Source organism: Capra hircus, chromosome 17 (genome assembly GCF_001704415.2).
Source record: "Capra hircus breed San Clemente chromosome 17, ASM170441v1, whole genome shotgun sequence".
In the NCBI taxonomy this organism is placed as follows: domain Eukaryota; kingdom Metazoa; phylum Chordata; class Mammalia; order Artiodactyla; family Bovidae; genus Capra; species Capra hircus.
Window position 1 is genome coordinate 60337871 of NC_030824.1, and position 131918 is coordinate 60469788.

The 131918-nt window shown below is 40.8% G+C and overlaps 2 protein-coding genes across 3 annotated transcripts; one reads left to right on the forward strand and one right to left on the reverse strand.

Annotated features, from left to right (window-relative positions):
* TMEM184C (transmembrane protein 184C) lies at positions 27689-60643 on the forward strand. Its single transcript, XM_005691199.3, has 10 exons — positions 27689-28392; positions 36189-36319; positions 36438-36474; positions 37174-37379; positions 53293-53367; positions 54859-54952; positions 57540-57652; positions 58872-58971; positions 59495-59666; positions 59887-60643. Exons 1-10 carry the CDS (start codon positions 28174-28176, stop codon positions 60150-60152), a joined length of 1413 nt encoding a protein of 470 aa, XP_005691256.3. The 5' UTR covers positions 27689-28173; the 3' UTR covers positions 60153-60643.
* PRMT9 (protein arginine methyltransferase 9) lies at positions 61240-97077 on the reverse strand. Of its 2 annotated transcripts, XM_005691198.3 has the most exons (12): positions 96688-97077; positions 94229-94377; positions 91821-92057; positions 91144-91311; positions 88342-88444; positions 87227-87333; positions 81623-81815; positions 78993-79176; positions 75305-76022; positions 69431-69584; positions 62630-62752; positions 61240-62340 (listed from the first exon to the last, which is right to left on the reverse strand). In XM_005691198.3, exons 1-12 carry the CDS (start codon positions 96874-96876, stop codon positions 62125-62127), a joined length of 2541 nt encoding a protein of 846 aa, XP_005691255.1. In that variant the 5' UTR covers positions 96877-97077; the 3' UTR covers positions 61240-62124. The 2 variants fall into 2 exon arrangements, 1 of the variants encoding a protein (XP_005691255.1); XR_001296683.1 differs by lacking the exon at positions 69431-69584 and having other exon boundaries at positions 62079-62340.

A 131918-nucleotide genomic window follows, 5' to 3' on the forward strand; every position in this document is an offset into this window, starting at 1 on the left:
CCTGAACAAAACAAACTTTCCATTCCTACCAGCACTTAATAGTACTGGCTTTTGACCGGTGAGCAGACAAACCTAAGTTCAGTAACATGAATACTATGCACAACAGATAAATATATGCTATATGTACATATAAATATTAACAAAATGTTAAAATACTAAATCTACCTACTAGAATTTATACTTTTAGTCTCAAAGTCCTGTTTCCAAAGCTAATTTTAAACATGTCTATGGATTGCAGAACAGCACATCCTGGAATGTCAGGTACTGTGCAGATTAGTTTAAACAAGTTTTGTATTTGACCCCCTTAGAGATGTTCAATATGCAGATGAGCGTGTTCTGCTCTTTGTGTTCCTGTTGATGATGAAAGGCAAAGGGAAGTCATCCCACCCTGGGCTCCCACTGTGCACGAAAAACTGAACACGGTACTGATTTAATTCTCTCAACATCTCTGAGCTAAACAGCTCATCCCCATTTATGGATGAAGAAACAGATATGGGAAATTTAAACAGCTGGCACACCACTGGCAGGTGGGGGCAATGCACTCAGAATTACCTAACCACTGAGAAAAAAGTCAAAGACTTTTGGAGAATGAAATGCAATTATCTTCCCACAGAGAGCCATTTTTTTCCCCAAAAAAACCTGATGTTAGCATATCCCCTAATGATTTTTTTCAGTAATCTTAATATTCTTTTGGCCATAATTTTCCCCAAAATGAAAGTGCAATTATCTCCCAATCTGGGAAAATAAAACGTACTATGACTTTTTATCTTGTTATTTATACAGGAGTCTTTGGATACCAGTTAAGTGCTTGAACCAGTTAAGTGTTTGGGTGGGACATAGAAAAATAAAGCAAGCTAAATAAAGAATTGTTTAAATAAATAGATAAAGGGGAAAAAAAAAAAACCCTGAACCCTAGTTAAAAGATATTAAGAGACTTAACCACCTATGAAAGTAACGGGTTAAAGATTTAAATTAGAAAATAAATAAATAAAGAGATGACCCTTCAAATAAAACAAAGAGGAAGTTGGGAATCAATGTCAGGGCATTTCAACTGACCTTAGAGACATATTTTACTGGTGACTTTTTTGTTTTTAAAATGTTTCTGATTTTTTTTTTCATTTGTTAATGACCCCAATTTTCCAGCTTATTCCCCAGTTTATTGTGCCTAGTAAAGCTTGTTCATTTTCAGCTTTATTTTCTTGTTCAGCCCCTAATGACTGACAATTTGAAAGGAAGCAAACTAAAAGAAGGCATTGGACTAAATAACGAAGTATTTTCATCATCTTGATGGATGGCAACTCAACTTTAAAATAAATATAAGCTCCAGTTTCCTAATGTTTTCTGAGGTTACTTCTGTGAAGATTTCATTGTCATTGCCTTCTGTCTAAAACTAACGCCACCCAAATCCTAAAAGGAGTTAAACCTAAAGTGACTGATGTTTTGACAGTGACATGGCAAAAAAAGTCTTATCCAGAAAAAAAAAAAAACTTTTAACTGAATAAATTTGACAAGCAATATTCAGAAATTTAGACTTGTAAATATGTTATCTGAGGAGTTTGCAAAAATCTCAAAATTGCTTGCATAATCCTGGGTTTTTTGTTTTCAGTAAGTCTGCATCTGTTTTATACCACAAGGCTATAACAGAAACCTGTATGCATTGCTCAGCTTGAGCTGACATCTTACGAAGCACAGCTGAGTACAGAATTTTCCGTCACTTCAAAGGACATACCACAGGGCGCAAAGAAAGAAAAGATTGGGTCCTTCCAGCCAAACGTTGCCCTCTGGCACTCATACTCAACTCCTCGGGGAAATAAGAGGGCAAACTCTGGCCCCTTGCAGCTCTAGGTAGCGTTCCCATAACCCCTGACTCATAAATATTGACATTTGGGAAAAACAAGAGCAGAAAAGAAAAAAGGAGGAGGAGGAGGTGCTTTTTTTTTTTTTCTAAGTTGTTTCAAGTTGGAATGTTCATATATTTTCCAAAGCCTGATTTATATCAAAGATATCACTATGATTTTAAATTAGATATACCTTATCTTGGTATCTTAAAAAATAGTCTTATCCATCACCAACTAGAGAAAATAGAAAACAAAACTTTCGACAGAGTTTTGTTTTGTTTTGCTTTGCTTCGTTTGCCATCAGGAAAATAGTTTAACTAATAAAACTGAGTTGAATGCAATCTTTTCTAAAAAGGGTTATAACAATGTCTCCAGAAATTTTGTTGTTGTTGTTGAATACCACAGTTTTCAATCAGAGTGAATTTGGAATTCTTTATTTTCAGCAAAATCTTTTCTTTTTCATTTGAAGTATTTATCTCTACCCTTCTTTGCTTCAAAAAAACCAGAAATAATACGGTTTAAAGAAGAACTCGAGAAATCCTCAGATCACAGACTGCTTCCATTGTGGAACTACAGCGCAACCTGGTGGTGATTATCGTTATTACCATGGTTTACGCCTGTGAACGGCCAAAATTATGAACAGAAATTTAAAAATACTTTGTATCTAGGCTTTTAGAAAATAAACTACCAAGAAAAAGAACAGTGGAATGGCTCTCTTAAATCATAATTATGAGTAGAGCTTTTTATTTTTTTAATATAATATACCTTTTAAGTAGTTTATAAGGTTGCAGATGAGTGACCCAAAATTTACCACGCTTTTATGTTTACAATAATCCTCATCATTTTTGAAATTATATGATCAACACTTCAGAAGCATTTAAGAGGCTAAATATCTTCAATGAGTGATAAAGGAAAGTAAATTAAATAGTTTATCAGCCTTTTGAGGATTCTTTTCCCCTTTGTGCCTTGGATACAATAAGCGCGTTTAGAAGAAAAAAAAAGATGCATTTGTCATAAGACTTATTCCCCAGCCTTGAAATTTCAGCTAACAAAAATTTAGTTAATTAAGTTCATCTCCATTCTTAAAAAGAACATGTATTTTTGATATTTTTTCCCTAAAAGAGAAGACAGTGTTCCTCACTCCTCTTTCACATCTAGCGACACCACTGAGGCAGGGCCTGATATGCAAAATGGTGACTCAGCATCTGTCCTCGTTTTTGTGTTTATGGTACTTTATACTCATTCTCTTACCTAATCATGTCAACAACCCTATAAATTAAGGATTGGTGTGCCCATTTTACGGATTAGAAAACTGAGGTGTAGGGATATGAAACAACTTATTCAAAGTCACTCAGCTGGTGAGTGACAGAGGGGCTGGACCCTTCTCCAAAACCCATGCTGAGTCTGGTGGGTGGTCAGCCCTCAGTAAATCACTGTTGACAGTGGAAAATGCGCTTGTTGCAGAGATGGTACAGGTAAGTTTGGACTGGATCCGAAGTCCTTCGACTCTACACCCAGTAATTTTTCCATCAAGGTTTAGACGTGCTTTGACTCTCTTGCTTCTGCATGCAATTATACTCTTCTGAGCCTGCTAAGTGGCCCTTAGTTTCCGTAAAAGAACAAAGAAGTAAAATCAGGCAGGAGTCACCTGAGCCTCAACCCGAGGCTATGCCACTCATGAGGCACTCTCGGGGCATCTTTACAACTTTTATGCCATAGATCCCTTTGGACGTCTGGTGAAGTTTCTAGAACCCATTACAAAAAAAATCTTTTTAAATATATTACAAGGGAGTCAACTTTTTAAAAATAAAGTTTTCAAAATATTTTTTAAAATCTAATTTGCAACGTATGTGCTCATTTATTAATGCATTAAATGAGATGTAACAGTAGATTTAATAACTATTCTTAAAGCAACAATGAGTATGAATGATATTTTGAGATACCTGTAACCCTTATAATGTGACTCCAACATATCTTTGATTTCTATTGTTAACAGCAATACAGTTAACGTTAATATCTGACTTATATCCATAAACAATGAAAATATCAAATTTCGGTCACTATGAAATTAATGAAAATAAAAATTTCTTCTCATCAAAGTTCATGGCCCCCTCACCCTCTTAAATTAAAAAATCAATTGAAGTGAATTACTACTAGATAAATCTTTTCAAAACCTAAATTATAAAACACAATTTAATTCAAAAATGCCCACAGCAAATATATATATCATATACATAAAATCCATTGATTCACACATGAAATATTCACTTCAATGTGAATGATCCAATGCGAGGCAAGGCTCTGGTTAGATAGCATCACCGACTCAGCAGACATGAAGCTGAGCAAATTCTGGAGATAGTGGAGAACCGGGAAGCCTGCCATGCTGCAGTCCATGAGGTCACAGAGAGTCAGACATGACTTAGCAACTGAACAACAGCAAAACTCAAAAAATAAGCACGTGTAACACCTGGTTCCAAATTGGGAAAGGAGTATGTCAAAGCTGTATATCGTCACCCCACTTATTTAACTTATATGCAGAGTACATCATGTGAAATGCCAGGCTGGATGAAGCACAAGCTGGAATCAAGATTACCAGGAAGAATATCAATAACCTCAGATATGCAGGTGACACTGCCCTTATGGCAGAAAGTGAAGAAGAGCTAAAGAGTCTCTTGATGAAAGTGAAAGAGGAGAGTGAAAAAGCTGGCCCAAAACTCAACATTCAGAAAACTAAGATCATGGCATCCAGTCTCATCACTTCATGGCAAATAAGTGGGGAAACAATGGAAACACTGACAGACTTTATTTTCTTGGGCTCCAAAATCACTGCAGATGGTGACTGCAGCCATGAAATTAAAAGACGCTTACTCCTTGGAAACAAAGCTATGACCAACCTAGACAGCATATTAAAAAGCAGAGACATTACTTTGCCAACAAAGGTCTGTATAGTCAAAGCTATGGTTTTTTCAGTAGTCATGAATGCATGTGAGAGTTGGACTATAAAGAAAGTTGAGCACCAAAGAATTGATGTTTTTGAACTGTGGTGCTGGAAAAGACTCTTGAGAGTCCCTTGGACTGCAAGGAGATCCAACCAGTCCATCCGAAAGGAAGTCAGTCCTGAATAGCCATTGGAAGGACTGATGCTCAAACTGAAACTCCAATACTTTGGGCACCTGATGCAAAGAACAGACTCATTGGAAAAGACCCTGATGATGGGAAAGATTGAAGGCAGGAGGAGAAGGGGACGACAGAGGATGAGATGGTTGGATGGACATGAGTTTGAGCGAGCTCTGGGAATTGGTGAAGGACAGGGAAGCCTGGCGTGCTGCAGTCCGTGGGGACGCAAAGAGTCAGACACGACTGAGTGACTGAACTGAACTGAATTTTATTAGCTTTTTATTTTTATTTTTTATTTTTAAATAATCTCTATATTTTATTTTATTTTATTTTATTTTATTTTTATTTTTTAAATTTTAAAATCTTTAATTCTTACATGCGTTCCCAAACATGAACTCCCCTCCCACCTCCCTCCCCACAACATCTCTCTGGGTCATCCCCATGCACCAGCCCCAAGCATGCTGCACCCTGCGTCAGACATAGACTGGTGTATTAGCTTTTTAAATGCGTCCTGTCTGCACCAACAGCCCACACAATGTTAAAAATCATTTTACTTTCCTTGTGTTCGGTAGTTAGAATAAGAAAAAAAGGAGTCCAAAACGGCTGTAGTTAAAAGACAAAGAAAGGGAAAAGCCTGCAAAAATGGAACAAAAGAAAATCCACAGACAAGTGTGAGAACCTCAGGTGAAACAAACATGCCCCCTTCTTGGCTAGCCCAATTTGTACAGGGCAGGATCAGTGGGGAGGAGACAAAACGTATAAAAAGAGGAAGCCAAGACTCTCCTTTGGGATCAGTCCACTCTCACTCCTGGAGGGTTTACTATCCTTTGTTTGCCAAATAAAACTGAGCTGTAACTGAACTATAACACTGGTCTGCCATTTCAAATCTTTGCTGCCACGAGACAGAACCAAGGAAATTACACTCTCCTGGCACTTGGCCACCCAGTCCTCCCCTCTCTCTGCCTCCCACATCCAGTTTATTTGATTTACTTTAAAAAAAAATCTAAAATTGGCCCTAGAAGCACACCCTCCCTTATGTGGCCACTAACAAAGGAGGGCCTCCAAAAAGAGGAGAGCAGCAAATAACCAGGTCCAGATGACAAGTGAACTCTGAGCCAGACCTTGATTTCAGCCCAGTGAATGCTCAGCGGAGAAACTGAGCTACGGAAACCATGAAACCCAGCAGGACCCTGTGGGGCTCCTGTGCACTGAAGTTTTCTATGTCTCCACCATCCCTCTCCCACCCCTGGCCATTTCCTGTGTGTAGGGAATAAATAGGCTTTAGCCTCCAAGACCTTCCCTGAGTGCCAAAGGGCAAGTTCAAACAGCTGCTGATCAGGGAAGAGAGGCGATGCAGAGACAAGGGAGGAGCAGCCAAGAAACATTAGAGCAGCCTCGGGGCAAGGCCCTGGTTCCCCGGCAAGGGATGCACAGAACAGTATCTCTGAGCTCTTCTGGAGAACTAAGTGAAAGTGAGAGTGAAGTCGCTCAGTCGCGTTCGACTTTCTGTGACCCCATGGACTGTAGCCCACCAGGCTCCTCCATCCACGGGATTCTCCAGGCAAGAATACTGGAGTGGCTTGCCATTTCCTTCTCCAGGGAATTGTCCCAACCCAGAGATCAAACCCAGGTCTCCCGCATTGCAGGCAGACGCTTTAACCTCTGAGACACCAGGGAAGCCCTCTGAAGAACTAAAACCCTCAACAAATGGGAAACGTTAACATGATGACGCATTCTTCATTCCAGACACAAGGTCACAGTTTGATAACCTTGAGAATCACAGAAGCTCATCGGGAGACCATCTGAGCCCACATTAAAGGAGGGCTGCCCCTGCGCACACCCTGATCCTTCTCAGCAACCTCCCCTCCCTTTGAACCATATCTATAAAACTGCTCACCAAGCCCCCCAACCACCTCCATGGTGGGACACATGTATTTATTTGAGGGCGTTAGCCCACTGTGCTCCCCTTTGTCTGGCAAAGCAGTACACCCTTTCTTTTCTACTTCACCCAAACCTCTGGCTCCCAGATCCAATTCAGTGTTGGTGCACAGTGGCTGAGTTTTGACATCAATCATGAGATAATCAGTCTGGATTGTTGTAAACCACTACGTTTCCGGTAATTTGTTACCCAGCAACAGAAAACAGATGCAACAACTTGCCCTTCACCTTAAGAGGGATGTCTTGGCATGTCCTAAATGACTAGACCTTAGGAAATACACAAAATGATGACCCAGTCCACACAGGAGGCAGAGTTCTCCTCCCTGTTCAGTACTGGCCCTTGATCATCCACGGTAGTAAATATGGCCAAAGCTCCTTCTGATTTCTTACATGTAGCAAGAGAATAGTCTGTGTTCACTCTCAAGTACATTTAGTTTAAAAATAAATATTAGTCGCTCAGTCGTGTCTGACTTTTTGCGACCCCATGGACTGTAGCCCGCCAGGTTCCTCTGTCCATGGGATTCTCTAGGCAAAAATACTGGAGTGGGTTGCCATTTCCTCCTCCAGGGGGCCTTCCCAACTGCACATAAAGGAGACTTCATTAGTGTGCATTAGAGGATACCCCAGGTTAACTGTCATAGAAAACTGTCTCTTGAGCCTTTATACCAATTCTACACCTCTGGTTGGCTGACTGTTTGTTTCTTTACTTAGGTTTAAGGTGAATGACCTGGGGCTATTGGTTTCCATCAACCTAATTGTGATTCTAAAGGCGCAGTTGAAATGTCTATTTTTCTTGCCATCCTCAGAAGACTGCTGCAGATCTACTCTGATTCTCATTCTTTTCAGCTTACAATATGAATAGCTTTTTATTTTTTGCAACCTATGTCTTATAATAAAGCAAGTGATAAAGAATTTGCCTGCAATGCAGGAGATGTGGGTTCAATCCCCGGATTAAGATCCACCGGAGAAGGAAATGGCAACCCACTCCAGTATTTTCGCCTGGGAAATCCCATGGGCAGAGAAGCCTGACAGGCAACCATCCACTGGGTCACCAAAAGAGTTGAACATGATTTAGCAACTAAACAACAACAACAAATCGAACCGAACACCCACACTTGATAAAATCATGCAAAGTGCTATTGACGCTCTTTCAGACTTAAGAACCTTCAACTAGAGAGAAAGGTCAAAGCAAAGTGGAACAATGGCTTGGAAGTTTATTGTTTCTTTTCCTTCCAGAATTTCAACAACAACTAATATCTATTGAGCATGCTATTATAAGGCACTGTACCAAGCATAATAGAAAAAGTCGGTGTATAATACACAGTCCTAGCCTTTTAAAATTTGACTGAGTGTTTAGAATACAAACACAAAATATAACCAACTCTTATGACGGCATATTCTAACTACTAAATGGAAGATACAGAATAAAGAATAATCATGAGGCCCAAACAGTCAGGAAAGATACTATAGGGACTTCCCTGGTGGTCCGGGGGTTAGGACTCCACACTTCCAATGCAGTGGGTACAGGTTCAGTCCCTGGCCAGGGAACTAGATGCTATGTGCCAAAAAACATAAAGGTGCTCTATATATCTGAATCCCTTTGCTGTATACTTCAAACTAACAGAACACTCTAAATCAACTACACTTCAATAAGGGTAAAGAGCAGCAGTGTACAGACTGGATATGAGGTATCAGAGAATCATAAAAGATATTATTCCACTTGTCGACAAAAGTTAGTCAGTTGATCAAAGAAAGAGATGGAAAATTTTATTTGAACCAATTTGAGGATTATAACCCAGGAACAGCCTCTGTCCATCAGAGGTCAAAGCAATTATACAAGTTTTTGAGACAGAGGGCTGTACATTAAAAGATATACTCATCTTTTAAAAAGTTTTAAAAGTTTCCTCAGGAAACTCAAACAAGGGCTCTCTATCAACCTAGAAAGGGTGGGATGGGGAGGGAGATGGGAGGGAGGTTCAAAAAGGAGGGAATATACATATACCTATGGCTAATTCATGTGATGTTTGACAAAAAACAACAAAATTCTATAAAGCAATTATCCTTCAATTAATAAATAAATAAATATTCTAAAAAATGTATTATTCACAGTTTATACCATCTAGTGAGCAGTAGGTTATGGGTCATCACGGTCTCTTACAAGATTTAGAAGGAGGTTATAAGCTAAGGATATATGAATATTCATGAGGGGTGTGGGTGATATATGCATATTCATCAAGGGGCTTAAGCAGAGGAGAATTCGGTATAGAACTAGGGTAACAGGTTGACAGAGTCCAGACGTGGGTTCACTGGAGTCACGAGGGTCAGAAAGGTCAGCAGCATCATTCCTTAGGTGCCAGTTAATCTGGTGGTTGAGTGGTTTGAATTCTGCAAAACAGCTGAAGAAAGTGCTTCTTGCCAATCTCTGCTTTTGGAACAGAATTGGGAGTCTTTACTACTGATATATTGTCTCCTGGGACAGTTGTCTCCCTAGCCTGCTATTAACTGTTTTTATTTTCTTTGGTTCCCTTAAAATCTTTTAATTCCTAAGGTCTATTCTTCTACAATGGCAAGAATTGTCTTAGATCACAAAATGACTTCGGCCTAAAATAGCTTCTCTTATGTTAGGAAAACTATGTCTGGTCCTCCTCCCCCTGACCCCATCCCAGGGACTCTTTGCTCTATCTGCTTACAAGTTCCCCCTGAGCAAAAGTTTAAAAAAAAAAAAAAAGGAATGAGAAAAGCAGCTGAGAGGTAATAAGTTGTAACACTGATAACTCTTCTTGAAAGTGTTGCCAGTTAAGACTAGAGAAATCCTTTTCTTTCAGTCGGCACTGAACTGGATGATGTGGCCTCCTCAATAAATATTATTCTACATTACTTACATGTAATACATAATATGAGAATTTCCCAGGTGGCTCAGTGGTAAAGAACTGCCTGCCAATGCAAGAGATGCAGGTTTGGTTGCTGGGTCAGGAAGACCCCCCGGAGAAGGAAATGGCAACCCACTCCAGGGTTCTTGTCCGAAGAGCTCCATGGACAAAAGCGGGCTATAGTCCATGGGGTCTCAAAAGAGCTGGACATGACTTCGAAACTAAACAACAATATATAACATATTTGCAATAAATAAATAATATAAATGTTAGAAATATGAGTTCATATCAGTAGGCTTCCATAAGACAGTGTCTAGCTTTACAAACCATCTATGGGGAGAAAACAAAAATAAAATCTTGCTCTATCTAACAATTTGTAACTGTATACACACTCACACACACACACACATCTCCTAAAATCAAAATAATCTGATTAAGAAACTATAACTCCCCCCTTAGAGCTGAAATTTTTTATAAGGCCGTTAGTGATGATGACAAAGATATAGCTATTGTAATATACCGTGATAGTTCTTTATTAGAGATTTTAAGGGTTAAATATAATTGAAAAAAAAACTAAACCATCACTCCTCATTTCGGTAGCATATATTTTTGCATAAAATTTTAACTAGTCTTCAGTTGCAAATTTTGCTCTCACTCTGCTTGATTTCAACCTCTTTTCAGAAAATATATGTCATGTAGTTCTGGGCTCCCTGAGGATAACCAGTATGGCCAGTTCAGTGTTGCTGTAAACTTCAGATCTAGGTATTGCCACCCATTTGCTCTTTCCAAAGACAGGGCACTTATTTCAGGACACCTGTCCTACTGTATTAGCTATTTAAAAAATGCTGGTGACAGTGTAGCTGAAAACTCAAATGGAAAAGAATTGGAGAGGGTCAGCATCTTTCCTTCTGCTGATTTTTAAAAACTGATTCTTGAGAAGACTGTTTCCATGCAGCACGACCAGGCTATAGCACTGCTGATCCTATCATTTGCATGCAGGTCCCTTCGTTATCAATATACATGGCCACACAGTTCATTCAACCTGTAGTGATGAGAATCAAACATGAAGATGGCTGAAATAATTGGGTCAAATCTGCAGCAGGCCAATTCAGTGGTCACATAAAATTGAGGGCATATTAAAAAATTATAACAAATCACTCTCTGCTGGTAAAAGAGGAGTGATGCTAGTGAAGTATCAGCCCGTTTCGGAAGGACTCTAACAGGTAAAATGATGTAAATGGTGCACTTACATAGGAGCAGAATGAAAATAAACAACACTGTTTATTATCAAAGAAATGTAGGCAGACTCATGTCCCAAACATCTGATTTCCAGTTCATTCCCTCTCATAATAAAAAGTTAGCCAAGCAATGGAAACGTTGAGGAGTCAGGATATTTGAAGCTATTATTTCACACGTCTTCCCTGCTGCGGTCCCCAACATTTTTGGCACCAGTGACTGATTCCGTGGAAGACAGCTTTTCAGCAGACCAGGGAGGAGGGGCAATGGTTTCAGGATGATTCAAGGGTGTTACCCTCATTGTGCACTCTACTTCTATCATTATTACTTCAGCTCCACCTCAGATCATCAGGCATTAGATCCTGGAAGTTGGAGACTGCAAGTTATGTTACGCTGGGTTGGCTGTGTCACTCCAAATCCATCCTCTAACTTTCTTTGCTGCATTCTGTGCTCTGGGAGGCTCATGTGCTTGGATTACATCAACAGGCTCCTTTGTCCTCTGGTTCTCAGTTGGGTTGGGTCAATAAGGGACACGAATGCAAGATCAGGGAAGGCAGGAGAGTGGGGTCCAGCACTGATGGTTTCTGCTCTCCTTTAAGGGACCATCCCTCCACAGACAATCGTAACTTTTTTTTTTTTAATTCTTAGCAAGATTCTGACATTTTTACTTGAATAAGCATTCCTAGGATTGTTGCAAGCCTTTAGTTAATATCCAGAATTCTGAAAAGGTAATTTTGGCAAGTGTTGGCCAGTGTTTTTATCGCTTTTATGGAGGAGCAGGTTTGGGACAGCCATAACTCCTGTCGTTCAGATGTTAACCTCCTTCTGATGTTGCAGGAAAAAGAGTGAGATGCAAGAGGATGGTCAGATCCCAGGTAATGTCCAAGTCTCTGGGACAGCCCCCAAGTATGGATTTTTGGCTTTGCACAGGGAAGAATTCAACAGCAACCCATAGTAAAGAGAAAGAAGGTTAATTCAGGAAGGAAACACACTCCATAGACAGAGAGTGGGCCATCTTGGAAGGAAAGAGGCCCCAGGGTATGCGGTAGTCAGATTTTATGGACGTGGGTAATTAATTAGGCTAATGAGCGGAAGGAGTATTCTAGCTATTTGGGGGATGGGGTGGGGATTTCCAGGAATTGGGCCACCTACCATGGGATCACTTTATGACCCTTTGTGGTCACTGTCCATATAGTCAAAGCTATGGTTTTCCCAGTAGTCATATGCAGATGTGAGAGTTGGTTCATAAAGAAAGCTGAGCACCGAAGAATTGATGCTTTCAAATTGTGGTGCTATAGAAGACTCTTGAGCGTCCCTTAGACTGTAAGAAGATCAAACCAGTCAATCCTAAAGGAAATCAACCCTGAATACTCATCGGAAGGGCTGATGCTGGAGCTCCGATACTCTGGCCACCTGATGTGAAGAGCTGACTCATCAGAAAAGACTCTGATGCTGGGAAAGATTGAAGGCAAAAAGAGAAGAGGGTGACAGAGGATGAGATGGTTAGAGAGCCTTGCTGACTCAAAGGACATGAATTTGAGCAAACTCCAGGAGATAGTAGAGGACAGAGGAGCCTGGAGTGAAACAGTGCACCGGGTTGCATATGACTTAGCAACTGAACAACAACAACTAGAATCATGGCACCTGGGGTGTGTTACAGTGAGCACATACTGAGGCTCAAGGTCAAGTGGAAGTTAAGCTCACCATCATGAACCTAATTGGTTCTAATCAGTTTACGTCATGTTCTGGGGCTATGTCATTCTCTTAAAGGTTGTGCCCTGCTCCCTTCCAGTCTCGCTAGGACAGCATTTTCGAGATTCATTTAAGGTGGATTCGGAATTTGCTCTTTTTTTTATTCTAAGTAGTATTCCTAGCATATCACAATCATTTATCTATGTATCTGCCAACATGTGTTTCTTTGTGAATATGTCTTCTTTGTTCTTGAATAAAATCCTAATACTTGCTGGGTTATAGTTTTATAAGGAAGTAAGACATTGTAAGTAATTTTAGAAGGAACAACTAGCTTTTCAAAATAATTGAATTATTTTATACTCCAAGTGATATTATGAAAGCCACAGTGATTCACTTCATTATTATCATGTCTTTTTTGGGCAATCTTTTTTTAAGTGATTTATAGTTGATTTACAATCTTGTGTTAGTTTCAGATGTACAGCAAAGTCATAGAGTTAGATACATATATGTATCATATACATATGGCACATACATATCAAACATATCTCAGAGCTCTTTTTAGATCACCCATTCCTTCCACACAGCCTCCCCGCCTTTGTGTTCCAGTAACTGCATCCTCCTCTTTGCTATTACTGCACCATCTCAAGGGGTTTCTATGCTCCTGAACAAATCTTTGTAAATAGTCCCTGGAGTGGAAATGGATAAAAAAAAGATGTGGAACATGTATACAATGGAATAATCCTCAGCTGTAAAAAAGAAGGGCTTCCCTAGTAGCTCATATGGTAAAGAATCTGCCTGCAATGCAGGAGATCCTGGTTTGATTCCTGGGTCAGGAAGATCTGCTGGAGAAGGGATAGGCTACCCACTCTAGTATTCTTGAGCTTCCCTGGTGTCTCAGCTGGTAAAGAATCCACCTCCAATATGGGAGACCTGGGTTCGATTCCTGGATTGGAAAGATCCCCTGGAGAAGGGAATGGCAACTGACTCAAGGATTCTGGCCTGGCTTCCCCAGGGGCTCAAGCGGCAAAGAATCTGTCTGCAACACAGGAGACACAGGAGATGCGAGTTTGATCCCCAGGTCAGGAAGATCCCCTGGAGGAGGACATGGCAACCCACTCCAGTATTCTTGCCTGGAAAATCCTGTAGACAGAGGGGACTGAACGGGTACAATCCATGGGGTTGCAAAGAGTCAGACATGACTGAGCACGCACTGCTGCTGCTGCTGCTGCTAAGTCACTTCAGTCGTGTCCGACTCTGTGAGACCCCATAGACAGCAGCCCACCAGGCTCCCCCGCCCCTGAGATTCTCCAGGCAAGAACACTGGAGCGGGTTGCCATTTCCTTCTCCAATGCATCAAAGTGAAAAGTGAAAGGGAAGTTGCTCAGTCGTGTCTGACCCTCATGACCCCATGGACTGCAGCCTTCCAGGCTCCTCCATCCATGAAATCTTCCAGGCAAGAGTACTGGAGTAGGGTGCCATCATGCACTAGGGCTTTAAAAAAGAATGAAATAATGCCATTTGCAGCAACATGGACCTAGTGATTGTCACACTGAGTGAAGTAAGTGAGACACAGAAAGACCTTATCATATGATATCGCTTAGATGTGGAATCTACAAAACAGGCTCAAATGACCTTACCTACAAAACAGGAATGGAGTAACAAATGTAGAAAACAAACTTATGATTACTAAAGGATAAGAGAAGGGGAGGGATACAACAGGAGATTGGGACTGTCATATACACAGTGCTATATATGTAACAGATAATATGGACCCCCTGTGTAGCACAAGGAACTCAATACTCTGTAACAGCTTACATGGGAAAAGAATCTAAAAAAGGGTGAATATATAATAGGCATAACTGATTCGCTTTGCTATACACCTGAAACTAACACAACACTGTAAATCAACTATAAAGTGAAAGTGAAGTCGCTCAGTTGGCCAAACTCTGCGATCCCAGACTGTAACCTACCACGCTCCTCAGTCCATGGGATTTTCCAGGCAAGAGTACTCAAGTGGGTTGCCATTTCCTTCTCCAGAGGATCTTCCCAACCTGGGGATCGAACCCAGCTCTCCCACATTATAGTCAGACACTTTACCATCTGAGCCACCAGGGACATCCATAAAAATCAACTATACACCAATAAAAAAATTTTTTTAAGTCCTTCCATTGAACACTCTTCAGATTATCTAGTTTGACCAACCATGACTGAATTGCACAATGGTAATCATTATTTAGAATTATTTTGTTATGCCCAAGTCATGAAATCTCCCAATGACCACCCGGGAGCCAATATCTGATGCAAAAGCAAGAGAGTTTTTATTACCAAGCTCAAGCTGGGGCTCCCACCGTCACCAACACAGCAGCTATAGGGAGGAGCTCCAGGTTTTGGATTACATGGCTTATATAGGGAGTGTTCATGAAAAAAAAGAATTTCTAGGTAGGGGGACGTCTGATTGGTCACTTTCTTTTGAAGGGTTGTGTGTTGGTTTTTGATTGGTCCCTATTACCTAGGTAGACCACAAGTTCCTGAATGCTAAGTCAGGAGATTCTGGTCTGGGGTCAGATAAGCTCCTGGGTGGCGGGGTGAGGTCAGGGGATTTCCGAAGTCTCTTTTCCCGGAACCTTACAAAATGGAGTTTTTCTGTTAACGAAATGGAGTAGCTTAGATTCTTCATTTGCCAACTAGTGTTAATTCAAAACAATTGTTTGATGATAATAAAAGGTGTGGCTGTTTCCCTTTACCTTGTGTATACTTCCTTTGATAAATCTGAGACAAGATTCACGGAATGTATCCTCAATATCATCTCAGACCTTCCTCAGGGGTGTGTGGCCTCACTTTTATTAAATTGGTTCTAGGTCTAAAAACTGCCTTGGGGAGGGAAAGCAAGTAATTCCATCAGGTCTACTCAAGTCAGGCTTCCATTCACCAAATGTGTAATTTTGGTGATACAAATCACCTGGTCATCCAGTTTAATCTTTGCTGCTGCTGCTAAGTCCCTACAGTCGTGTCCGACTCTGTGCGACCCCATAGATGGCAGCCCATCAGGCTCCCCCGTCCCTGAGATTCTCCAGGCAAGAATACTGGAGTGGGTTGCCATTTCCTTCTCCAATGCATGAAAGTGAAAAGTGAAAGTGAAGTCGCTCAGTCATGTCCAATTCTTTGAGACCCCATGGACTGCAGCCTACCAGGCTCCTCCGCCCATGGGATTTTCCAGGCAAGAGTACCGGAGTGGGGTGCCATTGCTTTCTTCAAGTTTCATCTTTCAGTTCACTTCAGTTCAGTCAATCAGTCGTGTCCGACTCTTTGCGACCCCATGAATCGCAGCACGCCAGGCCTCCCTGTCCATCACCAACTCCCAGAGTTCACTCAGACTCAAGTCCATCGAGTCCATGCTGCCATCCAGCCATCTCATCCTCTGTTGTCCCCTTCTCCTCCTGCCCCCAATCCCTCCCAGCATCAGAGTCTTTTCCAATGAGTCCACTCTTCGCATGAGGTGGGCAAAGTACTGGAGTTTCAGCTTTAGCATCATTCCTTCCAAAGAAATCCCAGGGCTGATCTCCTTTAAAATGGACTGGTTGGATCTCTTTGCAGTCCAAGGGACTCTCAAGAGTCTTCTCCAACACCACAGTTCAAAAGCATCAATTCTTCAGTGCTCAGCCTTCTTCACAGTCCAGCTCTCACATCCATACATGACTACTGGGAAAACCATAGCCTTGACTAGACGGACCTTAGTTGGCAAAGTAATGTTTCTGCTTTTCAATATGCTATCCAGGTTGGTCATAACTTTTCTTCCAAGGAGTAAGCGTCTTTTAATTTAATGGCTGCAGTCACCATCTGCAGTGATTTTGGAGCCCCAAAAAATTAAGTCTGACACTGTTTCCACTGTTTCCCCATCTATTTCCCATGAAGTGATGGGACCAGATGCCATGATCTTCGTTTTCTGAATGTTGAGCTTTAAGCCAACTTTTTCACTCTCCTCTTTCACTTTCTTCAAGAGGCTTTTTAGCTCCTCTTCACTTTCTGCCATAAGGGTGGTGTCATCTGCCTATCTGAGGTTATTGATATTTCTCCCGGCAATCTTGATTCCAGCTTGTGTTTCTTCCAGTCCAGCGTTTCTCATGATGTACTCTGCTATAAGTTAAATAAGCAAGGTGACAATATACAGCCTGATGTATTCCTTTTCCTATTTGGAACCAGTCTGTTGTTCCATGTCCAGTTCTTGCCGGGAGCCAGTGTGAGGAATCCCGCCCGTGACAAGGTCATGAGGAAGGAAGCTGACATATGCAAGGCGTGCTCAGACTTCAGGGGCCCCTCTGGAAATTCCTAAGCATGTACCCCAACAAAAATCTGCCGGTTTTTGTGCTCTGCTTTTCCACTCTTCTGACATTTTCTGGAAAAAGTCAATTCAGGGCTTTAGTCTTCTGCATTTGAAAGAGTGTTTCAATCCAAAAACCCCTCCGATGGCTTTCTAGCCTGCCTGCAGGACTCGTACAGCTGCGCTTGTGTTTGAGGCCTCCTGACCACAGGAGGCACAGGAAGCTTAAAACATCCTAGGAATGTAGGAGCTTCCCGAGGAGTCAAAATCTTTAGAATAGGACTGATTAAACGTTTCATTTGTTGAGTCAATGCGTGCTGCCAAATTTTCATATCCTTTATTTTTAGATATAGTTGGTATATAGAAAAACAAGTAGTAGACCTGGTATTAGCAACATTAGATCTTTGAGTTAAGTACCTTCTTTGTTATATCCCACTGCACCTTTGTTCTATAGAGATGTAACTTTAATGCTTTAAGGAGATGCAGATTAAAGAGAAACACTTCAGGGGAAACAAAATTAACATTCATTAAGGAAGAGAGCCAAAATGTGTTAACAAGCCTCCTGGCCAAAAGATAATGTAAATCACCTGAGACCTTTCGTATACAAAATGATATACGGAAAGAATCTGGGTTGCGAACGCTACATAATTTTGTGTTATCCATTGATCTCCATGTTTTATCAAAAGTATAAAAGGCCTTCTGAACAATAAAGGAGGGGCCAGGGGCCAGGGGCCGGGGGCCGGGGGCCAGGGGCCAGTTTCTCGGACCAGCTTCTCGAACTGGTCTCTCGGCCTGGTTTCTTGGGACTCTGGCTCCCCCCCCCCCCGTGTCTTTCTCTCTTTCTTTTCTCCCTTTCCCTCTCTCTGCTCTTTACTTTAACTTCAGGCTAAATCTCCACCTGGGGCGCGGAGGCTCTCCAGGTCTACTTACTTGCCCTGGCTGTTAAGACCCGCACAAAAGGGAGCTTAAGGCGAGGCACCCTTAGATATTCAAGCGGGCGCCGGTGGCCCAACGTAGATGGTGCAAATTCCTTGTCTGGAATTTTATTGGCCTTCCGCGTAAACCAAGCTATTCAGCCCTCTTCCTCCACTTAATCTTCTTACTACACTATAGTTTCTTAATCTAATCATACATTAATAAACAAACAAGTCTTTCCACGCCAACGCCGTCCACCCTTCGAATTCCCTGGATCCACCGGGGCTGGACCCCGGCAAGTTCTAACTGTTGCTTCCTGACCTGCATACAGATTTCTCAAGAGGCAGGTCAGGTGGTCTGGTGTTCCCATCTCTCTCAGAATTTTCCACAGTTTATTGTGATCCACATAGTCAAAGGCCTTGGCATAGTCAATAAAGCAGAAATAGATGTTTTTCTGGAATTCTCTTGCTTTTTCCATGATCCAGCGGATGTTGGCAATTTGATCTCTGGTTCTTCTGTCTTTTCTAAAACCAGCTTGAACATCTGGAAGTTCACGGTTCACGTATTGCTGAAGCCTGGCTTGGAGAATTTTGAGCATTACTTTACTAGCATATGAGATGAATGCAATTGTGCAGTAGTTTGAACATTCTTTGGCATTGCCTTTCTTTGGAATTGGAATGAAAACTGACCTTTTCCAGTCCTGTGGCACTGCTGAGTTTTCCAAATTTGCTGGCATATTGAGTGCAGCACTTTCACAGCATCATCTTTCAGGGTTTGAAACAGCTCTACTGGAATTCCATCACCTCCACTAGCTTTGTTCGTAGCGATGCTTTCCAAGGCCCACTTGACTTCACATTCCAAGATGTCTGGCTCTAGATGAGTGATCACACCATCGTGATTATCCGGGTCATGAAGATCTTTTTTGTACAGTTCTTCTGTGTATTCTTGCCACCTCTTCTTAATATCTTCTGCTTCTGTTAGGTCCAGACCATTTCTGTTTTTTATTGAGCCCATCTTTGCATGAAATGTTCCCTTGGTATCTCTAACTTTCTTGAAGAGATCTCTAGTCTTTTCCATTCTGTGCTTTTCCTCTATTTCTTTGCATTGATCGCTGAAGAAGGCTTTCTTATCTCTTCATGCTATTCTTTGGAATTCTGCATTCAGATGCTTATATCTTTCCTTTTCTCCTTTGCTTTTTGCTTCTCTTCTTTTCACAGCTATTTGTTAGGCTTCCCCAGACAGCCATTTTGCTTTTTTGCATTTCTTTTCCATGGGGATGGTCTTGATCCCTGTCTCCTGTACAATGTCACGAACTTCATCCATAGTTCATCAGGCACTCTATCTATCAGATCTAGGCCCTTAAATCTATTTCTCACTTCCACTGTATAGTCATAAGGGATTTGATTTAGGTCATACCTGAATGGTCTAGCAGTTTTCCCTACTTTCTTCAGTTTCAGTCTGAATTTGGTAATAAGGAGTTCATGATCTGAGCCACAGTCAGCTCTTGGTCTTGCTTTTGTTGACTGTATAGAGCTTCTCCATCTTTGGCTGCAAAGAATTTAATCAATCTGATTTCGGTGTTGACCATCTGGTGATGTCCATGTGTAGAGTCTTCTCTTGTGTTGTTGGAAGAGGGTGTTTGCTATGACCAGTGCATTTTCTTGGCAAAATTCTATTAGTCTTTGCCCTGCTTCATTCTGCATTCCAAGGCCAAATTTGCCTGTTACTCCAGGTGTTTCTTAACTTCCTACTTTTGCATTCCAGTCCCCTATAATGAAAAGGACATCTTTTTTGAGTGTTAGTTCTAAAAGGTCTTGTAGGTCTTCATAGAACCATTCAGCTTCAGCTTCTTCAGTGTTACTGGTTGGGGCATAGACTTGGATTACTGTGATATTGAATGGTTTGCCTTGGAGATGAACAGAGATCATTCTGTCGTTTTTGAGATTGTATCCAAGTACTGCATTTCAGGCTCTTTTGTTGACCATGATGGCTACTCCATTTCTTTTGAGGGATTCCTGCCCGCAGTAGTAGATATAATGGTCATCTGAGTTAAATTCTCCCATTCCAGTCCATTTTAGTTCACTGGTTCCTAGAATGTCGACATTCACCCTTGCCATCTCTTGTTTGACCACTTCCAATTTGCCTTGATTCATGGACGTGACATTCCAGGTTCCTATGCAATATTGCTCTTTACAGCATCAGACCTTGCTTCTATCACCAGTCACATCCACAGCTGGGTATTGTTTTTGTTTCATCTTTACTGGGGGACAATTCTCCATGACATTTCTGTATGCTTTTGTTCTGGAATATCTTTTCAACCGATATTCATATAGCAAAGAGGCTTGCACATTAGGAATACTATGGACCTCCACCAGAGTTTCCTCTTGCTTCTCCTTGCCCAAGGATAGTTCACCATATTTCGGGTCCCAATGAAATCTAGCAATATATATATATATTTATATATATATAAATTATATATATATAAATTTATAAATTTATATATATATATAAATTTATAAATTTACTTTGTATATATATAAATTTAATATATATAAATTTTTTTTTTCTTCCCTGGTGGCTCAAACAGTAAAGAATCTACCTGCAATGCCAGAGACCCAGGTTTGGTCCCTGGGATGGGAAGATCCCCCGGAAAAGGGAATGACAACCCACTCCAGTATTCTTGCCTGGAGAATATCATGGACAGTGGAGACTGGTGGGCTACAGTCTCCTATAAGTCCATGGGGTTGCAAAGAGTCAGACATGACTGAGCGATTAACACTTCTACTTTGAAACAGCCTTGTGAAAGTGAAAGTGAAAGTGAAGTCGTGTCCGACTCTTTGCCACCCCATGGACTGTAGCCTACCAGGCTCCTCCATCCATGGGATTTTCCAGGCAAGAATACTGGAGTGGGTTGTCATTTCCTTCTCCAGGGGGTCTTTCCCACCCAGGGATTGAAACCGGGTCTCCCACATTGTAGGAAGACGCTTTACTGTCTGAGCCACCAGGGTAGAGATACCTTTCCCTGTTAGGGCAAAGAACACGTGTTTCCTGACTAGGAGGATAAAGACAATGTCTCTCTCCAGGGCAAAGGTTGACGGGTTTACTTTCAGGTCATTATAAAAGATGAGGGTTTACTAAGCTCCGAGTTCCTCAGCTGCAAACTCCTTCCAGAACAGCATACGTCTGGGTGACTTGGGAGGCAACAGGAACCAATGAAACCCGAAGCTCTGACTGCCTGCTGCGATGTTCATGGAAAAGTCCTTTGTCTCTGTTCCAGATGTCTCAGGTTTTGTCTGTATCTGGGTGTCCCATGGTGCAGACCTGTTCACTTGCAAATGGGTAGAAATCTCAGACCCTTCACAGTTATTAACAGCCCAAGGGCTCCTAACCCAATGACCCAGCATCCTGAAGCCTCATATTTCTACATCAGTCACTAATTTTGTGGTCATTTGTTATGGCAGCAACAGAAAATACGTCAGGGAAGGTATTTTTGTACTAAGTCTTCCTTTCTGGGGGCACTGACCACACACCCAGTGTTCCTGAGAATAAGGAAAATTGAAAAGTTTAGTTTGGGGACACTTGCTTGATTCTTATACCCTGACTTAGCAAGGATCCTAGGAAGAGTGTCAAGGAAGAAGGGAGAAAACAGACACTGCGCCCCTGTTTTCCTCTCCTCTTCAAGTGAGAAAATTGAAAAGTACAAATCATAAGGTTTACACTCTAGGAATAAAACCAAAAAAAGTCTAGTACTACATCCACAAAGTAAAGAGGATACAAAAATATCAATAGAAGCACCAATTACACAGGCCCTAGCCTGGTGAACTCCACACAGAGCTGTGCGTGGAAGAATAAGGGCTTCCCTGGTGGCTCAGACGGTAAAGAATTGACCTGCACCATGGGACACCCAGGTGCAATTCCTGGGTTGGGAAGATCCTCTGGAGAACGGAATGACTACCCACTCCAGTAAGTCTGGCGGGCTACAGTCCATGGGGTCTCCAAGAGTCAGACACGACTGGGTGACTAATATGCAGAGTATCACTCTACAGGGCAGGAGAGGAATCAATTCTCACCCCACCCCTATGTTCGACCCACATAAAATCACGCAAAACATGTGCTCACGAGTTTACACAGGGAACCAATATAGCCTGAAATACACGAAAAAAGCAAGAGGTAAAACTAAAGCTCCACAGAGAGCTCTGCTCACATGTGAAAAAGGAAACTTCGCCCACCCTAGGGCAAAATCCTCCCATGAATACTCCTTACCTCACGAAGAAAGCCTTCTTTCTGTGGGGATCAGCACAGTCGAGCATCTAAAGTACACTAAATGACACAGGGATTTTTGCTTAAATCCTAAAAGAATCTGTCTCCATAAAAAATGTGTTTCTCTAATACACAGAGTCTTCTTCCTAACCAAACACACCTTTTCTCCTCCCAAATCTCCTAAATTATCTAGCTGTGAATCTCAAATTATTAAAACTTTTCACACTGCTTTTAGCCTGTGACTTGATATTCAAGTGTCACTTAAACCAGTCTGAAAATAAAAAATCAATTAAAAAAGAAAACTTCCCCATCAGATAGAGCTACTGGAAAGTTCGTCTCGAGTAATAATTTATAGGCAAGGTAATGTATTATTTACCAAGCAAGTCATTTGTACCATTTACAGCGTCTTCTTTGCTTGAGCAAAAAACAACAGCATATACCATACTAAGGATTATCAGGTGGCTTAAATGGCAATGCACTCCAGTATATTCTTGCCTGGAGAATCCCATGCACAGAGAAGCCCGGTGGGCTACAGACCACGGGGTGGCAAAGAGTCGGACACAGCTGAGCAACTTCACTTTCACTTTCACTTTAAGACACTTTATCACCTTTCTTGTGAGGTAATTGGAGATCCTGAGTCATTAATCCCGTAATTCCAGTAACATGCTTTTGAAGAAGACAGCAAATGTGCTATTTAAATATTTCAGTAGTTTAAATAAAGAGCCTTTATAAAGAAAAGCCAACATAAAAGTTAATGTACTGATGGAATAAACCTGGATCAAGAATATGACAATTAGGGACTTCCCTGACAGTGTAGTAGTTAAGACTCCACACCTGCTATGCAGGGGGCACAGGTTCAATCCCTGATCAGGGAAGTTAGATGCCAAATGCTGGGTGACCATAAAGCAAAACAAAAACAACAACAAATACAAAAATAAAGAGTCGGGAGAGTGATGGGAGAGTTTAAATTTTTGAGAGACATCTGGTCAAACACTATATGAATGTCTACAATTAGGTTGTTTGGACTTAAATTCCTTAATAAATGGAGCTATTAGAATTTTCACTGGCGGTAAGAACACCATGGAAAAAATTACTACATTGTAAGAGTGCAATGAAACAATAAGATTTAGGGACAAACTGAGGTTTAAAGGACATTTAAACCTGCTCAGAGTAGAATCAGAAAAGTATCCACCATCTAGTCTCAGGCTTCGGGTCAGGGTTAGTTTCTACATAATTACACAAGGTGGGGCCTTTTCATTCATCTGACCTGACTCTAAAGAAAAGGACTGTTGGGACTTCCTGGCAGTCCAGGCTTAGAACTTCTACTTTCACTGCAGGGGCCCAGATTCTACCCCTGATTGGGGAACTCACAGCCACAACTACTTGTGAGGTCTTGTGGCTTAAGATCTCACAAGCCACATAGTGTGGGGGGGAAAAAAAAAAAAAAAAAAAACCAAAACCTTGTGTCCTGGATTTACTTAAACACAAAAACAAATCCTAATAACAACAACAACAAAAACATGATTTTTCAATGTTGATTTGGAGACAGAACTACACAGTTCCCTAAATATTAAGTGTGAGAAAGTCTGCTGAAATTTAAATACACTCCTCGTGAAGATATGGCAGAACTTTATGTTGAGATTTATTCAGCAACTTCATAACAGCCCACTATAAACTTTTTGAAATTTATTCTAAATTAGGAGTTGGAAGACTATTACTATAAAAGGCCAGATAGTAAATATTTCTAAATATTTTCTTTACAACTTTAAAAATGTAAAAGCCAAAAAGAAGTGAGTATATTCACATTATCCAGCCAATCTCCAGATCACTTTACATCTTGCAAAACTGAAATTCTGTCCCCACTGAACTGACAATCCCCCATTTCCCCTGTACACCAATGTATTGGACACTGTTAGTGGATAGGAAGGAGGATTCTCTGATCAAGGTCAAAAGCAGCAGAGAAGGGTCATATCCATACCTCCTCCTCCAGGTATATACACCAATGTTCACAGCAGCATTACTCAAAATGGGCAAAAAATGGAAAGAACCCCATTGTCCTTCGACAAATGAATGGATATACAAAATGTGGTTTATACAGACAGTGCAACACTGCAATAGCGCTCAGCTGCTCAGCCGTGTTCAACTCTTTGAGAACAAAACCAATATTCCATTGTATGTATAAACCACACTTTATCCATTCATCTGCTAACGGACAATTGGATTCTTTCCACTTTTTGCCGATTTTGAATAATGCGGCTGTGAACATTGGTTTCCACTTTTTGCTTGTTGTGAATAATGCTTCTGTGAACACTGGGGAATCTCATTCAGCCTTAAAAAAGATGGAAATTCTGATAGGTGCTACAACACAGATGAACCCTGAAAACATTATGCTAAGTGAAGTGAGACATAAAAGCACAAATATTCTCTGCCTCCACTTCTATACAGTATTAATACCTAGAGGAGCCAAATTCAAAGAGGGAGGAAGTAGAATAGTGGTCACTTTTAGTAGCATAGGGTCTGGGGCAATGGGGAATGGAGACTTAGTGTTTAATGAGCACAGAACTTCAGCTGCATGATGAAAAAATCCCAGAGGTGGGCAGCACTGACGGTTGCGCAACAATGTGAATGTAATGATCACCACTGAATTGCAGCCTCTTAAAAAGAGTCAAAATGGTAAATTTTATGTTGAAATTTAGCTTGAAAGACGCAAAATGCTGATGGGTGACTCCAGTTCTGGGAGCCAGAATCAGCTTCTCCACTCGTGGGGCAGGCACCTGGGCTGGCTACCTGGAGGGCTGGGCTCAGCTGTGACTGTCACTCAGCATACCTTCAGGGGACCTTCTGATGTGTATTTGGCTCTTCAGAGCACATCAGCCTCTGGCAGTCAGACTTCTGCATGATGGCTGAGAGTTTGGAAAGCAAGTGTTCCAACAGACAAGGTGAGTGACCTAGCCCCTGAAGTCAAATGGTAACTATGATCACCTTTCACTATACTCTAGTGGTTCAATCAGCCATGCCCCACCTATATATAAGGGAGGGGATAGAGAGTCTATATCTTTATGGGACAAGTAAAGAAATTGCAGCTACATTTTAAAACCATCACAGACATATTTACATAGAGAAATGGGAGGATACAGGCCAAGGGCTTAACAATGTGCACCTCTCAGAACTCCTCAAAGCGAATTTTGTTAACCTATTATTTTAAGTCAGACTAATCCAAACATACCCTCCCTGGATGGCAAAATTTCACCTGCTTATTCTCATATGACACAGTAACATATCAGCAGAAATTCATTTTCTCTATGTACACTGCATCAAGAATGACTAACAGCTTGCTTTTGACCCTAGAACCACCTGCTAGTCATAACCATTTACTTTTCAAACACAATCAAGTTCAGATCCACCCTCAAATTTAGGCTAAATCATATCCAGAAAGAATACAGACAATACCTATACCAAGTTAGGAGAAGAAACTGCCAGCCCACTCCAGTATCCTTGCCTGGAGAATCCCATGGACAGAGGAGCCTGGCGGGCTACAGTGCATGGGGTTGCCAAGAATCGGACATGACTGAGCAACTAAACATAGCAAGTAAAGGAAGGAGATGAGGATCAGGCCAACACTATGGTTGCTGAAATCAGAGGCCATTCCCTGTCTCACTGATTTCATGGGCCAAGAATAATTTCAGAATTAAACTAAATGGGAGCAAATAAAGTTACTAACTTCTTATTTTCCAAAGCAAAAATATTTAGAAAGCAACTATTCTATTACTATCCTCACATGAAAGAAAAATAGAACGAACAATTTCAAAATAAAGCATAATCACTTAGAAAGAATAGATTAAAAACTACATTTTTTTTTTCCTCATTTCTCTGCTGACCTGCAGAAACTTCACTGTGGATGAACCTCAGTTCACATACTGGGGTGGGAAACCACCTGTGCATCTGACATTCCAGTTCCTTCCCTCACTTCCTTGCTTTATTCTAATAGTTCTAGAACTTCTGCTTGCTCCTAGAAATTCAATCTAAAAGACAAATAAGGAAATGATTTATAACACACAACAAGTGCTATAAGCATATGGGGAGCAAGGGGGAAATCAAGGAAAGTTCCACAAATTACGTGAAAAAGATTTGTCCAAGAGAAAGAATGGGGAAGATTACTATGGATGCCAGTGACTGTAGCTGAAAGGCACAGGGATAATTTATGTATCCAAGGCAACCAAACTGTGTACCAAAAAAGTAAGTAGTGATTATACTTGGTTGTAGAGTAAAGGTTACTTTTCTTTTATTTTTCTATTTTCCAAAATTTAACAATGGAGCACGCATTAATTTAATGATCAGAAAATTTAAAAATATGATTTCAATTTTATGTGTCAGCTTAGGAAGAACAAATAAAAGGCCCATTTCCCCTTAAAAAAAGCAGTCTGTATTAAAAGAGGCCAGGTTGTACAAAGGACTGATGACACTAGGGAAGAGGACATTCTGTCAGTGCCTCCGTCAGAATCCTAGGCTGGGTATATTCAATACTGTAGGCCTTCTTGTTCATAGATGGTCATTATCAGAAATTCTCAGGTGGTAGGTATGGACAGATCCAATGCTTGAGTCAGATACTAAGGTTAGAATCCTGGCTCTACCACTAACAAGTTCAACGAGTTCCTCAAACTTTATCCTTAAATACTTGAATCTGTTTTCTCGTCTGTGACATGGAAAACTGCCTACCTTTTAGGAATTTTGCACAGATCAACTGATATAATGTAAGAAAAGCGCTTAGTACAGTGCCTGACCCTCACAAAATAACAGCTACAAGACATATTTGTGTATCAATTGAGAAGTAGATAATTTGTTTGCTCTATTGGTTTAGAAAGGCTTTAAGATCCCACCATTGTTTGCCTCAAAGCTTTGAGCACGTAAAACTTGTCAGTAGTAACGTAAACCTTTTGAAACTTAAATATATGCCAGTTTTTACCAAGTTCCAAATGCGGAAAAGACATTCAGTACTGCTTCTAAAGTTAAGCTATCCCTAGAATGTTCTTTCGGAGGATCCCGAAACAACTAAGTGGCTCCACCCCCAGATTTTAGCAATTGACACAAAACTAGGAGGACGTTTTCCATTTCCTCTTATTCCCCCGGACTCCCCTATCCACTCCCTGGGAGAATCGCAGATCTTTGGGTCAGAGAAAGGTTCAGCTCTAAGGTAATGGCTTCTTACACAGCCTTTCTTAAAGCTGGAATACAGTCAGCAGAACAGTGTAGTAGGAGTTCCTCAAATGTTTTCAAAAGACTTGTACAGCTTGCAGAATCTTCCTGGGCCACTGAGCCAGCCGGGACCAGCTGCACAACTTCCGAAAATTTCGACTTCTTCCACCCTGGTACCTAGGTACGTGCCTAGAAGCCCCGCCCCCGAAAAGTGACCAATCACAGAACTAGAAGTGAGCCGGATGGGGCGGGCCTATCTTGCTCAGTCCTCGAATCACCAACCTCAGACAGCGAGGGCGGAAACGGAAGCCCTGGTTTGGCCTTGGGTTCCGCCTTGGGGGAATGTCCCGAAAGAACAAGTGAAGAAATCCTGAGGCTGGTGGGTTGGCGTTCTCGTCTGTTATCTATCCGCGGAATCATCACTGACGCCTGCAGCCGCCGCAGGGAAGGGACACCACCACCCAAGAAAAGAGCGAGCAGGCCGGCAGCCGCGGGGCAGAAAAGAACTGAGTGCAGGGTCTTTACAGGCTGGTCCCTTTCGGCGCCGCTCCCCTTGAGGCCATGGTGCCGGCGGAGCTCTGGGCAATCCCCAGGTGAGGGCAGCGGCTCTGCCGGGGATTCCGCCGCGGAAGAACTGGGTCGATGCTTTGTGGGGAAGAAAGAATGTTGCCCGCACTGCTCCCCGGTAGCCCCGTGAGCGGCCGCGTTTGTGGCAGCAGCAACACTAAGCACAGCGTGGGCCGAGGAGGCGGTTCAAGCTGCTGGTAGAGTCGCTTGTCGGCTCTTTTTCCGTAATATGCGAGACGAAAAAACAGCCCAAGAACAGGGCTCCGCGTTACCATCTACTTCGAGCTTCTTTTCCTTCCTACTCGGAGCTGATTTATGCAGAAACATGCCTTGCACTTGTACCTGGAGGAACTGGAGACGGTGGATTCGACCTTTAGCGGTGGTTCTCTACCTGTTGTCCATAGTGGTTGCGGTTCCCCTCTGCGTGTGGGAACTACAGAAACTGGAGGTAAGAGGGTCCCGCACCATCAGCCACCTACCCTTTTTTCTACCATCCTGTCCATCTAAGGTAGCCTGTTTTTACCCGGATGCTCCAGGCTTGATAGCCTGAAAAATGTCATGTAACGAACCTATAGCAGAACCGATGTCTGGCTTGTAGTTGTTCATGGTGTTTCAGAGCGTGCTACTGGTGGAGGTAGGACTGAGAAAATAAAATATATTACTATAGCAGCTTCGGAGAGCGCTGTTTTGCAGGCAGTCATCCATTTCCGGAAAGTAGTAACTTTATTACTGAAATCTGATCTGTTCAAATACTGAACTTAATTAGATCTACCTTAAGGACCAGGTGTAGAATTTTATTAGCATTTAACTAGCTTCTTGAGTTGGAGAAGGCAATGGCAACCCACTCCTGTACTCTTGCCTGGAAAATCCCATGGACGGAGGAGCCTGGTAGGCTGCAGTCCATGGGGTCGCTAAGAGTCGGACACGACTGAGCGACTTCACTTTCACTTTTCACTTTGATGCATTGGAGAAGGAAATGGCATCCCACTCCAGTATTCATGCCTCGAGAATCCCAGGGACGGGGGAGCCTGTTGGGCTGCCATCTATGGGGTCGCACAGAGTCGGACACGACTGAAGCGACTTAGCAGCAGCTTCCTGAATTAAAGGATTGAGTTGGTTCGACTTTGTTCTTACTTTGAAGTTGAGCTCTTAGCCAACAAAGTTTTCAGGGAAAATGCCTTGTATGTTTTTTGATGTCATATTCTTATTATGACATCAGGAAAGTACTATAAGCTGAGAGACCCCAAAGTAAATGCTTAGCTAAGCACTTTGTAAAAAAGTTGAGCTTTCAAGTTTGACGTTAATAAAACCCAAGGGACTATTTTTACTTAGAAACAACTGTTTCACAAGAGTTATGACAAAACTACGGCAATTTGAGGCCTTTTGTGTGGAAATATTTTTATATAATTAAACAAATTGTATTCAATATATGTTTGTTTTCTGTATGTTCACTCAGTTTTTTTGTTCACTTGCCCATACTAGCATAGTCCATATAGTTATTTTTAATGTTACTAGAATATTACACTACTTTGAGTATTTCTCATCCGTTAGAAATTTAGGTTATTTCCATAATTTGTCTACCAAACTTCACGTATAGACATCTTAATACTAATAGAGATTCCTTACTTTTAAGTATTTCTCTAGAGTATTTCTTACTCTGAAATATAGGAACTATTTTAAAGATTAATTCTGTGTATCATAACCTAATTTAAGACTTCTCTTAGTTGTTGGTGTCAGTGACAAATAGTAGTCAATCTAAGAAAGAGATGGAAAATTTTATTCAAGACAAACTGAGAATTAGAGCCTGGGAGACAGCCTCTCAGAGAGCTCTGAAGCTCTGTCCTGAAGAGATACAGGGGAAGCTGGTGTATGTGTGATTCTGGCTAAGGAGGCATATGCAGTCAAGTACTCGGTAGAAGATCACTAGTCACAAGGAACAGGTGTGAATTTAGTGGGTTTCTAAGTATGAAAAGGTGCAAGAATCCAGGATAAAAAATTTCTCCTGAAAACAGCCGACTGTCTGAAGGCCAGTTTTGCCAGTTTTCACAGAGTCTGCCCCACCCCCCTCACCCCGAATTCCTTCCAGGGTATATTGTAGGTCAGCGCCCACAGTGGCTAGTGACTTAATTCTCAAACAACTGGACGGGCAGTATTTATTATTTTACAGTCCTTTCCCTTTCGCTCTTAATTTAGACCAAAGTTTGGGAGGCATTTTGCGACCAGTTTGTCCCACGGGACTGGGAATGCTTGTTCTCAGGTCAAATGAGGATTTTCAAGTTAAGCCATTCAATGTACTGTTACTGAACTAAGTCCTGTCAATAGTAACCAAAAGCCTCTGGGCCTCTGTCTTGTGTCCAGGAAATGGTTCCCTCTTGTTGTTTCTTCCCACAAGAAAAAGTTACACTGTTACAGTCATGGATCTTATATAACTGTATATTGGGTCAATCATTTCAAGTGGCTTAATCATTAGTTTTATCGGAGATTCGGACACATTTGGTAGTGCCAGAACCAATAACCATAAACAGGCATGAATGCAAGTAATATAGTTAGTAACATTACTGAGGTTATAAGTTAAGTATTTAAGTTTGAACTTCGTTACAGCCCAACATCTCCCCATGTCTGACCACTCTTCAGCTCCAGTCACCATCTTTAAGGGGAGTGATAACGTTGGCATTGTACATAAAGCTCAGCAATGGACATGAACTTGGGCAAACTTCAGAAGATGGTGAGAGACAGGGAAGCCTGGTGTGCTGCAGTCCACGGGGTCGCGAAGAGTCAGACACGACTTGGCCACTGAACAAGTACAATAAAGCTCACCAGAGATGTCTGCACTTACAAGTCAGGTGCTGGGTCATCATGACCCCTTTCAGAATCGAGAAAGGAATGCTGTCTTCTAAGTAGAGGCCGGAAGGAGGGAAAGTGATCTTTATGTTTGAGCAAGTACTGCTGCCGCTGGAGAGGTCTGGCTAACACGGTGCAGACCCACATTGCACCCCAGGCGGCGGGGGGAGGGGGGGACGCCAGAAGGCAGAGAAAAAGTTCTGTGTGAAAGTGTTCCTTGTTTTGCCTTAAAGTGCAAATTTTTATTTCATCATTGATGTCAACTCTACTTTTTCTGTACCAGCTTTGAAGGAATATTTTAATCTACAATCTCCACTGCTAACACCCTGAGCCAGATTCTCCTCCTGAACTGCCTGGACTATCCTGAGCACACCAGCCAAACTATCTAGTGAAAACATAAGTCACGCTGTGTGTGTCCTCGTGAAGTTTTCCAGTCACTGCTAGTCCCGGATTAAAACCCATTATGTCCTTGACTATGGCGCCAAGCCCCAGCGTGATCTGAACCCACCCCCACCCCATCTCATCTAACTTTCTCTCCTTAGTTCCTGAGCCTCCTCCGTACTTGCTTTGCTCAAACATGTAGGGCATGCTCCCTCCTTAGGGCCTTGGCATGTCATAATATGCCTTTCCCTAGATGGTATTTTTGTTCCTTTGTGTCCTTCAGGTTTTTACTTAAGTGTCACCCAGCTCCCCTGTTTAAAAATAACAAGCTTCTTTTCCTCAACTCTTCATATCCTCTTCCCTTCTTTATATTTCTTAGGACTCACCAGCATCTAACACGATTTATGGTTTACTTGTTTTCTCCTTTTGCCCAAATGTCTGATACTTAATAACTGATTGTTTGAGCCCCAGTGCTGCTGTATTCTGTATAGTTAGAGAGAGAAACATGGCTCCTGCTTTCCTGGAACTTAGTGATAGAGGCAAACACAACCAACACAAACAGATCAATAAATGATGTGAAGTGCTATGAGGAAATTTTAAAAGATCTAAAAAGTGAACAAGTGGGGCAGCATTGTTGCACACCTTCCAAAAACAACTCTACCGGCCTGTGGAAAATTAAGTGGAAGTGGAAAAAAGTTAGAAAGCTCTTGAAGATGTTTTAGAGGTAGTGGGTGCCCAGGCTATGATGACTTACGGCCCAAGTCAGGATAGCAGAAATAGAGATGGAAAAGTGAATTTTAAGCATCATGGAAATTGAAGAAACAGAGCTTGACAGGGGATGTGATTGGGGAAGAGAGGCAGTGAGAGAAAGGGGGACGTCAAGAACCACTCTGAGGTTTCAGTCTTGAACAACAAGGTAAATGGTGATGCCAGTTCCCAAGATGGAAACTCAGACTTGAGAGCACTTGAGTTCTGCTTGGGACACGTAGTTCAAGCTATTTGAGAGACATTCACATGGGCTCGTCAGATCTGCATGTGCGAAGCTGTTTCAGTCGTGTCTGACTCTGTGCGACCCCGTGGGCTGCAGCCTGCCAGGCTCCTCTGTCTGTGGGGGTTCTCCAGGCAAGAATTCTGGAGTGGGTTGCCGTGCCCTCCTCCAGAAGGACAAAACAGTGAGAAGTCTGGTGCTGCTGCGCTGTCCATTGGTCTTCACAAGTAAGGGGATCCTTTGTGAGCCTCATCCTGGTTTCGACGGAAGTGTCGGTGGTGGTGGTGGTTTAGCTGCTAAGTTGTGTCCAACTCTTGCGATCCCCATGGACTGTAGCCTGCCAGCCTCCTCTGTCCATGGGTTTCTCCAGGCAAGAATACTGGAGTGCGTTGACACCTCCTTCTCAGGGGATCTTCCCGACCCAGAGATAGAACCTGGTCTCTTGCATTGCAGGCAGATTCTTTACCGACTGAGCTATGAGGGAAACCCTGGAGGCATCCGGGCAAAAGCTAAAAATAAGTGTGGAGTGAAGAAGTGGTATCAGTATATGAAGACAGGTTTTTGTTCATTTTGTTTGTTTTGAGTATTTTTTTACTCAGGGGAATGAATGGCACAGTAGATGGAAAGGAGTGTGGATTAAGGGACAGGCTACTACTGTCCATGGGGCCGCAAAGAGGCGGACACGACTGAGCGACTTCACTTTCACTTTCCCCTGCCATTGTGTTTTGTTGTTAAAATGTTAGAAACACTAACTACAGCATGTCCCTAAGATAAGGTGTAATTTTCTTTAATCTTCTTTAAAGCCCTGAAACAGGAATTAGCCCCATTTTACAGATGGGAAAACTGAGACTCATAAGTGGATAAAGTGACACCGTGCTAAGTACTTATTGATCACTCATTCTCATTATTTACTGGATGAGTTTATGTCTTTAAAATGCTTCACACTGTCCCCAGCACATAGTAGGAACTCAGTAAGCCCCGAATTACCACTGTTGTTTTAAAAATAGCACTGTTGTTATTGCTGTTTATTTGATATTTATTTGCTGTTGTTATTGTTATAGTGGGGCAGCAGTGTGATAGCGTTTTTGGATAGCATTTTCATTGGGATTAGGTTCACAACTGAGCACATAAAGCAAAGTTATTTGCATCTGATTAAGCACTGGAAAAAGTAGTTGACATGTTTCGAGCCAGTATTGTATGAAAAAAAAATACTTACCTTTTAAACATTATAGTCAAAATGCTCACGCTGTGAGAAGTCAGTGGGGATTGAGGTGGTAGAAAACTGGGGGTTCGGCTAGCCTGTCCCATGCCCATGAGGAATACACTCAGGACTGGAGCGGCCAGGCCACTCTCTGCCGCCATCTGTGGCACTCTTGCTGGGCTGAGCGTGTATTAACATATATAAAGGTCATGCAAGGAACATGCCCCCGGGACACCGCACTGCCCTGCTAGTCTTGTGTCGCGAGTAGCCACTCTCTGGCAGTGCTCCCTGCTTCTCCCTGAGAAGTGAGCCCAGAAAACACCCTCCTGTGTCCCTCTTCTCTCTGCTCCGAAGGCCGCTGGCTGAGGGACAGCTGACTCACTGCTGGATGCTGGTCTTATAATGGTTTTTTCTTTCCTCTCTGCTTTCTTCAAATTACCTTAGGAAAAAAATCTACACTACTTGTCTCCTTTTTTCTGAGCCCAAAAGTGGCTGATAGTTTAATATTATTAATTACATCCTTCTACCAGTGTCTCAAGTGTGAATAATTTATTTAGAGAGAAATGTAAATTAAATGTAATAATCATTAATAATTTGTGCAGATACCTAGAGTAAGATCTTATTTTATAATATTACTTTAGTAGAACATATATCATTTTGTTACATTTTATTATAACATTACATAAACATGTATACACATACGATAGGTTCAGTTTCTTAGGCATACAGCTTTTTAAATAGCTCAAGAACCAAAACAGTTCTAAGACCAGTGATTCAAATTCGTAGCATTAATGTGGATGCATGATGCTTTTCTAAACCGAAATTACCACTTGCAGTGTAAAACTAGTACTAACTCTCCCATGCAAGATTTCTAAAGTTTGGAATCACCATACTGAAATGAGTCAGTTCTCCAGTTACTTGTTTTATGATCATTTGAAGAAGAACTTTCTTCTTTACAGCACACTGAGGATGCTTGGCTTTCTTTAGTCATGAGCACATCAGTTTTCTCTCAAGTCTGCCACCAAGTCCTACCTTTTAGCACTAAAGCAGTCATGAAAACAAATGTAGGCGTTAAAAGTACTTGGCAATACTGTTCTTAATGATCACCTTATAATAAAGAAAATCTAGGGTATATTACTATTATTGCCATCATTAAAATGAGTGGTTGTTTAATTGCTAAGTCATAGCCAACTCTTTTGTGACCCCATGGACTGTGTAGCTCTCCAGTCCCCTCTGTCCTTGGGATTTCCCAGGCAAGAATACTGGAGTGAGTTGCCATTTCCTTCTCCAGGGTGTCTCCTTGACTCAGGGATCGAACACGAGTCTCCTGCATTGGCAGGCAGCTTCTTTACCACTGAGCCACAGGGAAGCCCAGTACTGAATTTTAAATGAAATTGAGCCAAGCAAAAATCTCTGGAACATTATTGCTCAGACATTCTTTTTAGAATCTGCACCTCTGCATATTCACTTTTGACTTACTGCTTTATTAATTTCCAGCATTCAGCAAGACTTTTTAATCTGCTTTTCAAGTTTTCCATACAGTTGAATGTAGAAATTCATTGTTATAAAAATACATTTGTTCTCTATACTTTTCTACCTCTGTAATCTTTGACTCTTGATGAAAAAAAAATCTTGTTCTAAACAGCAAAAGATAGAAGTTGTGGACTTCAGTTCTATTTTCATTAACTGCTCAAACTCCTCAAATACTAAAAATAAATTCCCAGCTTTTTTGCTTTAAAAAGCTAGCATTTGCTTTTTTTTTTTTAGTTAAAAGGATTCACATTCAGGAGTACAAGGAATAAAATTTATTCTGGAGGGCTCCTCAGATAGAACAGGGGTTCAAATAAAATTTTTTTTTTTTTACCAGAAAATGAGGGGATTACTTTAGCTCTGCCTTAGGATGAAGCAGTTCAGATTATATTTTTAGACACTGAGCTTTTAAAGGAAAAAGATATTGATCAGATATTGACCTTAAAAAGAAATTAGATCTTTTGAAAATGTCTTGTCCTGAGCTGATAATATTGTGTATAAGAGACATGCACGTGTGCTTGGTCGTGTCCAGCTCTGCGACCCCATGAACTGTAGCCTGCCAGGCTCCTCTGTCCATGGAATTTTCCAAGCAAGAATACTGGAGTGGGTTGCCATTTCCTCCTCCAGGGGATTCTCCCTATTCAGGCATCAAGCCTGCATATCATGCACCTCCTGTATTGGCAGGCAGATTCTTTACCACTGCACCACGTGGGAAGCCCTGTGTGCTCTTACAGGGGCAATCTGTGTTAGCATGGGTCCTCTGGACGGGTCACTTGGACACTGGCAGTGCCTTAGCCAATGGGAGGATTAAAAGACATGATGCATGTAAAGAACTTAGCAAGGTTATCAGGCAAACAGCACTCAATAAGTGTTCTGTTCATATTTTGAGTAACAGTAAAATTTGCAGAAAACTTTGGTAAATTTTATCCCAACATAAAAGCAGAGGAATAAACCAGAAGAGTTTTAGATTTGACTTCTAGAAAATTCTAAAATTTCTGTACATCCTTAATCAGAAAAATATAAAAGACCAATAACAGTCTGAGGGAAATGACGTGGGATTAGTATGCTTAATCTATGCAGTGCTGTATAACTAAAGACCATATGAGGAAAAATCCACCCCCTCTTTCCATAAAAGCACAAATAGGCTGTTATTGAAGAAGAAATAAAAATACCCACTAGTTATTTGGAAAATACTGAGCCTCAGTAATAAATAAATTAAAATTTTAAAAAATACAGAAATCATGTTTACCTGTTTAGCTTTAATATCAGAGAATTATACTAATATGTTCTTTGCTTCCTAAAGGTTGGAATACACACCAAGGCTTGGTTTATTGCTGGGATCTTTTTGCTGTTGACTATACCTATCTCGCTTTGGGTGATACTGCAACACTTAGTGCATTATACACAACCTGAACTCCAGAAACCCATAATCAGGTGAGTCCTTACATGTTGGTTCTACTAGTGTTGTATTGGCTAATCTCATAAAATGTAAGTTAAAATTTTTTTAATCATGTAAAATGTTTTAAATTTATGTTTTTTGCTTTCTAAATAGGATTCTTTGGATGGTACCCATATACAGTTTGGATAGTGTAAGTATGCTTCATTTTAACTCATTAACTAAAAACTTGTTTTGTGATACTAACTATAATTAACATAATAAAAGTAATGTTATTTGGCAGTAAGGAGTTAGGTTAATAAGTGTTTTTAATGTTAAGGAAGAAGATATAAAGTATAACCATAGAAAAGGCAGATGTTTTAAAATTTCAAATGAGTTGTTCTTATTCCTCTAAAGATTGTAATACTTAAAATTACCTTATCATCCTTTTTATTTATTACAATATTTATTTGGACCAAAACAGAAATCTTCCCCAGTGGATCCTAGTATATGTAATTGTTACAAATAACTGCTTTAATATGATTAAATATAAAGAAAATGTCTTTAACATCATTTTTCTATGGTCATGTCAAGAAGTTTTGGATTATATTTATATTGAAGAACTCAAGTACATAATATAACTTTTCTCTTCATATTCATTGTTTACCCCCCAACACAAATGTTTTTGTTTACCAGTATGCAAGATGTTTATTGCTTTTAAAATTTCATTTCACTGATTACCTGGTAGCCCTCATAACGATAAAATTTAGTAAGTTTGATACAGGTATGTGACAAGACAACTGAAGTTTTAAAATAGGCCTATTGCGAGTGCCGTGAATTGCAGTAGTAATTCCTTTTATTGTTTTTAACATCTGTTAAAACAACTGTTTTTAACATCTGTGCTTCTTCATAGTGGATAGCTTTGAAATATCCCAGCATTGCAATATATGTGGATACCTGCAGAGAATGTTATGAAGCTTATGTCATTTACAACTTCATGGGATTCCTTACCAATTATCTAACTAACCGCTATCCGAATCTGGTATTAATCATTGAAGCCAAAGATCAGCAGAAACATTTCCCTCCTTTGTGTTGCTGTCCACCATGGACTATGGGAGAGTAAGTATGTTTGGTTTTAATTCTTTAAGTTTGGTTTTACTTAAACAGATGTAAGTGTCATTTCTCTGCAGTGTGTTAAGTGCTATATGTAGGACAAAAAGTATAACACAGAGTCCCTACCCTCATGTAGTTCATAGTCAAGTTTGAATACTTAAAAAACACGTTTTTATAATCCACACATAAGAGTTAGTTTCTTTTACATTATTTACCCTAAATAGAAAACTGGTAAAGTTGTAGGGGGAGGGGGAACCTTAGAAATCTTTTAATCAACATTCTTTTATGATTGGAAACCAGAATCTGCAGAGATTAACTTCCTCAAATCACATAGCAAGTTAAAGGCAAAATCGGATCTAAGACTTGAGAAGATAGTCTAGGTGGGGAAACAGCATTGGGCATGAAATAAGAGCAACAAATAGCAGTGTTTATTCTAGTTATATGTAAGTTAGTTGGCCTTGTTATTCATTCATGTAGGACAGAAAGGAAATAAAGCCTGCAAAGTTATGTTGAACCTAAGATTTCATTTACTCTATGAATGAACCACTGGATGTTTTTCAGCAGGAAACATTTGAAGACTGGCATTTTAGAAAGATTAATTTTAAAATACTATGCAGGATTCATTAGGAGAAGAGTCCAGAAGGGGAAATAAATTATGTTATTAGAATAGTTTGTTTGTGAGATAAGCTGAAAAAGAGGGGTGTGGAATTGAAATAGAAAGGAAAGATAATAAGAGAATCCAGTGGAGAATCAACAAGACTTGATTGCTGATAGATGGGGATGTAGATGGGTGGAATGACTTGGAGGATCAGTGTAGACATACACCCTAGGGTTAGCTACATTGCCTTTCATGCAATACAGAACCACTTAGATGACATCGGCACCAAACGAGTCTCTTCTTAACACCCTTGCAGTAACAGGGAGCTGCCTGGCTATTTGAAATAATAAATTCATGAGATGTTTATTTGACAAATACGTATTGAACACCTAGTATGTGCTAGTAGATAGGTATATCATAATACATGTAACAGATGTAGAACTCATGGAACTTACAGCTTGGTTAGGAATTAAATGAAGACACAAATATATAGTTAGTTACTTCAGGAAACACTATGAAGGAAAAACAACTGGAGCCTATGAAAGAGGATAGTGAGAATAACGGTTGGGGGGTGGAAGGATGTTGTACTCAACTCCAAGTACAATAAGAACAAACAGGGATTTATGACCAAAGAGATTGGGGTGGTTACTGGGTGGAAAATTACTGAGAGGAGACATCAGGGTAGGGGAATTCTCTCTAAACTGCCCTAAAAAGAATGTTACTTAAGGCAGACCAAGAAGACATCAAGAGTGACGGAAGAGGAGCTGGATTTGATACCAAGGGTAATCAGATATTGGGGGGTAGGATGAGATGATGGAGGGGCAGTGGTAATAAGTGTCTTAGCAGGATTTTTTGCTTAGACTGGTTTCCCAGGCCAAGGACAGGGCCTAGCTGATGCCTAGTTGAAAAGAAGGCTAAGAGGAACCCCGTCTAAAGTTTGGTCCAGGAGAGAGATTGTCAAGTGAGAAGCCAATATAGGATGTTAAGCAAAGGGCTGATACCCAAGATTCTTTTTCAGAGATTACTGTACTCTTTGTGTACTGAGCTGGAAGTGGGCAGAGATGCAAGACATTGCAGTGGTCTGGTAAATATGATGGTGGTGGAAGTGGCAGTGGCAGCTTGGCTTTGATCAGGACTCCTCTGTTAATACAGAACCTGAGATGCGGTCCTAGCTGCCACTTCAGGCTGGCTCATCCCAGTTAGTAGGTGGTCAGCTAAAACCCAGAACCTTTTTGAAGATTTCAAGGCTGTAGACCAAAATTTCCCTTTTCTGTGCTTGTGCAATTTATTTGTTCCTAACTACACAAGTAGTTACATTTATTCTTGTTTACATTTTTCTAAGCATCACTTTTATTCAGGGATAATTTTACATCAGATTTTTAATTTTGATATTTAATCACATTTTCTCTTTTTAAAAAACTGTGTTAAAAGTTCCTGAGACTCTTGAGATCTAACAGCTACTACCTGAATGGTATCAGCAGTGCATCCGTAACTATAAACGAGGTTTTCTTTCCTTTGAAGACTTTGAACCTTGCCAAAGCCATGCAGTTTGGGGATATGGCTTTAGTGACATAAACCCCTCATTCTCTGTACATACATGCAGCTTAGGTTACCAGTCTCCTCCTGTTGGATTGCTGGTGTTACATGTCTGATCATTAATCAGCCTGTTGCTGTTGAGGATAACTCAGTGTGATGCTTTGGTTTTAAGCATTAGACTGAATTTAAGATGCAAGTTTCCAGTCTTTAGATGTAAAACTGCATCTGCTTTTAGACTGATTTATGTGACATATGCAGTGAGCACAGTGAGTTTTCTTTTAATGAATGTTAGATTTTATATATGTGAGTTTATGAGAGGAGGGGAACATTTCACCTAGTGAGTTAATGCTGTTAGGAAACAAATGTTTTCATGAAACAGTACTAACTCTTGCTGTGTATTCCCTTCCACCCTCTTGTTTTTAAAACTGAGTCATAGCCCACCATGTTGAATTTACCACGCTTTGAGAAAATTCGCTGTAGGGTGTATACCTTGGAGTGGATATGCTGCATCTTTGGCTTTTGTGTGATTTTGTGATAAATTATTTGCTGAAGTGACAGTACCAAGTTACTCTCCCATTACCAGTAGAAAAGATTTTATAATTACCAGCACTTCTTTATGTTTGCCTGTCAAGAGGTCATCAAGGTTTTTACTGATTAGTAGTGAGATTAAAGAAGTTTTCATATGTTTATCAGCCATTTCTGTTTTGCTTCTGAGAAGTGATTATTTCTGTTCCTCATGTTTTAATGGGTTGTTTATCCATAAGGGATCTTTATAGATTAAGATACTGATTATTTAATGCATGTTAAAAATACCATTTTCTAGTTTTTGGCATGTTTTGGCACTTTTTTGAGGATGTTTATATTGTTGAATATATCAGTCTTATTTCAGGCACTTTTCGTCTGGTTCAAAAAATTCTTCCTGACCCCAACATTATTAAAACAACTCTCCTGTGCTTTTCTTCTAAACATTTTACTTTTCCATTAAGACTTATAAACATATATTGATTTCTTTTTCATATGTTATATGAAGTAGGAATGCAGTTTCACTTTATTCGACTGACTTGCTATCCTAGCACCATTCTCTCTCCTGCCTCACTGGTCTATGTTGCCATCTCTGTCATATAAAAGTTCCATATATGTGGGTCTATTTGTGATCTTCCCTTTTTCTGTTTTATTGATTAATTTTTCTATCCCTGGACCATTTCCATACATTGACTATTATATGTTATTAATAAGTCTTAAATGGGCTGTTCTTAACTTGGTGCTTTTATGTATAAATTTCTGATTCAGCTTGTCGGGTTACTTGAAAAACCTTATTGGGACTTCTTGATTGGAATTGAATTCAGTCTTCAATTTATTGACATCTTTATGGTTATTTGAATCTTCTTATCTATGAATATGGTCTACTTTCTGCTTACCTAGCTCTTCATTTATCTTTCAGTAAAGTATAATTTTCTCATAAAAGTCTTGTACATCTTTTTGACTTTTTAAATGTCTTATATTTTATTTCTATTGTAAATGACATTTTTTAAAAATTAGTTTAATTACTACCAGTGTATAGAAAGGCTATTGGTTTTTGCATATGGAGCCTATATCCAAAAATCTTGTTAATTTTTCTTATTCTGTAGATCTTAAATTCTCTGTGTAACCAGTCACCTTCAAAAGGATTTGTTTCTAGTTTTTATACATGTTTCTCTTCTCACTGTGCTGAGTACCTATAGACTTTCTTGTATCATTCCTGGTTTTAAAGGGAATTCTTATAAAATCTCACATTTGAATATAATGTTTCTAAAGATGTTTTGTAGGCATCCTTTATTAGCTTAAATAAACTCTTTTTTTATCCCTAGTTAAGAGTTTTTAATCATACCTAGGTACTGAATATCATCAAATACTTTTTCTATCCCTGTTGAGCTGATCATAATTTTTTGCTTTTGACCTGTTAATATAGTGAATTAGACTCATGACTTTTCTAACATTATAATCCACTTGCATTTGAAAGAACAAATTTTAAGTGGTTATGGTGTATCATCAACTTTTCTACATTATAAAAGTTTTGGATTGCTAATATTTTGCTTAGAATATTTACATCTTTGTTCATGAACAAAATGAAGTTATGATTTCCCTTTCTTATACTGTCACTGTCCTCATGTCCAAGTTTTACTGCCTACACAAGAGTTACTGCCTTTATTTACATATTACAGGAAGAGATGGGGTATTATATACCTTGAAAGATTTGCCCTGGACTTTTCTTTCTGGGAGGACAAGTATAGAACTATTTAGGCTTCCTGTTGTTTCTAGAACAAAAATTTTCTCAACTACACCATTTAGGAATTAGGCAGACTAAATAAAGTTTTTAAATGTATGGACATATGTTTGAACATAGACTTCATTTTAAAGCAAATGAACATGATCTTGGTTCATGTCCAAGGCAAACCATTCAATATAATAATAATTCAAGTCTATGCCCCTACCACCAATTCCGAAGAAGCTGATCAATTGATCAGTTGAGAAGTTGATCAGTTCTATGAAGACCTAGAAGACCTCCTAGAACGCACACCAAAAACAGATGTTCTACTCATCGTTGGGGATTGAAATGCAAAAGTAGGAAGTCAAGAGATACCTGGAGTAATAGGCAAGTTTGGCCTTGGAGAACAAAATGAAGCAGGGCAAAGGCCAACTGAATTCTGCCAAGAGAATGTACTGGCCATAGCAAACACTTTTTCAACAACACAAGAGACGATTTACAAAGACATCACCAGATGGTCAATACTGCAATCAAATTGATTACATTCCTTGTGGCCGAAGATGGAGAGGCTGTATACAGTAAGCAAACTGGAGCTGACTGTAGTTCAGATCATCCGCTTCTCATAGCAAACTTCAGGCTTAAACTAAAGAAAGTGGGGAAAACCACTAGGCCAACCAGGTATGACTTAAATCCCCTATGAATATGTAGTAGAGGTTATGAATAGATTCAAGAGATTAGAAATGTACAAAAAATGTACAAAAAAATCTTAATATACTGGATTAATAGGATGGTGTGGTCAGTCACCCAGAGCCAGACATTCTGGAGAGTGAAATCAAGTGTGCAAAAGGAAGCACTGCTTTTATTTTATTTTAATATAAATTTATTTATTTTAATTGGAGGCTAATTACTTTACAATATTGTATTGCTTTTGCCATGCATTGACATGAATCCACCACAGGTGTACATCTGTTCCCCATCCTGAACCTCCCTCCCACTTCCCTCCCCGTATCATCCCTCTGGGTCATCCCAGTGCACCAGCCCCGAGCATCCTGTATCATGCATGGAACCTGGACTGGTGATTCGTTTCACATATGACAATATACATGTTTCAATGCCATTCTCCCAAATCATCCCACCCTCTTCCTCTCCCACAGAGTCCAAAAGACTGTTCTATACATCTGTGTCTCTTTTGCTGTCTTGCATACAGGGCTATCATTATCATCTTTCTAAATTCCATATATATGCATTAATATACCGTATTGGTGTTTTTCTTTCTGGCTTATTTCACTCTGTATAATAGGCTCCAGTTTCATCCACCTCATTAGAACTGATTCAAATGTATTCTTTTTAATGGCTGAGTAATATTTCATTGTGCATATGTACCACAGCTTTCTTATCCATTCATCTGCTGATGGACATCTAGGTTGCTTCCATATCCTAGCTATTATAAACAGTGCTGCAATGAACATTGGGGTACACTTGTCTCTTTCAGTTCTGGTTTCCTTGGTGTGTATGCCCAGCAGTGGGATTGCTGGGTCATATGGCAGTTCTATTTCCAGTTTTTTCAGGAATCTCCACACTGTTCTCCATAGTGGCTGTACTAGTTTGCATTCCCACCAACAGTGTAAGAGGATTCCCTTTTCTCCACACCCTCTCCAGCATTTATTGCTTGTAGACTGTTGGATCGCAGCCATTCTGACTGGCGTGAAATGGTACCTCATTGTGGTTTTGATTTGCATTTCTCTGATAATGAGTGATGTTGAGCATCTTTTCATGTGTTAGTCATCTGTATGTCTTCTTTGGAGAACTGTCTGTTTAGTTCTTTGGCCCACTTTATTTTTCTGGAATTGAGCTGCAGGAGTTGCTTGTATATTTTTGAGATTAGTTGTTTGTCAGTTGCTTCATTTGCTATTATTTTCTCCCATTCTGAAGGCTGTCTTTTCACCTTGCTTATAGTTTCCTTTGTTGTGCAGAAGCTTTTAATTTTAATCAGGTCCCATTTGTTTATTTTTGCTTTTATTTCCAATATTCTGGGAGGTGGGTCATAGAGGATCCTGCTGTGATTTATGTCAGAGAGTGTTCTGCCTACGTTCTCCTCTAGGAGTTTTATAGTTTCTGGTCTTATGTTTAGATCTTTAATCCATTTTGAGTTTATTTTTGTGTATGGTGTTAGAAAGTGTTCTAGTTTCATTCTTTAACAAGTGGTTGACCAGTTTTCCCAGTACCACTTGTTAAAGAGATTGTCTTTTCTTTTTGTATATTCTTGCCTCCTTTGTCAAAGATAAAGTGTCCATAGGTGTGTGGATTTATCTCTGGGCTTTCTATTTTGTTCCATTGATCTATATTTCTGTCTTTGTGCCAATACCATACTGTCTTGATGACTGTGGCTTTGTAGTAGAGCCTGAAGTCAGGCAGGTTGATTCCTCCAGTTCCATTCTTCTTTCTCAAGATTGCTTTGGCTATTCGAGGTTTTTTGTATTTCCATACAACTTGTGAAATTATTTGTTCTAGCTCTGTGAAAAATACCGTTGGTAGCTTGATGCTGCTACTAAGTCGCTTCAGTCGTGTCCGACTCTCTGCAACCCCATAGATGGCAGCCCACCAGGCTTCCCCGTCCCTGGAATTCTCCAGGCAAGAACACTGGAGTGGATTGCCATTTCCTTCTCCAATGCATCAAAGTGAAAAGTGAAAGTGAAGTTGCTCTGTCGTGTCTGACTCTTAGCGACCCCATGGACCGCAGCCTTCCAGGCTCCTCCATCCATGGGATTTTCCAGGCAAGAGTACTAGAGTGGGGTGCCATTGCCTTCTCTGGTAACTTGATAGGGATTGCATTGAATCTATAGATTGCTTTGGGTAGTATACCCATTTTCACTATATTGATTCTTCTGATCCAAGGATTGCAAGCACTGCTTTTAATAAAGCAAATGGATGCTGTGGAATTTTGATAGAACTATTCAAACCCCTAAAAGATGATGCCATCAAGGTGTTGCATTCGATGTGTCAGCAAATCTGGACAACCCAGCAGTGGTCACAGGACTAGAAAAGGTCAATCCTCATCCCAACTCCTAGGAAGAGTAGAACTAAAGAATGTTCTAAACATCAGGCAGCTTCACTCATTTCCCATGCTAGTCGGGGCTTCCCTGGTGGCTCAGCAGTAAAGAACTTGTCTCCAGTGCAGGAGACTTGGGTTTGATCCCTGGATAGGGAAGATCCCCTGGAGGAGGGCATGGCAACCTACTCTAGTACTCCTGCTTAGAGAATCCCGTGGACAGAGGAGCCTGGCAGGCTGTAGTCTATAGAGGTGCACAGAGTCAGACGTGACTGAAGCGACTAAGCAGCAGCAGCCCATGTTAGTAAGGTCCTGCTTAAAATCTTGCATGCTAGGCATTATGCAAACCAAGAACTCCCAGATGTCCAAGCTGGGTTAGAAAAGGAAAAGAAACCAGAGGTCAAATTGCCATCATTCGCTGGATCATAGAGAAAGCTAGGGAATTTCAGAAGAACATCTACCTCTGTTTCATTGACTGTGCTAAAGCCTTTGACTGTGTGGATTATAATAAACTGTGGAAAGCCCTTAAGAGAGATGGGAATAGCAGAACATCTTATCTGTCTCCTGAGAAACCTGTATGCAGGTCAAGAAGCAACAGTTAGAACCCTGTATGGAACAACACATGGGTTCAAGATTGAAAAGAGAGTACGAGAGGGCTGTCTGCTGTCACCCTGTTTGTTTAACCTGTACGCTGAGCACATCATGAGAAATGCTGGGCTGGATGAGTTACAAGCTGCAATCCAGATAGGCGGGAGCAACATCAACAGCCTCAGATATGTGGATACCACCACTCTAAAGGCTGAAAGAAAAAGGAACTAAAGAGCCTCTTGATGAGGATGAGGGAGGAGAGTGACAGAGCCAGTTTAAAACTAAATATTAAAAAAACTAAGATCATGGCATCCGGTCCCATCACTTCATGGCAAATAGAAGGGGAAAAGGTTGAAGTAGTGACAGGTTTCCTCTTCTTGGGCTCTGAAATCACTGCAGATGGTGACTGCAGCCGTCAAATCAGAAGACAATTGCTTGTTGGCAGGAAAACTGTGACAAACCTACACAGTGTGTTGAAAAGCAGAGATATTACTCTGCTAACCAAGGTCCGTATAGTCTTGGCTATGGCCTTCCCAGTGGTCATGTACAATTGTGAAAGCTGGACCGTAAAGAAGGCAGAATGCCAAAGAATTCATGCCTTGGAACTGTGGTTCTGGAGAAGACTCCTGAAAGTCCCTTGGACAGCAAGGCGATCAATCAATCTTAAAAGAAATCAGCCCTGAATACTTGTTGGAAGGACTGATCCAGAAGCTGAAACTCCAGTGTTTTGGTCATCTGATGCAAACAGCTGACTCATTGGAAAAGATCCTGATGCTGGGAATGAGTGAGGGCAGAAGGAGAAGAGGGAGTCAGAGGATGAGATGGCTGGATGGCATCACCAGTGTAATGGACATGAACTTTGGCAAACTTCGGGAGATGGTGAGGGACAGGGAGGCCTGGTGTGCTGCAGTCCATGACGTCACAAAGAGTTGTACATGACTGGGCGACTGAACAACAACATATACCATAAATGAAATGACAACCACAAGAAGTCTATTTAAAATCTTATTGCCCCATGAATCGGTTTTCATATTTAACATTTATTTCATCCAGTTTAAGGTTTTTAAACTTCCATTTGGATTTCTGAAGTATATTTTAAAAATTTCCAAATATAAAGATTAAATTTTTTTTTCATTTTATATATTTGCATTGTAGTCAGAGAATGTACTATGAGACAGTCTTCAAACGTGGTTAAGGTTTATTTCATGCCCACTAGTACATGATCAGTTTTTGCAGTGGGTCTCTGTATGCTTGAAGAGAATGTATATGCTGTGCTAATGAGTGGCTCTGTTATATTTATGTGCATGCGGTCAATCTTATTGTATTATTCAGTTTGTCTACATTTGTGTTGATTTTAGCTACTTGTTCTGTCAGTTAGCGAAAGAGATGTTGAAATTCTGTCACGGATAATTTGTCAGTTTTTTTGTGTACTTTTGTCAGTTTTTGCTTTATATTTAGACGCTGTTTCTGTTCAGGAGGGCTCACACAATGGCTCAGTGGTAAAGAATACACCTGCAATTAGGAGACACAGGAGATGTGGGTTCAGTCCCTGTGCTGGGAAGATCCCCTGGGGGAGGAAATGGCTTATCACTCCAGTATTCTTGCCTGGAGGGAGAATCCCATGGACAGAGGAGCCTGGCAGGCTACAGTCCATGGGGTTGCAAAGAGTAGGACATGACTGAGCATGCACGCAAGTTATCTGTTCTGGACCTGTTTTTTAGGTTTTTTTTTTGGTCTTAAAGTTATTTTGATATTAACAGATATCCTATCTTTCCTTTGTTTAGTTATTTGCCTGGCTTAACTTTCTCTGCCTTTTATTTTCAGGAGAAGATAGAGAAAATTAGGTGTACAACTTTGAGCGTTTTAGGTGTATTACTTTTTTTGGGGTGAGCCTACAGGGCATGACTCATAGTTTCATTGAGTTAGAGGTTAAAGCGTCTGCCTCCAATGCGGGAGACCCGGGTTCGATCCCTGGGTTGGGAAGATCCCCTGGAGAAGGAAATGGCATCCCACTCCAGTATTCTAGCTTGGAGAATCCCATGGACTGAGGAGCCTGGTGGGTTGTAGTCCACGGGGTCTCAAAGAGTCGGACAGTCGGACACGACTGAGTGACTTTACTTACTTACACGGCATGACTCATAGTTTCATTGAGTTAGAGGAGGCTGTGTGGTCCATGTGATCAGTTTGATTAGTTTTCTGTGATTGTGGTTTTCATTCTATCTGCCCTCTGAAGGAAGTGACAAGAGGCTTATGGAAGCTTCCTGATGGTAGAGACTGACTGTGGGGGAAACTGGGTCTTATTCTGATGGGTGGGGCTATGCTCAGTAAATCTTTGATCCAATTTTCTATTGATGGGCAAGGCTGTGTTCCCTCCCTGTCCTTTGACCTGAGACCAAACTATGGTGGAGGTGATGAAGATAATGGTGACCTCCTTCCAAAGGTCCCCTGCACGCACTGCCGCACTGAGTGCCCCCGACCCTGCAGCCGGCCACCACCCACCCATGCCCACCGGAGACTCCTGGACACTCACTGGCAAGTCTGGGTTAGTATCTTGTGGGGCCGCTGCTGCTTTCTCTTGGGTTCTGCTGCACGCAAGGTTTTGTTTGTGGCTCAGATCATGAACTCCTTATTGCAAAATTCAGACTTAAATTGAAGAAAGTAGGGAAAACCACTAGACCATTCAGGTATGACCTAAATCAGATCCCTTACAATTATACAGTGGAAGTGACAAATAGATTCAAGGGATTAGATCTGATAGAGTGCCTGAAGAACTGTGGATAGAGGTTCCTGACTTTGTCCAGGAGGCAGTGATCAAGACCATCCCCAAGAAAAAGAAATGAAAAAAGGCAAAATGGTTGTCTGATGAGGCCTTACAAATAGCTGAGAAAAGAAGAGACGCAGAAGGCAAAGGAGAAAAGGAAAGATACAAACATCTGAATGCAGAGTTCCAAAGAATAGCAAGGAGAGATAAGAAAGCCTTCCTCAGTGATCAGTGCAAAGAAATAGAGGAAAACAATAGAATGGGAAAGACTAGAGATCTCTTCAAGAAAATTAGAGATACCAAGGGAACGTTTCATGCAAAGATGGGTACAGTAAAGGACAGAAATGGTATGGACCTAACGGAAGCAGAAGATATTAAGAAGAGGTGGCAAGAATACATAGAAGAGCTATACAAAAAAGATCTTCATGACCCAGATAACCAGGATGATGTGATCACTCACCTAGAGCCAGACATCCTGGAATGTGAAGTCAAGTGGGCCTTAGGAAGCATCACTACAGACAAAGCTAGTGGTTGAGCTGTTTAAGGCAGAGGAAGTGAAGTCGCTCAGTTGTGTCCGACTCTTTGCTATCCCATGGACTGTAGCCTACCACGCTCCTCCATCTACCGGATTTTCCAGGCAAGAGTACTGGAGTGGGTTGCCATTTCCTTCTTTAGAGGATCTTCCCAACCCAGGGATCAAACCTGGTCTCCTGCATTGTAGGCAGATGCTTTACCATCTGAGCCACCAGGAAAGTCAGGAAACAGAGATCAAATTGCCAGCATCTGTTGGATCATCAAACAAGCAAGAGTTCCAGAAAAACATCTGCTTTATTGGCTGCACCAAAGCCTTTGACTGTGTGGATGACAACAAACTGGAGAATTCTTCAAGAGATGGGAATGCCAAACCACCTTATCTGCCTCCTGAGCAATCTGTATGCAGGTCAAGAAGCAACAGAACCGGACGTGGAACAACAGACTGGTTCCAAATTGGGAAAGGAGTACATCAAGGCTGTATATTGTCACCCTGCTTATTTAACTTACATGCAGAGTACATTATGCGAAATGCCAGGCTGGATAAAACACAAGCTGAAATCAAGATTGCCAGGAGAAATATCAATAACCTCAGATATGCAGATGACACCACCGTTATGGCAGAAAGTGAAGAGGAGCTAAAAAGCCTCTTGATGAAAGTGAAAGAGGAGAGTGAAAAAGTTGGCTTAAAACTCAACATTCATAAAACTAAGATCATGGCATCCAGTCCCATCACTTCATGGCAAATAGATGGGGAAACAATGGAAACAGTGATAGACTTTATTTTTCTTGGGCTCCAAAATCACTGCAGATGGTGACTGCAGCCATGACATTAAAAGACGCTTGCTCTTTGGAAGAAAAGCTGACCAACCTAGACAACATATTATAAAGCAGACATTACTTTGGCAACAAAGGTCCGTGTAGTCAAGGCTATGGTTTTTCCAGTAGTCATGTATGGATGTGAGTTGGACCATAAAGAAAGCTGAGTGCCAAAGAATTGATGCCTTTGAACTGTGGTGTTGGAGAAGAGTCTCTTGGACTGCAAGGCAATCAAACCAGTACATCCTAAAGGAAATAAGTCCTGAATATTCATTAGAGGACTGATGCTGAAGCTGAAACTCCAGTACTTTGGCCACCTGATGCGATTGGGAAAGACTCTGATGGTGGAAAAGATTGAAGCCAGGAGGAGGAGGGGCCGACAGAGGATGAGATGGTTGGATGGCATCACTGACTCCATGGACATGAGTTTGAGCAAGCTCTGGGAGTTGGTGATAGACAGGAAGGCCTGGCGTGCTGTGGTCCGTGGTGTTGCAAGGAGTCAGACACAACTGAGCGACTGAACTGAACTCCTTTTTTAAATTTAGTGTTATTTTTAATTCTAATCTGACAATCCATCACTTGTACAAGATATACTATTTATATTTTTGTGATTATCAATGTATTCATTTATAATTTTGCCACTTTTTATTTATATCTGTCTCCCTTTTTCTAATTTCCTTGTTTTCAATGATTACGTCTTCAAAATAAACTTTTAATTTGGAATAATTTTAAATTTACAGTAAAGTTGCAAAGACGAGACAGAGATTTTCTATTACCCTTCATCCAGCTTCCCCTAACATCTTATGTAATCCTGGTACGTTCATCAAAAGGAAGAAGTAATAATGGTATAATACTATTAATTGCAGACTATTCAGATCTCCTCACATTTTCCACTAATGTCCTTTTTCTGTTCCAAAATGCACCCCAGGAATGTGGATTGCATTTAGCCTTTTTTTTAAAAGTACAGATTTTCATTAAATTCTTTAAAAATGTACTTAAGAAGTTTGAGAAGATCCTTCTAATTATTTAATAAAGATTTTGACAAACAATTTTGAAGTTTTTCAAACGTGTGGGATACCTGTGTAGTAAAATGTAATAGATAAGTCTATTTTATACCACTCACATTTAATAAAAATATATTACAGGTCTGTGACTCCTTATTTCCAGTTGTTTATATGTATATATGCATGTGTGTGTGTGTGCTAGGTCACTTCAGTTGTGTCCAGCTCTTTGTGACCCTGTGGACTATAGCCTGCCAGGCTCCTCTGTCCATGGGATTCTCCAGGCAAGAATACTGGAGTGGGTTGCCATTTCCTCCTCCAAGGGACCTTCCCCACCCAGGGATTGAACCTGAGTCTCATGTCTCCTGCATTGACAGGTGGATTCCTTCCCACTACCACCACCTGGGATATTTTATATACATATATATATATATATCCTTAGAAACCAAAGCTTTCTCGTAGCTTTGCTGCTGCTGCTGCTAAGTCGCTTCAGTCGTGTCCGACTCTGTGTGACCCCATAGACGGCAGCCCAGCAGGCTCCTCTGTCCATGGAATTCTCCAGGCAAGAACACTAGAGTGGGTTGCCATTTCCTTCTCCAATGCATGAAAGTGAAAAGTGAAAGAGAATTGGCTCAGTCGTGTCCGACCCTCAGCGACCCCATGGACTGCAGCCCACCAGGCTCCTCCGCCCATGGGATTCTCCAGGCAGGAGTGCTGGAGTGGGGTGCCATTGCCTTCGTTCTCATAGCTTATCTGATGCTAAAACTTTATAGTCTTTGAGTATTTGTAGTTTGAATGTGGCTGTCTTAGCAGTGCTGCTCCAAATGCCCCTGCTAGTTGTTTACCTGTTTCTGTTGATGTTTTTCTTATGGCTTTTTTTTTTCCCTCATGACTAGTTTGGAAGTTATACTTTCTGTTTCTAGTCTTTAATGTTAAAAAAATAGATATCAGTTTGTATAGAATGTTTTTGTAATGCTTTTATAGATTTCACTGCAGTGTAACGGTTTGTTCATTACTCCCCCTTGCATCTCAGATCTTCTATCTGGGATCATTCGCTTCTCTCTAATGTGTGGTTCTTAAAATTTCTTGCAGCGTCAGCATAGCAGTGGCAAATTTTCTCAGATGCACTTAATCCAAAAGTGTCTTTATTTTGCCTTCATTCTTGAAAGATTGTTTTGCTGGATGTAATTCTTTGTTGACAAGAGTTTTCTACAAACTTGGGGAGATTTTATTTCGACCTACACTGGCATCAGTTGTTACTGTTAAGCCTCTACTTTCAATCTAGTTGTCGTTCTGTTATATTAGCAGGAGACCTGTCTTCAGCTGCATTTTTAAGACCCTGTCTTTGATATTTCGCGGTTTCGCTACGAGGTTTCACCACGAAGTCTCTAGGGTTTTTTTGGTTTTAGTCCTGTTTAATTTACAGCGTGCCCCAGTCTGTAGCTTTGCGCTTTTGACTGGTTCGGAAAAGTTCTCAGCCACGATCTCTTCTGCGTTTGCTCTTCCCCTGCTCGTCCCTCACTGCATGTGTGTTAGTCCTTCTGAGTCTGTGCTCTCTGTGCCAGCATCATTGCACTCTGGAAAATGTCTTCAGGTCCCATCTTCCAGTTCATTAATCCTCCACAGCCTTCAGAGGCATCTAACTGACTGACGCATTTGCTTAGTCATCCTAGTGGTCTCAAGTTTGATTTGACAGTCAGTTTACAGAGCACTACAGGTTTAACTCAGCTCCTGCTTGGTTTAGCTTTGTAGGGGGCACAGCATGTGTGGCCCAGACGTTGTCATCAAGAGTTCTTGCTGCACCCCCAGGTGCAGCTCCCGGACCACCTCCACTCAGTTGTCAGTGGGAGTGAACTCCCTCGGCACAGAGAAGGCTCTCAGCATGTGGAACCCCCTGTTTTTAATTCAATCCTGGTAACCCCGGGCCTCAAGAAGTGTGTGTCAGACTCATTCTTCTCAGTCTAGATGTAATTCTTAAACTAGGGGACTTATAATACATAGACTTGATAAAGGAGTGTTAAATAAACATTTGCCCTTGGAGCATCTTGGTCTTTTTAAGAAAGTTCCACAAGGCTCTCAGGTAGCTGGCCTTTTTGTTTTGGTAGTAGCTGTTTGGGGACTTTTTTGTTTTGTTTTTCTTTGTGAATTTTCCCCTACATTAAGTGAGCTCAGTGATTAAAAACTGTTTTATGTAGGATCTTTGTTTTGTTCTTTCAGAGTATCTAGTCAGTGATGCTGTCTGGAATGATACATATATATAAAGGCCAAGCTTGAAAGGAGACTGAATCCTAAATGTGAATATTATTTTCTCAATACACTTCCATATATGCAAGCCTACATGTAATTTATTTGTTACTTGGTTTTTCTTCCAGAAACATACAGGGACCCACTTCCATTCTTTTTGTTCCTGTTCTGTGCTGCGCTACTTGGGAATTTGAAATTAGACATAGAAAGGGAAATCTTTCAGATGTCATTGTTAAATGATTTAAAAAACAGTATTTAAATAATGTGTTTGCTTCCATCCACATTCTTCCCCAGTAGCCATTTAGAATAACTAAAAGAATTATTCTAAAAAGGAGTAGATGTATGTATATGTGTAATTGAATCAGTTTGCTGTACAATTGAAACTAACACAACGTTGTAAATCAACTATACGACAATAAAAATAATTTTTAAAAATTAAATATAAATATGGCATCATTTGTCAAAATGATTTTAATCTGGGGGCTTTGGAGAAAACCTGATAGTACGAAATGAGTAATTCAAATGCTAAATTATTTTTCTTTGACAGAGTATTGCTGTTTAGATGCAAACTGGGTGTGTTACAATATACAGTTGTCAGACCATTCACCACCATCATTGCTTTGTAAGTACACAGAACTTACATTATTTTGTTTTTTTTTAATTCTCATGCTTTTACCTAAGTGAGACAACTGAGTAGAAGGCACATAAAACTTGTTACTTGTTTATAACACATCTAGTCTTAAGTATGTATAAACCCTACTGTGTTAGAATAAATAAGGTGACCATAGGAATGGTCCAAGGAATCACCACGTAATTTTTCTAAATAATATTCCCTGTAGAGATTTCTCGAAAGCGTTTTCAAAATAGTCTTTTTCAAGTATTAATATTCACACAGCGTTACAGAAACATCTAGTATATGAAGTTGAAGTATGCCACTTCAGATTCATCACATGGCTTTATTTTCTTATGAATACTGTATTTTAAAGAAGAAAACACATCTTTCCTTTTTAAAACTTCTGTCAGGTCTTAGCATTTGAGGTAAAATGGGGCGTCATCAAGCTGCCTGGTAACAGCTATTCCCTAAGAAGCTAAGAGCATCAGATAGATTGTGCGTCTCACCTGCTTGTCATGCTAGCATCCTGTCTGCTCACAAGAATGGGGAGAAAGCTGAGAGGAGCATCCAGCTCTTTATTCTGCTTTTGTGCCAGCAGTTCTTTAGCAGCATTTGCCTTGGAATTAAGATTAATTTACCTTTTTTTTAAGGCTACTTTATTTCTCTGCTGTTTAGAAACTGGATAACCATACAAGTAAATACTTAGATCTGGGTTATCATAAAAGTTGCCTGCAAAACAATTCGGCAGGAAAAAATATAGTTTAGTTATAAACCTGCATTACGTGTTTTTAAAATTAGGCAGCATCATTTTTTTTCATCTAATAATTACCCTTTCTAATTCAATGTTTTTGTCTTTTGGATTTATTTCAGATTGGAGGGATAATCATATGGTAACATCTCTAGAAAAATGTTTTTAATTTTTGAACCACCTCTATGGCCAAAATCAAGTGATTATCTACAGAAACTTTGAAATAATCTTACTTCTAAATTTAAGTATTGGGGCTTCTCTAAGCGGGCCAGTGGTTAAGACTGTGCACTCCTACTGCAAGAGACATGGGCTCAGTCCCTGGTCACGAAACTAAGATCCCGCATGCCATGTGATAGGAGAAGGCAATGGCACCCCACTCCAGGACTCTCGCCTGGAAAATCCCATGGGCGGAGCCTGGTTGGCTGCAGTCCATGCAGTCGCTGAGGGTCGGACATGGCTGAGCGACTTCACTTTCACTTTTCCCATTCATTCACTGGAGAAGGAAATGGCAACCCACTCCAGTGTTCTTGCCTGGAGAGTCCCAGGGACAGGGGAGCCTGGTGGGCTGCCGTCTGTGGGGTCGCACAGGGTTGGACACGACTGAAGCAACTTAGCAGCAGCAGCAGCAGCCATGTCGTACAGCCTAATTAATTAATTAATTAAAGTATTGCTGTCAATGTTGTATTTTAAAATATATTTTTGACTTATTCATAAAGTTATTCATAAAGTCTCATTTTTACCATCTTTTTTAGAGTCTGTGAGTTACTTGGTATATATGATGAAGGGAACTTTAGCTTTTCAAATGCTTGGACTTACTTGGTTATCATAAACAATATGTCTCAGTTGGTAAGTAAATATTCATCTTAATTGTACTTCATTTACATCTATGACTAAAATTTTCCAGGGAAAGTTTCTTCTGGAATAAAGTTTAATTGTAACTTTAATATTGAATTTGATTTGTAGGAAGAACTTGAAGAAATTTTCATATAAATCTTTATACATATGTAAAGATATAATATCTGTTAATTATCTTGTGACTTATACATTGAATTGTTTATGTAATGTGGCCCAAGGGCACAGTGTTTTTTTTTTAAACACCGAAAACGTTTTGTATTGGGGTATAGTCAGTTAACAATCTTGTGATAGTTTCAGGTGAATAGTGAAGGGACTCAGCCATACATATCCATGTATACATTCTCCCCCAAACTGCACTGAATTGTTGATTGTATTTTTTCATTGATTCTGGTATTCATTGCATAGTTCTGTGGATATGTCATTAATAAAAGCATAATGCCTCTCCTTAAAAATCCTAGGTATATTCAATAAAAAAATGTCTTACTGGTATATGACAGCATAGGGTTTTAATAAAAGTGGGAGAGTAAAATTCTCTCATATATTTGGAATTGAAAATTGAGAATGCCAAGTGTTTTAAAATGTTATAGAAACTGAAATGAAATGAATCCTTTCAACTTAAGAATGTGTACTTTATTGAAAATCTATTAATATAAATATTGAGATTTTTTAAATTGGAGGATAATTGCTTTACAATGCTGTGTTGGTTTCTGCCATACAACACCACGAATCAGCCGTAAGTTTTAGACGCATATGCACACATCTTCCCTCTCTCTAGAGCCTCCCTCCCGCTCCGATCCCACCCCTCTAGGCCAGCACAGGACACCGTACTGTGCTCCCTGTTACACAGCAGCTTCCCGCTGGCTGATTATTTTACACGATCATGCACACGTCAGTGCTGCTTTCTCAGTTCGTCCTACCCTCTCCTTCCCCTGCTGTGTCCACAAGTCAGTTCTCGACATCTGAGTCTCCATTCCTTCCCTACAAATAGGTTCATCAGTTCTTTTTCTAGATTCCATATATATGCATTAATGTACGATATTCATTTTTCTCTGACTGACTTCACTCTGTATAACCGACTCTGGGTTCATTCAGCTCACTACAACTGACTTAAATTCTTTTTTATCGCTGAGTTATGTTCCATTGTATATATGTATCACATCTTTATCCATTTATCTGTTGATGGACGCCTAAGTCGCTTCCATGTCCTGGCTATTGTAAATAGTGCTGCAGTGACCATTGGGATACATGTGTCTTTTTGAATTGTGGTTTTTCTCAGGGTATGCCCAGGAGTGGGATTTGCTGGGTCATGTGGTAGTTTTATTCCTAGTTTGTTAAGCATTCTCTATACTGTTCTCCATAGTGGCTGTATCAATTTACATTCCCATCAACAGTGCAGTAGGATTCCCATTTCTCCACATCCTCTCCAGCATATATTGCCTGTAGTTTTTTTGATGATGGCCATTCTGATTGGTGTGAGGTGTGCTGAAAATCTTTAGTGCTTTCTCCAAAATAATAGTTTAGGTACAGTGGCACGCATGTGAGTTATTAGAGATTTATAATAAAAATTAAATGTGTGTGTATTCAAAGCTTTTCCACATTTGTATTTTCTGGAACCAATAATTCCATTTTGGGGAATGCCTCAAGAAATGGCCAGAAGTACTTTTGCTTTCAGTATGTTTGTATAGGCCTATTGTTTGCAAAAGCCTGGAAACAGTCCAAAGTCTAGTGATGAGAACTGGTTAAATATTCTGTGTCCTTCCATTGGTCAAAACAGTAGGCAGTTATTTAATCAAATATATGGAAGGGGGTACTTTAAGTGGAAAACCATAAGGCAACAAAATTTTATATTTATGATACCTGTTAAAAACCACATTATGTGTAGAAAGGAATGGTTGGATGATGGGACTGTGAACAACTTTATACTTTGCTGCTTTCATATTCTAAAATGTTTTAAATGAGCATTTTATGGTGGGGAAAGTAAACTTTTAGAAAAATGTTTATGCTGTGCAATGCTAATTACAACTGATTTTTTAAAATAATTACTATCTTGAGCACTTATCTTTAAAAAGTAAATTCAGCAGGATTAACATACTGCCCTCAAGAAAAATGGTCTCCCTGATTCCTTACTTTCTGATTTCATGGGCATAGTTTTACTGAAATAGTACTTATTTAATGTATTCACTTACAAATAATATATGTACAGTTAGTAGTAAGCTCAACCCTTATAAAATGAATGGTAACTTGTATATAAAAGCTGTTACTAAGCAGACAGATGTTTTTATTTTGCTTAAATGAGAGCCTTTTCTTCCATTCACAGCAGTCACTTCTTACTGTGTTTTTTGTGGGCCCTGTAAATGAACAATTAAAATCATTTTCAGAGATGATGTTACACGTTTCTTCTGAGAAGTTTCATATTGGATATTTTCATCCATAGTAAACTATTTAAAGCCTCTTGTTTATCTAAAAGGAGCATAATAAAGCCTAGAAAATTTTGCCTGAAAAATCACTCTTTGCCTTTGGCATCCCTGATACCGTATTTATCCTTACTGAATATGCTTGCTCGGTTGATTGTTTCCAGTTCGCCATGTACTGTCTCCTGCTCTTTTATAAAGTGCTGAAGGAAGAGCTGAGTCCAATCCAACCTGTTGGCAAATTTCTCTGTGTAAAGCTGGTGGTGTTTGTTTCTTTTTGGTAAGTGTTGCTTTCTCTTGCATGTTGCCATTTCCTAAAGGGCAGTTTAATGAAAATTTGTAAGTCTTAATATGGAAGAGGAATTAAAATGTCTGCTTCCCTTTTAAAAAGTTCATTCTTTTAGCCATCCTTGGTTTTTCATAAAGAAATAATCAAATGGCCACATAACATTTATAAGAAGAAAATAATTTGAGACACTAAATGTCAACACTAAGGGAATCATTAAAATAAATCATGGTTTCTTCATATAGTAGTTTGGAAGATAACATGATATAGAATGCTTAATAATGTGAGAAAATGTTCACTAGTAAAAATTTTTAAACAGATGACAAAACTGTACATGGTCCCAGTTTAGTAAAGGGGGGGTGGGTGATAGGGGCCTAGAAACAAATATACCAAATATAACAATATACAAATAATACAAAGCAGAGGGAAATCCTTGCAATCCCACCACCCAAAATGAACGACATTGTGGTCCACATCATTTATAAAACCACAGAAAGAGCATCATACTATAAAAACTTGTAGAACTCAATGTTTAGTATACTGTAGTTATAGTTCTTTGTAAATACAGGGAGAATGTAATTTTGTTGTTATTGGGTTTTCTGCTTTTGCCACACACAGTATTCTAATGTATGGATACAATTTTTTAATCAGTTTCTTATTGACATGTAGGTTGTTCCTAATTTATTTTTTTACGATTACAAGTAATATGGAAGTGAATATTCTTGCAATAGATATATGAAAACTTATCTCATTTTAGCTGTTTAACAAGACTGGTTCCAAAAAAAAAGATTGGTTCCAAAATGTTCTTTAAAATAATCTAAATAACCAATTAATATGTGTATAAATTGACATTTAAGTACTTTTATTTCATTTTAAATTCCTATTGTGTAAGGCGTTAGGCATGGTCTGTGTATGGGACCAACTTAAAATAAAACGACTTGTGCACACTTTCAAAACAAAAAAAAGACTATAAACCAAGTACCTAAGAATACATAATCAAAATTCGTATGATGAAACTGTACTGGACGAGTCAGTGTGTAAAGCAAACGTATCTAATACAGTTATACAGTCTCTTCGGGAATATGCTGTAAAGGCAGGGTGGTTGTGGTCCACAGGTTGTGCTGGGGTTTCACTTTTTAAATGGCATATTTTTAAACAACTGTTGGTTTTATGCTTGATATAGATTTGGCGTTTACCTTTTCCTAACATATAGGCAAGCAGTAGTTATTGCTTTGTTGGTAAAAGTTGGCGTTATTTCTGAAAAGCATACATGGGAATGGCAAACGGTAGAAGCTGTGGCCACAGGACTCCAGGTAAGCAGTGCTCTCTGACTCCCAACAGAACTTTGCTGTTTGTTCAGCGTTTTTACGTATTCTCTCCTGAGCCTGACAGCATGTGCATATGCAGGCTGAGGGGCTACTGTTCCCTCACTTTACACGTGAGGAAATGGGGAACCCCACAAAAATTGGCCATACTTCCTGGTTCTTCTACAAACTAGTAACAGAACCTAGATTTTGTTATTCCTACTCAATTTCTCTTTTCTGCATTTCTCCTCTAAGTCCTTGGATAGTGGAAGAGAATACATTGTACTTGGCCAAGAAATACTTGTGGTGACTGAAGTAGTACAAAATTGAGTTAAACTTCTGGCATTTTGTGTTTTTATGAAGAGGTCAAAAATCATTATTTTGGAAAATGAAAATATGAGGACAGTCTTGTGAGGGAACAAACAGCTGTTGATACTCAAGTATTTTTGAAGAGAGACATAGTGCTTTTTGCCTGCAAAACTAGATGTAAAATCCAATATGGCTGATGATGATGTTGATGTTGTTGTTGTAGGACTTTATTATCTGTATTGAGATGTTCCTTGCTGCTATCGCTCATCACTACACTTTCTCATATAAACCGTATGTCCAAGAAGCAGAAGAGGGCTCATGCTTTGATTCCTTTCTTGCTATGTGGGACGTTTCAGACATTAGGGATGATATTTCTGAACAAGTGAGGCATGTTGGTAAGTACCAGCCATTTTATTTATTCGAATAGCCTATTGTAGTTCTCCTGTCCAGTCTGTAGAAGTTTTTGAAAAGATTTTGTGTAAAACAGTACCACAGTAAGGCTCTCCAAATTGGGAGGGGGGGGGAAGAGCTTAACGTTTAGCATAGCAACATCATAGTAAATTTAAAAATAACCTAACTTTTGGCTAACTCGGACACTTTTATTCTACTTTAAAGGAAGGACAGTCATGGGACATCCTAGGAAAAAGTTTTTTCCTGAGGATCAAGATCAAAATGAACACACAAGCTTGTTATCCTCATCATCACAAGATGCACTCTCGGTTGCCTCTTCAGTGCCGCCCTCACCTGTGGGCCACTATCAAGGGTTTGGACACACTGTGACCCCCCAGACTACACCGACCACAGCTAACGCACCTGACGACACAGGGAACGATGCTGCAGGAGCGAGAGAAGAGCCGTCAGAGAAGTCCGTGGCCTCCTGAGCAGTGTGCAGAAGCAGACTCTGCTGCTGCCGTGTTACTTCATTACCTGGTGTCCCGTTGCTCAGGATTTTGTGCTTAGGACAAGCCATTAATGATGGAAAATCTGAACACAACGGCGCAAACCAGGTACAACCACCGGATTTATACAACTAGGTTTTGTATATCACAAATAATCAGTCTAAATATCCTAGACTTAGACTTGACTTCTTAACACTACAGAGTATCACATCCTCAAATGGTAGACAATGACTACTAACCATTCCTGACATTAGAGTACTTTATCAAGAGGAGGACATTTTAAAAAATCAGTGCTTCCTACCACTGCTGCATGAATATAATGCTCTGGAACTAGCAGAAAGTATAATTCAGAAATGCGAATTAGTGGACCTCAATCATAATCATGTGCCATATATGCTTACCTAACAATTATTTCTCTATTTCTCAAATGAATGTCTTTCAATAAATGAGAATTTATCATTTATTTTCTGCAACCTTTTATGTCTCTTGTGATTAGAGGCACAGCAGAAAAACTTAAGCCCCCAAAATTAAAGGGTTGAAAATCATATACCTACAGTGAGAGATGCCTGTGTCTTAACATTCCTACTAGGAGAAATGTCTAGGACCTAATCTATTAATCTTAAAACAACTACTGTCTAAAAAATCATTATTTGCACCAAGGCGAACAGATTAATAGGTTATCTAGGACTTGGAGATGAAAAGAATAAACTGGACAAAAGAGTGGAAGAATAAGAAACTTGTGATAGAAACAGAGTCTGCTTTTCTTTAAGGCTACTAAAGGTGTCAGCAAATGTAAATCTGGGCTGAGTAGTCCTAACTGTTTATCAAACCACAGTCACAAGACTTGCAGATACTCTCTGGGAGAAATTTACTACTTAGGTTAGAGTTCCTCTAATTGTTAATCACAACCCCTTGCACCTAACATTTTACACTGAAAATAAATATAGAAAGTGCCAGAGCAGTATGTGGCAAATAGCAAGGGTAAGTATTTATTTCTCAAAATCTATGCTTTATATATTTAAGCGCGCACACACACACACATACACACACACACACAGGTACACAGTAATTAGGTACAAAGTTTTTATTGTCTATTATAAATGAAATGTTTCTACTGAAAGTAAAGTTGGGCAGTATAATCCTAAAGGCAAGGCGAACAGGCAGTGTGGAGAGAAGGTACATCTTATTTTCTGCGTGGCTTACCTACAGAGCACACAGTATATATAAGGCATGATAATCTTTATTAATCTCCCTATTTCAGGTCTGGATTTTTTTTTTTCACTATATATTCACATCAAAACTTTGAAAAATACTGGTTTAGGTTTAACTTTCTGAATTTATCAGCTTTAAAATTTTTCTTTGCCAAAGGCAGACCAGGAAAATGTTTGTCCTCCTTTTATTCTTTAATTGCATTTAGTCTGTAGCTTAAACGTCTTATTCAGATTTGCATTCCCAGAACACAAAACTGAGAAGGTGGTTCAGAAGTATTTCAACATTTACAAGAAGCAAGCTTAGAATTTACAGGTAAACATAAACCCTCAATCTTCAGTGGAAACCAACTTTTTGAGGTATCCTCACCAAAAGTTCAGATTTAGGGAAAATAGCCAAGATGTCTAAAAACTGAATAGGAGACTCAAAATTCCTTATCTTTACAGTTTTAGGGTACAGACTAACAAGTTTGGCAAATTTTAATAAGTAAAAACAAGCAATAAAAAGTTTCTAATTTGAAAAATTAATGATAGCCTTTGCCAGAAAGGAAGTCTATGGCAAGATTTTTATAATAATGCTACTCTTTAGTTAGGGTCTTTAAATACACTTTATTAATGTCAATGTTTTAAAACTATTTGACCATTTCAAGGACCTCCATCTTATGGTTGCAATCCCACTACTAATTCAGCCTAGAACTGGAAACCCACTGCTCTACTTCCACATTTTTTCATTAGAAATCTGCTCTTCATTGCTTTATGGTGATGCTGACGTTGCTTTTGTGGTGTTGGATGTTGAGTACAAGTTCGTCGCCCATTTCCACTTGGATGGGATTATCTAAAACAACTGCAGCCTGTTTCCAGTGAGAGGCTTCATTCGAAGTATCTAACCTAATCTCATCGTCGAGGTACATATGATACCAAAATGGAATGGCGGTCACTTGTCCAGATTTACAAATGTGTACCTATGAAAATTAAGAAATCACAAGAATTTCATCAAATGGAGTAGACTTGGATAAGTCTTTGTCTTTTTAGTAAGTTTTAGATCCAAATTTTATAAAGAAATACATTTAATCACCCAATTCAGATTAATACCAACCTATTCTAGAAACTGATATTTACGCAAACTCAGGTCTGGATACTGTTTAGAAAGTAACATTTAAATTCAAAGAAAAGTGGCTAAAGCTATTTTAAGTATGTAAAGTATTACATAATTTCAGATAGTTCTGAATATGACAAGAATAATCATTTTACCTTTACTTCTCTGTTAGAGGTGTTCAGATAGGGCGTCATTAAGTCTAGTCTTAAGAGTTCCACTGGTTTGCTTAAAGGTATACAAGGCAATGAGGACAGGTCCAAAAATACACGTATAGGTACCTAAAGAAAGTATAAAATTTTTGCTTTTAATTTAGTCCTTTTTGTGACCCAAGTTTCTTGCTTTGTACTTAGCTCAATGATATGGTGCTTTTTATATCAATTACCTTACTTAATTGCCACATCAACCTTAAAGCAAAAAAAGACTTCCAGGATTCCAGTTTTACAGGAAGAATGAACAAACCAAGTTTTACATTTGTTAAATAATTTTCTATGATTTCAATTATCTGTAGATTCTTTGCTTGGATAAAAGCAGATTAAACAGCTCCCAAAACTGTTAAACAAGGATGTGCTTATGTATGAAGATGAACTAATAAGCAAACAGCACAACATTAATTATTGTACTATTTAAGAAAATATGCCAAATTCTACTGAACAATTAATAGATTTCATTTTGAAAATTGTTTATTATCTAGAAGACAGTGGTTCTCAACTTTTCAAATTATGATAAAAAAAAAAAATCAATCACTTCCTTAGTGGCTCGGACAGTAAAGAATCTGCCCACAACGCAGTAGACCCGGGTTCTATCCCTGAGTCAAGATCCCCTAGAGGAGGGAATGGCAACCCACTCCAGTCTTCTTGCCTAGAAAATTCTACGAACAGAGAAGTCTGGCAGGCTACAGTCCATGGAGTCACAAATAGCTGGACATGACTGAGCAACTAACACTACGATAAAATCTTGCATCAGTTTTAGTAACAACTGAGAAAGTGAAAGTTGCTCAGTCGTGTCCAACTCTTTGTGACCCTATGGACTATACAATCCATGGAATTCTCTAGGCCAGAACTGAGTGGGTTCAGTTCAGTCGCTCAGTCGTGTCCAACTCTTTGCGACCCCATGAATCACAGCATGCCAGGCCTCTTTGTCCATCACCATCTCCTGGAGTTCACTCAGACTCACGTCCATCGAGTCTGTGATGCCATCCAGCCATCTCATCCTGGGTCACCCCTTCTCCTCCTGCCCCCAATCCCTCCCAGCATCAGAGTCTTTTCCAATGAGTCAACTCTTCGCATGAGGTGTCCGAAGTACTGGAGCTTCAGCTTTAGCATCATTCCTTCCAAAGAAATCCCAGGGCTGATCTCCTTCAGAATGGACTGGTTGGATCTCCTTGCAGTCCAAGGGACTCTAAAGAGTCTTCTCCAACACCACAGTTCAAAAGCACCAATTCTTCGGCATTCTGCCTTCTTCACAGTCCAACTCGCACATCCATACATGACCACAGGAAAAACCATAGCCTTGACTAGATGGACCGTAGTCAGCAAAGTAATGTCTCTGCTTTTGAATATGCTATCTAGGTTGGTCATAACTTTTCTTCCAAGGAGTAAGCGTCTTTTAATTTCATGGCTGCAGTCACCATCTGCAGTGATTTTGGAGCCCCCAAAAATAAAATCTGACACTGTTTCTACTGTTTCTCCATCCATTTCCCATGAAGTGATGGGACCAGATGCCATGATCTTCGTTTTCTGAATGTTGAGCTTTAAGCCAACTTTTTCACTCTCCTCTTTCACTTTCATCAAGAGGCTTTTTAGTTCCTCTTCACTTTCTGCCATAAGGGTGGTGTCATCTGCATATCTGAGGTTATTGATATTTCTCCTGGCAATCCTGATTGCAGCTTCTGTTTCTTCCAGTCCAGCGTTTCTCATGATGCATATAAGTTAAATAAGCAGGGTGACAATATACAGCCTTGACATACTCCTTTCCATATTTGGAACCAGTCTGTTGTTCCATGTCCAGTTCTAACTGTTGCTTCCTGACCTGCATACAGATTTCTCAAGAGGCAGGTTAGGTGGTCTGGTATTCCCATCTCTTTCAGAATTCTCCACAGTTTATTGTGATCCACACAGTCAAAGGCTTTGGCATAGTCAATAAAGTAGAAATAGATGTTTATCTCGAACTCTCTTGCTTTTTCCATGATCCAGCGGATGTTGGCAATTTGATATCTGGTTCCTCTGCCTTTTCTAAAACCAACTTGAACATCAGGGAGTTCACAGTTCACGTATTGCTGAAACCTGGCTTGGAGAATTTTGAGCATTACTTTACTAGCATGTGAGATGAGTGCAATTGTGCGGTAGTTTGAGCATTCTTTGGCATTGCCTTTCTTTGGAACTGGAATGAAAACTGACATTTTCCAGTCCTGTGGCCACTGCTGAGTTTTCCAAATTTGCTGGCATATTGAGTGCAGCACTTTCACAGCATCATCTTTTAGGATTTGAAATAGTTCAACTGAAATTCCATCACCTCCACTAGCTTTGTTCGTAGTGATGCTAAGGCCCACTTGACTTCACATTCCAAGATGTCTGGCTCTAGATGAGTGATCACACCATCGTGATTATCTTGGTCATGAAGATCTTTTTTGTACAGTTCTTCTGTGTATTCTTGCCACCTCTTCTTAATATCTTCTGCTTCTGTTAGGTCCATACCATTTCTGCCCTTTATCAAGCCCATCTTTGCATGAAATGTTCCCTTGGTATCTCTAATTTTCTTGTAGAGATCTCTAGTCTTTCCCATTCTGTTGTTTTCCTCTATTTCTTTGCATTGATCGCTGAAGAAGGCTTTCTTATCTCTTCTTGCTATTCTTTGGAACTCTGCATTCAGATGCCGGCGGCCGGGAGCAGCAGCCCGAGGAGTGGTGGCTGCGCAGCACAGGAGGGCCTAGAGGAGCTATCCCACTGAGTGGGTAGCCTTTCCCTCCTCCAGGGGATCTTCCCAACCCAGGAATCGAACCCAGGTCTCCTGCACTGTAGTCGGATTCTTTACCAGCTGAGCCACAAGGGAAGCCCAAGAATACTGGAGTGGGTAGTCTACCCCTTCTCCAGTGGATCTTCCTGACCCAGGAATCGAACCAGGGTCTCCTGCATTGCAGGCAGATTCTTTACCAACTGAGCTATCAGGGAAGCCCTTAGTAACAATGAAACCTTCCTATTAACTTTTAGCCTTCTCATTTGAAATGGAGAAAGCGATGGCACCCCACTTCAGTACTCTTGCCTGGAAAATCCCATGGACAGAGGAGCCTGGTAGGCTGCAGTCCATGGGGTCACGAAGAGTCGGGCCCGACTGAGCAACTTCACTTTCATTTTTCACTTTCATGCACTGGAGAAGGAAATGGCAACCCACTCCAGTGTTCTTGCCTGGAGAATCCCAGGGCGGGGGAGCCTGGTGGGCTGCCATCTATGGGGTCACACAGAGTCGGGCACGACTGCAGCAACTTAGCAGCAGCAGCAGCACTTGAAATAGAAAGGAAACTTGTTTTAAATGTGCCCTCTTAGGGGTTCCCTGGTGGCTCGGGGTAAGGAATCCACCTGCCAATATAGGGAACACGGTTCAATCCCTGAGCCAGGAAGACCACACATGCTGTGGAGCAACTAAGCCTGTGTGCCCCGACTACTGGGCCTCTGCTCTAGAGCCTGTGTGCCACAGCAGCAGCTGTTGAAATCCAGGCACCCTGGAGCCCACACTCTGCAACCAGAGAAGCCACTGCAGTGAGAACCCCACACCCTGCAACTACAGAGTAGCCCCCACTCTCTCGCACAGCAGTGAAGACCCAGTGCAGCCAAATAAATAAGAGGGCCCTGTGTGCCTCGAGTGATGTATTAGAGAACAGCTGTTGGCAGGGAAACAGGACACAGCTCCACCGACCGTCCCTACCCGTGAACACGCACAGCAATCCCAGGCCCTGCCAGGACTGCTGCCCTGTGTCACTCCCATAAGCTGCACGCTAACCCTCCCAAGTGGCATCCAACCCTCCTCTGTCCTCACTGCTGCTTCTCCAGCAGCCTACTGGCTTCTGTCCTCATTCCTCATTCCTTCCTAGGTTTCCAGTCCAGGGCTCATCACTTTGGGAGTTCTCTAGAACTTCGTTCTCGACTCTATATTCTCTTTCTACACATCCCCAAAGTGATTTCATCCCAGTCTTACGGCTTTAAACATCATCTCTAGGCTAGCTATTTCTCTGAATTCTTATCCCAACTGTCTAATGACCCCATAAAAACACAAGCACAGCCTGACCCTCCTGCTGTTTTCCCCTTATCAGTATACGGTAACTGTCCTTCCAGGCGCTTTCTCATACCCCAGGTCCAATCTGTGACAAAGCCTCCCTTCAGAGTACGCCAGCGGTCTCAACTGTGCACCACGTCCATTGCTACCACTCGCCTCTCTCACGTCTCCCCTGGATTACGGCAGTAACCTCGTGCCTTTGCCTGGTGGCTACAGTAGTCTCCAACACAGCAACCACAGCAAGCCTTTCAAAACAAGTCAGACCTTATCCCTCCTCTGGCCAATACCCTCCAGTTTTTCCCCACCCCTTTCACAGTAGAAGCCAAAACCCCACGATCCCTATAGGAGGCTCCACAGGATCTGACTCCTGATACTTAGCGCATCCTTCACCTGACTCTTCCTCATGGTTTCTGCCATTTCTGAGAACTCCAATCATGCTCTGGCCTCAGATCTTTGCACTTGCTGATCTTTGGACTTTTATAATGTTTGTTTCCTGATTTCTCTCTGATCTCTGCTTGCTGCTAGGTCACTTCAGTCGTGTCCGACTCTGTGCGACCCCATAGATGGCAGCCCACCAGGCTCCCCCGTCCCTGGGATTCTCCAGGCAAGAACGCTGGAGTGGGTTGCCATTTCCTTCTCCAATGCATCAAAGTGAAAGTAAAGTCGCTCAGTCGTGTCCGACCCTCAGCGACCCCATGGACTGCAGCCTACCAGGCTCCTTCATCCATGGGACTTTCCAGGCAAGAGTACTGGAGTGGGGTGCCACTGCTTGAATATCACTAATTATCCATGAGTCCTTTCCTTAGGCATTACATAAACAGAACATCCCATGCCTCCAACTCCATTATCCCCTAACCTCACGTCTCATTACCTATCATACTAATCTTTTCACTCCTTTGTTTACTGTCTGTCTCTCGTTTATTTACAATCAATTTGAATACTAGCTCCATGAGGGCAGAAACTCCCCTCTTTAATTTCATGACTATATTCCCCAAACCTAAAAGAGCACATGGAGAAGACACCTGTTGAATGAATAGATTTCTGCTGTTTTCTGTATAACTTTTTTACAACCTCTCATTGTGTATCATTGGTTCACTCGGTTGTCAGTGTAGTAGTCAGCTAATCATCACATCAGATTGGAGAAGGGCATGGCAACCCACTCCAGTTCTTGCCTGGAGAATTCCATGGACAGAGGAGCTTGGCGGACTACTGTCCATGGGGTCACAGAGTCAGACACGACTGAGTGACTAACACATTCATAGAGTAAGTGGGGCTTTCCAGGTGGCTCAGTGGAAGAGAGTCCACCCGCCAATGCAAGAGATGTGGATTTGATCCTTGGGTCAGGAAGATCCCCTGGTGGCAGAAGTGGCAACCCACTCCAGAACTCTTGACGGGAAAATCCCATGGACAGAGGAGTCTGATGGGCTCTAGTCCACGGGGTTGCAAAGAATGGGAAAAGCCTGAGTGACTGAGCACACCACAGAGAAGACGAGACAACAGCTCAGAAAATAAGCAAGCGGACTAGGAAAGGCAAAACTGCCCAGCGAGTTCATGGAGCCTCTTGAGATGCCTGGTCACACGCTGAAGTGAGGCCACAGTCAACATGCTCAGCTGCAGGGGTACCGGTGTAGAGAAGGCAGAAAGCTGGGTTTAACCAAGGTGGGACTGCCCCCAGGCCAGCAGAAAAAGGGCAGGCAAAGACATGAAAAACGTATCGACCGTGGAATATAAGCTGTTCAGGAAAGGAGGATATGAGGTGGGGGGCAGGGGGAAAAGACGGCAGGATTAAAATATTGTAGATTGTGATGGAATCAAAGAACTGTTGACGTCAGGATCAAAGAAAAGCTAGACCGACAGTAGAATGTGGTATTTCTGGACTACAAACATGTCTTCTGGTAAGTACATTTTCTTTACTAAACTCTCCAAAAAACTGAGATCATTAAATAAACTCCAAAACTTTAGCCTGCTCGGAAAAAAATCATTCCTCAAAAAAATTGTATTTGTTGAGCAAATACTGTTCATGGAAGATCTAATAATGCATATTCAAGAGCTTACTACCACCTACAGGCTCTAGATATCACTCCTTTAATTCAGTACTCAACACCCCACTTCCCAAAGTGCTGTTCTGGCTTACTCAGCAGATTCCACCTCTTTCCAACCCCAAGCCTCTTCCCTAGACATTCCATCTGTTCCACAGTTACAACTGACAAATTCTACTTGCTGCTGGCACTTTTGCCAGCACTATATCTTTGTTTTTCAAACAGTGAGTAACTCCTTTTCCTTGCGCTCCTACACTCACTCCTGCTCCCTGTGGTCTGAATGCCCGGAGATGAGCTGCTCCCGCCTTCCCCTGCCAGCCTCCAGCCTCAGTGTGATTAAGGGCTCCTGTTAAGAACAGAGGTCTCCTAGTGGCTGCTTTTTTAGACAAGGATCATAATTTTTCATAAGACTAAACCCGGTACCCTATTTTTCATTTACAACAGTGGTTCAGAACAAGAGTCATAGACTTCTGTCAGGAACAACAGAAATCTTGGCTATACTAACCCCAAGGTTTGATTTTTACCACTAGTAAGTTCTTTGGCTCTAGAAAACTGAGTACCAGAGCAATCCAGTTAAACACAGTGACTATAAACCTAGAGAGAGACTGTGGGTGACAGCCACCAGGCTGAACTTCTGTTCTAAACGCTCACCTGAAACTGGTTAATGAAAGGCGCTATGTTGAAGCCAAGAGTTCGTTCTGTGCCCTGCACGGCACTCTCCTCCAACAGAGTCTGCGATTCCACGAGCAACCCAAACATCAGCACATACTGGGGAAAAATCTTGCCTCCAGACTGTAGCAAACACCTGGAGGAAGGACAAATGCTTTAAAAAGTATCTTGATGCCCTACAGTTTATAAATACCAGTAACTAAATCACTGGGGATCTAAGACAGTATACAATGTAATGGTCTTTAGACTGGTAGTTGGCTGGTAGTTCACAATGGCAGACTGGTAGACCCCCTGAAAAGTAACCAGTGAGCTGGATGAGTACAAGTTTTCAGGTTCGGGAAGAGTCATCAGTGGCTATTAAAACTAGAGGCTGAAAGTTTAATTAGGACAAGGATATTTAAGAGTCTCAAAGTTTCACCCCCATAAAGGACTTATTACAAAGGAAAAATAGCAACTTAAAGAGTGGAGAAAACCTGATGGATACAATTTAAACCAACTGATCTAAATTCACATCCACAGATCTAGGGTAAAGCAACATACATGCCTCCTAACGTGACCAAACTTCTGTGGTCTCTCAGATGAATAGTCCGACTCTAGTAAGAAACATGAGGAACATTCTATAAAATAAAAGGCCTCCACTTTTCGAAACTGTAAATGTCATAAAAGGGTGAGGAACTGTTGCAGAATAAAGGAGACCAAATGCAATGTGTGACCCTGGACTGAATTCTGGACCTACGAAGGGCATTCCTGCCACAAATGGTGGAATATCTGAGAAAGACTGTTTCCCTTAGATATCAGTACTATGTCCATAGAGGTTTCCTTGTTTTGGTAAGTGTGTGATGATTACAAAATACACACGGAAGTATTGAGGGGTACAGGAATACCTGAAGCTTAAAGTGTTCAGAGAGAATAATCACAATCTGTGACCCTGGATGTAAGGTTCATGTGTGGTTTTTTGTACTGTTCTCTAACTTCTCTGTAAGCTTGAAATTATTTCAGAATAAAAAGTTAAACACTCTGAAAGGAAAAAAAGAAGTGATTAAAAATCCAAATACTGTAGAGTAACGTGTATGAATAAAGGGCTAACATAACACCTTCTCTTCCTATACTTACCTTGGATTCACTTTCTGTTTCCCTGGAAATTCTATAAAGGTGGAATGTCAGCTGTTATCAACAACACTGCTTATGGTTTTAAAAAAGAAGTTTTTACATGTTTCTTAATGGGTAGATGATTGTGGACTAAGAACTGTGAACTACAGATGCCTGATGGGAAGGACACCACCTCTGGGCTTCCCTGAGAGGCGGGTAACTTGTAACCTCCTGTTCCTATGGCTAGAGCTTGGAAGCTATGCCTATGGGAGAAGTTCCCATGTGAAATATGAGGCGCTTAGGCCAAGGCAGCTCCCACGCCCACATATACAGTCTTGTTTCTACAGCCCTGAGCTCTGTGGGAGGTGTGAGAGCAGTGTGGGGTGGGGTCCGGGGCAGGTGGTCAGGGGCGGTGGGGGGGGGGGTGGTCACCTCCTGCCCTCAAATGAAACAGACGTGGAGGATAGTTTAAGGCACTTTAATCATTTGCCACATTTGAAATCAAACGTTAAATCCCTCATTCTTACTGAACAATCCAAATTGGTTTCCATTTGAACTTCTAGACAGGCTGCTACTATAGACAGCTGGACTTCATACTATCATATATACCTTTAGTAGTAAGCTTTTACTCTTAAATATTTCTAGTCAGTAAGGATCTATTTATAAAAATACAAGACAAAGTTTTTGACCAATATATTTGTGCATACCTAAAAAATTAGTTCCTGTAAGTTTCTAAAATTGTTTGCTATGCAGTTTTCCTGAATAGATCATTAAAATCTTGACAAACTATAAAACATCACATTCCTCAAAACCACTTTGGCACTTCGGCTCTTAGTTTAAAATTATTTTAATATTAATTCTGTTTTTACTAAACTGATTATCTCAACCATTTAAAATGATCTAAAACCAGAATATCAACTGAATAACAGTCAAAAGACATGGCAACTAAATGTAATACAGACCCCTTGATTAGAACTCGACTGGGGAGGAAAAAAAAAGCAATGGCGTATTACTGGCATAAGCAGGGGAAATTTTAATACAGACTATCTGTTAAATAATAGTATTTGATCCGTGTTAAGCTTCCTGAGTGTGATCATCTTACTATGATATGTAGGGGAAAGCCCGTGTTCTAAGGAGACATGTGCTGAGCTGTTAAAGTTAAGGGGGAAGGTTAGGAGGCCAACAACCATCATGTGGTTCAACAGAGAAAACAGTCTTGTGTTTGCTGTTCCTTTTCTTGCAATTTCTCTTACGTTTGAAAATTTTCAAAGTAAAAAGTTGACAGAGAAGTTTACAAAAGTTAAACAGGCTGCTCACATAATAACTTTCCCTAAAGACTAGCTGATAGGGAGTCAAATCATAACTAGGTCATTTCATGAGCAAAGAATCAGCAAAGAGAGGAATCCTGAGTGTAATGGCATCAGATTGACTGAGACAAGTCTTCATCAGAAATCAGGAAGATCTGTCTTCACTAAATATAAATAAGTACATGATCATTTAAGTTGTGATAAGCTCTTACCTAAATTAGCCTAAAAGTGGCCCCCACTGACCCCAATGCTTTACTCATTTTCATTATTCCTGTCCTACCAACTTTTTTTAGCATTTTGGGTAAAGTCTAGTAGAAACTGAATCTCACACAATTAGTAAAATTACATACATACCTCAACAAAATCATACAGCTCTTAACAAAATTCCAATCTATGCCTTTACCAAATCATAGACAATTTTAACATCTCCCTGAAGAACTGAAAAAACTTACCCATTTCCCTCAAATGGATCAAGTTTAATCCTGACAACTCACGGTACTAAATTTTCTGAACTGAAGTTATCTGCTAATTGTGATCCATTTAAAGGAAACCAGATCTAATTTTTCTTAAGATCACCAAGTCTTAAATGAGATACTAAGCCACAGCGCTGCCCGATGTTTGACTAATTCCCTCCACCCCTATACAGCCACAAGAGGGTAGCGTTCGATGACATCGGTAAACAAAAAGCACACAGGTTAATAACAGCCAACCTTCTAGCCATAAAACCTATAGGAGAGAGAACAGGGGGGAGGGTAATACAGTTAAATCACTTAGGGAGTAACCAGAAAATCAGGCTAAACAAAGTAAAAAATATATCAGTTTTGATACCTAAAAAGAAAGGTTTGCTCATGTACTAAAGCCATGCCAGAGATCAAGACTCCACAAAAGCAAGTATGCAAATTATTTTAAAAGGCCATGTTCACACTATTTTAATCTAAAATCTTGCACAAATCCTTCTTAACTCAGTGTTGCCATTACTAACTGGAATGTGTCTTGGTTATGTGTAGATAAACAGTAACTCCCTGAAGCTCTGCTTGGCTTTACTGACAGTTTTGTCGTCACACCAAGGCAGCTGCCAGACTCCTCAATGGAATCCTCTGCAAAGCCAATAATATTTCTGAACCATCTGTGCCTTCAAGGAAAAAAATAAAAATTGTTCCAACTCAAAAGTCTAACCATAAATGGCAAAAATTCTGAGGAAACTCTTCACTGTTTCCTTGTGATCCAACACAAAAGTGTTTTAAAACGGGTTTAAATTTAAAAAAAGTTCACCAAGCTTTTAAACTGTCTCCTGTATTTTAATCTAGTGGGACTGAAAAAAATAAATAAATGAACATTTTAAAACAGTAACAACAAAGGAACTTAATAGTTTGTGAAATGGCTTGTTTTTTCCTTGACCTTTCTTCGGGAGGGTTGGTATCCAGTGATGGGACAAACGCCTTTTATCCTTATCCTAAAAACAATCTCTCCTCCCAACCCTGAACTTCATGCTCTTTGACCGGTCCTGAGGCCTCTCTGCTGTCAGTAACTAAAGACGATAATGAAAGGCCTGGGGCAGAGTGTGCACACCACTGGCCCCAGGACCAAGGGAAGCCGTGTCCACCTCCAGGGGAGCTGGTAAGGAACCTGTGCACAGCTTAGGCTGAAGGGGCGGAGCGCTGGTTCTCTCTCCTGCTACTCAGGAGGTGTCCCAAGGGAAGAGCGGGAACACTGGCTAACACGCTGATCAAAGGGCTGCAAGCCTTTTTTTTTAACTGATCTATTTATTCTCGGCTGTGCTGGGTCTGCGGCACAGGCCTCTCTAGTTGCAGACAGCGGGGGCTGCTCTCCAGCTGCAGTGAACGGGCTTCTCTTTTAGCCGAGGATGGGCTCTCGGGCTCGCGGGCTCTCGGGCTCGCAGGCTCTCGGGCACGGGCTCAGCAGATGTGGTGCACAGGCCCAGATGCTCTGCTGCATGTGGGGTCTTTCCTGACCAGGGACTGAACCCGTGTCTCCTGCACTGGTCGGCGGAGTCCTGGCCACTGAGCCACCAGGGAAGCTCGCTCCTAGCACTCAGTGCCCAGAGGTGCCACCCTTCCCGCAACACACTGTCCCCATCCCACCTCTCCCAAAAAGCCGTCCCACCCAAACCACTAGTAGGACCCCTCCCTCTACTGAGAGACACACCGAAGAGGGACTGTAAGCAGCATGTAAGTTGTTTCCCACTAAATAACTCATCAGTCCATCTATGCGTGGATAAGCAAAATGCGGCAACATAATACATACAAATGAACATTATTCCACCTTAACAAGGACGGAAATTCTTATATCTACTACAATATGGACGAACCTGGAGGATATTATGCTAAGTGAAATAAGACAGTCTCACACACACCCAAAACTGCATGATTCTATTCATATGATGTAGAGTAGTCGAACTCACAGAAGCAGAGAGCAGAATGGTGGTTGTAAGCAGCTGGGGGGAGGGTGGAATGAAGAATTATTGTTTAATGGGTATAAAGTTTCAGTTTCACAAGATGGAAAGAGTTATGAGAATGACTGGAGCTAATGACTGCACAATATTACTAAAATATTTATAATAATACCATTGAACTTAGAGATGGCTAAGATGAAAAATGTCATGTTATGTTCATTTTACCACAATTAAAAAAAATCAGAAAAAGAATTAAATCAAAACTAAAAATAAACCGTTAGGTAAACAGTACAGTGATTCCACAGTGTTTCTGCCAAATAAGTCAAACCTCATTTGTGTGACAAATTCAGAGAGCTAAAATGCCTTCAAAGGCATCTAGTCCAGCACCCCTCATTTTATAACTGAAGACAAGAGGTATTAAATGGCTTACGGAAAATTTTACTACTTTAGGAATTCAGGGACAAATTCGAGACTACTAACCCGCTCATCTCCTTGTTCTACCATCTATCTAAAGTACACCTGTTTAAAATTTTCAGAGAGAGTATGAGTGTATATTTCTATGTATGCATGTACATCAGACCTCTATATCCCCATAATCTAGGGTATGTACAAGTTTGTTTTAAAGAACAGAAAATGGTAGTGATTTTTACTGGTTACCTCACATGAAAAGGTAAGTGTGGTTAACGAAAGAAAATGTATGTGAAACCTAAAATATAGTTCACTATATAAGCAAATGCTTTTTTCCTAACAATCTGCCTTCTGCTGCCACAATTTGGTCTGTATTCTCACCAGCGCTCCTATACTGTTTGTATAACACAAAAGTTAAAACCTATAAATTCAGGGGGCATTCCTTTAGGGGAAAAAAACACAACTCAATAGTTACATGCACAGAAAAAGACAGACATGAAGTCACAGGTCGTGAAAAGCAAAGCTTCAGGAACACACAGTGATCGTGACTCATTCACGCAGCTACGCCATTAAGGAACTGAAAGAGTTCACATGAAGTCTGAGCTCACATAATCCATAGGTTGTAGTTTGGTGTTTTACCTGGATATTGCAGCCTTTTCCATTATTTCCTGCTGAATGAGTCCAGATGGCTCAATGACATCCAATATAATTATACTCCACAACTTGTCTGATTTTGGCCTTTGCAACACAGCAGATTCGTCTTCCACATGTCTCAACCAAAACTCAAGTGTGTCTTTAGGAAAGTGACTGGCTTCACATATGAGGTCCAGGGTCGCACGATGCTGGTCCTTCTCCACAGAACTGTAAGGTTTGACCCGCCCAAGGGTGCCAGCAATTACAGGGAGAAGAGAGAAGCCCTCAGACACATCTAACACATACAAAGGCTCAGGGGTGCTCTGGTGAGAATTACTCGGTCCACTTCCACAGCTCATCTCGTTATTCTGACACCGAGTGTCCATGGCCTGACCCAGCTTCTCCGGAATCAGTGAAGACAACACTTTCTCCATTGCCATTTTAAAGCCTTCGTGGTATGGGATGTTATTAAGCAAAGCAATTTCTGTGGATTCCAATACACATATCTGCTCCACAACATCTGGCTTACTGGTCTGAAGGTTGGCCAGAGCACTACAGAGTTCAGCCTCGTTTCCGAAAGACAGCAAGTCTTTATTCCTGGTAAAACTTTTCCCGACCTCCATCTCATGTTCTGAATGGTAGACACTGATACTCTGGATTCTTAAGTAACAATCTTGACAAGACACTTCCATCATCACCTGGTCCCCAGGCTTTATCCAGTAGTCTTTGTAAAACAGGAAGAAAGAAAAAGGAAAAAATGTAATCAATGACTATGAGTGTTTATAAGCCCGAGGATCACACAAACACCTTGGTCCTCCCCCCATTTTTTAACAACAGGAAAGACTACATTTATGGACTTAATTACAATTAAGTGAATTAATCTATGTTTTTAAAAAAAAAACCCAGGCAAACACCTTCAGCTTTACATAAGGAAAAAGTGAGGTTTGAAGAGCCAATTAACTTACAGCAAAACAGATTCCACAGCTCATTATTTGACCCTAACTAACGAAGAATTGATGCTTTTGAACTGTGGTGTTGGAGAAGACTCTTGAGAGTCCTTGGACTGCAAGGAGATCCAACCAGTCCATTCTAAAGGAGATCAGCCCCGGGATTTCTTTGGAGGGAATGATGCTAAAGCTGAAACTCCAGTACTCTGGCCACCTCATGCGAAGAGTTGACTCATTTGAAAACACCCTGATGCTGGGAGGGGTTGGGGGCAGGAGGAGAAGGGGACGACAGAGGATGAGACGGCTGGATGGCATCACCGACTCGATGGATGTGAGTTTGGGTGAACTCCAGGAGTTGGTGAGGGACAGGGAGGCCTGGCGTGCTGCGGTTCATGGGGTCGCAAAGAGTCGGACACGACTGAGCAACTGAACTGAACTGAACTGCATTACTGTGCTTTTACTGTAATCACCACAGATCATCAATGACCCCAAAATAGAGGGTGGGGGAAGGACTACAAGAGACTCCCAATCTTCTTTGTTAATGAAGCCAGAAATAACAAAGATAAATGAAATTCAGAAATCAATACCAAACCTCACTTTAGCTTAAAGGGACATTCTTTTCTCTAGAGAAATTTCTGAAAGAACAAGGCAGCCTTCAAAAGCACCTTATCAGTAATGTTTCTTAACTGTAGATACCCTTGAATGTTTAGAAATTTGAAAATGTAAGGAAGGACTAAGTCCTACAATAAAAACTACATCGTGGACTTCCCTGGTGGTACAGTGGTTAGGAATCTGCCCGCCCATGCGGGGGACACAGGTTCGATCCCTGATCCGGGAAGATTGCACATGCTGCCGGCTCTCAAGTCCACCACTACTGAGCCCGTGCTCTAGAGCCTGTGAACTGCAGCCACTAAGCCCACAGGATGCAACACCTGAAGCCCGTGCGTCTGGGGCCTGTGCTCTGTAACAAAAGCAGCCACTTAAACGAGAAGCCTGGGCGCTGCCAAAAGAGTAGCCCCCTCTCACCACAACTAGCAGCGAGGACCCAGTGCCACCAAAAATAAATAAATAGAAGTAATAATAATAGAAAGACTGTATTGTCCATCAGCTTTCACACGTGGCAAAGCTTCAAAGTGTAAACATATAATTGCTCTTCCTTCTCAGCCATAGAGCCAGCTGAAAATACAAGTTACCTTTCTTGCGTTTACACTTAAAATATCCTTTCCCTAAGGATTTTTCTTAATGCCATCTAAGTTACTGAGAGTTAGAATAAACAAACAAAATGTTTAAATGTTACTTACTCAGTGCTGGTCACCATGGTAGGTATTTTACACGCAGTATGTCCACGAAGTTTCCTAGCACTATAGACTAGGCATCTTACACGCGGTATGTCTAATAACTCCTACAACAATCCTGCAAAGTAGACAGCACTGGCATCCCCCTCACTTTTCTTTTTCTTTTTTAGCACAACTGCAACACAGCTTACAGGATCCTAGTTCCCTGACCAGGGACTGAAACTGGCGCCCCCACAATGAAAGCTGGGAGTCCTAACCCCTGGACCACCAGGGAATTCCCAGCACCCTTCCGTTTTTATAAATCACATAACAAAAGCTCTAAGAAATAACCGGCAAGACCAGTGAAGGAGTCAGTATTAGCAAAGATTCGATTTCAAATTTACCCGATTGACTCCAGAACCATACTCTGTCACGATACTATACTGATTCCATGACTTAATGGCCTTGCCAAATTAGATCCTTGGTTGAGAGACTATATAGAAGTAAATATTACCTTCCAGTTATAAAAACAGTAGAATTTTTCTATGTAATACAACTCTGTGAACTATACTGAACCACATCAAATTACTAGTAAAAACTTTCTTTATAGAAAAGTTATCTTTGGGACGTCCCCTGGTGGTCCCGTGGCTAAGACTCCATGCTCCCAATGCAGAGGGCCCAGGTTTGATCCCTGTTCAGAGCACTAGATCCCATATGCCACAACTAGGAGATCCCACAGGATAAAAAATAAATATTTTTTTAAAAAATAAGTAAATAAAAAGTTATCTTTAACGTAAGACTTCCCTAGGTAAGTCCATGGATTCATGAACTCTAAACTGCAAGATTTTGTATTTATATGAGTGTGCATATTTTTAGGGCCTGGGGCTCCACAGATGCCGTCAGATTCTGGGAGCAATAAGAACTTCTGCTCTGTAAGCAATATTACTCCACTGTGCTCCAAAAAAGTGGACTAGCATTTCTCTCATCTACTCATAACAAGAGTAATCAGAGCTGAAGAAATGATTTAATGATAGATATTTTTGAGTGGTATGCAGCAGATTTGTGTTTTCACCTTTTTTTTTTAATATTGGAAAACAGTTGATTAACAATGTGTTAGTTTCAAGTGTACAGCAGTTATACATACACACCTATCTGTTCTTTTTCACGTTCTTTCCCCATTTAGATTATTCCAGAGCATGCAGCAGAGTCCCCTGTGCACTACAGTGGATCCCTGTCGGTTATCTAGTTTAGAGCAGTCTGTACATGTCGATTTTAGTCTCTCTTCTTAATCATACATATTACTTAAAACTACTTTTAAAAAACAAAGAGAAAATTCTGAAAGATTTAACCAATCTCCCTTGACTGGAAACTTCATATTCAAAGTGAATTTTTGACACTGACTCAAATCCTTAGAGGATTAAGACAACATTTTTTTTTTTAAAGAAAAACAACAAAAAATTAGACAAGATATACCTGCAAGATCATGAACAGGGTATACAGCCTGTTCCCAGCACGTTTCCTCACTAGGACTTGTGGATAAACTGTGTTCGTCATCAAGCTGGAGTACAAACCAAACCACGATGGCATCAAGCATGCCTTCTTTAATAACGGGGACACCAACCTTATCAGGTTTTTTAGTTGCAAGGCTTTTTAATTCCTGACCAAAACGTAGAAGGAATAAGAGGATTTTAGACATTTAATTCATGCATGCCCCAGTGTCATATCACTTCCCATCAGCCCTGCCCAGAACCCTCAGGGGATCAATATCACAGCACAACTACAACCAAATAAACACACTGAATGGGAAAACGTGATATACAGTATGTGGTAGTGAATACCCTGAGTTACTACAATGAGGCAGATACATATTACTGATGTAGAAAAAGTCCATGACATACTGTTGAATGAAGGCAAGTGGTGAAGCAATCGGGATTATTCTATTCTAAAAAATGTGTGTGTGCATTCGTCTGTGTGTGTGTGTGTGTGTGTGTGTGTGTGTGCACGTGCAGATTAGAAAAGCAAGTCTGAAAAAATATATTTCAAGCTGGTGACCTGGGGAAAGAAGGAGATAGATTTTAAAAAGCAAGATATATACTTTTTTCTTCTTCCTTTTTTAATGTATTACTTGAAAATATTAAACAGGCAGATATTACTTTCAAATTTCGGGTCTTAATAAGGTGTTTTTTTGGGGGTGGGGGGCTGTTGCGGAGAAGAAACATTAAAATATTGGAACACTTGGTGAACACTTGGAGATTCAAGGAGCACGATGCTCTTGGGGACAGCACGGGAGCCCTGCTCACCTTCGCTCACCCCTATGCCTATACATCTCCTCCATGTGACAGTTCCCAAGATACATCCTTGTCTAATAAGCCTAATAAGTAAAATGTGTAATAAGTAACGCTTAAGAGCCTAATAAGTAAAATGCTTCCCTGATTCTGTGAGCCACTCTAGTAAATCAACAGAACTCAGATCATTGGAACTTAACAATTTATGGACTATCACTTTGTAAAGAATCCACCTGCAATGCAGGAGACCCCGGTTGGGGAGAGGTCAATTCCTGGGTTCGGGAGATCCACCGGAGAAGGGATAGGCTACCCACTCCAGTATTCTTGGGCTTCCCTTGTGGCTCAGCTGGTAAAGAATCCACCTGCTATGTGGGAGACCTGGGTTCGATCCCTGGGTTGGGAAGATCCCCTGGAAAAGGGAAGGACTACCCACTCCGGTATTCTGGCCTAGAGAATTCCATGGACAACATAGTCCATGGGGTCACAAAGAGTCAGACCTGACTGACTTTCACTCACTCTGAAGCACAGATGTTAACCTGGGTTTGTGTCTGGAGACTGAGGTGGGATGGGGGGAGGGGTATGGACTGAGGAAGGGAGGTGTGTAGTCATGCAGGGATGACTAAAAAGAACAAAAAAAAATTGTAACACTGTTATATCAGAAAAGAAATACTGGCAAAGCTCGGCCTCAGCAATGCCAAAGTATTAATTTAGCTCCAGATCACCTCAAAACAAAACAAAACAAAAAAAACCTATTAGCAACTAATAGCGGAAAGCTTTTATTAAATTATAAACATCTTAGGTGAAAATGACACTCACAAAGTCTTCTGTCCCCTGGCAAGTTTCACCTCAAAATCTTAATGTACTTAAGGTTAATATACTTAAAACATTTCTGGTGATCCTTACTTAGATCACCAGAGATGATGATCAGAGATTATCACCAGAGAAGGACTCAATGTAACTTTCTCCAGCTCCCTGGGCTCTTTCTTTGCTCAGCACTCCCCTCACACACACACAGATACATCAGGATGATACCAGCTTGTCCTGTTTTGCCCAAGACCATTTCTCAGGAGCCGCTCAGTCCTGCGCAAGTCAAGGTGGCTGGTCACCCTAACACACAGACAACCTAGAGATCTGAGTTGTTTCATTTCAAGGAATATTACTAATCTGAGATGAAAAACACAGAGAAAGGCTGAAGACCTAGGTTATAATCCCTGCCCCTGCACTCATATCTGGGGAGGGGGGCGGGAATTAACGAAACACCACAAGGATAATTATAACTGTATTACAATGCTGTTCTAAGGGCAACCTGAGGACTTCCTTGATGTTACAGTGGATAAGAATCCGCCTGCCAACGCAGGGGAAACGGGTTTGATCCCTGGTCTGGGAAGATCCCACATGCTGCGGGACAGCTAAGCTCTCACGCGGCAACTACTGAAGCCTCCAATTCCTAGGGCCTGTGCGCTGCAACGAGAGAAGACACGGCAATGAGAAGCCCATGCTCTGCAACAGAGAGCAGCCTCCACTCGCCACAACTAGAAAACATCCACGCACAGCAACGAAGGCCCAGTACAACCAAAAAATAAACAAATAAGCGAGCCACCTAAGAATACATGTGAAAGCACCAGGTACGCTGTACAGTCCCAAAAACCTTAGGAGTTTTTTTTCCTGTGTATTTAAAAGTAAAGCAAATAATCATTTTTCTTACATACAGGAAGTGGAATTCCATGCCTACTCATAAGACTGTCCTATGTATTAACTATTTTAAACAATGCGTGAAACTTAACACTTAAAACCAGTTAACTAAATTTTTATTTTTACCTGAAGATTGTTGAAATCTACTGTCATAATTTCAAAGCACTCTGTCAAAGCCAAATATCCTCCAGGAACTCGACTCATCTTTTCGGTTGTATAAGGTTCAATTGTTTCTTCTCCATCTACAGAAGAATATGCTGGGCTCTGAAATTTCACATTGGTTGGCAAACAGATGCCAGCAACGTCCTTAACACCCACCCTGGTGAGGAGAATGAGGGAGGAAAGGGAAAAGGGAAAGGGAAAAAGATGGGTTGGTTTCTGTTTTTCTCTTTTTTAAAAAATCAAGTAACACCGTCTAATACTGAATCCAGCAAAAATTAGCATAAAAATACAATAAAACATCATAGACAAAGGTTTCTTAAACACACTGACATACACAATCACTAACTATAAACGAAAACAAATAACAGGTGTACATTAAAATTAAGAACTCCACTCATCAAAAGATACCCAGGAAGAATGTTAAAGGCAAGCCACTGAGTAAAAGAGATTTGTAATACATCTACTCAACAAAGGACAAATATCCAAAATATATTTTTTAGTCCCCACAATAAAAGAAATCCAAAAATGGGCCAAAGTTTCGGACACTTCACAAAAGAACAAGTAGCCAATATGAAGAGTCAGTCAAGAGGGAAATGAAGTTAAAGCCAGGCTACCTGACGAACAGAATGGGGAAAATAAACAGTCCATACCAAGTACTGATAAGAATACAGTCTTATATACTACTGGTAGGAATATAAAATTAAAAAGACCACTTTGGAAGAGTTTCATAGTTCCTATTCAAGCGGAACATGACTATTATTTTAGATTCAGTCTTAATATGGGAACCTCAAGGTGTCTGGCATTTGCAGTTCCAGAAATATGGCTGAGGGAAATTCATACACACACCACCAAAAGAATGTTTAAGAATATTTACAGCTGTGCTATAAACACAATACTCCCCAAACTGGATATGACCTAAACATCCATCAGCAGCAGAATGGAGGAATGCACTGTGGAGTATTCATACAACAGGCATACTCCACAGCAATGAGAACCAACAAACTAAACACAAGAACACAGACGAGTTGGAAGAAGGAGGCAAGCATGAGCATTCATACCGCATGATACCATTCGCATAAATTCAAAACAGGCAAAATAATCTATGGCGTCAGAAGTCAAGACAGTAGATACTCTTGGGGGTGTGGGGCACTGGTAACTGGAAGGGGTTTCTTCCTAAGGACCTGTTGGGGTGGGGGCGGTGTTCTGGACCTTGATCTGAGCACTGGGACACACTGCATCAACTTCATGAATCCATCATAAATGTATGGTTTATGTGCTTGCTCTAACAATGTTTGATGTCAGTAAAAATTTACACTGGAAAAAAACACTTCATGAACATTTAAAAAACACCATCCTGTAACAGGAAACACTTCGACCTCCTCTCATACACACTCATTTATTAGCCTGTCTGTCTTCACAGGGCTTTAAACAGTCTACTACTAGAAATTATTTTGTTATATTCTAAAAAAATGGATTATCAAATGGAAGTGTTAACGAGTTTAACAATAACTAAATGAGAAATCACAAGTTACAGAAACAAAAAGAATGTGGCAAGTTCCCTTTCAATTTCTTACCAAATACATGGATATAAACTTACTGTCCAAACTTCAAACAATGTAGTAAAAAGTGAAAGTCCACCTTTACAGCATCCATTTCCGCCCTGTTAGAAGTCTGGTGTCTATCCCCTCCCACCGTTTTCTTTACGTGTGCACTATCTGTGTATACTGCCTCAGACCCACTGTACTTATTTTCCTCTGCTCTTAACTCTTTATTTTGAAAATGATTTCAAATTTATAGAAAGGCTTCCAGTGCCGTCTAAAGAACTCTCACATTCTTTAACCACATTCATCAAGTTTTTAATAGTCTACCACACTATTTTTATCATATTCTCTCTCTCTCCACATATATTCTTTCTTCTGAACCATTTGAGAGAAAACTGCATTCATCATACCCATTTATCCTTTCATAGATATACTTCAGTGTATCTTTATTATAAACAAGGATATTTTCTTAATCATAAGTTATCAAATGCAGTGTTATTTCATCTTCATATTAGAATATAGTTCATATTCTATATTAACTGAATCAATAAATCAAAACTAACTTCCGCCCACCAGTCCCAATACAGGATCATGATTTCAATTTAGCTGTCCTATCCTTTAATTCTCTTCAATCTTTGTCTCTCATGATGCCGACAATTTTATTTTGTTTTGGCCATACCATGTTGCTTGCAGGATCTTAGTTCCATTTATTAATCTATTTGTTATAAATAGGGATTTATGGATTCTTACTTTATTCAATGGAACTGCCCTTATATATCTTGGTGCTGAAACTGTCCAAGATTTGGCCAGCAGGAGACACTTCCAAACATGCTTCTGTGACCTTTAACCACCCACATCATTTTCTTCGGCAGCTCCTTAAATTTCTGCCCCAAGTTATTTCACAGTCATCTTCAGTCTGTTCTGCCCCAGTCTGGGAAGCAGCCATTTCTCCAGAGTTATAGTTCCCCGTGATGAGGAATGGTATTTAAGAGCCAAGATTTGAGGGCTAGGTATGCTCACTGCTCCTAGAATTATGGCCTGTCTTTTTCACTAACCGTCATTAACTCCCTTCCCTCGCTACATGTGCACCTTGACTGTTTCCTTTTGCCACCTGCAAAGTACTACACCGGGTGAATGTTTTATCAGACTGCACTAAGTATGCAGATAGTTTTTTGTTTTGGTTTTTCCAATTACAGTGTTATAGTAAGCATCCCTGTACACGTTTATTATTAGGACAAATTATCAGAAGAAGAAACATCACATGAAAGACTATGCACACCTTTAGTTTTGTTAGATAACACCAAATTGAGCTACTGAAATGTTGCACCAACAGGGTATACAGTCTCCCATATCTAAGAGAAAACAGGCTTCCCTGGTGGCTCGGTGGTAAAGAATCCATCTGCCAATGCAGGAGACCCAGGTTCAATGCCTGGGCCAGGAAGATCCCCTGGAGAAGGGAATGGCAACCCACTTCAGTATTCTTGCTGGGAAATCCCACCAACAAGGAACCTGGTGGGCTACAGTTCATGGGGTCTCAAAATAGTCGGATACAACTCAGCGACTAAACAACAACATGAGAAAGTAGGATCTTATCTCTTTTCTGGGCCACACTGTGGGGCTTGCAGGATCTCACTTTCCCGACCAGGGATCAAACCTGGGGCCTCGGCAGTGAAAGTGTGGAGTCCCAACCACTGGGCCACCAGGGAATTCCCCTTATCAATCATTTTTAATGTTTCAGAATGTAAACAGTTAAAAGTGTTATCCTATTGATTTAATTTCCATTTCTCTCATTAATAGACAATTGCAAATATGTTTCAGTTCAGTTCAGTCGCTCAGTCGTGTCCGACTCTTTGCAAACCCATGTACTGCAGCACGCCAGGCCTCCCTGTCCATCACTGACTCCCGGAGTTTACCCAAACTCATGCCCATTGAGTCTGTGATGCCATCCAACCATCTCATCCTCTGTCGTCCCCTTCTCCTCCTGCCCTCAATCTTTCCCAGCATCAGGGTCTTTTCATATGAGTCAGCTCTTCGCATCAGGTGGTCAAAGTATTAGAGTTTCAGCTTCAACATCAGTCCTTCCAATGAACACCCAGGACTCATCTCCTTTAGGATGGACTGGTTGGATCTCCTTGCAGCCCAAGGGACTCTCAAGAGTCTTCTCCAACTTAGCTTTATTCTAAAAGCTGGAAATTTTACCTCAGATTGTCATCTGCCTTTTAACTTTATACTTTCATCAGATATTCAGTTTTTTTTAATGTGTTAAATTTGTCAATCTTTCGTGGCTTCTGGATCCTCCCTCTGTTTTGCTTGGAAAGCCTTCACCACTTAATGGATTTTTTTACGCTTAGATACTTAATTCATCTTGGAATTAAAAGTAAAGATCCAACTTTAACTATCTGAAGGACCGGGAGGCTGGCGTGCCGCAGTCCACAGGGTCGCAAAGAGTCAGACGCAACTGAGCACCTGAAGAACAGCGGTACCCCAGTGAAGCGCTTCATCTCCGCTTCCTGAATAGTTTATCTTTTCTCCACTCATCTGAAATACCTCATCTGTATCACATACTAAATCCCTATACAGTCAAAGGTGTGTCCAGAGTCTGTATTGTGTTATACTGATCTATGTTTTCTATTTCTGCATCAATAAATTACTATTTTTAATTTCTAGTTTTTATAGCTAATAAACCAAGTTTCTTAAAACTTAAAACCTCTAAACTCTGGGCACTGTAACACTAGGAAAGTGACTTTTAAGGAATCATGAAGCACATCTATTAACATGAAGAGGCTCACTAAAGCTAATATATTTACTGATATTTTAATGTATTTACTGCTACTGATCATTTTTACTGAAGCAAAATTAAATTTATACACACACACATTTGCTTACACAGAGCTGCCAACCGACTAGCTCACTCTCAATCTGCTGGCAAAGGCCACTTTTTGGTTAATGCCTGTGCCCTGCTGCTGCTAAGTCGCTTCAGTCGTGGCCGACTCTGTGCAGCCCCATAGACAGCAGCCCACCAGGCTCTGTCCCTGGGATTCTCCAGGCAAGAACTCTGGAGTGGGTTGCCATTTCCTTCCCCAATGCATGAAAGTGAAAAGTGAACGTGAAGTCGCGCGGTCATATCGGACTCTTAGCGACCCCATGGACTGCAGCCGACCAGGCTCCTCCATCCATGGGATTTTCCAGGCAAGGGTGCTGGAGTGGGGTGCCACTGCCTTCTCCGTCCTGTGCCCCACCAATCACTAACTACTCTTATTTATCACCCTGTAGCATGCACTGAGGAGTGTAAGAAGATAAACTATAAAGATGAGCATTAGTTATCTACCAGTGGGGCGTTCAGGATGATTACTTTCTTCTTTCCATCACCAGTATTTCCTGAAATATTTATGTGTGACATTTACTACTACTGAGTTATCAGATGGAGGGCCTCCTTAAGAAGTCCTGGAACAATATGGATCAATACTTTAGCAAAATAAAAAATTCATTAATGTTCAAGAAAAAGAAGTAACCAATAAGTTTTTCTAACTAAAAAAAATTTTCACCTGTATCACACTGCAGATATCTCAGAATCTCAAGGGTACAAAGATTATGAAATTTCATCCCACCTACCAACAAAACATTACAATGTCAACAGTTATTAAGAACAGAAAACTGGGAGAAGTAAAATTATTTTCACATGGAAATTTTTATTTTACTCTAAAATTAGTCTGAACTTAGTATTTTTCTCAGGAATCTATCACACATCAAAAGGATACTATATTGTATCAAAATTAAATTTTCCACTAGGAAATTGAAAGCTGATTGTTAATCCAAGAGTCTTATTTTTGAAGAAAGTTTTAAAGACACAAAACCAAAAAAAAAAAAGGCAAAAATTAAATTAAGACTGGAATAAATATCATGAATTTAAAGGTCAGAAAATGATACATTCTCATCCAAATGTCCACTAAATAACCTTTTAAGTACAGGCAACTCCTCAAAATTACTGAAGTATATTTTAATATTTACTGTTTAAATAATCACTTACCTATGATGTCTTCTTATCTCTGCACATTCTACTGCCATCCCAAATATAACAGCACTTGCTGGTATAACTTTCCCATATTTTTCACAATTACCGTTTTCACCTTTGGTCTAAAAATATAACAGTGAAAATTATATTCTGCTACACTGATGTCAAAATATTTTTGTCAAAATATGTGTGTATGACGGCAAGCTATGAAAATTTATCCGAAAGCTTAGAAAAACAATAGTTAATGATAAGCAGATTAAGGTCTTTTTTCCTTTAAAAAGTTTATTTCCATTTATATATATATGAATGTATATGTGTAAGTATACATATATCATATATATGTGCATGTGTGTGTATATATAGGTATAAATTTTTTTCTTTTTTTAAGTACTAGTAGGAAGAAAGGGAGGGAGGGAGGTGGGAGCTAGAAGCCTCTAAGTTTGCACACAAGAAAAGATCTTTGAGTATGACTTTACTGAAGAGGCCAAAATCACCATTACCAACTCGAAAAACAAACTGCTCTTCTTTCAACCTTTCATTAGCTATTTTAAATCCAAATAATTTTCTGTAAGTAGTCGATTCTTATTACATGTTAAAATCCTTTCTTTCATAATCCATATATCAATATATACATGAAAGCTACAGTTTATGGGCCAAAAGTAGAGGATTTCAATGTAAAATACAACTTGGCAATTATAAGAGTCAATTATGTCCAGCCTAGGTCCAAGTGGTATCTTAAAATCATAACATACCAGTTAACCCACTACATTCCCTTTTGGTAAATTTGCCAAATATACAATATGAGCAGTGAAGCTGTAAAGCTCAAAATATTTCCATTTCTCAACTTCACTCAAGAATTCCAGAGTCAATCCCTTCATCACATAATCTCAACTCCTAAGAACTCCTTCCTGGAGTATTTTTTGCCTGTATACCCCATTTGGGCACACAAGAATACACTGCATTATGTTATTAAATGTTTTTTGTTTGCACGGATTTCTTGCCAGCTAAATAGTATGTACCTCAATAGTGAGACGCATCTCCTATTGCTTTGCAACTATGCTAGGGGCTCAATGAGCCATCTACTGAATAATGAATTCTTAATCAAATTTAAGTGTTTTCATGCTGCTTACCTTTGGCTGCAAAAGTAAATGCTCCCATGCATGAATCAAACTCTCCACAATTCCTTCTCCAAATAAACCTGCATCGACAGTTTCTGTTACAACTAGGGACACTCTATAGAATGATTTTTTAAAGATATATGTAAGTAAAATATCATGCTATTTATGTAAAAGATGTCAAAGCTGAGAGAAGGAAGAATATATTATAGACAGCACAAATATAAAGTTTTCTCATACATTTCATGTTTAACATCTACCCTTGAATCCTAAGGAACTCTAATGTTCCTCTAAGGCTCCTCTGTTCTCCACTAGCAGCTTCCTGGCAGGGACAGTAGGGGTCACAGACAACCTTCACTTTACCTGCTGCCTCCTGGGTTATTCTTTCACTGCCTAAACCCTAAGGATTTGTTCATATCCATTACTTTTACCAGTCCCCCTCCTTAACCCTGAGTAACTGGACATCTATCCCCAATATTCTATGAAAATACTTTTTACTATCAGTGACTCCCTACAGACAACAGGTAGTGCAGTGAGAAAGCCTACCCCTCCAAGCCCTCCCTCCAGTTCCATTATCCGTGTTTATCTCTTATATGTTCATTGTCCCTCTCCTGTCACCTCTCGTGCTTTACCCACACCTGGAGTTTTCACCAAAGCCTAACCCACAGGGTTCTGGTCTCTGTCCATTCTTTCTAGAAAATCCACTCAAAAACACACCAAAAAAATCTCTCCCTTTGTCGAACTTCTTTAGTATTCACTGCCAGTATCATTCATTTCTGTAGTTACAAGAAAAAGATATTTTCAAGAATAATCCTTATCTTCCTATCTTGACTACAGCTGCCTTGATAACAGAAAGCAACTTTAGTATCCTCTACTGTGCCCATGGGCTTCCCAGGTGGCACTAGCGGTTAAGAACCACTTGCCAATGCAGGTTAAAAGTAAGACACGTAGGTTCAATCCCTGGGTCGGGAAGATCCACTGGAGAAGGGAATGGCAACCCACTCCAGTATTCTTGCCTGGAGAATCCCATGGACAGAGGAGTCTGGCAGGCTGTGGTCCATGGCGCTACAACTTCAGCTGGACACGACTGAAGCACAATATGGCACTGTGCCTAAACCCAGTATTGTATATACATACACAAGTTTTCAGTATTTATGATTGCATGTATTTAGAATGCAAAAAGCATCTCAAATCATCTGATATCTCCAAGTCTCTAGATTTGCCCAAGGTAAAAATAAATCATTATTAGTTATTATTATTGGCCTTCACTGGTGGCTCAGCAGTAAAGAATCCGCCTGCAATGGGGGAGACATGATTTCGATCACTGGGTGGGCAGACCCTCTGGAAAAGGAAATGGCAACCCGCTCCAGTATTCTTGCCTAAGAAACCCCAAGGAGAGAGGACCCTAGCAGGCTACAGTCCACAGGGTCGCAAAGAGTTGGACACAACTCAGTGACTAAACAACAACAAATTATTATTATTATAACCATATCTCTTCGTTCAAATCCAATACATCCTCTCTATAATACTATGTGTGAGAAAAAAGTGGATTACGGTAATGAAACTTTGATTCACACTATGTACTGAATTGGGTACTGACCAAAAATCACACTGAAGCTCTAACCCCCAGTATGACTGTATTTGGAGATAGATCTTTACGAGGTTATTTAAGGTTCAATGAGGTCATATCCTAATCCGATGGGACCTGTGTCCTAATAAAAGTGGAAGTGATCACAGCAGTGATCTCTCTCCTCCTCGCAGCTATAGAGGAAAGGCCACGTAAGGACAGAGCAGGACGGCCATCTGTAAAGCCACGAAGAGAGCTCCTGCCGGAAACCAAATCTGCCAGCACCCACAATCATGGACTTCCAGCCTCCAGAGCTGTGAGAAGATAAACGTCTGTAGTTCCAGCCACCTAGTCTGTGGTATTTTGTTAACGGCAGCCTGATCAGTCTAAGACAATTGAGGATACTAATTCTATAAAATGTATTTAATACCTGCCTAAACAATCCAACAGGACTTCATGAAAACAAAGCCAGAGACAAATGAAAAGCGTAACCATCATGCAAATCTAAATATTCTTATACATACACGGAAGACGACTTTTCAAAATCATAGTCCCACGTATGACAGAGTGTAAACAGGCCCCGTTTCAACGTGAACTGAATCTCAGTGAGATGGAAAGAGAGACGACCCAGGGGAAGTAGTAACACGAGTGCTACACAGAGAAAACTGTGCCTAAGAATGATAGTTTGTTGGACCAGACAATGTTTAAATCCCCTCTAGCTCTAAAATTCCATCCCCTTGTGATATGGATCAAAACGAATAACACTAAAAAGCTGAGACTCACGACATAATATTCAAAGCAATTGAAGAGGGGAAGTCAAAATACATTGACAGCTGATGCTTCCAAACCTTTCATTTTAGCCAAGAATATGAACACCGAATGTGATTAAGTCCATCAAGCTTAATCTACTCACGCATTACGTTTATAATTTTTAAACAGCTATGGACCACATAGGTCCATATTTTCACAACTAAAATACTAGAATGAACAAAGATAAAGTAACCTGCTAAAGCTGAAGTTTATTGATTAAATCCCTTGCTGCATATTTTTCTCAAGATCTTTAAATCTTGTCAAGAATATGACCTTATTATGAAAATCCATCTTATGCTGAACTATCCTATATCTGTACCTTTACAATATAAAGGTTTCAGCATTTCTACTTGGACTAGAAGCTAGAAATGTGAATATCTTAATTCTTAAGAAATAAAATAGTGGAGTATAAACAGCAAAATTAGTTCATGGCGTAATACCTTTCAGGAATGTGTTTTGGAATTTTTATGTCAAGCGACTTCATGTGTAAGAGTTTGACCCCTTCTTCCATCTTGTTTGCTGCCACTACATCACAGGCCAGTTCATGCATGGTCTTGGATAACTCACAGGCATACACAGAATGTGCTCCAGCTTTCCTAGCAAACATGCTGCAAGGGGGAAAAGTGCTCCATCAAAAACATAATCTACTGTTTTCAAACTTCAGTGAAATTATGAAACATGGGGTTTTCCTTTTATTCCTTACCACCACCATTATTCACTCTGCATTTGGAAAAAAAAAATGAGCTAATATTCTCTCCAAGAAACAAATAAGACAATGAATCATAACATCCACCTTATTAAGACAACTGTCATGCAGAATGCTAACAGACTTTTAAAAACTAGACTCAATCAGAATGTTAATGTAAAACGTACTCGTTAAAGCATTATGCAAAATTTCAATAACTCTGAATGTTTCTTGGTGGCTATGTCAAATTCTTAATAAAGTAAAAGTTATAGTGAAAATGACAATAATAATAGTTGCATGAATAATCATAACAAGATTCTGAGAAATAATCTCTATTTTTAAATTTCACTGTCAAAATTTTCCACATTTGATAAAATCTTTAATTTACATTAGTATACATCTATATGTAATTAAAACACAGTTCCAACAAACCTTAGTATTCCAGTTCCTGCTCCAATATCCAAAACACTTTTAGAGCCCGAACACACTGCCTTTTGGATTGCCGCGTTATAAATCGTATTCCTTTTGGTGTCATTAAGCATGATAAAGTGCCAGCGTTCCACCAACCAGTTTGCAACACGATAAAAATTCTCCTTTGCATCATTGAAATCAGGGTTTAGCTTCACTGCTTTATGAAAATACCCAGCTGCTTCATCTCTAAAGCCCATTCTAGAATGAAAAATGACAAATGAAACATTCAACTCTACACCATCAATGCCTTGGTTCATGTCACTCATCTAGCCTGAGAACCCCTCTCCAGCACCCCAAATCCTACCCAACGCGAGTGTCGTCTCCTTGGGAAGCCTTCGGTGAGGACTGTGAGTCTCATTTACTTCTCTCCTTTCTGAATCCCTATTATATTTATGCATTCCAGGACACTAACAAGGAACCTGACTATGAAATACTACTTTACTATCGTGTAGTAGAAGCTCTCCTAGTCATCTTCCATTTAAACAACTTTCTAGAACACCAGGATTCTAAAAACCACTTCCACTGTAAAAGATACTAATACCTATGGCTAGCAGGTGCCTCTCTACTGCGCTTTCAACTGAGCAGAATGGTCATCAAGAGTTAGCCATATTTGCAGCCAGACCAATTTACACTTGTTACTAAAATTATATATTTTGTTGTACTTGTTACTAAAATTATATATTTTAATTAAAAATAACTGAAACCAAGTGAATATGACTGCAAAAAGAGTCATTGTGTCCGAAGGAAAAAACATCAAAGGTGAGTCACCAAAAAATTACTACTGAATTATATGTGAGCAAATCAACAATAAAAGACGGAAGGAAAAAACTATCAAACCACCCTGCTTCTTAAACCATCCAAAAACTCCCTCTCTTTGTAAAATAGCTCCCCATCTGTAGACCAATACACTTGTACTGCACAGAGTTAGCTGCTGTGTAGCTCCCACACCAGATTTCACAGTGGCCCATACTCTCCTCAACGAGTTACCCGACCATGTGCTTGGATTTACCGCAAACTGCTATTCAAACTTCTAAATGTTTACTCACAATTTCTATTTTTATACCTCACTGTTCAGTTCAGTTCAGACGCTCAGTCGTGTCTGACTCTTTGCGACCCCATGAACCGCAGCACGCCAGGCCTCCCTGCCCATCACCAACACCCAGAGTCCACCCAAACCCATGTCCATTGAGTCGGTGATGCCACCCAACCATCTCATCCTCTGTTGTCCTCTTCTCCTCCTGCCCTCAATCTTTCCCAGGATCAGGGTCTTTTCCAATGAGTCAGCTCTCTGCATCAGGTGGCCAAAGTATTGGAGTTTTCGCTTCAAAATCAGTCCTTCCAATGAACACCCAGGACTCATCTCCTTTAGGACGGACTGGTTGGATCCCCTTGAAGTCCAAGGGACTCTCAAGAGTCTTCTCCAATACCACAGTTCAAAAGCATCAATTCTTTAGTGCTCAGCTTTCTTTACGGTCCAACTCTCACATCCATACACGACTACTGGAAAAACAGCCTTGACTAGATGGACCTTTGTTGAAAGTAACGTCTCTGCTTTTTAATATGCTATCTAGGTTGGTCATAACTTTCCTTCCAAGGAGTAAGTGTCTTTTAATTTCAAGGCTGCAATCACCATCTGCAGTGATTTTGGAGTCCAGAAAAATAAAGTTAGCCACTGTTTCCACTGTTTCCCCATCTATTTGCCATGAAGTGATGGGACTGGATGCCATGATCTTAGTTTTCTGAATGTTGAGCTGACTGGTAATTTACACACCACACTAGTGTATGGTCCACATGACGAAGACAACTGAGTTAGTAGAACCCTTTCATACTCATACTTCCTTGCAAGCACCTCTAAGCATTTCACCAATTTTAAAGAAACGGAATCAGACTATTCATTTATGGTATAAGGAAAAAAAAACATTCTAGAACCCAAACAGTGAATGGCACTCTTACGAAAGGAAATGGCAAGTTTCCAGGAAGCTCTGGAGAACAGGTTTACAAGAAGTTTCCCCAGTATGGGACCACAGTGACTTCTCTGCCACCCTGGGAATCAGGCTATGTCCTCTCCAAAAAGATCTGTATATCTCAGCCCAGGGAAAGGAACTCTTTCACGTATACCTGATCTCAGCCCCAAGGGCAGCAGCTATTACACAGTATATGATGTAAAACTATTATATAATGTATCTACTACTCCTATATGCTTTTGAGTTCTCTTTACTTCTCACTAACCAACTCTCTAGTCTGATCCCTTTAAAGTTAATAATTCTTTGGAGTAAACTTTCCCTGCTCAAATTACTGTACTATACATTTATCCAATCCAGACAGATCCAGAGTAGTTCTGAACTTGTAATACTGAAACCACTGCATACCTGAAGAGATGCTCCCCCATACTGTTGCAAATCACTTCATCATCAGGAAACAGTTCCAAGGCTTGCTCATAGCAGCCAAGTAGGTCTTGTGTTCGACTGAGAGCATCGAGTTCTTCAGCCCATCTGAAGAGCGTATACTGAAAAGTTTCCTTCACAAAAGAGAACATAAATCAGTCAACAACATAAATGATGAAAGAATATTCAACACGGGTTGAAGAGTCCACAGAAAATAAAACTTAATGACAACTGAAAATCACCTTAAGTCTTATTTGGCTTTAATAGACCCTGTTTGCGGAATAAACAAATGCATAAATGAGTAAATTTTATCACCTACATGGTAGTAAAAGGCAAAATTAAGACAGTTTGACCACTCTCCAAACTCTCTCCATACTTGGCCTCCTCATCACATTCTCCCTGACCCCTTTTTTTGAGGATTCCTATGTTTAGGAGTAAGGCCTTGACCCTCTTTTCTTCTCATTCATCCCCAAGGCATCACCTACATGTTGATGGATGCCACATCTACATCTCAAATCAAGACCCTCTCTTCTGAACCTCAGGCCCACAGATACCACTCCCCAGTAGTCATCTCAACCAGGGGCTGCACCCCTACCCAATCTCAAACTCAGCTCAACCCAAACATTTCCTGACCAGTGCTCAGAGAAGAGCACTGAACATCAATCCTGTTCCTATCCCGACAGAGGCCTCCCAGAGAGAAATTCAACATACAATTTTGAAAAAAATTCAAAATGTTCTAAACTGAACCCATAACATTCTTCTCACAAAGGTTAAGGCACCACCCAACCTCAGGCCATGAAGTCACCTTATAATGCTACCTTAACTCCAAAACAATTAATTTCAAACCCAGCCAATTCTCTCTCATTATCTTTAAATCTATCACCACCTCTCCCCGCACTGTGGGGGCCTTTCCCTCATACTCATGGCCCTTTGCACCCAATACAATGTGGGCCTTATGACCACTTGTGCAACAACAGCAATCGCCTTCCCACAGACACCCTCACTCCAGTCGCATCTCCCTCCCAACATTCTCCACGCAGCAACCCAGTGCAGACAAAGAAGCCTGCAGTCATTCCAGCTTTATTACTGACAACATTTATATCATCTTCACATATTTTCCACAGAAGAGTTAAACCTGAAACAGAATTTTAATAGAATTCACTAGAGAGACGAGGATAGGATGAAGACTCTAGGGTGCGGGAGAAAAAAAAAACACAGATCATACTAAATGGACTGGGGAATTTATAGGTAAGGAGCTTGGTGTGGCTGAAGAGTGAGGATGGGAAGTAGAAGGAAGTAAGACTAAAGAAACAGATCTTTCACAGAGGCCCATGAAAAGAAATATGGGGCTTTGTTTTGCAGGAAATAGAGCTAGTTACTTAGCCCTACTGAACATCAGGAATTGAAATACAAACTTTATATATATTTGTAATACACACTGTCCCTGTTTTACCAGAGGAAACTAAGGAACAAAGCACTGAGGAAAAAAGCACTTGCACAGATCCATTATTTTACATCTGCCTACCTAGAAGAGCAAACTCAATCTCAAGGTAACACTTTCTCCTCCTTGAGGCTAGCTGGTCCTGAAATTTACACTAAGTTTTTGTGAACTACAAATGTCTATATAAAATTGACATCTATTGGGAAGAAGTTGGGGATTCTAGGATCCTATCCAAAATATCAACAGTCTTGAGGTTGAGAAACCTTGCATGAAATAAAGCGAAGTAGCTTCAGGTTGAAAACTGAATGTAAAATTAAGCTAAATCATTTTTCGAAATTTTTCTAAAATAACCTGGGGGGGTGAGGGGGGGGAGGAACGTACAGAACTTCAACAGAGTAACTCTCACAAATAATCTAATAATTGAAACTTAAAAGAATGCATCACCAAATGATTACTTCAGGCTAATTCCAAATTTAATTCAGCATTCTCTCCACCCAAGAGTAGAAAGGAGAGACAAGTGCAAATGTCCTGGGGCAGGAACTTGCTAGAATTAGATACAGGAGATGACTGAAGATCACTGAAGGCCTCGTGCGCAATATAACCTTTGGAATTTGAATGAAGTGAAAATTTTGAAATAGAGGAATGACACCATCCGGCTTTTGTTATAAAGTGCTCACGTTGGCTGTGCTGCAGAAGACAAGTCTAGTCTCCCGAGCCAAAGCGTACTGCAAAAGTCAACAGGAGATGGTTGAGGCTTGAATCAGGGTAGTAAAAAAGAAAGTGGTGAAAAGAAATACGATTCTGGATGTAAATTTCGAGGGTCACCAAACAATATTTTCTAATAGGCTGGTTGTGGTTGCGAATAAAAGAGTCAACGGTAAACAGTAAACAATAATAACAACCACCAGGTACTTAGAGACCACACTCCCTCCTCCAACTACCTACGTATTCATTTACTTATACAGAACAGAGGATCGACCTGCGAGAGAAGGGCCCTCCTCACCTTTACATCGTCTTTCAGCTCCGGCGCCAGGCTGAGCACGAGGAGGTAGTGGGCATAGGCGGTGCCGAAGTCCTGGGAACCCAGGCAATGCTCTGCGCTCTGCAAGGACCGCGACACCAGCTCGTCCCGCCCAGGTGCCCCGGCGCCACTCCCGGCGCCCCGGCGGGGCCTGGGCCGCGAGTTCGGCATGACGGAGTCACCGACCGGAACCTGCGCCACTATCACCAAAGGGAAGATGCTCTGGTAAACGGAAGGAGCAAACAGTCTCGGTGACACCACTTCCACGTAACTAACCGGAGCGCCAGAACCTGCGCAGGTATCCTATTCCCGGGCCACCACAAGCTCGCCCACCTTCGCCAGGCAGAAGCCCAGGAGGGGCGCGTCCCATTGGCTGGCGGCTCACGCTGCGCTAACGTCAGCACGCCCGACGTGAGCACGTCGCCCCCTCCCCGTTTAGGCGATAAGGCGCGAGGCGTCCACCGCGCGTGCGCTTAGGGGACCTTCATTAATAACTTCTTGTTCTGGCGTCTGACGAGAAACAATAATAGCTTTCTCCCTCTTTTCTGACGTCAGGAGTGTGTAACTTCAGCTGGGACACCCAAACTCGGCCGACCCAACCAAGCCGAAGCTGCACCTTCCCGCTAGGGAGGTGATAACGTATGAGGAGAGCGGTCAGGCGTTTATGGTGATGTGTAAGGCATTTGAGTTGTAATCACCAGATCGCGAAGTGGCGAAAGTGAAAATAACTCGGAAATAGCAAAAGCACCCCAAATGGGGTAGAGGAAATGCTTTCACCGACGTTTTAAAAATCATCCTCACAGAACCCTGTGAAGTATAGCTCTGGATTATTCTCATTTTACAGACTGGGAGGGATATCCTGAGACGGTACTTGCCCAAGAAAATCACACACAGGCAGGGCTCAAATTCGAGTCCCTGGCTTCCTGTTCAGTTTTCTCTAAAACGAACTTAGGATTTATCTCAACTCTTCGGGGTTATCACTGCTGTATACTGGGTACATTATTACATTTTAAAAGTTTTTCTGCATTCAAGTATGGACCCTAAGGGATAAATTCAGAACTTTTACACCCGAGGGAATCAGTTCACTTCAGTTCATTCTCTCAGTCTTGTCCGACTCTTTGCGACCCTATGGACTGCAGCAGGCCAGGCCTCCCTGTCCATCACCAACTCCCGGAGCCTACCCAAACTCAACGTCCATTGAGTTGGTGATGCCATCCAACCATCTCATTCTATGTCGTCCCCTTCTCCTCCTGCCCTCAATCTTTCCCAGCATCAGGGTATTTTCAAATGAGTCAGGTCTCCGCATCAGGTGGCCAAAGTATTAGAATTTCAGCTTCAACATCAGTCCTTCCAATGAACATCCAGGACTGATCTCCTTTAGGATGGACTGTTTGGATCTCCTTGCAGTCCAAGGGACTCTCAAGAGTCTTCTCCAACACCACAGTTCAAAAGCATCAATTCTTTGGCGCTCAGCTTTCTTTATAGTCCAACTTTCACATCCATCCTAAACGGAGGGGGTGATGCATAGGAATTACAGCTGAAAAAAGTCATTCTTTTCCCTAGTTTCATACATGCAGATGGTGAATGATTACTTAAGGAACAAAAAAGGAAACATTTTGCATGTCAAACTGACAGACTTTGGGGACTCCAGTTCTCAGAAACACATCATTTACTTGCCTTTTTGCCTTCTCTTTTGACCTGGTTTTCTGAACCACCCTTCCTCACAGCACACAGGTAAATTCTAATCAGTTCTTCAAAATCCGGGTCACTAGATTGTGGCTTGCTGTGGTAGTCAGAAAATTCCTCAAGGACAGGTTTATTTTTAATAATTTTTTAACTGTGTACCTCGCAGAGTCTGGCTCAAAGTAAGGAATTAGACTTTTTTTTTTTAATTTTGGTGGAAACTACATCACCCCACTCCTCAGTTTTGCACTTTAAGACTTTACCAACCATTTAAAGTCCTTATTTCTCTCTCAATCTCAATTGCTACTTTCTGTACTATATTTAAGATTGAACTGTATTTATTTCAGTATATGGGGGGAATCATCAGTAACTCATCTATAATAAGAATAGGCGAGATTTTCTTTTGAACCAAACAGAATTAACTGCCTGGGAAACAGGCTGTTGGATAGCTCTGAGGAACTGCTTCATGGAAACATGGTTTCAGCACAGTTTTATATATTGTCAGAACAACGAGTATCAAACATGACAGAGCTGCATTCTTTCAGGTTTCAAAAGAGAGCAGCAAATACACAGTGAATCAGTATGGCCTTGTGCTCGGGGAAGGGAGCCTTATCATCGATAGAGTACAAATACTGACCATTGACGTTCCAGGAAGAGAGAGGCATTTCTGTCTTTAAAATGGACATTTTTCCTCTGGACAATGGCCCCTTTTCTTTAATGGTTACAGCAAATGTACAATGTATGTTTAAATAGGCCAGAAAGCAGGCTGTTCTGGTTAGCACAAAGTTCAAGTTAAATCATGTATAAGCAAGAAGGACTTCCCCATACCTCAGTATGTGAAAATTTTTTTCCTTCATCACTTCATGCAACTGAAATGCTAAGGGTTCTTTTGTCCCAGTAGGATGTAGTAGAAGATGAAAAGACTACTAAACTGAAAAAAAAAGTACATTCTAGTCCAAGCTTGGTCCTTCCTGGCCCATTCAAGAACCATTCCTTAAGAGTATTTGAAAAAAGACCTAACAAAGCTGCTTCTACTTTGCACACAAGATGGACTGGGCCATCAAATGAGATGGTATATGTATCAGCATTATGTATATAACATATATTTAATGCTATGCATTATTATTCTTATATAGACTCATTTAAAACATAGCTGGGTTATTAAAAATTAGATCACTAATACCTTTGAGCATTTGATCAGAAGTCTAGACAACTCATATCTTTTAAGAGACCATTGTAATAGACTACTGGGACCATGCTCTAGAGCCCGTGCTCTGCAACAGGAGAAGCCATCATGATGAGAAGCCCTTGCACCACCACTACAGAGTAACCCCCACTCACCACAGCTAGAGAAAACCCACTTGCAGCAACAAAGACCCAGCGCGGCCAAAAAATTAATTTTTAAAAAGAGTACTTGAAATGATTGCTAAAACTTAAGAAAAGTGTCACAGGTAAAAAAAAAAAAGTCAAATGTAATTGGCTGGACTCTCTCTCCAGAAAGCAGAAGGAGACCTCCTAACCATTCTCTTCAGAGATTTTGGTTTGGGGGAATCACTTTAGACTTTATCATTCTGTCAGCTCCGTGAGTCCCTGCTTCTGCTGAATTAGGCAGGACTTCATTTCACAGATGATTTTGTACCCCAGGGTATGCTTTCCCATTCCACAGGGCAAGATTTCTTTTCTCTTGTTTTGCCTTGTTTTGTTTTTTTTTGGTCTGTTTGGCTTGTTAAGATAACCAAACTACTTAAAACATTTAGACCACATGAAACTCAAAGTGGACATATTATTACCAAGTCAATATAGGCTGAGATGGAGGGAAAACTTGACAGAAAGTGAGAAAGGGCAGAAAAGAAAAAAGCCAACTTCAGTTGTTTCGTCACCTCCTATAGTATCAACCTGTGGGCAGTGACTACTGCTAAAAAAAAAAAAAAAAAAAAAAAAGCTAAGGATGCTTCCTGTCCCTTCTGAAAAACTTCAGATAATTTTCTGAGCTACTAAGACGCTTACTCCTTGGAAGGAAAGTTATGACCAACCTAGATAGCATATTGAAAAGCAGAGACGTTACTTTGCCAACAAAGGTCCGTCTAGTCAAAGCTATGGTTTTTCCAGTGGTCACGTATGAATGTGAGAGTTGGGCTGTAAAGAAAGCTGAGCACTGAAGAATTGATGCTTTTGAACTGTGGTGTTGGAGAAGACTCTTGAGAGTCCCTTGGACTGCAAGGAGATCCAACCAGTCCATCCTAAAGGAGATCAGTCTCAGGTGTTCATTGGAAGGACTGATGTTGAAGCTGAAACTCCAATACTTTGGCCACCTCATGCGAAGAGTTGACTCATTGGAAAAGACTCTGATTCTGGGAGAGATTGGAGGCAGGAGGAGAAGGGGACGACAGAGGATGAGATGGCTGGATGGCATCACTGACTCGATGGACATGGGTTTGAATGAATTCTGGGAGTTGGTGATGGACCGGGAGGCCTGGCGTGCTGCGGACTGAGCGACTGAACTAAACTGAACTGAAGTCTAACTTACACTGAATGTTCTAGATAGAGAAATCACAGGTTATTTGCATTTCTTTGTGGTTTATCTTTAACTCAGACACTCTCTTAGACACTAGGGAAAGTCAGTTGAAAGAAATGGAACTGACACAAATAGCATGGGGCATTTGCTCTCCACAAGAAACTGAGATAGAAAATATACTTCAAGTACTATTTTTTCTTCCTTTATTACCTCATTCATGAGACTTAGAATTCCTCAAGGCTATATATGTTTATTGAAGGTTAACTATATTTATTGAAATTACTTTTCAGTTGTTTTGAAAGAACTGAAAGAACTATGAAACATAGTTTGAAAGAACTATCTATGTTTGATCACAAAGAACCCTGAAGTATGATGTGAATCATATGCACAATGTACATTTTACTTCTTGGTCCTTAGTCAAAGGTTTCTTTGAAAATATTGAAAGCATCATTCCTTTGTTCACAATAGCCTTCCTCCTCTCCAACCAAAACTGTAATCTTTAACGACTCTTAAGAGTCTGATTCCTTCATTTATATATTCTTTTTTGCACCCTCTTTTAAGGTTCTAAGAAAAACCTCACTGATGGGGAAAACCACTGCTGACTCAGAAGCAGGTTTAATTGTGGTTATCTTTCACCATGTTCTAGGCAGCTTGTCAACAAACCACATATGCCAAACAAGGAAGCAAAACCAACTGAAGGGCTCTCAGCTTTCCAGTGTGCAGAAGTTGAAGGTTAACAGGGGGAAGAAAGCTCACAGGAACTTCATTAACAAGGGATTAAACAGTTTACTGGACACAAGGTATCTTGGGTTTATATCTTCAGAGGAGACTCGTATGTTTTTCGCACGATCTTGTATGTTCTATGATTTGGAGTCTTGTTTTCAGCTCTGCGCATTTTAGGGTCATTTTGGCAGCTTTTAAACAATACCCACACCTGGGCCTCATTTCCAAAGATGATGCTTTAATTGGCCTGGAGTGGAGTCTGGGAATGAGTCTTCTTAAGAGCTCCCTGGAGAGGCTAATGTGCATACCAGGAATGCAGGGTATGGGGCAGGTTGTCTTCTTTTTTTAAATTGGAGTATAATTGCTTTACAATGTTGTTAGTTTCTGCTGTAAACCGAAGTGAATCAACTATGTATATATTCATATATCTGCTCCCTCTTGAACCTCCCTCCCAACCACCCCCATCCCACACCTCTGAGACAGGGCACCGAACTGAGCTCCTTGTACTGTTCACTGGCTTCCCGCAAGCTATCTGTTTTACATATGGTAATGTATAGATCGGAGAAGGCAATGGCACCCCGCTCCAGTACTCTTGCCTGGAAAATCCCATGGACAGAGGAGCCTGGTGGGCTGCAATCCATGGGGTTGCGAAGAGTCAGACACAACTGAGCGACTTCACTTTCACTTTTCACTTTCATGCACTGGAGAAGGAAATGGCAACCCACTCCAGTGTTCTTGCCTGGTGAATCCCAGGGATGGCAGAGCCTGGTGGGCTGCCGTCTATGGGGTCACACAGAATCGGACACGACTGAGGCGACTTAGTGGCAGCAGCAGCAGCGGTGCATAGATGTCAGCCTTACTCTCCCAGTTCATCTCAGTCTCCCGTTCCTTGGGGAAGGCTTCTATAGGGTTGCTGGTGTGTTTGAAGTATGTGGTGTAGGCAGTATAGGCATAAAGGCAGTTTGGGGAGTGGGAAATAATTTGTTTATGGCTTAATAAGAATTGTGAAGAGCCAACTAAATTCTTTGGAGTTGAAGTGATTGTTGAATGATGAAAAACAAAATGTTCATCATATTGAATTATTTGTGGGAGAGAAAATTTTATAATTGAATCAACAAAACACTACAGCCATAGTACAACTGCTTGGCTATTAAAATTTGCATTAATGGATTCTCACTAAATATTCCCAGTTTCTTCCATTTTTTTTAAAAGCTTTTACTGTAATTAGGATTCTTGTTGCTGTTGTTTACATAACCCTTTCTAATTGCTCCCTGTACATTTCAAAATCTAGAACTCAAAGTTAGATGTAAAACTAACAATGGCAAAACCAATGCTGAGTTGAAAATTTGAGTGTACAGGGGCCTTTAGTAGTGTGACAACAGCGTTCAGAGGCAGTGAAAGAGAAAATCCATGTACCAACCATGCTTGGTTCTGGAGAATCTGCCTGAGTCTCCTGCTGGAAATACCAACCAAAATGTTGGTGCCAGAGATGGATTCCAAGTAATCTGAATAGAATATGTCCTGACAAAGCATTCAGAAAAATGCTAAAAAATCACTTAGAGGAAAAAATCTAAATGTGGGAGTCACCTCAACTCTTTGCACTCCTCTCCCTCTTCCCCATCAATCATGACTAGTCCAGGTCCCAGCAGGAGCAAACTCAGAGGGCTTATCAATTAAACAGAGTTTAATCAAAGGACTGTTGACAGAGGTCAGGGAGGTTCAGGGAATCAGCAAAGCTTGTGAGGTGTCCAGAGACCAGCAACACCTGGAAGCTACTGCCATCCTTTGTCCTGAAGAAGCAGAAGGAGAGGACTACATTACCCAAACCCAGGAAGAGTTGTAAGTATGGAAGAGAAGCCACCTAACCGGAAGTATCGCCGTCAGCAGAGGAGAGAATTCCCTGACCTTTTTCTCCCCCTACCTACCAATCTCTTATTGATGCCTCCTACTAGCAGAACCCAATCCAAAGGGAGCTAGTAAGGAATCTTAGATGACACAGTCCAGAGAGTCAGTCACCCTTCAGGGCACAGAGAAGGACAAAGAAAGGTAGAAAATGGTTCTGTAGCAAATGGAGGATAATCAGTGAAATTACCAAGTTTTACCTCTTGACTTCCTAAATGAAAAAAAAACCTTCCCCCTCCTCTGATTGCTTGCTGCCCTTGCCTGCATTCATCATTTTAACCTTTCCCCTTGTCTGTTATAATGGCCTTTCATCCCCCAGGCTTCAGTCATGCACCTCTTAAATTCATCTTTCATCTTCATTGCTGTAGCTGAAATGATCTAAAAAGCAAATTTCACAATTCATTGGCTCCCCAACATCTAGAGCTGTGTGTTTAAACTTTTTAAGCAAATAAGTTGTGTAGAGAATCATTCTAAATCCTAATCAAAGGTTTCCCTCAGAAGAGGAAAGGCAAGAGTCATGTTGAGCATGTAACTTTCCACACTGAGATTGTACTAGATTGTACTAAGTGTGGATTGTACATTCCACACTCAGAATGTACTATTTGAGAATACATTAAAGATCTGGGGTTCCTTAGTAGCTAAAAGCCCCAAGAATGTCTACTTATAGTGTCCTCCCTGAGCAAAATAAAATAGTTGACCCAATTAGAGTTTAGACCTGTGGAAGTAAATGAGTTGATGAGGGCACAGTTTCGACTTCTTTTTGTAGCAACCTTGGAGAAGAAAATGGCAACCCAGTCCAGTATTCTTGCCTGGAGAATCCCATGGACGGAAGTCTGGGAGGCTACAGTCCACGGGGTCGCAAAGAGTTGAACACGACTGAGCGACTTCTCTTCACTTCTTCTAGAGCCTGGGAGCTGCAACCACTGACTGAAAGAGCTAAGGCACCACAGTGAAAAGCCCACGCCCTGCAACTAGAGAGTAGCCTCCACTCGCCACAACTAGAGAAAAGCCCATGCCGCAAGAAGGCCCAGAGCAGCCCCAAGAAGAGGCCAACCCCAGGTCCCAGGCTAGGCTTTCTGGTATTGGCTTTTTATACCCTTTACATCAGAAGGCTCTCTGTAAGGAGGTGTTTTAGCTCAGTCATTGTCAGGGCACGTAACAGGAGGCTATTGTCTGAATCTGAATCCTAGCCCTGCCATTTACCACTGAGGCATCTTGAACAAGTTAAGTTACTTAACTTCTAGACCTGAATTTCCTTATACATAAAATGAGGATCATCCTGTACCTATCTCTTGGCTTTGTTGTAACGATTAAATAAGTTAATAGTAGTACGTACTAGTAATGTTAGTCTCTAAGTCAGGCCTGACTCTTTGTGACCCCACAGATTGTAGCCCACCAGGCTCCTCTGTCCATGGAATTCTCCAGGCAAGAATACTGGAGTGGATAGCCATTCCCTTGTCCAGGGAAATCTTCCCGACTCAGGGATTGAAACTGAGTCTCCCCATCATGGGCAGATTCTTTACTCTCCGAGCCACCAGGGAAGCCCATAGTTATAGTACCCAGATCACGTTAAGCTCTCAGTAACAGTTACGGAGAAGGCAGTGGCAACCCACTCCAGTACTCTTGCCTGGAAAATCCCATGGACAGAGGAGCCTGGTAGACTGCTGTCCACGGGGTCGCACAGTGTCAGACACGACTGAAGCGACTTAGCAGTTTAGCAGCAAGAGTTACTTGTTCTTACTCCAGCTTCCTCTGAAGGGGAACTCATGGTTCTCAGAAGAGTGAGGCTTCCATCCAAAAGGAGCTGTAGCGCCTGCCAGTTACCTGAGTCTTACTTGGACCTGGAGACCTATAATGGGGGTGGGGGGAGGGGGGAGAAGGGAAAGGAGACAAGAAGTCTTTCCTCCTCTTCCTACTGCCTCCCAAATAAACTGACATCTGCCTTAAGAGCTGTAAGTGCTTAATTCAGTTTTCTCCCACGATTGAGTTTAGGAAAGGAAGCAAATACAGTGTTTTTCTTGGTGCAATATAAAGGATAGATCTTAAATTGTGGTGACAAACCCACAGGTTTTTTGAACTTGGTGGAAAGTAATGATCACAGAAGATTCCGTCTTCTGTGATGGAAAACCTAGTCTTTGTGCAAGGTACTCATTGGATGTGAACCAGATTATTACAGGCTCTGGGGAAATAGTAACTCATCTTGTGATCTGTCTTCAGAGCAGTTGGCTTAAACTATTCAGGACTCATGCTTTCCAAGCCAAAGATACCTTCTCCATCCCCCTTACATGTAAGATTTTGATCAACACCCAACACCTTTAGGTCAGGGAACTATTTTGCCTATGACAGGATAATGGTTAGGAGGCTTCCTATGTGGTGCTAGTGGTAAAGACTCTGCCTGCCAATGCAGGAGACTCAAGAGACTCGAGTTCCATCCCTGGGTCAGGAATATTCCCTGGAGAAGGGAATGGCAATCCACTCCAGTATTCTTGCCTGTAAAATCCCACGGACAGAGGAGTCATAAAGAGTAGAATACGACTAAGCAACTGAGAAGAGCAGCAGAGGGATAAAGCTTAACTGAGCTGGCCCCATTGAAATAGACGTCAGAACCAAAGCTGTGACACCCAGTTGGCCTCCCATGCCCTCTTCCAAAGCCTAAGGGGCTTTGTTGAGCCCAGTTTGAAGCCACTCCCCTGTAAGGTTAAGTCTAAGCTCCTTAAGTAAGCCCAGGCTACATGAGTTGGCTCCCGCTTAACCCCTCTAGCCTCAGTCTCCAACATTTCCTGCTTCACTGTCCTCATTCACATTTTTTGCTAAGGTAGCTCTCCCCACTTCATATAATGTGTTCCATCCTAGTATGCTCTGCTCACGCCATATCATCTTTACTTAGTGCAAAATTCTCCACTTCTCCAAACTGCTAATTCAGGCAAAGTATTCTTTCTCTGATTTCTCACAGTCACCTACCCATAACTCAATTTTAGCACATTTGGTTTTGGTTTTAGTCACTAAGTTGTGTCCAATTCTTCTGCAACCCCATGGATTGTAGCCTTCCAGGCTCCTCTGTCCATGGTTTTCCAGGCAAGAATACCATTGCCATTCCCTTCGCCAGGGGCTCTCCCCAGTCTCCTGCGTCTCCTGCATTGGCAGCTGGATTCTTTACCACTAAGCCACCAGGGGAGCCCCAGTTGTATAAATGAAGTGATGTGTTTATCCTCTTGACTAGAAAGTGAGTTCCTGGGACTCGGGAAGTATGCCTTATTCATTGTTTATCTGAAGCATTCTGAATAACAACTAGAATTAATGAAGTCATTAAATGTCTGATGAGGGCTATCCTGGTGGCCCAGTGGCTAAGACTGCACTTCCAATGAGTTGCCAGGACCAGATGCTACTGCTAAGTTGCTTCAGTCATGTCCAACTCTGTGCAACCCCATAGATGGCAGTCCACCAGGCTCCCCCATCCCTGGGATTCTCCAGGCAAGAACACTGAAGTGGGTTGCCATTGACAAAACTGGAATGGCTTCAATGCAGAAACCAAGGGGTTTCCAATGCCCATGGATAAAGATTTGCCCAAGCAGATTCTAGAGGACATGTACATAAATTCAAGAAGTGAGCTACAAATGCAAGAGAGTTTGGGTCCCGTTAATGTGTACCTTAAAAAGAGAAGTTTCATAAACATTCTTGAAAAACATCTGCTTCTCTTTTCCAGGTACTTGCAACCTCAAATAAAGCAGCACAGAAACACAGCACAGGAAGAGTTTTCTCTGAAAAGATACCTGGACCAGAAAGTCTTGGTTCTACCCTATCTGCCAGAGACTCACCTAAATCCAATTAGGGTAGCAGCATACAGAATAAATAGAATCCGAGGAATATGAATAAATTATGTTTTCTCAGTATATTGTAATTTACCTTTATAATGAGAAATTTTTGTGACTCACTGAAAGTGGGAGTTGGACAGTTAGATTTTTTTTTTCCTGGCCGCACTGGGTCTTTATTGCTATGTGGACTTTATCTAGTTTCATTGAATGGGAGCTGCTCTTCCTTGCGGTGTGAGGGCTTCTCATTGTGATGACTTCTCTTGTTGCAGAGCACAGGTTCTAGACCTTGTGCTCAAGAGTCATGGCCCATGGGCTTTTGACCGTGATGTGTGGGATCTTCCCAGACCAGGGATTAAACCCGTGTCCCCTGCATTAGCAGGTGGATTCTTAACCACTGGACCACCAGGGAAGTCCAGAAAGTTAGGATTTATTGATACAGATACGGGGGTGTCTGTATTGCATGCATTCTATATTGTAGGGACTGTTTTAAATAATTTAATGTTTCATCAATCAGCATCTTCCCTCTCTTTTTCTGGGACCTGTGTTAGCTTTCACCAGGTTATTGGGTTTCCCAGGTGGCTCAGTGGTAAAGAATCCGCCTGCCTATCCTGCAAGAGACTCAGGTTCAGTTCCTCAGTAGAGAAGATCGCCTGGAGGAGGGCATGGCACTCCACTCCAGTATTCTTGCCTGGGGAATTCCATGGACAGAGGAGCCTGGCGGGCTACAGTCCATGGGGTTTCAAAAGACTTGGACACAACTTAGTGACTAAACAACAACAACAATACAATTTACCACACTTTTCTTCTATTGTCTTGCTTCCCTGGTAGTTCAGCTGGTAAAGAATCCACCTGCAATGTGGGAGACCTGGGTTTAATCCCTGGGTTGGGAAGATCCCCTAGAGAAGGGAAAGGGAATCTTTCCAGTATTATGGCCTGGAGAATTCATGTCGCAATGAGTTGGACACAACTGAGCTGCTTTCACTTTCACTTTCTTCTATTGTCTTAAGCCCCGTAGATCCTGTGGGAAAATTGCATGTTCTTTCAAGTTCCCAATCCTTTGGCCACAATTGATTTCTTCAGGCTTGAGGGTATAACCCAAACATTTTCTAATAGGAAGTAAGAATGAAAGGGGAAAAAAGTAGACTCTGATAACCAACTTCTAAGATGTAAAACCTGGGAGTTATCAATGACCATGTTCCTCATCATATGGAGGAAACTAGGCTACAGTTGCAGGGGACAGAGCTAATAGAGTAAAGCTGAACAGGGACAACGAGGAAGGCATTATGGGTTGGTTGTTCAGTCATTCCTTGGATCCTGTGAATCATGAAGTTTTCCTTTGTGTCTAAGCTAAAGCTGAATTTGTTTCTGTTATTTGTAATGAAATCATGATTCATGCACCTGTGTAATTGCACTTAATCCTAACACCAATACTTTTAAGCAGTGACCATAATTGACATTTTACAAATGAGTCCCAGAGTTAGAGATGGACGTTCTCCCTGGTACCCTATCTTAAAGAAATATTTTACAATAACACCCAACTACGTTATTCTCAGACCATCAGCTCCTTATTGCAAAATTCATGCTTAAGTTGAAGAAAGTAGGGGAAACCACTAGGCTATTCAACAACAACAACATGCATGCTCAATCATGTCCAACTCTTTGCAGCCCCATGGACTATAGCCTGTCAGTCTCCTCTGTCCATGGGATTTTTCCAGCAAGAATACTGGAATAGGTTGCCATTCAGGTATGACCTAAATCAAATCCCATATGATTATACAGTAGAGGTGACAAATAGATTCAAGGGATTAGATCTGGTAGACAGAGTGCCTAAAGAACTATTAGCAGAGGTTCATAACAGTGTACAGGAAGCAGTGACCAAAACCATCCCAAAGAAAAAGTAATGCAAGAAGGTAAAGTGGTTGTCTGAGGAGCCTTTACAAATAGCTGAGAAAATAAGAGAAAGACAAAGGAGAAAGGGAAAGATATACTCAACTGAATAAAGAGTTCCAGAGAATAGCGAGGAGAGATAAGAAGGGCTTCTTAAATAAACGGTGAAAGGAATAGAGGAAAACAATAGCATAGGAATAACTAGAGATCTCTTCAAGAAAATTGGAGATATCAAGGGAATATTTCATGCAAGAATGGGCATGGTAAAGGACAGAAATGGTAAGGACCTAACAGAAGAAGAGATTAAGAAGAGGTGGCAAGAATGTGCAGAGAACTGTACAAGAGGTCTTGTCAACCTGAATAACCACGATGGTGTGGTCACTCACCTAGAGCCAGACATTCTGGGATGTGACGTCAAATGGGCCTCAGAAAGCATTACTATAAATAAAGTTAGGGGAGGTGATGGAATTCCAGCTGAGCTGTTTAAAATCCTAAAAGACAATCCTGTTAAAGTGTTTCATTCAGTATGTCCACAAATATGGAAAACTCAGCAGTGGCCACAGGACTGGAAAAGGTCAGTTTTCATTCCAGTTCCAAAGAGGGGCAATACCAAAGATTGTTCAGACTTCCATGCAGTTACACCTATTTCACATGCTAGTAAGATTATGCTCAAAATCCTTCAAGTTAGGCCTCAAAAGTACACGAACCAACAACTTCCAGATGTGTAATCTGGGTTTAGAAAAAGGCAGAGGAACAAGAGATTAAATGGCCAATATTTGTTGGATCATGGAGAAAGCAAGGGAATTCCAGAAAAATATCTACTTCTGCTTCATTGGCTATGCTAAAGCCTTTTGACTGTGTGGATCATAGCAAACTGTGGAAAATTCCCAAAGAGATAGGAATACCAGAACACCTAACCTGTCTCCTGAGAAATCTGTATGCAAGTCAAGAAGCAATAATTAGAACCAGACATGGAACTACTGACTGGTTCCAAATTGGGAAAGGAGTATGACAAGGGTATATATTGTCACCCTACTTATTTAACTTCTATGCAGAGCACATCGTGTGAATTGCTGGGCTGGATGAATGACAAGCTGGAATCAAGATTGCTGGGAGAAATATCAGTAACCTCAGATATGCAGATGATACTACTCTAATGGCGAAAAGTGAAGAGGAACTAAAGAGACTTTTGATGAGGGTGAAAGAGGAGAGTGAAACTGCTGATTTGAAACTCAACATTCAATAAACTAAGATCATGGCATGCAGTCCCATAACTTTAAGCAATTAGAAGAGGAAAAAGTAGAAGCAGTGACAGACATTTTTCTTGGGCTCCAAAATCACTGTGGGCAGTGACTATAGCCATGAAACTAAAAGACGCTTGCTCCTTAGAAGGAAAGCTATAACAAGCTTAGATAGCATATTATAAATAAAAAGCAGAAACATCACTTTGCTGACAAATGTGCATATAGTCAAAGCTATGGTTTTTCCAGTAGTCATGTATGGATATGAGAGTTGGACCATAAAGAAGGCTGAAAAAAAAAAATGTAGTCACTCAGTCATGTCCAACTGTTTGCAGCCCCCTGGACTGTAGCCCGCAAGGATCCTCTGTCCATAGAATTCTCTAGGCAAGAATACTGGAATGGACTGCCATTCCCTTCTCCAGGGGATCTTCCTGACCCAGGGATCAACCCCGGGTCTCCTGCGTTGCAGGCAGATTCTCTACCGTCTGAGCCACCAAGGAAGGCTGAGTGCGAAAAAATTGATGCTTTCCAATTGTGGTGCTAGAGAAGATGCTTGAGAGCCCCTTGGACTGCAATGAAATCAAACCAATCAATCCTAAAGGGAATCAATCCTGAATGTTCATTGGAAGAACTAATGATTAAACTGAAGCTGAAGTTCCAATACTTTGGCCACCTGATGTGGAGCCAACACTTTGGAAAAGACCCTGTTGCTGGGAAAGATTGAAGGCAAAAAGAGAACGGGCAGCAGAGGATGAGATGGTTGGAATGCATAGCCAACTCAATGGACATGAGTTTGAGCAAACTCCAGGAAATGGTGAAGGACAGGGAAGCCTGGCATGCCTCAGTCCATGGGGTTGAAAAGAGTCAGACACAACTTAGCAACTAAACAACAACAACAACATTATTCTACCTACCCTGCTTGCCAAGCAATTTTTCAGTTTGCTCTCTTCCAAAGGGACAAACACACTGGGAAACAGTGACTCCAAAATGATCAGATGTTGATTGTCTTGTCAGTAACAGTTCACATTATGAAATAATTTGTTGATATTATTATTTATAAATTAGGCTATTATGAGTTTGGTTAGTATGAATCATTTCTGAGAATTGGACGTAATGCTTTAGAGTTTAAGAATCCGAAAAGTTGAGGGTCATATTAGACTAAACCTTCTTAGGGACTGGTTTTGCCTAGAACACTTGTACAAACTCTTTCTAGACATCTTAGCCGCACAGCTGCCGTAAACTAAGATTCCTTAAGATGTCAAAGATAGAGGTTCCATCAACAATTGAGTCCTAGCCACAAAATTGAACTCTTTAGTCAGCTGTATCACAACAAAGATTTTTTTAATTATTAGTTTCCTACAGTGCTTTTTGTCTCTAGATTAGCTATTATCAAGGTTTAAAATGGGCTGAGGTGACATCAGTGAAAATAGCAAAATGAGGAACTCCAAATTCCACCCCTCCATAAGAACAACGAAAACTAGACAAAAGACTGTCAGAATCAGCTTTCTCTGAACTCTGGAAATTAGCCAAAGGCCTGCAACAACCTGGCAAAAATATTTTTTCAAGGAAAATAGCTAGTTCTTAGTAAGTACTAATGGGATTCCAGTCCCATCACCCACTCCTTGTATCAGCGGTAGTTGGGAAAATAACAGCCTGCATTTCTGGTACCAGAGTGAATAAAGAGTTGTCATTAGTTATTTGTTCTGATCTGCCTGGTGGCTCCCTAGAATGGTGACTCAAAGGCATATATCTATTTTGCCTAACTCCGACTTCCCTGGTGGCTCAGTGGCAAAGAATCCACCTGCCAATGCAGTAGACACAGGCTCGATCCCTGGGTCAGAAAGATCCCTTGGAAAAGAAAATAGCAACCCATTCTAGTATTCTTGCCTGGGAAATCCCACAGACAGAGGAGCCTGGTGGGGTACAGTCCATGGGGTCGCAAAAGATTCAGACACAACTTAGTGATAAACAAGAACAACAGCAACTAGCCTAGTAATAAAGCTCCTTCCCAAGGGTATTTGTTGAAAATCCTTGTAGTGTACTGTCTTAGGTTGCTGCTACCAAGGTGATCATTAACAACTGGGGCAAACAGTAGACCAAACAAAAAGCTTGTGAGGAAAATGAGTGTCCTGTAAGGACAAAATCTTGAGAAGGTCAAAGGCCAACTGCATGCATAAGATTGTATGCATGCTCAGGAAGACCCAAAAAAACTCTGAAACTCTCACCTCCTACTGACTTTACAGCTCTAAGGCTAGTGTTGAAAGTAGGCCACAATAAACACCTATGGGTCCTCTGCAAAGGCTGGAAGATTATTTGGTTCCAGGTACAGGCATACCTTATTATGTTTCACTTCATTGCACTTTGCAGACATTACATTCTTTGCAAATGGAAGGTTTGTGGCAACCCTCCATCAAGCAAGTCTACCAGCACCATTTTTCCAGTAGCATTTGCTCATTTCATGTCTCTGTGTGTCGGGAAGATCCCCTGGGGAAGGGAATGGCAACCCACTCCAGTACTCTTGCCTGAGAAATCCCATGGACAGAGGAGCCTGACAGGTTACAGTTCATGGGGTCACAAAGAGTCGGACATGACTGAGCAGAAGGCACCCTGATGTCACATTTTAGTAATCTCACCATTTTTCAAACCGTCTCATTATTATTATGCTTCTTATAGTGAGCTGTGACCAGTGATCTTTGATGTTACTATTATAATTATTTTGGGGCTCCATGAACCAGGCCCATATAAGGCAGAGAACATAATCAATAAATGCTGTGTGTGTTTTGACTGTCCCATCAGCCAGCTGTTCCCTGTCTTTCTCCCTTTCCTAGGGCCTCCCTTTTCCCTGAGACACAACAATTTTAAAATTAGGACAGTTAATGACCCTACGATGGCATCTAAGTTTTCAAGTGAAAAGAAGGCTTTGTCACTAAGTCATGTTTGACTTTTTGCAACCCTGTGGACTGTAGCCTGCTAGGCTCCTCTGACCATGGGATTTCCCAGATAAGAATAAGGGATCTGGTTGCCATTCCCTTCTTCAAGGGATCGTCCCAACCCAGGATTGAACACGTGTCTTCTGCAGCTCCTGCCTTGGTAGGCAGATTCTTTACCACTGCACCACCTAGGAAGCCTCACATGTCTCTCAATTTAAATAAAAAATTAGAAATGATTAAGCTTAGTGAGGAAATCATGCCAAGGTGAAAGCTAGGCCTCTTGAACCAGTTGCCCAAGTTGTGAATACAAAGGAAAAGTTCTTATAAGGAAATTAAAAGTGCTACTCCAGTGAATACATGAATGATAAGAAAGCAAAACAGCCTTATTGCTGATACGGAGAAAGTTTTAGTGAATCAAACCATCCACAATGTCCCCTTAAGCCAAAGCCTAATGCAGAGCACAGCCCTAACTCTTCAGCTCTATGAAGGTTAAGAGAGGCACGGAAGCTGCAGAAGAAAGTTTGAAGCTAGCCGAGGTTGGTTTCATAAGGTTTTAAAAGAGAAGCCATCTCTATAACATAAAAGTGGAAGGTGAAGTAGCAAGGACTGTTCTAGAAGCTATAGCAAGTCATCAAGATCTAAGACAATTAATGAACGTAGTTACACTAAATAAGAGGCTTTCAATGTAGATGTTGCTGCTGCTGCTGCTGCTAAGTCGCTTCAGTCGTGTCCGACTCTGTGCAACCCCGTAGACAGCAGCCCACCAGGCTTCTCCGTCCCTGGGATTCTCCAGGCAAGAACACCAGAATGGGTGGCCATTTCCTTCTCCAATGCATGAAAGTGAAAAGTGAAAGTGAAGTCGCTCAGTCGTGTCTGACTCTAGTGACCCCACAGACTGCAGCCCACCAGGCTCCTCCGTCCATGGGATTTTCCAGGCAAAAGTACTGGAGTGGGGTGCCATTGCCTTCTCCCAATGTAGAAGAAAAAACCTTAAATTGGAGGAAGATGCCATCGAGGACTATCACAGCTAGAGAGAAGTCAATGTCTGCCTTCAAAACTTCAAAGGACAGGCTGACTCTCTTGCTGGGGCCAGCACTGCTGGTGACTTTAAGTTGAAGCCAATGCTCACTTACTATTCTGAAACTCCTAGGACCTTTAAGAATTATGTTAAATCTACTCTGCCTGTACTCTGTAAATGGAACAACGAAGCCTGGATGACAGCCTATCTGTTTACAACATGGTTTACTGAATATTTTAAGCCCAATGTTAAGAGCTACTGCTCAGAAAAGAGTTTCCTTTGAAAATATTCCATTCATTGACAATGAACCTGGTCATCCAAGAGTCTCTGGTATGGATTTACAATGAGATTAATGTTATTTTCTTTCTTTTTCAACAAATTCCTAAAATTATTTATTTATTCTTATAATTTATTTAAATTTATTTTTATGAGCTTCCCAGGTGGTGCAGTGGTAAAGAATCTGCTTGCCAATGCAGGAGATACAAGAGACTCATGTACGATCCCTGGGTAGGGAAAGTCCCCTAGAGAAGGAAATGGCAACCCACCCCAGTATTTTTGCCTGGGAAATCCCATGGACAGAAGAGCTTTTGGGCTACAGTTCACGGGGTCACAAAGAGTTGGACATGACTGAGCACCACCACCCATTATTTATTTGGCTGTGATGGTTCTTAGTTGGCACTTAGAATCTTTAGTTGTGCCATGTGGGATCTAGTTCCCTGACCAGGGATCAAACCCAGGCTCCCTGCATAAGGAGCAAAACGTCTTAACCACTGGGCCACCAGGGAAGATTAATGTTGATTTCAACAATGTGCTTACTAACACATTTATGCTGCTGTCAACGAATCAAGGATTAATTTTGACTTTTAAGTCTTATTTTAGAAATACATTTTGTAAGGCTATCGCTGTCATAGATACTGATTCTTCTGATTGATCTGGGCAAAGTAAATTGGGAAACTTTTGGAAGGATTCACAGTTCTATATGCCGTTAAGAACATTTGTGATTGGGACGAGGTCTTAATGCCAACATAAACAGGAAGATAAAAGACGTTGATTCCAATCCTCATGGGTAACTCTGAGGGAATCAATACTTCAGTGGAGGAAGTAACTGCAAATGTGGTAGAAACAGCAAGAAAACTAGAATTAGAAGTGGAGCCTGAAGATGCGACTGAATACTGCGAACTCACAATAAAACTTTAATGACTGAGGAGTTGCTTCCTAAAGATGTACAAAGAAAGTTTTCTTGAGATGGAGTCTACTCCAAGTGAAAATGTTGTTTGAACAACAAACTATGAAGTTTGTTGAACAACAGGATTTAAAATAGTATATAAACTTCATTGATAAGGCAATAGCAGGGTTTGAGAAGCTCGATTCATTTTTTAAGTTCTGCTGTGGGTAAAATCCTATCAAACAGCATTACATGCTACAGAGCAATTGTTCATGAAAGGAAGAGTCAATCAATGTAGCAAACTTCATTGCTGTCCTATTTTAAGACTTTGCCACAGCCACCTCAGCCTTCAGCAACCACCTCTCCGAAAGGTCAGCAGCCACCAACAATGAGGTAAGCATATATACCTGCACCAGCGAAAATATTACAACTTCCTGAAGGCTCAGATGATGGTTAGCATTTTTTAGCAAGAAAGGTTTTTAATTAAGGTATGTACATTTTTGTTTTTTTTTTAGACATAATGCTATTGCATAATTAATAAACTACAGGGTAGTGTAAACATGACTTTTATATATACTGGAAATCAAAAAGTCTGTGACTAGTTCTTTTGAGATATCTGCTTTATTGCAGTGATCTGGAACCAAAGCTGCAATATCTCTAAGTTGTGTATATATTGAAGGAAGCTCTGCCCAATCATTAGCTGACCACTAAGATAATATAATGGAGACTCCAGGGGCCACATAAAGCAAAGAACAGACTATAGAATTAGTCTGTTTAGAAAAGTCACTAACCAATAGCAACTACAATAAGCAGCAACAGCAAAAAATCCTAGGGAATGGAGAATTAACACAATTATTATCATCCAAAGTCTATAATTTATAGTAAGATTCATTCCTGGTGCTGCATTCTGTAAGTTTTGACTAATGTACAATGACATGTATCTAAAATTACAGTATTGTGCAGAATGGCCCTAAAATTCCTCTGCGCTCTGCCTGTCCAAACTTTCCTCCCTCTAACCCCAGGCAGTTGCTCATCTCTTCATTGTCCCTATAGTTTTGCCTTTTCTAGAAGGCCATATAGTTGAAATCATATAAGATATAGCTATTCCAGATTAGCTTTTCTCACTTAGTAATATGTGATAAAGTTTCCTCTCTGTCTTATCCTGGTTTGATACCTCCTTTTCAGTGCTAAATAATATTCCATTTTTCTCGATGTACCAGTTTATTTATTTGTTTACCAACTAAAGGGCATATTGGATGCTCCCAAGTTTTGGCAGTTATGAATAAAGTTGATACAAACATCCATGTGCAGGTTTTGTGTTAACATAAGTGTTTAACTTCTTTGGCTAAATATCAAAAGCATGATTGCTAGATTTTGTGGTAAAATTATGTTTAGTTTTTAAGACACCACCAAATGTTTCCAGAGTGCCTGTACTATTTTTCATTCATGAGGGTAATGTATGGGGCTTTCCAGGTGGCACTAGTGGTAAAGAACCCACCTGCCAATGCAGGAGGCATAAGAGACGTGGGTCAGGAAGATCCCCTGGAGGAAGAAATGGCGACCCACTCCAGTATGCTTGTCAGGATAATCCCATGGGTCGAGCATCCTGATGGGCCCATGGGCTTGCAAAGAGTTGGGCATGATTGAAGTGACTTAGCGCACAGGCAAACAATATATGAGAGTTCTTGTTGCTCCATATCCTCGATAAGCTTTGTTGTTCTCAGTATTTTGAATTTTAATTATTCTAATAGATGTATAGTGATATCTTGTTTTAATTTTCAAGTTCCCAATGAAATATGATGTTGAGCATCTTTTCATATGATTGTTTGGTAACTGTACATCTTCTTTAGTAAGGTGTCTCTTCATATCTTTAGCCCATTTATAATCAAGTTTTGTATTGTTGTTGGGTTGTAAGAGTACTTCGTATATTTTGGATAAAAGACCTTTAACAGAGTTGCCTTTTACAAATATTTTCTCCCACTCTATGGCTTGTCTCCTCCTCTTCACAGTATCTTTTGCAGAGGAGAAGCTTTCAGTTTTAATGAAGGCCAGCTTATCAGTTCTTTCATGGATTTTGCCTTAGGTGTTATATCTAAAAAGTCCTCACCATACCTAAGGTAACACAGATTTTTTCCAGTGTTATCTTCTAGGAGTTTTGCAGTTTTGTGTTTTACTGTTAGGTCTGTGATGTATATACTTTAGTTAATTTCCATAAAATGTATAATGTCTGTGTCTAGATTCATATTTTTATATATCGATGTCCAGTTGTTTCAGCACCATCTGTGGAAAAGTTCATCTTTACTCCATCTTTACTGCTGTCTTTGCTTCTTTGTCAAAAACCAGTTGCTTGTGTTTATACGGATCTAATTCTGAACTCTCTCGACTCTTCCATCAATCTACACGTCTTTCCTTTTGCCGACACCACACTATCTTGATTACTGTAGTTTACAGTAAGTTTTAAGTTCAGGTTGTGTCAGCCCTCTGATTTTTTTTTTTTTCTTTTCCTTCAATATTGTGTTGGCTATTCTGGATCTTTTATCTGTGTACGTTTATTTACTTAAGTTTCTTAAATTTTATTTCATTTATTTGTTTTGGCTGCACTGGGTCTTTGTTGCTGCAAGCAGGCTTTCTCTAGCTCTGGGGAGCAGGTGCCACTCTCTCGCTGTGGTACACGGGCTTCTCATTGTGGTGGCTTCTCTTGTGGCTGAGCACACGCTCTAGGCACATAGGCGGCCGTGCAGCACACACGGCTTAGCAGCCCTGCAGCATGCGGAATCTTCCTGCAGCAGAGATCCCCTGCACTGGCAGGAGGATTCTTATCCACCAGACCACCATGGATGGCCTCTGTGTGCATTTATAATCATTTGTTGATATCCACAAAGGAACTTCCTAAGCTCTTATTAGGATTGCATTGACTCTATAGATCAATATTGAGTCTTCCTGTCCATGTGTATAGAATATCTCTCCATGTATTTAGGTCTTTGAGTTCTTTCATCAAAGATTTGTAGTTTTTTTAACTAGATGTTGCACATATTTTGTTAGATTTATACCTAAGTATTTCATTTTAGAGGTATGCTAATGTATGTGCTATTTGTATAAATGTTAAATTCCACTTGTTCATTATTGGTACATATATACTTCTGTATGTTAACCTTATATCCTGCAGCTTTACTACAATTGCTTATTAGTCCCAGAAAGATGTTTTTTGCAATTATTTCAGATCTTCTGTATAAACAATCATGTCATCAGTGAACAAAGAATGTTCTATTTCTTCTTCAAACTCTATAACTCCCAACTCCACTCTCTCCTCCGCTGCTGGCAACCACTGTTCTCTCTCTGCTTCTGAGTTCGACTGCTCTAAGTACCTCATGGAAGTAGAATCATACAATATTTGTTTTTGCATGTGTGTCTTTAGCATAGTGTCATCCAGATTAATCCTCGTTGTAGGATGTGTCAGAATTTTCTTCCCTGTTAGGGCTGAATAATACTCTATTGTATGTATATTTCACATAGAATGTATTCATCCATTACTGGACACTTGGGTTTCTTTCATGTTTTAGCTGTTTTGAATAATGCTGCTATGAAAATGAGTACAAAACATCTCTTTGAGACCCTGCTTGCGGTTCTTCTGCGTACATAACCAGAAATGGAATTGCTGGATCGTATGGTAATTCTATTTTTAATTTTGCGGGGAACTACTGTATGTTTTCCACAGCAGGTGTACCACTTTGCTTTGTCACCAACAGTACCCAAGAGTTCCAATCTCTCCAAATCCTTCCTAGCACTTTTTATTTTCTAGTTTTTTGATAGTAACTGTTCTATCGGAGGGGAAATGGTATCTCATTTCAGTTTTAATTTGCACTTCCCTAATGATTAATGTTGTTGATCTTATTTTAATGTGCTTATTGGCCATTTATTTATCTTCTTTGGAGAAATATCTATTCAAGTCCTTTGCTGATTATTGTATCGGATTGTTTGGGGGGATTTTTTAATGACTTTTAGGAGTTCTTTATATATTCTGAATATTAATCCCTTACCTGATATATGAGTCCTGGGCTTGAATTCCACATCTACCACTTATTAGTAATCTGAACTCAAGCAGAATTTTTAAACTTTGGTTTCCAGATTCCCTGAAGAAGGGAATGGCAACCCACTCCAGTATTCTTGCCTGGAGAATTTCATGGACAAAGGAGCCTGGTGGGCTGTAGCCCATAGGGTATCAAAGAGTTGGACATGACTGAGCAACTAACACTTTCCTCATCTGACAAACGGATAATATAATAAACCCCACTTTGTGTGTTCTTGTGAGATTAACAATACTATATATAAAGCACCTGGCACACAGAAAGTGATTATTACTTTATATTATTTTAGTGTGCTTTTTTTCCCTTTTGAGCTGTTTTAGTTGCATAATTTAGTGGTGTAGGGTGAGATAATTCTAGAGTGGTTTTTATCCCAGTGAAAAATAATGAGACCACTTAGTGCTGTCCCAAGGGATAGAGAGAAGGAATAGGGGATGGGATACAACTTCATGGGATGCTTTATCTAGCTTTTTGATAAAAGAAGAAGAGAAAAAAAAGACAGAAGAATCAGTTATGTTTAATTTTGGTTTAAAAGTTTCCTTCTTGGTCCAACATGTATGGTTTCAAGCCATATGTTTGAGGACACTGACAGAAGGAAGGAGTCGAGATTCCAGACTGTTCTTCGCAGCAAATGGAAATATAGTAAGAAGAATAACTTAATAGCAAGTCTTTGTCTTTCTCTATGGCATATTTGTTTTTTGTTGTTTAGTCCCTGAGCCGTGTCTGACTTTTGTGACCGTCATGGACTGCTGCTCTCCAGGCTCCTCGGTCCATGGGATTTCCCAGGCAAGAACACTAGAGTGGGTTGACATTTCCTTCTCCAATGGCATATAATAAATGTATTAATATATATGAATCTGAAATTTTTATTGGATGTTCAAATGTATAAAACTATCAAATTACCTTTGACTGTGAATGTGGTATACAAATAAAATTTTAGAAAAATATTAAAAACTATAAATATATATAAACAGAGCTATAACAGTTGTCCCTCTGAAAGAGATGATTAAAAAAACAACCTATGGGGTGGGGTGAGGTAGAAAGTGGGAAGGAGTTTCAAGAGGGAGGGGACATACACATACCTTTGGCTGATTCATGTTGATGTGTGGCAGAAACCAACACAATATTGTAAAGCAATTATCTGCTAATTTAAAAAAATAATTTTTTTAAGTAAAAATGAAAAAGAAAGTATAGAGCTTTGTTTGATAACCCATCATGTCCATTTTGCTCCTAAAAATAGTAAATATTTTAAAGTATAAAAAGTAATATTTATATTCCATAATGAAATTTTTAGTAAAAATGGATGAAACCAAAGAAATCAGATTATATATACATATATATATGTATACAGGATATACATGTATACAGGATTAAATGCTGTTACTTAATAATGCATTTAAGTTAACAGTGATAAATTCAGTAAATATCACCATGTATAACATATTTTTATGAAAAATAATTGTATTTTCAAAAAAATTGCAAAAACAGTGGCATTGTTTTACTTTTTTTTCCCCTAATTTTTGGCCTTGCTGTGAAGCATGCAGGATCTCAGTTCCCCGACCAAAGATCAAACCTGCACCCCCTACAGTGTAATGGCAGAGTTTAACCACTGGACTGCCAAGGAAGTCCCTGTTTCACATTTTCAAATCTCATTAATATCTAATATAATCAAACATTCTCATATCTTCCTATTTTATGAACGCAATATGTTGCTTTAGTAGAGTTTTATAAAGAAAATCCAGTCTGACATAAATATGTTGCTATAAAAGTGAAGAGTAATAACATTTTTGTATATTTGAGGATATTTTTCTTTGAAACAGTATTCAAAAAGGAATAGTTTCTTAAGGCTAGTTACAGCATGAAGTCTGAAAATAGGTCAATGACCTTAAAAAAAAAGTCATCTGGCTAGAACCATTATCATTTCAGAAATAAGCATACTATGTAATTTGAGGTGACTAGCATAGTTATATCTGGATTACTATAATAAATATCTGTCAGAAGCAACAGTCATCATCTCAGTAATCATACACATTTATTTTATTCATCAAGAACTTGCCTGAATAATTCTTCTGCATCAAAAAACTTACAAATGTCACAAGAGAGGTAAGTAATGGTCTACACAGGAGAAAAGGAAAACTCTGTCAAGGAAAACTGTGAAAAAAAATTTTTCCCCATTATGTTTTTTATTGGTATAGTTGATGAAGAAAGCCTAGTTTTGCCTTCCTTTTTAGGCTTCCCTCGTTGCTCACATGGTAAAGAATCTGCCAGCAATGCAGGAGACCTGGGTTCAATACCTGGGTCGGGAACCGCTAGAGAAGGGAATGGCAACCCACTCTGGTATTCTTGCCTGTAGAATCCCATGGACAGAGGAGCCTGATGGACTAGAGTCCACGGGGTCACAAAGAGCTGGATGTGTGTGTACTTGCGTGCGTCCGTGTAAAGTGGCTTCCATAGTGTCCGACTCTGTGCAACTTAGGAGCCTGCCAGGCTCCTCTGTCCATGGGATTTTCCAGGCAGGAATACTGGAGTAGGTTGCCATGATGAGCAACTAACAGTTTGGTGCTTAGTCTGAGAAGGAACACAAGAAACTAATTCTTAGGATTAAAAACTGCTTTCAAAATCTCAAATGTAAGCCACAAACAAGCCTTTTTATATTTATTTTTATTTATTTACTTATTTGGCTGTGCCAGATCTTAGTTACTAATATGAGGGATCTAGTTTCCTGACCAGGATTGAACCTGGGCCCCTTGCACTGGGAACACAGAGTCTTCACCCATGGACCGCCAAGGAGGTCCCACAGACAGGCTCTTTGATAGAAATGTCAAAGCTTAAAGAGAGGAGAAAGACAAGTGTGTATTCTATAAAGTATTTCCAAAAATTCAGCGATGATAAACACACCATTTGTATACTTGAAAATACAGTTTTCATGTTTTGAATATTTATCCTGAGAATAGTATTGACTATTTTGTTCTAAGATTCAGAAATAAAATTTACACATATATATTATGTATCCAGGACTATGGATATATTATGTACATCAGGAATTCTCCATCTGATTAACATTCTGGACTGTATAAACAATGTCAAACAATGAGAAACCAAACATGACCACAGTTCAGTTCAGTTCAGTCACTCAGTCGTGTCCGACTCTTTGCGACCCCATGAATCGCAGCACACCAGGCCTCCCTGTCCATCACCAACTCCTGGAGTTCACTAAGACTCATGTCCATCGAGTCAGTGATGCCATCCAACCATCTCATCCTCTGTCATCCCCTTCTCCTGCCCCCAATCCCTCCCAGCATCAAAGTCTTTTCCAATGAGTCAACTCTTCACATGAGGTGGCCAAAGTACTGGAGTTTCAGCTTTAGCATCATTCCTTCCAGGGAAATCCCAGGGTTGATCTCCTTCAGAATGGACTGGTTGGATCTCCTTGCAGTCCAAGGGACTCTCAAGAGTCTTCTCCAACACCACAGTTCAAAGGCATCAATTCTTCAGCGCTCAGCCTTCTTCACGGTCCAACTCTCACAGCCATGCATGACCACTGGGAAAACCATAGCCTTGACTAGACGGACCTTAGTCGGCAAAGTAATGTCTCTGCTTTTCAATATGCTATCTAGGTTGGTCATAACTTTTCTTCCAAGGAGTAAACGTCTTTTAATTTCATGGCTGCAGTCACCATCTGCAGTGATTTGGAGCCCCAAAAAATAAAATCTGACACTGTTTCCACTGTTTCCCCACCTATTTCCCATGAAGTGATGGGACCAGATGCCATGATCTTTGTTTTCTGAATGTTGAGCTTTAAGCCAACTTTTTCACTTTCCTCTTTCACTTTCATCAAGAGGCTTTTTAGTTCCTCTTCACTTTCTGCCATAAGGGTGGTGTCATCTGCATATCTGAGGTTATTGATATTTCTCCTGGCAATCTTGATTCCAGCTTGTGTTTCTTCCAGTCCAGCGTTTCTCATGATGTACTCTGCATATAAGTTAAATAAGCAGGGTGACAATATACAGCCTTGACATACTCCTTTTCCTATTTGGAACCAGTCTGTTGTTCCATGTCCAGTTCTAACTGTTGCTTCCTGACCTGCATGCAGATTTCTCAAGAGGCAGGTCAGGTGGTCTGGTATTCCCATCTCTTTCAGAATTTTCCACAGTTTATTGTGATCCACATATTTAAAGGCTTTGACATAGTCAATAAAGCAGAAATAGATGTTTTTCTGGAACTCTCTTGCTTTTTCCATGATCCAGCGGATGTTTGCAATTTGATCTCTGGTTCCTCTGCCTTTTCTAAAACCAGCTTGAACATCAGGAAGTTCATGGTTCACGTATTGCTGAAGACTGGCTTGGAGAATTTTGAGCATCACTTTGCTAGCATGTGAGATGAGTGCAATTGTGCGGTAGTTTGAGCATTCTTTGGCATTGCCTTTCTTTGGAATTAGAATGAAAACTGACCTTTTCCAGTCCTGTGGCACTGCTGAGTTTTCCAAATTTGCTGGCATATTGAGTGTGGCACTTTCACAGCATCATCTTTCAGAATTTGAAATAGCTCAACTGGAATGCCATCACCTCCACTAGCTTTGTTCATAGTGATGCTTTCTAAGGCCCACTTGACTCCACATTCCAGGATGTCTGCCTCTAGGTGAGTGATCACAACATCATGATCATCTGGGTCGTGAAGATCTTTTTTGTACAGTTCTTCCGTGTATTCTTGCCACCTCTTCTTAATATCTTCTGCTTCTGTTAGGTCCAGACCATTTCTGTCCTTTATCGAGCCCATCTTTGCATGAAATGTTCCCTTGGTATCTCTAATTTTCTTGAAGAGATCTCTAGTCTTTCCCATTCTGTTGTTTTCCTCTATTTCTTTGCATTGATCGCTGAAGAAGGGTTTCTTATCTCTTCTTGCTATTCTTTGGAACTCTGCATTCAGATACTTATATCTTTCCTTTTCTCCTTTGCTTTTCGCTTTTCTTTTCACAGCTATTTGTAAGGCCTCCCCAGACAGCCATTTTGCTTTTTTGCATTTCTTTTCTATGGGGATGGTCTTGATCCCTGTCTCCTGTACAATGTCATGAACCTCATTCCATAGTTCATCAGGCACTCTATCTATCAGATCTAGGCCCTTTAATCTATTTCTCACTTCCACTGTATAATCATAAGGGATTTGATTTAGGTCATACTTGAATGGTCTAGCAGTTTTCCCTACTTTCTTCAATTTCAGTCTGAATTTGGTAATAAGGATTTCATAATCTGAGCCACAGTCAGCTCCTGGTCTTGTTTTTGTTGACTGTACAGAGCTTCTTCATCTTTGGCTGCAAAGAATATAATCAATCTGATTTCGGTGTTGACTGTCTGGTGATGTCCATATGTAGAGTCTTCTCTTGTGTTGTTGGAAGAGGGTGTTTGCTATGACCAGTGCATTTTCTTGGCAAAACTCTATTAGTCTTTGCCCTGCTTCATTCTGCATTCCAGGGCCAAATTTGCCTGTTACTCCAGGTGTTTCTTGACTTCCTACTTTTGCATTCCAGTCCCCTATGATGAAAAGGACATCTTTTTTGGGTGTTAGTTCTAAAACGTCTTGTAGGTCTTCATAGAACCGTTCAGCTTCAGCTTATTCAGCATTACTGGTTGGGGCATAGACTTGGATTACCATGATATTGAATGGTTTGCCTTGGAAACGAACAGAGATCATTTTGTCGTTTTTCAGATTGCATCCAAGTACTGCATTTCAGACTCTTTTGTTGACCATGATGGCTACTCCATTTCTTCTGAGGGATTCCTGCCTGCAGTAGTAGATATAATGGTCATCTGAGTTAAATTAACCCATCCAGTCCATTTTAGTTCGCTGATTCCTAGAATGTCGACGTTCACTCTTGCCATCTGTTTGACCACTTCCGATTTGCCTTGATTCATGGACCTGACATTCCAGGTTCCTATGCAATATTGCTCTTTACAGCATCGGACCTTGCTTCTATCACCAGTCACATCCACAACTGGGTATTGTTTTTGCTTTGGCTAAAAAGAGCACTGAGAAGGAACACTGAAAGAATTAATCACCTATGTCTGTGTTTTCTGCTCAATGCTTTTGATAAGTTCAGTGGACAAATGTAAAAAGAGCAATGACTTTTTTGTTTCCAGACAGCCAGGCCCCTCTCACTGGCTCACCACAGTTATACAAGTTGTTGTTGTTCAGTCACTAAGCTGTGTCTGACTCTGGACTGAAGCACGCCAGGCTTCCCTGTCCTTCACTATCTCCAGGAGTTTGCTTAGGTTCATTCCTGTTGAGTTGGTGATGCTGTCCAGCCATCTCATCCTCTGTTGCACCCTTCTCCCCCTGCCCTCAATCAGCATCAGGGTCTTTTCAAATGAGTCAGCACTTTGTACCATGTAGCCAGTGTACTGGAGCTTCAGCATGAGTCCTTCCAATGAATATTCAGGGTTGATTTTCTTTAGGATTGACTGGTTTGATCTCCTTACAGTCCAAGAGACTCTCAAGAGTCTTCCCCAGCACCACAATTCAGAAGCATCTAATTCTTCAGTGCTCAGCCTTTATGGTCCACACTCACATCTGTACATGACTACTGGAAAATACATGACAGTGAAAGTGTTAGTCACTCAGTCGTGTCTGACTCTTTGCCATCCCAGGGACTGTAGCCCACCAGGCTCCTCTGTCCAGGGCATTCTCCAGGCAAGAATACTGGAGTGGGTAACCATTCCCTTCTTTAGGGTACCCTCCCCACCCAGGGATAAACCCCGGGTCTCCTGTACTGCAGGTGGATTCTTTACCATCTAAGTCACCAGGGAAGCCCAGAAAAGTCATAGCTTTGACTATACAGACCTTTGTTGGCAAGATGATGTCTGCTTTTTATTACGCTATCTAGGTTTGTCATAGCTTTCCTTCCAAGGAGCAAATGTCTTATAATTTCATGGCTGTAGTCACAATCTACAGTGATTTTGGAGTCCAAGAAAATAAAATCTGCCTCCGTTTCCACTTTTGCCCCTTCTATTTGCCATGAAGTGATGGGACTGGATGCCATGATCTTAGTTTTTGAATGTTGAGTTTTAAGCCAGCTTTTTCACCCTCATCAAGAGGCTCTTTAGTTCCTCTTTACTTTCTGCCATTAGAGTGGTATCATCTGCATATTTGAGGTTGTTGATATTTCTGCCAGCAATCTTGATTCCAGCTTGTGCTTCATCCAGTACTACATTCTAAATATTTGAAGAAAGTCTGCAGTTGATGCTTTACTCCTCTCCGGTCTCTATGTCACTCAGGATTGTTTCTTAATATACTACGTTCCAAAAAAAAAATTCAGGTAAGCGCAAGCTTACTAAATTTCACTTAACCAAATACATTTTAAAATAGAGGAAACACTTCACTTCTCGCAACACAAACCTTAGTATTTATATTCACTAAAAATTTTATAATTACCAAACATGAGAACTGGGGATGTGTTTGTTTATTTGGCTGAGAACTACTAAGTTTATTTTCTGAAAGAACACCAGGCCTGAAGTATCAAGTTACTGGAACATTTGAAACATGTTGAAAAGTTCTTCTCATACTGTTACATTAAAATTTCATGTCTGTCTCACAACTTTAATGGATCTTTAACATATGCATGATTTTGTAGCATCATGCATCGGTCATTTGGAAGACAGTTCACTGAGCTATATAGATCTTCCAAATGTTGGCACACTTCATTACACAACATTGAAAAATCACATTTGCTAATATTGCCACCAATCTCATCAGAATTTTTGTGTTTTGGGAAGCTATCAAACTAACAGATTTTTTTCAAAATTCTATTTTTTGCTTGAAAGTTTGAATTTTATCATTGGCAACAAATACTGCCAGTTATTTTCCTGGAAGTATCAGAATTACTTGGCTCATTTCCAAAAAAAAGTCTGCCCGTTTTCAAGTCTAGGAAACCATAGTTCATCTTTCAGCTGTTCTTTCAAGGAAAGATGAGATTTCATTTTAAAAATTGACTAGTTTAGCATACAATTTCAAATAATCACATATGATTTCCTCAAGACAACCATTGTATATAAAAGTTAATAATTTGTGAAGTGAAGTGAAGTTGCTCAGTCGTGTCCAACTCTTTGCAACCCCATGGACTGTAGCCCACCAGGCTCCTAGGCCCATGGGATTTTCCAGGCAAGTACTGGAGTGGGTTGCCATTTTCTTCTCCAGGGGATCTTCCCGACCCAGGGATTGAACCCACGTCTCCCGCATTGTAGGCAGACGCTTTACCATCTGAGCTACCAGGGAAGCTCAATAATATAATATTATATATTATTAATAATAGAAATAATAAGTTGTATTGCTCTGTAAATGACTGCTTAAAGGAAACTGGCTTTCCTTTTCTCTTTCAAGTGTGCAGTGTGGAGAACACAGTAATTTCTAGCAATTGGCACCGCAACCTTGATTCATGCACTTAATTTAACCCACCATTTTTTTGGTACCATCAGTGCAAATGTGAATACACCGAAAAAGTCAAATAATGCTTTAGTATTATTAATAAAATGTTTTGACCTTTTGGATACTCTGAGATATTTTTCAGGGGCCACACGTTGAGAACTGATAATCTAGAATGTGAGCTCTGTGAAAACATTGAGTTTATTTTGTTTACTGTTATGTTTTCAACACTGTCGTGTCTAGAATAACGCCTGACACACAATAGATGATTATAAATATTTCCTGAATGTATTAATAAAGCAAGGAAAAATGAGAGATTGATCCTTTGTGAAAAACAGAATAACAAAATATATGCATATATATTTTACTATATATAGCTCAATAATTAACCAACACTTGCCACAATGACATGGTAATCTAGTTTCATTATTGCCATTTCCTCTGAAGAGCCCACTTACTTATAAATTATGAACAAAAGAGGCTAAAGGACTTTGGTCAAGAAAGAAATGTAAAGTGTGTCCGAAATGCAGAACAAATGCTGTTTTTTTTCTGTAGAAGCACAGACCTGACATGCCGTTAGAGATCATTTAGCCTCATGCTTTCATCTTTACAAATGAGAAAACTAAGCTGTGGGGTTAAAAGACTGGCCCAAAATCATGCTTAGCGACGAGACTAAAATATAGGCTGTTTCACATTTTCTCTTGCACATAGCAGTAATAGGAGCGGGGATGAGAAGCAAGAGGAGAACTTTGGTAAATTTTACGTGTAGGAGACTGGTCAAGCAAGCTCAGAGACAAAAACTCAAAGCACTACACTGGTGGAAGAGGAACGGGAAATTAAAGGGTGAGATAGCTAAATGTACCTCCCATCCAGCATCTTGCTCCTCCCCCAAACAGCTCAGGTCCGAGAGATGCAAGGACTACCTGAGGACGGTGGGCAAGAAAGGAGTCAGGCTCTCAGAGGTGAGCAAAGAGGGCCCTGGAGCCAGAGGCTGGAAAAGCCCCCAAAGAATGTCTTTGGCATTTTTCAGCAGGGAACTATTGGTATTTTGCATGGCATTGTCCTGCGATTGCAGGATATTTACCGTCCTTACCCTCACCCACCAAATCCCTAAGTCACTGTGACCACTAAAAATGTCCTGCACGTTTCCAAATGCCCACTAGGGGGTTCCTATCACTCCTGATTACCGTTTCCCCCTTTACTTAATCAATAGCAGTCATTACTCTAGAATGAGTGCTCATAGCCCAGGATGAAGAGAACAACTAAATTTCCAAATAGGATTTTAACATCAAAGCTGAAATAGTAGGCGTTTCTTATAGGGCAGGTTTCTTGAAAGAGGAAACATGTGTTTTTGAGTTCTACATGAATAAACACTTGAGAGGACTCAGGACGTTTACATCATAAACCAAAGAGGAAGTGTGAAGTTGGCTATGGAAAGGAAACAAAAAGAAGAAAATCTGAGGGCAGGTGACTAGAATTTAGAATCTGATAGGGGCTTCCCTGGTGGCTCAGATGGTAAAGAATCTGCCTGCAAGGCAGGAGTCCCAGGTACAATCCCTGGGTCAGGAAGATCCCCTGGAGAAGGAAATGTCAACCCAGCATTCTTGCCTGAAGAATCCCCATGGACAGAGGAGCCTGATGGGCTACAGTCCATGGGGGCACAACTGAAGCGACTAACACTTATACTTTGGTGCCTAAGAAAAGACTGTACCCTCTGTCCACTCTCCTCAGTCAACTGAGAAGATGAGAAATCCCCTGCAGGAATACAGAGGGTAGAGAGGATCCTCAGCTTGCTTTTAGCAGACCTCCGTGGATGACTAAGACATTTCCCAGCACCCTGCAGGACAGTGAGCATCCAGCAGTTTTCTGAGCTCCCCAAAGCACCCAGGAGTGGCTGAGAGAGGGATGGCAGAACGGGAGGGGCCCTGTACTCAGGGCAAACTTGGCAGAGGTGGATGGAGACATGGGGCAGCAAAGCACAGGAGCTGGCGACCAGACCAGGGAATCACCCAGCTCAGCAGATCCTGGATCAGGGGCCTCTGAGGTCAGAACAACATGTAAATCCCTGGAAAAGAGAAGGAAAATGGAGAGGGGGAGAAGCCCTGGATTGACTGAGTTTAATCTGTAAATTGCAAAGTTCACACAAAAGGTTAAGTTTAGGTTTTTAAGTGGAAAGGGGACTCAGCAACTAAGTGCAGTAATAAGGACAGAGTCCAAGAAATTCTCTCTCTCTATTTTCTTTGCCAGTGTGGCATGCAGGGTCTTAATTCCCCAATCAGGAATGGAACCCATACCCCCTGCAGTTGAAGAGCAGAGCCCTAACCGCTCACATGCCAGTGAAGCGCCCCCCTCCCCCGCCCCAGAGAAATTTATTTTCAATACATTAGTGAATATTCCAGAGACTAGCAAGGAGAGATAAGAAGGGCTTCTTAAATGAACAATGCAAAGATATTGAGGAAAACAATAGAATGAGAATAGTTATCTCTTCAAGAAAACTGGAGATATCAAGGGAACATTTCATGCAAAGATGGGCACAATAAAGGACAGAAAAGGCAAGGGCCTAACAGAAGCAAAAGAGATTAAGAAGAGGTGGCAAGAATACACCAAAGAACTGTACAAAAATGTGTTAATGACCTGGATAACCACAATGATGTGGTCATTCACCTAGAGCCGGACATCCTGGGGTGTGAAGTCAAGTTGGCCTTAGGAATCATTCAGTTCAGTTCAGTTCAGTCGCTCAGTTGTGTCCGACTCTTTGCGACCCCATGAATCGCAGCACGCCAGGCCTCCTTGTCCATCACCGACTCCCAGAGTTCACCCAGATTCACATCCATCGAGTCAGTGATGCCATCCAGCCATCTCATCCTCTGTCGTCCCCTTCTTCTCCTGCCACCAATCCCTCTCAGCATCTAAGTCTTTTCCAATGAGTCAACTCTTTGCATGAGGTGGCCAAAGTACTGGACTTTCAGCTTTAGCATCATTCCTTCCAAAGAAATCCCAGGGTTGATCTCCTTCAGAATGGACTGGTTGGATCTCCTTGCAGTCCAAGGGACTCTCAAGCGTCTTCTCCAACACCGCAGTTCAAAAGCATCAATTCTTCGGCGCTCAGCCTTCTACTATGATCAAAGCTAGTGAAGGTGACGGAATTCCAGCTGACTTATTTAAAATCCTAAAAGATGCTGCTGCTGTAGTGCTCCTCGGAAGGAAAGCTATGACAAACTTAGACACTGTATTAAAAGTAGAAACATCACTTTGTTGACAAAGGTCCATATAGTCAAAGCTATGGTTTTTCCAGTAGTCCTGTACAGATGTGAGAGTTGGATCATAAAAAAGGCTGAGCACTGAAGAATTGATGCTTTAGAATTGTGGTGCTGGAGAAGACTCTTGAGAGTCCCTTGGACTGTACAGAGCACAAACCAGTCAAACCTAAAGGAAACCAGTCCTTTTCACTGAAAGGACTGATGCTGAAGGTGAAGCTCCAATATTTTGGCCACCTGATTCGAAGAGCGTACTTATTGGAAAAGGGGATGCTGGGAAAGATTGAAGGCAAAAGGAGAAGGGAGTGGCAGAGGATGAGATGGTTAGATAGCATCACTGATTCTATCCATTCATGTCCATGCATCAGTGAACCTGAATTTGAGCAAAGTCCAGGAGATAGTGGAGGACAGAGGAGCCTAGGGTGCTGCAGTCCATGGGATGGCAAAGTGTCAGACACAACTTAGCAACTTGACAACAGTAAGCCTTTTTAACTTCAGGATGTATCTAGGGGCCAAATAAGAGTTATTCAGTTTGTTTAGGGTTGATTATTTGTGTGGCTTTGAGGACTGTATATTGGCAGATGGG

What these genes read in the sequence shown, in the direction of transcription:
- TMEM184C (XM_005691199.3), top strand. Translation starts at nt 28,174, where the DNA reads ATGCGAGACGAAAAAACAGCCCAAGAACAGGGCTCCGCGTTACCATCT. An exon ending in CTGTGGCCACAGGACTCCAG is followed by an intron (nt 58,972 to 59,494) that starts GTAAGCAGTGCT and finishes TTGTTGTTGTAG; the next exon opens with GACTTTATTATCTGTATTGA. An exon ending in TGAACAAGTGAGGCATGTTG is followed by an intron (nt 59,667 to 59,886) that starts GTAAGTACCAGC and finishes TCTACTTTAAAG; the next exon opens with GAAGGACAGTCATGGGACAT.
- PRMT9 (XM_005691198.3), bottom strand. Translation starts at nt 96,876, where the DNA reads ATGCCGAACTCGCGGCCCAGGCCCCGCCGGGGCGCCGGGAGTGGCGCC. An exon ending in GAGATAAGAAGACATCATAG is followed by an intron (nt 81,816 to 87,226) that starts GTAAGTGATTAT and finishes TCTCCTCACCAG; the next exon opens with GGTGGGTGTTAAGGACGTTG. An exon ending in CCTCTAACAGAGAAGTAAAG is followed by an intron (nt 62,341 to 62,629) that starts GTAAAATGATTA and finishes TAATTTTCATAG; the next exon opens with GTACACATTTGTAAATCTGG.